Raw genomic sequence first — 144,179 nt, forward strand, 5'->3', positions numbered from 1 at the left:
GATGCTGGGAGGGATTGGGGGCAGGAGGAGAAGGGGAAGACAGAGGATGAGATGGCTGGATGGCATCATGGACTCAATGGACATGAGTCTGAGTTGGTGATGGACAGGGAGGCCTGGCGTGCTGTGATTCATGGGGTCGCAAAGAGTTGGACACGACTGAGCGACTGAACTGAACTGAATTGACAAATTATAATGGCATGTATCCACCATTATAATGTCATATGTAACAGTTTCACTGCTCTAAAAATCCTTTGCTTTCTACCCATTCATCCCTCCTTATCTTTTTAAAAGCTAGACTATTCCATATCTCTTATCTGCCTGATACAGAGTTTCTCGCCCAGGGACTCTGAACATTTTGGACAAATTTTTTTAAGGGCATATTTTGTGTACTGTGGAATGTTTAGCACCATCTCTGGCCTCTACCCAAGCAAGACATGCCAGAAACCCTGCCATTCTTAGTTGGGCCAGCCCCAAATGTCTCAAGATGTTGTCAAATGCCCCCTGGGAGTGGGTGGCAAAACTGTGCCTTGTTATGAACCACTTATCTAATCCAAGGCCTACTTCTACTTTCAAGATCATGTCTATATTATTCTATTACAATTTGTATGGTTAGTCATTAAATGCCAGTCTGCAGATATTTACTCTGCATACTTTGTGTTTGGCCATAGCCTGCTAAGAGCTGTTAAACATTTCAAATATTAGAAGTGTCAGGACAGATAATGAGCTCTTACCATACATGTAATTATATATAAATCTATGCATGGTAGCTACATTAAGCATTGAGGCATGATTAATAAAATCAGTTAAACCATCTTCATGATCTTGTGACTATTCACAGCAGCATGAATGTAAAGGGAAAAATGTACTGACTGATCTTTAAGATTGCTTAACTGATTGGACCTGCTATGCTGTGATCTGGTTCAGCAGTCACACACAAGATATGGACTGTGTCCCTACAGAGAAACAGTTCTAAATAACTAGCCAGGGAAGGTGGACACTATGCAAATCTCTACTCCCATTCTACTTCCATCACCATGTTTCCATGAAAACAGGGAATTTTTGCCTAATTTTCATGGACAATTGTCATAAATGCCTCAATCCTCCTTTCATCCAGCCTCTGTATATAGAGATGGACTAATGGGAAGCTGGAATCCTTTCTGATTCAGTCAGTTTCTCTGCTGTTCTGGTCGTTAAATTGGAATGCAAATGAGCAAGGACAATTTGAGATTTTATTTGGAGATTTTCCTTGTAAAGATTGAGGCATTAAAGCAGTCGTTTAATTTATGACATAATTGCCAAAAACTAAAAAGGGAATTGAAGTGGTAGGCTATGGGATATCTTAGCAAAACTAATCTTATTTGCACAATGCCCTCAAATTATGAGTTTCCTCCTTCTTGGGGGCAGACCTATTACACTCATTTTGATTTCTCCTCACTTTTGTTTATTTGGCTTTTTATGATGGACCAAAAATAAATAAATTCAGAATCGACTCGTTAAAAACAGTTTACTACATTTAATTTAGTTTTTATTTCCAAGATGCTTCTTGGAGGATATGGGGATCCTTATTCCTTGGGCTAAGTCACTTCAGTCCTTTCCAACTCTTTGCAATCCCATGAACTATAGCCCGCCAGGCTCCCCTGTCCATGGAAATCTCCAGGCAAGAATACTGGAGTGGGTTGTCATTTCCTTCTTCACCTTATTCCTTAGTTAGTGGTCAAGAACCCACCTGCCAATGCAGGAGAGGTAAGGGACGAGGGTTTGATCCCTGGGTCCGGAAGATCCCCTGATGGAGGGCGTGGCAACCCACTCCAATATTCTTGCTTGGAGAATCCCATGAAGAGAGGAGCCTGGTGGACTACAATTCATGGGATCGCAGAGTCAGAGACAACTGAAGAGTCTTACATGCATGCATGATTCCTTAGTTCTTAGGCTTAGTAGTTTTGCTAAGATATCCCATAGCCTACCACTTCAATTCCCTTTTTAGTTTTTGGCAATTATGTCATAAATTAAACGACTGCTTTAATGCCTCAATCTTTACAAGGAAAATCTCCAAATAAAATCTCAAATTGTCCTTGCTCACTTGCATATATATCCCCCTTTATGGACCTCCCAATTGATCTTCTCATCTGTAAGTAACTTGTAAGATTCCTTCCAGCTCTAATTGTCTCTGATCCATTGTCTGTTGTAATTAACATAGACTGGGCCACAATGCATGCTGGGACCTCATCAAAAGGAACCAGAGGAAATGGGTAGGAAAGAATCCTGGAGAGGGCCTAACTAAATTGATGGCAAGGCCTGCTATCAGGTCATCTCTCAGGATTAGAGAAGGAGACCAACTAAAAGATGAAGCCATGCAGAGCAGGATCCAGCTGCTAGGGGCAATAGAGTAGAAAGGATTTCTTCAAGAATCAGTGCCTTAGCCAATCAGGTGGGAACTCAGGGGAAGGTCTAGCCTCAAACTGAGAATTATAGCTCTAAGCAGAAAACCAAGGCCAAAAGCCAACCACAGAGGTTAGCCCAACACTGCTGTATTGGGGGAGAGGAGGCAATTCAGTGAGCACACATCAGACACAGAGACTTTGGGTAACAATATATATTCTATTATCCCTACTGGCAGGATGGGATGCCTAACATCCTGCTCTCTTAGGCAGGATTGGCTCACCAAATGTTGGAGGTAAAATACTCCTAGCCTCTGTCAGAGCAAAGCTAGGAAAGGCAGGGATTAACAGAAGGGATTAACAGAAGTATTATATACTTCATTTCATTCAACTCTTGTATTTGCCAATGCTTAAATAGTAACAAGAACATCATACTCATTGATTGCTAACTTCTCTATGACTTTTACTTAGATCAGAATTGACTGCAACTTCCTAAGGAATTAAATGTGATCCAGCTCTGATTATGGGCTATGAGACTTCTGTATATCAGTGGAATTTACACATTACACCAGTGCTGACAAATTTCTTTCTGTAAAGGTCCAGATAGCACATGTTTGAGGCTTTGCTGGCCATACAGTGTCTGTCATGAATCCTTAGCTCTGTCACTGTAGAATGAAAGCAGCCATAGACAACATGTAAACAAATAGGTGTGGCTCCATTCCAATAAATCTTTAGGAACCTTGAAATTTGAATTTCATAAATTTTCATGTGTCATAAAAATAATGTTTCGATTTTTTTCAACTTAAAAATGTAAAAATCATTCTCAGCTTGTGGGCCATAAAAAAATAGGCAGCAGGCCATAGTTTGCAACTCCTGTAGTAAAAGAAATTGCTTATTTAGTGAGAAGTGCATTATCTAATTCTGCTTAGCAGGACATCAACACCACAATCAGGGCCACGAAATCCCACTGATAGAATTAGCCTTGGCCCATCTCTGATGAAAGTCAGACCACAGACAGGGAGAATATAAGAAATTCTACATATTTTCCAGTTGTCAGTCTGTTGGAAGCTCCTGCTCTATTTCTACACTTTCTTCTGATAATAGTTCTCTGATGCGGTGGTTGTTGATAAAGCCACTTGAGTTGCCCTCCAGTTCTTACAAACATATTTTCCTGTATGTCTGTGCTTCTGCTTGGCACTCATTTCCTACAGAACTGGTGTCTGGCCATGACTCTCAACCCAAAGTCCTCCTGGAGATGGAAGTGCTATATATTAATCTTAGTGCTTATGGCTGGATTCCTGTGATCATCCTGATGTTAACCCTTTACCTGCCTGAATCATCCTCCTGTGGTTGGTCTATTTCTAGTTTATGCTGACCTGACCAATCTCACCAAGCCTGACAGAGGCAGTATCATTAACAGAGAGGCACATGGGAGAAGAAGATGGAAAATATTAATCATCCAAAGACTGTCTTCTTTAAATAACTTTCATTATAACCTAAACCAAGATGGTGCAATCTTTCTGTCATGTTCTATCCTTTAGAAAGCACAAGTGTGAGAATTAAAGTTCTTTCTGCCACAGTGAGTGTTCAGTTTATTTCAGTCATTCAGTCGTGTCCAACTCTTTGTGATCCCATGAACCGTAGCACGCCAGGCCTCCCTGTCCATCACCAACTCCTGGAGTCCACCCAAACCCATGTCCATTGAGTTGGTGATGCCATCCAACCATCTCATCCTCTGCCGTCCCCTCCTCCTCCTGCCCTCAATCTTTTCCAGCATCAGAGTCTTTTCAAATGGGTCACCTCTTTGCATCAGGTGGCCAAAGTATTAGAGTTTCAGCTTCAAAATCAGTCCTTCCAATGAACACCCAGGACTGATCTCCTTTAGGATGGACTGGTTGGATCTCCTTGCTGTCCAAGGGACTCTCAAGAGGTCTTCTCCAACACCACAGTTCAAGAACATCAATTCTTCTGTGCTCAGCTTTCTTCATAGTCCAACTCTCATGTGTTCAATTGGAAACAAAAAGTATCCACAGTAAAATTATTAGTAACTATAGCAAGGTACAATAAAGAATATTCAGTTTTGGTCTTTACAATTCTAACATTCAAGTCTCTTCATGGTATGGGCTCATTATTGATTAATTAAAAGTGTTTCAGAATTTAGTGGGATATGTTATGTGATTCAGTTGCATAACTTTAGTATTTCTTATAATTCTTTCACATGGACCTAATTCTATACTATGATAGATGGCTATCCTCATATGCCAATGTATAAACCACTTCTTCAAGATGAAACTAAACATTATAACGTAGATGATGCTACATTTCAACTTTTCATCAATATGTCATATGTCCTTTGCAAAGGCAATTGGAAAACTGTATTGATAGCACTCTATTATGAACTCTTTAATAGCATCATCTTTTAGGATTTTAAATAGCTCAGCTGGAGTTCCATCACCTCTGCTAGTCTTGTTCATAGTAATGCTTCCTAGGGCCCACTTGACTTCACATTCCAGGATGTCTAGCTTTAAGTGAGTGACCACATCTTCGTGGTTATCTGGGCCATTAAGAACTTTATTTTGTATAGTTCTGTGTATTCTTGCCTCCTTTTCTTAATCTCTTCTGTTTCTGTTAGGTCCTGGCCATTTCTGTCCTTTCTTGTGCCCATCTTTGCATGAGATGTTCCCTTGGCATCTCCAATTTTCTTGAAGAAAGCTCTAGTATTTCCCATTCTATTGTTTTCCTCTATTTCTTTGCATTGTTCACTTAAGAAGGCTTTCTTATCTCTGCTTGCTATTCTCTGGAACTCTGCATTCAGTTGGGTATATCTTTCCCTTTCTCCCTTGCTTTTCACTTCTCTTATTTTCTCAGCTATTTGTAAGGCCTCCTCAGACAACCACTTTGCCTCTTGCATTTGTTTTTCTTAGGGATGGTTTTCGTCACTGCCTCCTATACATTGTTATGAACCTCTGTCCATAGTTCTTCAGGCACTCTGTCTACCAGACCTAATCCCTTGAATCTATTCATCACCTCCAGTGTATAATCAAAAGGGATTTGATTTAGGTCATACCTGAATGGCCTAGTGACTTTCCCTCAGTTCAGTTCAGTTGCTCAGTCATATCCAATTCTTTGCAACTCCATGGACTGTGTAGCACACCAGGCTTCCCTGTGTGTTGTGTGCATCACCAACGCCTGGAGCCTGCTCAAGCTCACGTCCATCAAGTTGATGATGCCATCTAACCATCTCATTCTCTGTCATCCCCTTATCCTACTTTCTTCAATTCAAGCCTGAATTTTGAAATGGGGAGCTGATGATCTGAGCCACAGTCAGCTCCAGGTCTTGTTTTTGCTGACTGTATAGAGCTTTTCCATCTTTGGCTGCAAAGAATATAATCAATCAGGTTTCAAAAGAAATTAAAAGATGTTTTCTCCTTGGAAGAAAAGCTATAACAAACCTTGATAGCATATTAAAAAGCAGAGACATCACTTTGCTGAAAAAGTTCCATATAGTCAAAGCTATGGTTTTTCTCAGAGAAGGCAATGGCACCCCACTCCAGTGTTCTTGCCTGGAGAATCTCAGGGACAGGGGAGCCTGGTAGGCTGCAGTCCGTGGAGTCATGAATAGTCGGACACAACTGAGCGACTTCACTTTCACTTTCATGCATTGGAGAAGGAAATGGCAACCCACCCCAGTGTTCTTGCCTGGAAAATCCCAGGGACGGGGAAGCCTGGTGGGCTGCTATCTATGGGGTCACACAGACGACTGAAATGACTTAGCAGCAGCAGCATGGTTTTTCTAGTAGTCATGTATGGAAGTGAGAATTGGACCATAAAGAAGTCTGAGCACCAAAAAACTGATGCTTTCCAACTGCAGTGCTGAAGAAGACTCTTGGGAGTCCCTTGGACAGCAAGGAAATCAAACCAGTCAATCCAAAAGGAAATCAGTCCTGAATATTCATTGGAAGGACTGACGCTGAAGTTGAAGCTCCAATACTTTGGCCATCTGATGCGAGAGCCAACTCATTGGAAAAGACCCTGATGCTGGGAAAGATTGAAGGCAGGAGAAAGGAGTGATAATGAGATTTTTGGATGGCATCATTGACTGAATGCACATGAGTTTGAAGAAACTCCGGGAGATAGTGAAGGACAGGAAGTCTGGCATACTGTAGTCTATGGGGCTACAAAGAGCTGGACTCAACTTAGCCACTGAACAACAACAAATTATGAGCTCATTTATTTTGGAGAATGACATCTAGGAATGTATTTATTTTAAAATATAATTTCATTTATTTATTTTTGGCTATGCTGTGTCCTTGTTGCTGTGTGGGCTTTTCTCTAGTTGTGGCAATTGAGGGCTACTCTCTAGTTGAAATGCATGAGATTCTCATTGCACAGGCTTCTCTTGTTGTGGAGACAGTGTCTATCTAGGGAACATGGGCTCAGTAGTTGTGGCTCCTGAGCTCTAGAGTACAGGCTCAATAGTTGTGCCACACGGGCTTAGTTGCTCTGCAGTATGTGAGATATTCCCAGATCAGGGATGGAACCCACGTCTCCTATATTGGGCATGTGGATACTATAGCCACCAGTGAAGCCCATAAATGTGTATTTCTGATCTAAGTTTTGTACCCGACCTTTCATCAAGAGGAAATTTCTACCAGGATTCTCAAATGAAGTTATTCACAAAAAAATCTGTGTTATCTGCAATTCAGCGACACTTGATGATGGAGACAGCTTGACATAGGAATTTAAAGTGTCCATTATTAAAGACCTTCAGTTCAGTTCAGTTCAGTTGCTCAGTCGTGTCTGACTCTTCGCGACCCCATGAATCACAGCACGCCAGGCCTCCCTGTCCATCACAAACTCCAGGAGTTCACTCAGACTCATGTCCATCGAGTCAGTGATGCCGTCCAGCCATCTCATCCTCTGTCTTCCCCTTCTCCTCCTGCCCCCAATCCCTCCCAGCATCAGAGTTTTTTCCAATTAGTCAACTCTTCGCATGAGGTGGCCAAAGTACTGGAGTTTCAGCTTCAGCATCATTCCTTCCAAAGAAATCCCAGGGCTGATCTCCTTCAGAATGGACTGGTTGGATCTCCTTGCAGTCCAAAGGACTCTCAAGAGTCTTCTCCAACACCACAGTTCAAACGCATCAATTCTTCAGCGCTCAGCTTTCTTCACTGTCCGACTCTCACATCCATACATGACCACTGGAAAAACCGTAGCCTTGACTAGACAGACCTTTGTTGGCAAATTAATGTCTCTGCTTTTCAATATGCTATCTAGGTTGGTCATAACTTTTCTTCCAAAGAGTAAGCGTCTTTTAATTTCATGGCTGCAGTCACCATCTTCTGTGATTTTGGAGCCCCAAAATAAAGCTTGACACTGTTTCCACTGTTTCCCCATCTATTTCCCATGAAGTGATGGGCCCAGATGCCATGATCTTCATTTTCTGAATGCTGAGCTTTAAGCCAACTTTTTCACTCTCCTCTTTCACTTTGATCAAGAGGCTCTTTAGTTCCTCTTCACTTTCTGCCATAAGGGTGGTGTCATCTGCATATGTGAGGTGATTGATATTTCTCCCGGCAATCTTGATTCCAGCTTGTGCTTCTTCTAGCCCAGCATTTCTCATGATGTACTCTGCATATAAGTTAAATAAGCAGGGTGACAATATACAGCCTTGACGTACTCCTTTTCCTATTCGGCTGTTGTTCCATGTCCAGTTCTAACTGTTGCTTCTTGACCTGCATATAGGTTTCTCAAGAGGCAGGTCAAGTGATCTGGTATTCCCATCTCTTTAAGAATTTTCCACAGTTTATTGTGATCCACACAGTCAAGGGCTTTGGCACAGTCAATAAAGCCAAGGTAGATGTTTTTCTGGAACTCTCTTGCTTTTTCCATGATCCAGCGGATGTTGGCAATTTGATCTCTGGTTCCTCTGCCTTTTCTAAAACCAGCTTGAACATCAGGAAGTTCACGGTTCACATATTGCTGAAGCCTGGCTTGGAGAATTTCGAGCATTACTTTACTAGTGTGTGAGATGAGTGCAATTGTGCGGTAGTTTGAGCATTCTTTGGCATTGTCTTTCTTTGGGATTGGAATGAAAACTGACCTTTTCCAGTCACATGGCCACTGTTGAGTTTTCCAAATTTGCTGGCATATTGAGTGCAGCACTTTCACAGCATCATCTTTCAGGATTTGAAACAGCTCAACTGGAATTCCTTCACCTCCACTGGCTTTGTTCATAATGATGCTTTCTAAGGCCCACTTGACTTCACATTCCAGGATGTCTGGCTCTATGTGAGCCAAATAGGAAAAGGAGTACGTCAAGGCTCTATATTGTCACCCTGCTTAGTTAACTTATATGCAGAGTACATCATGTGAAATGCTGGACTAGAAGAAGCACAAGCTGGAATCAAGATTGCTGGAAGAAATATCAACAACCTCAGATATGCAGATGACACCACCCTTATGGCAGAAAGTGAAGAGGAACTAAAGAGCCTCTTGATCAAAGTGAAAGTGGTGAGTGAAAAAGTTGGTTTAAAGCTCAACACATTCAGAAAATGAAGATCATGGCATCTGGTCCCATCATTTCATGGGAAATAGATGGGGAAACAGTAGAAACAGTGTCAGACTTTATTTTTTTGGGCTCCAAAATCACAGCAGATGGTGACTGCAGCCATGAAATTAAAAGATGCTTACTCCTTGGAAGGAAAGTTATGACCAACCTAGATAGCATATTGAAAAGCAGAGACATTTGCCAACAAAGGTTCATCTAGTCAAGGCTACGGTTTTTCCAGTGGTCATGTATGGATGTGAGAGTCGGACAGTGAAGAAAGCTGAGCGCTGAAGAATTGATGCGTTTGAACTGTGGTGTTGGAGAAGACTCTTGAGGGTCCCTTGGACTGCAAGGAGATCCAACCAGTCCATTCTAAAGGAGATCAGCCCTGGGATTTCTTTGGAAGGAATGATGCTGAAGCTGAAACTCCAGTACTTTGGCCACCTCATGCGAAGAGTTGACTAATTGGAAAAAACTCTGATGCTGGGAGGGATTGGGGGCAGGAGGAGAAGGGGAAGACAGAGGATGAGATGGCTGGATGGCATCACTGACTCGATGGACATGAGTCTGAGTGAACTCCTGGAGTTTGTGATGGACAGGGAGGCCTGGCAGGCTGCGATTCACGGGGTTGCAAAGAGTCAGACACGACTGAGCGACTGTGCTGAACTGAACTGAATATGCCAGGTAGGTGCACTGGGGATATAGAACTGAACAATGGAGGTAAAAACTCCCCTGGAGTTACCATTAGACAGTATGTTAGATGGTGAAAAGTGATATGGAGGAAATAGAAGAAGCAAAAAAGCAGAACAAGGAGTGCTAGGGGCTACTTTCAATGGGTGATTAGTGAAAACATCACTGAAAATGTAACATTTAAGGAACGATCTTGAAAGAAATAAGGATGCATGTCACACAGTATCCCAGGGAAGATAGTTTCAGGTGAAAAGACCAAAAAGTGAACACTCCCTGAGCTGAGAGCAGGCTGAGGATTTTTAAGAGATAGCAAAGTCAGTGTGCCTGTAAAGAAGTGGGGAGAGGGCACCATGAATGCCCATATGCAATTTCAGGGTACCTTTAATATGCCCTACCATGGCTGAAAGAGAAGGTCATGATTTGTTTGGGATCAAATGACTTTTCCTCATTTACCTGTGATAAATATCCTTCCTACCTCCTTCCATGAGCATTTTCTGCTGTATCTCTAGCTCAAGTTTAGTAGTCATCTTCTGGATGATGCACACTGCTCATCTTAGGTGTAAGTTCCCCACTAATTTTGTGACATTAATGCCAATGAATGGTATCCAGTTTCTAACATCTTATCTCCATTTCAAAAGTATGATATTATACACAATAATGAGAGCTATCATGTGTTTGGTACCTGCCATGTGCTAGATACCTTACTAATGTTGTATAATTTGATCACCCAACTACCCTGTGAAGCAAATGAAGATACTGAGTTCATTTTACAGTTGAGAATCCTGAGGCTTAGTGAGGATGAACACCGTGCTTAACATTATAAAGCACTAAATGGTAGAGTTGGGCTTTAAACCTAAGATCCTTCTCCTTTCACCATACATCAACACTGAAAGCAGCACTATTCACAACAGCCAAATGATGTAAATAATCCAAATTTCTATCAACAAATTAGTAGATAAATAAAATTTGGTGTATCCATACAGTAGAATATTATTCAGCCTTACAAAAGGATGAAATGCTAATACATACTACAATGGGAATTACCCTTCTAAATAATATGCTAAATAAAAGCAGCCAAACACAAAAGACCATGTAGTGTATGATTCCATTTACATGAAATGTCCAAAATAGACAAATTCATAGACACAGAAATCAGATTAGTGGTTACCTGGGGCTAGGGGTAGAAAAACAGATTAACTGTACATGAGCATGAATTATTTTATTGTGATAATGAAAATATTCTAAAACTTGAAATATAATATAATAGCTATGCAATTCTATAAATTTACTGAAAAGACATCAGATGGTACCTAAATTCAACCTCAATGAAGCTGATTTTTTTAAGAGGAAGGTCTGATTTTCTAGAGCTTTACTAAATTAGGAGAACACAGTATATGATGCAAGTGAAGGGCACACTATCCAGGAACAAAAAATGGAGCATTTTGAGAGGTGGGAGAGAGAAAGAAGGTAGAGTAAGAAGCCAGACATGAAAGCTCCCTCCCCCACCATCCATCTGACCATCATGAGAACGGAATCCGAGGGGATGAGTGAAAGTTTGACAAACATTTTCCAATGAAGTTTGAGGGAAAATTGAAAATAGGGTGGAATTTTTACCCAATTTGGTCTTTGAAATTCAGAGATACCATCTTTTTGTGTCCCCTTACTAACAAGGAGTGATGATAACAGAAAAGAAATGGATACAAGACATATCTAGGCAGAGACTGAGTCCTGTCTCCCTCGGTTCCTACCTGGCATATGCTGGTCCAGAAGATGCTGCATGGTCCCTATGGAGGACATGGAAAATAGCTGAATGTTGAAAGCCAGCATGCCTGCCATGGGGCCACTGCCATGAGAAGCAAAGTGCCCCGATGGCTGAGATTTCAGAAAGACAGCCTCATCAAGGGATGGAGAATGTGGCTGAGATTCAGAAGATCTGAAAGGCAGGTAGGAGAAGAGATAGTACCAAGATGGCAGGGTGGTGAAAAACCCTGGCCCTTACATGGGCTGAAATCATAGACACTGTGTTCCACAAGCCCCAGATTTCATCATTAAATGCCAGAAGGGCGCCAATGTTATGTGTGTGTGTGTTGGGGGGAGCATTGCTGAGGATATTACTGTAGAGGCCAATGAAGAACCACACAAGGACACCCATGTCAGCTGGTTGCTCCTTCTCAGTCACCATCTTGAGGAATAAGGACATACATAGAAATGGTTGGTGTGGCCACGGCTTATCCAGGGGAAGGTTGAAACTCAGAGAATTATTCAAAGGAACTAAGATAACCCACAAAATACTTCTTTAAAATTTCCTTAGTTTTCTCCCCTTCCTTGAAGTACAGTTAATTTACAATGTTGTGTTAGCTTCAAGTACAGCCAAGTGATTAAGTTATATACATATACACATATTCTTTTTAAGATTATTTTCCATTATAGATTATTTTTTAGTATAAATTTATTTATTTTAATTGGAGGTCAATTACTTTACAATATTGTATTAGTTTTGTCATTATAAGACATTGAATATACTTCACTGTGCTATACAGTAGGCCCTTGTTGTTAATCTATTTTACAGATAATACTGTGTGTATGCTAATCCCAAATTCCTAATTTATCCCCCCTCAACACTATGATCTCCTTTTGTAAACATGTTTGTTTTCTCTGTCTGTGAATCTATTTATGTTTTGTAAATAAGTGCATTTATATCATTGTTTAGATTCCACATATAAGTGATAGCATATGGTATTTGTCTGACTTACTTCACTTAGTATAATCATCTCTAGGTCCATCTATGTTGCTGCAAATGGCATTATTTCATTATTTTTATGGCTGAGTAGTATTCCATTGTGTGTCTGTATATATGTATATTTTTTGCCTTTTCATACTGTTTGTGGGGCTCTCAAGGCAAGAATATTGAAGTGGTTTGCCAGTGCCTTCTCCAGTGGACCACGTTTTGTCAGAACTCTGCACCATGACCCATCCATCTTGGATGGCCCTACATAGCATGGCTCATAGTTTCATTGAGTTAGACAAGGATGCGGTCCATGTGATCAGTAATGCTGAAGAAGCTGAAGTTGAACGGTTCTATGAAAACCTACAAGATCTTTTCAAACTAACACCCCAAAAAGATGTCCTTTTCATTATAGGAGACTGGAATGCAAAAGTGGGAAGTCAAGAGACACCTGGGGTAATAGACAAATTTGGTCTTGGAGTGCAAAATGAAGGAGGGAAAAGGCTAACAGAGTTTCGCCAAGAGAACACACTGGTCATAGCAAACATCCTCTTCAAACAACACAAGAGAAGCCTCTACACATGGACATCACCAGGTGGTCAATACCAAAATCAGATTGATTATATTCTTTGCAGTCAAAGATGGAGAAGCTCTATACAGTCAGCAAGAACAAGACTGGGAGCTGACTGTGGCTCAGATCATGAACTCCTTATGGCAAAATTCAGACAAGTTGAAAAAAGTAAGGAAAACCACTAGACCTTCAGGTCTGACCTAAATCAAATCCTTACGATTATACAGTGTAAGTGACAAATAGATTTAAGGGATTAGATCTGATAGTCATAGGGACTGAAGAACTATGGACAGAGGTGTGATATTGTACAGGAGGTAGTGTTCAAGACCATCCCCAAGAAAAAGAAATGCAAAAAGGCAAAATGATTGTCTGAGGAGGCCTTACAAATAGCTGAGAAAAGAAGAGAAGTGAAAAACAAAGGAGAAAAGGAAAGATATACTCATTTGAATGCAAAGTTCCAAAGAACAGCAAGGAGAGATAAGAAAGCCTTCCTCAGTGATCAGTGCAAAGCAATAGAGGAAAACAACAGAATGGGAAAGACTAGAAATCTCTTCAAGAAAATTAGTGATACCAAGGTAACATTTCATTCAAAGATGGGCACAATGAAGGACAGAAATGGTATGGACCTAACAGAAGTAGAAGATATTAAAAAGAGGTGGCAAAGATACACAGAAGAATGATATAAAAAATATTTTCATGACCCAGATAACCACAATAGTATGATCATTCACTAGAGCCAGACATCCTGGAATGTGAAGTCAAGTGGGCCTTAGAAGTATCACTATAAACAATGCTAGTCGAGGTGAGAATTCCAGTTTAACTATTTTGAATCCTAAAAGATGATGCTGTGAAAGTGCTGCACTCAATATGCCAGCAAATTTGGAAAACTCAGCAGTGGCCACAGGACTGGAAAAGGTCAGTTTTCATTCCAATCCCAAAGAAAGGCAATGCCAAAGAATGTTCAGACTACCCACAATTGCACTCATTCACATGCTAGCAAAGTAATGCTCAAAATTCTCCAAGCCAGGCTTCGACAGTATGTGAACTGTGAACTTACAGATGTTCAAGCTGAATTTAGAAAAGTCAGAGGAACCAGAGATCAAATTACCAACATCTATTGGATCATCAGAAAAGCAAGAGTATAATATAAATGCACTCAGTACCACAAAACTATACACTTAAAAATGATGAAGGCCCCAATGTTCATTGCAGCACTGTTTACAGTAGCCTGGACATAGAAGCTGACTAGATGTCCATTGACAGATGAATGGATAAAGAAGTTGTGGTACATATATACAATGGAATATTGTTTATTTGATAAGTCATGTCAGATTTTTTTGTGACCCCCATGGTGGGCTATAGCCCACCAGTATCCTCTGCCCATGGAATTTCCCAGGCAAGAATACTGGAGTGGGTTGCCATTTCCTTTTCCAAAGGATCTTCCTTACCTAGGGATTGAACCTGCGTCTCCTACATTGGTAAGTGAATTCTTTACCACTGAACCACCACGGAAGCCCACAATGGAATATCACTCACTATAAAAAGGAACAAATTTGAATCAGTTGAAGTGAGGTGAATGAACCTAGAGCCTGTTATACAGAGTGAAGTAAGTCAGAAAGAGAAAAACAAATATTGTATATTAATGCATAATATGAAATCTAGAAGAATGGTACAGATGAACCTATTTGCAGGGCAGGAATAGAGATGCAGCAGTAGAGATGGACTTGTGGACACAGCAGGGAAAGGAGAGTGGGATGAATTGAGAGAGTAGCATGGACATATATACACTGCCATGTATAAAATAGCTAGTAGGAAGTTGATATAAAACACTGGGAGCTAAACCCAGTGTTCTGTGACAACCTAGAGGGGTGGAATAGGGGCAAGAGGGAGGGGCTATATGTATACTTATGGCTGATTCATGTTGTTATACAGCAGAAACCAACACAACATTGTAAAGCAATTATTGTCCAATTAAAAATAAAATTTTAAAAATGGTGAAGATAGTAAATTTTCTGTTACATATATTTTACCACAAAAAGTTGGAGAAAACCTGAGAAAAAAAGTGACCCATGGTCATACATCTGTTTAAGAGGTAAAATCAATAATTGAAGTTAGATATGCCTGATAAAATCCATGTTCTTTTCATGAAACCATGCAAATACTATAATCAAATAATGTGGCTGGATTTATTTATAAACATAATAATCCTTTAAGGGAATCATCTTGGCCAACTCTGCTGTATTCTGATTATTTGAGAATTTTGCGGGACTCTTCTTCAAAACTGTCTTCACAGACTATGTATCATTGGTTTGATTCTTCTCAATGGTGTCAAATTTCAGTTCTTTGAGAGGGATTGATTTTTTGAAACTGACAATAGTCATTTTATTGACTTAAATATGATTGAGCTGGATAATACAATTTGAGCAGAAATAAGCTGTATTTAAAACATAGCACATATAATTGTGTTTATTTCCTTGCCTGATTCATACACCAGGTCAGTACCTAAAGACTTCATAAATTAATGAGCAGATACATAAATACATCTCCCAAAAGAATCACTTTAACTTTGAAGGTCAATGCTCATTAGAAAATACAGGTTCAGGAATATCTATTAGTACTTGAATTTCTATCTCCTTGAGATAGAGAATAGCTTAACTACTACAAAACAAAACAGATATTCTCTAGCAAGAGTTCACAACGATCAGTTGGATTAACTCAAAAATAACAGAGGTGGTCCTCTAAATAGTAAGCTTCAATTTTATGTCTCATAATTTAGTTTCAGTCTGGCATCTTCCCTAGAGATAAAACTTTCTTAAAACAGGCTAACCATCAACCAGAAAGATTCATGACAGCAATGTGCAGACTGCATACATAAGAATAAATGCAATTTAGGAGGAGTTCTTTCTTTTATCTGAAAAAGATAAGAACCTCTGCATGTTTGCCCATTTTTAAAATCTAATCTCTTTTGGTAAGAATACAACTTTTGGATGAATCTGTTCAGCAATAAATTTCTTTCTTCATTTTCAACCAAATGCTTGATCTGTAGACATATTACTTCTTGCTGATTTTAGAATTATCTGATTGTTAGAGAAGTGTGTAGTCTGTAATTAGGTTATAAAACTTTGAGTACAGATTATTTTAATGCAACATTATGCACAGAATGAGATAGAGAATAGCCTAACTACTACAAAGCAAACATTTGTAGTACTTGAGTATTGATATATTGAAAGAATAAAATTGAACCATACATTTGGTTACAGCTGTTTGATTCTATTCATAGGATGCATCTCAATGTAGATTGTCTATATACTATCCATCCCTAATCACTTAACTGCAAGCCAACATTTCCCAGGCATTCTCCTTCCCAAATACCAGACTCCTATACAGTTGCATTTGGGGCATTTCCACTTAGGTATTCATAGTTAAGACTCAGGGATGGCTATGCAGACTGTGTACTATTCAATTTACAGAAACTAACATATAAAATATTGTCTCTTGGAGTTGTACAACACACCTGCCTTGTCTTCAGACAAAGCACATCCAAAATTAAACTTGCAAGTCCTTCCACCAAAATGACCTTATCTCGCTAAATTCCATTTCCACTGAACTAATAGCATTGCCTTTTCTCTATCACTTAGCTTTGAAGTTTAGAGATCTTTTTGACAACTCCTCTTATGCTCTACATTCTATCAGTGACTGCGCCAAATTGATTTTCAAGGCTACTGTCAGATCCATCTTCTGTTTTTCTCACATTGAAAAACCTGACCATTCCCTCATTGTTTAGAATTGTAGAACTGCACATTTGAAAACAATGATGTTGCAGATCCAGGCCAAATCCCTCTTACAGATGAGATAACAAGTCAAGTAAAGGGAAATGACTTGCTGAAGGTTGTGTACATAACTAGTTTAGTGACAGAGATGAAATTAGAGTAGGAATCTCCTAGTTCTCATACCTCCAATCCTTTCATTATAAAATTATTATTATTTTTTCCCACCTGTCCCCCTCATCTATTTCCTGTCTCTCCCCACTTCAATCTATCCTACACTCTTTGACCAGATTAGTCTATACATAAAAGTATTACTTTTCTTTTTAAATGTTTTTGTTCCACATAATTTTATGAAGCACAAATGCATTAATGAAACAATGTAGATGCAGACTACTTTCTTTTTTAAATTAATTTTTATTGGAGTATAGTTGTAATTTACAATATTGTATTAGTTTCTGCTGTACAGCAAAGTGAGCCAGCTATATGTGTACATACATTCCCTCTTTTTTAGATTTCCTTCCCATTTAGGTCATTACACAGCATTGAGTAGAGTTCCCTGTAGTACACAGTAGATTCTCATTGGCTATCTATTTTATACATAGTATGTCAATATGTCAATCCCAGTCTTCTAATTCATCCCCCACCCCCCAGCCCACTTGGGATCCATAAGTTTGTTCTCTACATCCATGTCCCTTTCTGCTTTGCAAATCTGTGCTATTTTTCTAGATTCCACATATAAGCTATATTATACAATATTTGTTTTTCTTTTTCTGACTTACTTCGCTTTCTATGACACTCTCCAGTTCCATCCATGTCTCTGCAAATGGCAATATTTCACTCTTTTTATGTTTGAGTAATATTCCATTGTACCACATATTTATCTGTTCCTTTGTTGATGAATATTTAGGTTGTTTCCATGTACTGGCTGTTGTAAACAGTGCTATGATGAACACTGGGGTGGATGTAAATTTTTTAATTACAGTTTTCTCTGGGTATATGCCCAGGGATTGTTCTTTTTTTTTTTTTTTTTCTCCAAAGGAGTATTTCTCTTTTCAGCTTTTTAAGGTTCCTCCATACTGTTCTCCAGAGTGGCTGTATCCTTTTACATTCCTACCAATAGTGTAAGAGGGTTCCTTTTTCTCCTCTCACCCTCTCTAGCATTTATTGTTTGTAGATTTTTTGATGATAGCCATTCTGGTCAGTGTGAGGTGATACTTCATTGTAGACTTGATTTCTTTCTCTAATAATTAGTGGTGTCGAGTATCTTTCCATGTATTTCTTGGCCATCTGTATACCTTCTTGTAGAAAAGTCTATTTAGGTCTTCCACCCATTTTTTCACTGTTTTTTTTTTTTGTTGTTGTTGTTGTTATTGAACTGCATGAGCTGTTTGTCAGTTGGCTTCATTTGCAAATATTTTCTTCCATTCTGAAGGCTATCTTTTCATTTTGTTTATGATTTTCTTTGGTTTGCAAAAGCTTTTAAGTCTAATTAGGTCCCATTTGTTTATTTTTGTTTTTATTTTCATTACTCTTAGGAGGTGGATCAGAAAAGTTCTTGCTGCAATTTATGTCAAGGAGTGTTCTGCCTATGTTTTCCTCTAAGTGTTTTATAATGTCTGTCCTTACATTTTGGAGAGGGCAATGGCACCCTACTCCAGTACTCTTGCCTGGAAAACCACATGGACAGAGGAGCCTGGAAGGCTGAAGTCCATGGGGTTGCTTGTGCATGATGTTAGGGAGTGTTTTAATTTCATTTACTTTACATGTAGCTGTCCAGTTTTCCCAGCACCACTTATTGAAGAGACTATCTTTTCTCCATTGTACATTCTTGCCTCCTTTGTCATAGATTAGGTGACCATAGGTGCATGGGTTTATCTCTGGACTTTCTATACTGTTCCATTGATCTATATTTCTGTTTTTGTTCCAGTACCATAGTGTTTTGATTATTGTAGCTTTGTAGTCTGAAGTCAGGGAGCCTGATTCTTCCAGCCCCATTTTTCTTTCTAAAGGTTGCTTTGGCTATTCAGAGTCTTATACGATACTATACATAGAAAATCCTAAAGATGCGACCATAAAACTACTAGAGCTCATCAGTGAATTTGGTAAAGTTGTAGGATACAAAATTAATACACAGAAATCTCATTCATTAATATATACTAACAATGAAAGATCAGAAAGAGAAATTAATGAACCAGTCCCATTTACCATCACAACTAAAAGAATAAAATACCTAGGAATAAACTTACCTAAGGAGGCAAAAAACCTGTACTCAGAAACCTGCAAGATACTGATGAAAGGAAGCAAAGACAACACAGACAAAGAGATGTTCTTGGATTAGAAGAATCAATATTTTGAAAATGCCTAACTACCCAAAGCAATCTACAGATTCAATGCAATCCCTACCAAATTACTAAAGGCATTTTCACAGAATTAGAGCAAACTACCTTTCTAGTATAGTTTAAAAACAGAAAATATATCAATGTAATTCTCCACATTAATAGATTAATGAGAAACATTGTTTAGTTGAGGCATTTCAAGAAAATATTTGCTAAGTTTCAATACTAATGTATAAAAAAAGAAACCCAACTTAAATCATTTTTCCCACAGAAATGAAAACATATGTTAACACAAAGACCTATGTGTTGATATTCACAGCAGTTTTCTTCATAAATAGCTAAAAACTGGAAAGAATCTAGATATCCTTCAACAGGTGGATGGTTAAACTGTGGTGCATCCATACCATGAGATGACAGTCAGCAATAAAAAGAAATGAACTATTGATGCATGTCACAACCTAGATAAATCTCCAGAGAATTATGCTCAGTGAAAAAAAGTCAATCCAAAAGGTTACATACTCTGTGAATGTATTTAAATAATAATACAGAGATAACAAAGTTAGAGATGGAGACCAGATTAATGATTTCTAGGGCCTAAGGATAGAGGTTAAAAGAATGATAAATATATCTATAAAGATGTTTCATAAGGGGACTCTGGGAACTGTTCTGCATCTTGACTATGGTGGTGATCATGCAAAGTCATATGTGTGATAAAGTTGTGCGGTTATACACACAAACATGAATTCACACACACACAAATGAGTACATAGAAAACTGGTGAAATCTGAATAATTTCTATGGATTGTACCATTTTCAGTTTCTGGTTTGATATTATAGTTATTCAGGATGTTAACCACTGGGGGAAACTGGGTAAAGGGTACATAGGACTTCTCTGTGCACTATTTGTTTTCTAACTCTCTGTCAAAATATAATTATTCCAAAATAGAAAACTTTAAAAAATTAAGATAGATTTTAAGCAAAAAGAGAAAACAAAACTGACTTGCTGTCATTCTTTGGTTTAAATCATGAAAACTTGGATCCTGCCCAGATTGAGGCAAATTAAGAAGGTGATTTAATGCCATCTTATCAGTTAATGTGTAGGTGGTTAAAGCTTCTTCACTGATGGGAAGATCAGAGGTGGACAGGAGAGCTCACCAGAGACTGGAAGAAAATGTTGCAAATCATATTTCTGATAATGGACTTCCATTAACAATATTATTTTATCAACAATAAGGAAACAAATGAGCCGGTTTTTAATTAATTATTTTGGCTGTGCTGGGTCCTTGTTGCAGTGTGGGCTTTTCTCTAGTTGTGGTGACCAGGGGTTACTCTCTAGTTGCAGTGCACTGGCTTCTCATTGTGGCAGCTTCTCTTGTTGCGGAGCACAGACTCTAGAGCACGGGCTCAGTAGTTGTGGTGCATGGGCTTAGTTGCCCCATGGCATGTGGGAGTTTCCCAGATAGGGGATCGAATCTGTGTCTCCTACAGTGGCAGGCAGATTCTTTACCACTAAGCCACCAGGGAAGCCTGACTGATTTTTTTTTAATTTATTTTTTTATTGAAGGATAATTGCTTTACTGAATTTTGTTGTTTTCTGTCAAACCTCAACATGAATCAGCCATAGGTATACATATATTCCCTCCATTTTGAACCTCCCTCCCATCTCCCACCCCATCCCACCCCTCTAGATTGATACAGAGCCCCTGTTTGAGTTTCCTGAGCCATACAGCAAATTCCCATTGGTGATCTATTTTACATATGTTAATGTAAGTTTCCATGTTACTCTTTCCATACATCTCACCTTCTCCTCCCCTCTCCCCATGCCCTACTGAAGAATTTATTTACAGGGCAGTAATGGAGAAACAGACATAGAGAATAGACTGAGTTTTTAAATGGACAAAATTTGAACAGATGCTTCACCAAAGAAAATGTGTAGATAACAAATATGCACATGAAAAGTTGCTCAACATTAGTAGTAATTAGTTAAATACAAATTAAAACCACAATGAGATACCTCTGTATTCTAATGTGCTGCATGCTCAGTTGCTCAGTCATGTCTGACTCTTTGAGACCCCATGGACTGTAGCCCACCAGGGGACTGTCCATGGAATTTTACAGGCAAGAATACTAGAGTGGGTTGCCTTTTTCAGGAGATCTTCCCAACTCAGGGATCAAATTCAGATCTCTCAAATTACAGGCAGATTCTTTACCATCTGAGCCACCAGAGAAGACTTACATACTGGTCATATGACCCAGTGATCCCAATCCTAGGTTTCTCCCCACAAGAAATGAAGACAAAGGCCTCACAAAAACCTGTATGGAAATTTTCATAGCAGCTTTATTCATAGTTGCCAAAATTTAGAAATAATCCTTCAAATAGTAAATAAACACACTGTAGTACATTCATATAATGGAATGCCAGTCAGCAACAAAAAGAAACAACATGAATGAATCTTAAACACATTATGCTTAGTGAAAGAAGCCAAACACCAAATATTACATACAGTATAGTCTCATTTACATGAAATTCTGGATAAGACAAAACTGTTGGTTTAGAAAATAAGTTTCCAGGGATCCAGGGATCTTGGAGACTGTGGGGGAGAGACTAAAAAGAGGCATCGTGTCCTGTATCTTCTCTTTTGGTGCTGATTATGCAACTCCAGGTGTTTGTCAAAACTCATAAAACTGTACATCAAAAAGAAAGAATTTACTAGACATAAGTTTTAAAAATAATTTCTAAAAGGGAAAAAGGGCAAGTCATAAGAGAAGAAATCCAAAAGGCCAATATATCTATGAAAAGATCTTCAAATTTACTAATATTAAGCAGTGCAAATAAAAAAACCTTGTGAAATAAAATTTCCCACTTTCAAGGTTGGCAAAATCTAAGAAGTCTGTTGATGATTTTGAGAAAATGAAACTCTTATAAGCTGCTGATGGATGTGTAAATTGATACATTTTGGAGCACAACTCTGTAATATTTTTTAAAGTTGAGGATACCTATACTATGACCTAGGAATTCTGCTTTTTGGTTTCTTTCCTAGAGAAAATCCATCACATATACACAAAGAGACATGCAGAAATAGATGCTCTTCTGGAACTCTCTTGCTTTTTCTATGATCCAACAGATATGACAAGTTGATCTCTGGTTCTTCTGCCTTTTCTAAATCCAGCTTGAACATCTGGGAGTTCTTGGTTCATTTACTGTTGTAGCATAGCTTGGAAAATTTTGAGCATTACTTTGCTAGCATGTGAGATGAGTGCAATTGTGTGGTGGGTTGAACATTCTTTGGCATTGCCTTTCTTTGGGATTGGAATGAAACCTGACCTTTTCCAGTCTTGTGGCCACTGCTGAGTTTTCCAAATTTGTTGGCATATTGAGTGCAGCACTTTAACAGCATCATCTTTTAGGATTTGAAATAAATCAGCTGGAATTCCATCACCTCCACTAGTTTTGTTCATAGTGATGCTTCCTAAGGCCCACTTGACTTTGTACTTCAGGATGTCTGGCTCTAGGTGAGTGATCACACCATCGTGGTTATCTGGGTCATTAAGATTTTTTTGTATGGTTCTGTGTATTCTTGCCACCTCTTCTTAATATCTGCTGTTTCTTTAAGGTGCACACCTAAAAATTAGGTATCCCTAATTTTCTTGAAGAGAGGTCTAGTCTTTCTCATTCTATTGTTTTCCACTATTTCTTTGCGTTGATCATTGAGGAAAAGAAAGTGAAAGTAAAATCGCTCAGTCGTGTCTGACTCTTTGCGACCCCATGGAATGTAGCCTACCAGGCTCCTTCGTCCATGGGATCTTCCAGGCAAGAATACCAAAGTGGGTTGCCATTTCCTTCTCCAAGGGATCACTGAGGACGGCCTTCTTATCTCCCTTGCTGTTCTTTGGAACTCTGCATTCAAATGAATATATCTTTCCTTTTCTCCTTTGCCTTTTGCTTCTCTTCTATGCCAAAACCTTTGACTGTGCGGATCATAACAAACTGTGGAAATCTAAGCTCTGAACATTGGGGTACATGTGTCTTTTTCAATTCTGATTTCCTCAGGGTATATACCCAGGAGTGGGATTGCTTCCCTGCTGGCTCAGTGGTAAAGAATCTGCCTGCAATGCAGGAGACACAAGAGATGTGGGTTCAATCCCTGGGTTGGGAAGATCCCCTGGAGATCCCCTCAAGTATTCTTGCCTGAAGAAACCCACGAACAGAGGAGACTGGTGGGCTCTAGTCCATCTGATATGACTGAGAGACTAAGCACAGCATGGCACAGAGCTACCAAAGAAGGCACGTGAAAGTCGCTTAGTCGTGTCCATCTCTTTGCGACCCCATGGACTGTAGCCCATGGAATTCTCCAGGCCAGAATACTGGAGTGAGTAGCCTTTCCCTTCTTCACGGCATCTTCCCAACCGAGGATTCAAACCCAGGTCTCCTGCATTGCAGGCAGATTCTTTACCAACTGAGCTATCAGGGAAGCCCAATGTTAGTAGTAGTAGTAGTAGTAGTAGTAGTGTATTAGTACTATTAGTAACAGTAGAAGTAGTTATTTACTGGGTATTTGAAACTGATCACTATATAGAGGCTACAGAAGATTTTGCATTTCTATGTCTCTATTTTTATAGTGCAAGAGAGTTCCCTTTTTTCCACAGCCTCTCCAGCATTTATTGTCTGTAGACTTTTTGATGATGGTAATTCTGGCTGGTGTGAGGTGATATCTCACTGTAGTTTTTATTTGCATTTCTTTAATAATGAGTGATGTTGAGCATCTTTTCATGTGTTTGTTAGCCATTCATATGTCTTCTTTGGAGAAATGTCTGTTTAGGTCTTTTTCCAAAGCGTCTGCCTACAGTGTGGGAGACCTGGGTTCAATCCCTGGGATGGGAAGATCCTCTGGAGAAGGAGATGGCAACCCACTCCAGTACTCTTGCCTGGAAAATCCCATGGATGGAAGAGCCTGATAGGCTACAGTCCGTGGGGTCACAAAGAGTTGGACACGACTGAGCAACTTCACCTCACCTTACCACTTTTTGATTGGCTTGTTTGTTTTTCTGGTATTGAGTGGTATATGCTGCTTGTATATTTTGGAAATTAATCCTTTGTCATTTGTTTCATTTGCTGTTATTTTTTCCCATTCTGAGGGTTGTCTTTTCACCTTGCTTATAGTTTCCTTTGCTGTGCAAAAGCTTTTAAGTTCAGTCAAATCCCACTTGTTTACTTTTGTTTTTATCTCTATTAACTCTAGGAGGTGGGTCATAGAGGATCTTGCTTTGATTTATGTAATTGAGTGTTTTGCCTATGTTTTCCTCTAAGGGTTTTATAGTTTCTGGTCATATATTTAGGTCTTTAATTCATTTTGAGTTTATTTTTGTGTATGGTGTTAGGAAGTGTTCTAATTTCATTCTTTCACATGTAGCTGTCCAGTTTTCCCAGCACTATTTATTGAAGAGGCTGTCTTTGCCCCATTGTATATTCTTGCCTCCTATGTCAAAAATAAGATACCCATAGGTGCATGGGTTTATTTCTGGGCTTTCTATCTTGTTCCATTGGTCTATATTTTTGTTTTTGTGCTAGAACCATACTGTCTTGATGACTGTAGTTTGTAGTATAATCTGAAGTTAGGAAGGTTGACTCCTCCAGCTCCATTCTTCTTTCTCAAGACTGCTTTGGCTATTTGGCGTCTTTTTTGCTTCCATATGAATTGTGAAATTTTTTGTTCTAGTTCTGTGAAAAATGCCATTGGTAATTTGATAGGGGTCGCATTGAATCCATAGACTGCATTTGATAATATAGTCATTTTCACAATATTGATTCTTCCTATCCAAGAACATGGAATATCTCTCCATTTGTTTATGTCATCTTTGATTTCTTTCATTAGTGTCTTATAATTTTCTGTGTACAGGTTTTTTGTTTTTGTCTCTTTAGGTAAGTTTATTCCTAGATATTTAACTCTTTTTGTTGCAATGGTGAATGGGATTGATTCCTTAATTTCTCTGATTTTTCATTGTTAGTATACAGAAATGCAAGTGGTTTCTGTGTATTGATTTTGTATCCTGCAACTTTGCTAAATTCACTGATTAGCTCTAGTAATTTTCTGATACTATCTGTAGGGTTTTCTATGTACAGTATCATGTCATCTGCAAACAGTGACAGCTTTACTTTTTTTCCAATCTGGATTCCTTTTGTTTCTTTTTCTTCTCTGATTGCTGTGGCTAGTTCCAGAACTATGTTGAATAATAGTGGTGATAGTGGACACCCTTGTCTTGTTCCTGATCTTAGGGGGAATGCTTTCAGTTTTTCACCATTGAGAATAATGGTTGCTGTAGGCTTATCATATATGGCCTTTACTATGTTGAGGTAGGTTCCTTCCATGCCCATTTTTTGAAGGGTTTTAATCGTAAATGGGTACTGAATTTTTTCAAAGGCCTTTTCTGCATCTATTGAGATGATCATATGGTTTTTATCTTTTAATTTGTTAATAAAGTGTATCACATTGATTTATTTGCATATATTGAAGAATCCTTGCATTCTTGGAATAAACTCAACTTGATCATGGTGTATGAGCTTTCTGATGTGTTGCTGAAATCTGTTTGCTAAATTTTGTTGAGTAGTTTTGCATCTATGTTCATCAGTGATATTGGCCTGTAGTTTTCTTTTTTTGTGTGTTGTCTTTGTCTGGTTTTGGTATCAGGATGATGGTGGCCTCATAGAATGAGTTTGTAAGTGTTCTTTCCTCTGCAATTTTTTGAAAGAGTTTTAGAAAGATAGGCATTAACTCTTCTCTAAATGTTTGATAGAATTCTCCTATGAAGCCATCTGGTCCTCCACTCCAGTATTCTTGCCTGGGAAGCCTGGTAGGTTACAGTCCATGGGGTCACAAAGAGTCAGACACAACTAAGCGACTTCACTCTATTGATATAATGGATGCATCTATAGTATTTAAAAGGCAGGAACAAAACCCACATGTATCAAAGCAATAAATATCAATAAGAAAATGTCGAGGGAACAAAACAAGATGCAAAAATACATATGGTGCGCTATTTATATAAAGTTTGAACATAAGCAATAAAATACCACATATTGTTTATTGATAAATGTGCTCTTACCAGTAGTTAAAAAAACTTTCAAAGGAATGATAACCACTAAATTTAGCATATTTGGCAAAATACTAAGAATTGATTTGTTTTCTTATTCTCTGTATGTTTCACAAAAAAATGAATAAATAGTACAGAATATCTTTATATCATTTTCTATCTCAAATAATCTCTCAGCAGTGGTTTATATGCCACTCTTTGGAAGACAGTGCTGTAATGACTTAAAATATAGACCACAGAATTGGGGTTCAAATCTTGCTCTACCATGTACTAGCTATGTAGACTTAATAAAGTCAGTTCCTCTCTTTAAGTGGTAGTTTTCTCTTTGGTTGATTGGGAACTATCTACTTCATAGTTCTGAGAGTTAAATAATGACTTAGGGATAGTCACGAAGGATAATGACTTCAAGAAAGTATATTTTCTGGTGAAAGGAAGTAGTGAAAATGAGAGTTGTTATTGAATCATCTATTACCTATGGGGAGAGGTAAAGGAAGAAATTATGGAGGAAGTGACACTTGATTGGACTGGCAAAAGGCCTTGAAGGATTAACCAGTTGTGCAAGGGAATCAAGGAGTATTTTATACAAAAGGTATAGGATGGCATGTAGCAGAAGCATGAATGTACATAATCAAACTTGGGGAACATCCATGATCAAAACTAAACATTTATTTTTTGTAGTCACTGTACAGAGTGTCTGACAGTATTTCACCTCCAACCTCGGGTGTATCATTTCAAAGCACGGCATAAGTCAGAACATACTTTGGAGATGATGATGAATGGTTTGCGGATGAATGGAAAGAATGATGACCTGTGGGAAGCAATAATTTATCTGGGCTTGAACAGGCTGCGTAGTCAAATGCTAAAAACAGACCTGGAGGGAAACAACGGTGAACACATCTAAAGATGATCCTCCCTTTCCCTACTATTATTTCTCTATTTTCCATAGTATCTCCATTTTCCAGACACACTTTCCAGATGCACTCTGGAAAACTGGTCTGTTAAAAGAACATTACTCAAATTATAAACCTTTAGACAAGATTGCTACAATTGATGAAATTAGCTTTTTGTTGGGTTTCAATGGCTGAGCAATGGACTGGATCACTGCCTGGCTGGTTGAATTACATTAATAACCAGACTGGGAACTCAGGCTTGGCTATTATACTGTCTTAAGGAGCAAAACAACTCAGAATGATTCATATCAGTGCTTTAAAGCTTGGACTTTATGGGATAGTCAAAAATTATAATGAATAGAAAATTGCTAATATAGTAGTGACATATAGCCATAATGTAACTGTAACATTTTTTTCTCATGAATTAAAAACTCGACCTGAGTGGGGGAAAAAGTAAAATAGCAAAAGGGCCTATGGAATAAATAAAAAATCTGTGGCCACACTGCCACAGCAGCATATCCAAGCTGTCTTGCTAATCATATCACATTAGCAACCATATATCATATGGGTAAGACCAGTTTGAAGGCAGGAGAAGAAGAGGACAACAGAGGATGAGATGGTTAGATGGTACACCGACTCGATGGACATGAGTTTGAGCAAGCTCTGGGAGTTGGTAATGGACAGGGAAGCCTGGCGTGCTGCAGTCCATATGATCACAAACAGTCAGACACGACTGAGTGACTGAACTGAACTGAACTGAAGACCAGTTAGCTTGAGCAGATTCTCTTTTCAGTACCTATGTCCTCAGGGAGAAAAGGACAAGACTCTAGAGTTATCACATGTTCACTGCTATGAAGGGAACTGCTATTGGAGCCAAGGCATTTTCCCCTTTGTCCAAAAGTCTGAAAATGATAATTATTCAAAGATGTCAGAAAGTGGAGGGGAGCAAGAAGGAAGACGGTTACTCACAAGCCAGGAAAGAGCATATGAGAACAGCTATGCAGCTTGGTTTAATAAGTCAGGTATACCAGCACCCCAAATGACACAGGGTGTGGTTTCATGGCTCGGCTTGCTCTATTTTCTGAAGGCTGCTATAAATTGGTCTCCTATTTGTTTGACAACCTATGAAAATATTCATAGTGCTATTCATTTAGGAAACATAAAATGAAGATTGCTGGTTTTCAATGGGTGGAAACTTTCACAAAACACATTTTTAAAGGTTGAGAAGCCAATATTACTAAACTACATTCTTTTTTTTTTAATTTTATAGATTAACATACAATGTCCCAATTCAGATCAGTAAGAGTAGTGGAGAGTGGCTGAGATTAAACAGCCAGGGTCTGAGGTCCAAGACAACCAGGTAGCCTGTGTTCAAGGTTAGCCACTGACATCCCTGCCACACTGGTGGACAAGGCTCATCTCCCACAGGACTGCAGATGCAAGATTTCCAGTGTCATACTCGCCAGGTCCAGGGAGCTGGGGCACTTCAAAAAGTGAATGTTGTGGAGGGGTGCTTCACAGATGGAAGTTACAGGATGCTCCTGATCAGACAGCAGGGAGGTGAGGTGCATTGTAGAGCGGTGTCTGAATCCTAGACTAGGAGAGGTTGCCATGAGTCTGTCAATTGAAGTGAAGGCAGTCCCCACCCTCCTGCTGGTGCAGAAGCTTCAGGTTGTCCTCAATAGATCCTCCCCTTGATCCCCACCTCACCCCCACCCAGATTCAGTTTCAGGTAGATGACAAAGGTCAGCAGGATGAGAATCCCAGGCTTGGACTGTTTCCGAGAGTCCCCAGCAGTAGAAACACTCCTTAATCTTGTTCTCGTCAGTGTCACAAAATGCAACCACCTTGTACCCATTGGTGGCTGTGAGTCCTCCAACCACACAGCTTTACCTTCCTGTTTGGCTGCAGTCCAGTTGATGAAGGTTTACCCAGTGTGGAGTGCTTCCCTGGTGGCTCAATGATAAAGAATCTGCCTGCAATGCAGGAGACCCAGGTTCAATCCTTGAATCGGGAAGATTCCCTGGAGTAGGAAAAGGCAACCTACTCCAATATTCTTGCCTGGAAATTCCATGGATAGAAGAGCCAGGTGGGCTACAGTCCATGGGGTTGCAAAGAGTTGGACACAACTGAAAGGACTTAGCACACATGCACACACCCCGTGTAGGAGAACCTTTTCTTCCAGAGATGGTGGGTCTAGATGGTGGCCTGGAGGACAAAGTGTGTAGCCACGTGCTGCTGGTAGCAGTAGAGAAGCTCCACTCCAAGGACCCCACTGATCTTTCTCAGGTGGTCCTAGAAGAACAGGTCCTCTGCCATGCCCTGCAAGACAGAAAGAAAAGCATCCACCTTGCTGGTGTTTCCACTCCATGCTGTGAATTTTTCATTCCTATTATTGAGTCTAAAGGCAAGGCGTTTCAGTACTGACTACAGTCCCAGAAGCCCTGAGATGATTTCCAAAAGAATGTGTACAGAAATAATGTTAGGACAATTTACACTTCATTGCCTGTATCTTTAATGGCTTCCTATTCACTTTGTATATATATTTATTAATTTTCCTATATGATTCTGAGGTGGACAGAGAAGAAAACAGAAACTGAAACAATAGACTTTTTCCTCACTCTCACATTGCAGGCTAGTATTATAGGAAGAAGCTAAGGGGGGGCTCTTTTAGATTGCTGTGGGAGATTAGAAGAAGCAGATGGAGAAATCCTTGAGGCCCAGACATTGGGAATCAGAATGTGGGAAAGAATTTAAGAAGGAAAATTCTTCCTACTTTTAATTAAACAAACCACATAAATCAGAAGTACAAATAGAGCTGCCAAAAGGAAAATGTCCAGTCTTGGAAGTAGAAGCTGCTTGTTTTAAACAAGCAGCAAAAACACACACACAACCCCCCCCACCCCCCCGCAAAAAAAAAAGCAAAAAAAACACAGAGCTAGTTTGGCAGAAATGCTAAAAGTTCAGTGTTTTTAGTTGGAGATTTTTTCCCCAGAACCATCCCCCAACAGTAGCTTTTATGCATTTTATGTTATCTGGTATTCTTTGGCTTCTCAGGCATCTTTACACTCGAGGAGTGGGAAAAAATTCCCCTTTTTGGAACCATGGTCCCAATTCCCCCGATCATGAGCCTTTCCTGTGACATGTACATTAAGATTGCAGCTGTATCTGAGGAGTAATAATAGGCCTTCTGATTACAGAAAGAGAACAGGGACCATGCGCCTTGTGCTCCAAAATGTCATCTGTCACTATCTTCTGAGAAAGAAAGATAGCCTGTAAAAAGCTATAAACAGCTTGTACAACTCCAGTAGAAGCTTTTTTGGCAATCAAGAGCTGAAGCAAATATTCATGTGATATCCAAGACCACCAAGTACAAGGGTCTAAATGTTGCTTCCTGAAGGCTTGCCTTAGAGTGTTTAAAGCTTGCAGTTGCTTTTTGAATGCAATCCATCTTTTGGTCTGCTATCACACTTCCTATGCTGCTAGGGTCTCCAGTCCCTTTCCTCACTGATTATACATACGTTATATCATCTCAGCTATTCAGCAGCAAATTTCTGAACTTGTGGAGGGCAACATCTCATACTTTGCTATACCGGCAAAGGTTCTTGTCCCAAACCAGAACTTTGAAGCCTTACTCCACAACCCTTTATTGGACCAGTTTAAATTTTTTGTTTCTTTTGAATATCTTTAGATGAAACAATAAACATTATATTCTTGTTAGCAAAAGAGTTCTGTTAATAACAAATATATCCGTTTTTTAAATAATAGAGAATACTCCCTTCCCTCTAGAAAAAGGAATCCTTGTGCACTGTTGGTGGGAATGTAAACTGGTAGAGTCACTATGGAAAACATTATGGAGGTTCCTCACAAAACTAAAAATAAAATGAACATATGATTTAGCAATTCTACTTCTATTTATGAGTGGAAAACAAAAATGCTAGTTCAAAAAGATTATGTACCCCTACTTTCATTGTAGTACCACTTACAATAGCCAAGATATGGGAGCAACCTAAGTGTCCATCCATAGGTGAATGGATAAAGAAGTTGTGGTATGTGTGTGTAACAGTGTGTATGATGGAATATGTCTCAGCCATAAAAGTGGAAACCTTGCCATTTGTGACAATATGGATGTATCTTTGAGGGTATAATGTTAAGTTAAATAGTAAGTCAGACAGAGAGAGACAAATACCATATAATTTTACTCATATGCGAAATCTGAAAAACGAACAAACAAAACGGAACAGAAACAGACTCACATATATAGAACTAGTGGTCGTCAGAGAAGAGGAGAGTTGGAGGATGCACAATATAGGTTAAGGGAGTTAAGATATACAAACTTTCAGTTATAAAATAAGTCATGGGAATGTAATGTACACATAGGGGATATAGTCAATAATATTGTAATAACTTTATATGCTGATGGATGGTAACTGGACTTATAGTGATGATTATTTCATAATGTATAAAAATATTGAATCACTATGTTAGACACATGAAACTAATATAATACTATATGTCAATGGTGTTGGAGAAGACTCTTAAGAGTCCCTTAGACTACAAGGAGATCAAACAAGTCCATCCTAAAGGAAACCAGTCCTGAATATTCATTGGAAGGACTGAGGCTGAAGCTGAAACTCCAATACTTTGGCCACCTGATAGGAAGAACTGACTCATTGGAAAAGACCCTGATGCTGGGAAAGATTGAAGGCAGGAGGAGAAGGGGACAACAGAGTATGAGATGGTTGGATGGGATCATCAACTCGATGGACATGAGTTTGAACAAGCTCCAGGAATTGGTAATGATCAGGGAGGCCTGGTGTGCTCCAGTCCATGGGGTGGCAAAGAGTCGGACATGACTGAGCAACTGAACTGAACTGATATGTCAAGTATACCTTAATAAAAAGAAAGAACACTCCCTTCCCTCAATGTTGCTCCCCCAAGAAAACTGATAATAGTTTTGAAAATAATCTTGCAGATCTCCGTCAATGCTTATATCTGTCTTGTCCAAATTTCTCTATACTTTAAGAGAATAAATAGGACCATGGTGTTCTGAAACTTGCTTTATTTCACTTCATGTGAAGATTTTATATGTCAGTACATTTACATGTACTTTGTTTTTTAAGCTTTTATAATGTCACATTGAATGAACATACCATAGTTTACTTAGTTCAGTTTAGTTCAGTTGCTCAGTTGTATCTGACTCTTTGTAACCCCATGGACTGCAGCATGTCAGGCCTCCCTGTCCATCACCAACACCAAAGTGTACTCAAACTCATATCCATTGAGTTGGTAATGCCATCCAACCATCTCATTCTCTGTTGTCGCCTTCTCCTCCCGCCTTCAATCTTTCTCAGCATCAGGGTCTTTTCAAATGAGTCACCTCTTCGCATCAGGTGGCCAAAGTATTGGACTTTCAGCTTCAACATCAGGCCTTCCAATGAATATTCAGGACTTATTTCCTTTAGGGTGGACTGGTTGGTTCTCCTTGCTGTCCAAGGGACTCTCAAGAGTCTTCTCCAACACCAGAGTTTAAAAGCATCGATTCTTCGGTGCTCAGTTTTCTTTATAGTCGAACTCTCACATCCATACATGACTAGTGGAAAAACCATAGCTTTGACTAGATGGACCTTTTTGGCAAAGTAATGTCTCTGCTTTTCAATAAGCTGTATAGTTTGGTCATAACTTTTCTTCCAAGGAGCAAATGTCTTAATTTCATGGCTGCAGTCACTATCTGCAGTGACTTTTGAGCCCCCCCCCCAAATAAAGTCTCTCACTGTTTCCCCATCTATTTGCCATGAAGTGATGGGACCAGATGCCATGACTTTAGTTTTCTGAATGTTGAGCTTTAAGCCAACTAATTCACTCTTATTTCACTTTCATCAAGCAGCTCTTTAGTTCTTCACTTTCTACCATAAGGGTGGTGTCATCTGCATATCTGAGGCTGTTGGTATTTCTCCAAACAATCTTGATTCCAGTTTGTGCTTTCTCCCGCCCAGCGTTTCTCATGATGTACTCTGCATATAAGTTAAATAAGCAGGGTGAAATATACAGCCTTGATGTACTCCTTTCCCAATTTGGAACCACTCTGTTGTTTCATGTCCAGTTCTAACTGTTGCTTCTTGACCTGCATACAGATTTCTCAGGAGGCAGGTCAGCTGGTCTGGCACTCCCATCTCTTTAAGAATTTGCCACAGTTTGTTGTGATCCACACAGTCAAAGGCTTTGGCATAATCAGTAAAGCAGAAATAGATGTTTTTCTGGAACTCTCTTGCTTTTTTGATGATCCATGCACGGATGTTGGAAATTTGATCTCTGGTTACTCTGCCTTTTCAAATCCAGCTTGAACATCTGGAAGTTCATGGTTCATGTACTGCTGAGGCCTGGCTTGAAGAATTTTGAGCATTACTTTGCCAGTGTGTGAGATGAAGGCAATTGTGTGGTAGTTTGAGCATTCTTTGGCATTGCCTTTCTTTGGGATTGGAATGAAAACTGACATTTTCCAGGCCTATGGTCACAGCTGAGTTTTCCAAACTTGCTTTCATATTGAGGGCAGCACTTTCACAGCATTATCTCTTAGGATTTGAAATAGCTCAACTGGAATTCCACCACCTTCACTAGCTTTGTAAAGATTTACTGAGCATGGCCCCCACCCATCAGAACAAAACCCAGTTTCCCCTTCAGGAAATTTCTGTAAGCCTCTTTTACTTCCCCATGAGAGAGCAGACAAGCTGAAAACCACAATCACAGAAAACTAACCAATTTGATCACATGGACCATAGCCTTGTCTAACTCAGTGAAACTATGAGCCACGCCATGTAGGGCCACCCAAGATGGACAGGTCATGGTGGAGAGTTCTGACAAACCGTGGTCCACTGGAGAAGGGAATGGCAAACCACTTCAGTATTTTTGTGTTGAGAACCCCATGAACAGTATGAAAAGGCAAAAAGATAGGACAGGAAAAATGAACTGCCCAGGTCGGTAGGTGCCCACTGGAGGTAAGTGGAGAAATAACTCCAGAAAGAATGAAGAGACAGAGCCAAAGCAAAAACAACACCCAGTCGTGGATGTGACTGGTGATGGAAGTAAAGTCTGATGCTGTAAAGAGCAATATTGGATAGGAACCTGGAATGTCAGGTCCATGAATCAAGGGAAATTGAAAGTGGTCAAACAAGAGATGGCAAGAGTGAATGTTGACATTTTAAGAATCAGCAAACTAAAATGGACTGGAATGGGTGAATTTAACTCAGATGATCATTATATCTACTATTGTAGGTAAGATCGCTCAGAAGAGATGGAGTAGCCATCAGAGTCAACAAAAGAGTCCAAAATGTAGTACTTGGATGCAATCTCAAAAATGAGAGAATGATCTCTGTTCGTTTCCAAGGCAAACAATTCAATATCACAGTAATCCAACTCTATTCCCCAACCAGTAATGCTGAAAAAGCTGAAGTTGAACTGTTCTATGAAGACCTACAAGATCTTCTAAAACTAATTTATTTAACCAGCTCTCTATTCGTGAACACTTATGTGTGTGTGTGTGGTTTTTTTTTTTTTTTTTTTGCAAGGTCTGCTATAACCATTGCAGCAATGAAATGCCTGTAAACTTTTGTTTAAGCATTGCTGTTTATCTGATTTCAAGAGTAATATGTGTTCACTATAGCCAATTTGTGGAATACAGAAAATTATAAACTAAGTTTAAAAACACCTGGAATCCTACCACTAAAATACAAACATTGTAAACATTTTGGTATATAGTGTGTCTCTCTTTTGTGTCACACAGTCGTGTCCCACTCTTTGTGACCCCATGTACTGTACCCTGCCAGGCTTCTCTGTCCATGGAATTCACTAGGTCAGAATACTCTACTGTGTAGCCTTTCCCTTCTCCAGGGGAGTCTTCCCAACCCATTGATTGAACCCAGATCTCCTGCATTGCAGGCGGTTCTTTACCATCTGAGCCACCAGCGAAGCTACCCATGCCAGTATTCCTGTGTTTCCCTGGTGGCTCAGCTGGTAAAGAATCTGCCTGAAATGCATGAGACCTGGGTTCGATCCCTGGGTTAGGAAGATCCCTTGGAGAAAGGAAAGGCTACCCACTCCAGTATTCTGGCCTGGAGAATTCCATGGGCTGTATAGTCCATGGGGTTGCAAAGAGTCAGACATGACTGAGTGACTTTCACTTTCATTTTCTCTTTTGTGTGGGCAAGAGAATAAGGGGGTGACTGCTAGTGTTATTATTATTATTATTTTACTATATTAGAATAGATATAACACATCCTACTGGTAGTTCAATATGTATTTTCTCCATCTTCCTTACGAAAGAAATCCAATATTGTCCTGTATAGTAATGTTTCCAGCTAAAAACCCATGTTTTCCAGTGTTGCTTAAAGTTGAGTAACCAGATGACAATCTCGATGAATGAAATGCAAGGAAAAGTTTGCTGAAGGTTCTGGTAGCATTTGCTTGTTTGATATAGGCAGTACGAGGTTCCCCTTGCTATTTCCTTTTTCTTTTTCTGGCATGGAGCATGCTTGTGAGCATGAATATGGAGCGCCACTTTGTGACCATGAGGTGACAAATATAAGGACAAAATCCACGAGCTAAATATGGTATAATGGAAAGATAGAAGAAGAAACCTGGGAAACTGATGACATTGTAGACATAATGCACAAGGTTTGGAGATCCTATTTCCATATGTTTTTGGTTATATGTTAAAATAAAACTGCTATTTGAATATCCTACTCTAGTCCATGTCCTACTACACACAACTAAATATAATCTCTGCTATTTTATGTATATAGATCTCTTTATCTTTATTTATTTAATGTTACATTGTGAGCACTTCCCATGCTATTAAATATTTTTTTTTAAACTTGACTTCTAATGCCCACATAATATGTATTTGTATGGGTTTATCATTACTTAACAGTTCAGTTGTTTAAATTGTAGTTTACTTGTAATTTCTAATTTAAATATATAATAAAATTTATATGGATATATATTAATTTTGATGACATCTTTGTTTACTTAAGATATCTTTCTAGGACTGGGATTATGATGTCAAAGGGAAAATTAATTTTTCTATATTTTAATAAACATTCTTTTCCTGGAATATTGTTTCAAGTTAACTCTCTAAGTAGAAGTCATGTATTAGAATAGTATTTCCAAACATATTTGCCAACACCTAGATATTTTTTAGTGGCTAATGATAAGAGAATAATGGTATTTTATTGTTGCCTTAATTTTCAGTTTCAATTGCTAGTTATATTAATTATTTTATATCTCCCTTCTCATTTTAATTTCTTCTTAACATATTATAAAATATATGCACAAGTACATTATAATCACGTTATTAAAAAGGAAGTCTCTGAATCACGTTACATCTTTCAGACACATTTCTATTGAAATTTACTAAAGCATATAAAGAACCCACGGTTTCCTTGGATGTTTAACAAGTGAATAAGTGATTATCCCAGTTCTTAGATGATTACAGCATTTGTGGGTTTTTTCTTCCAGTTTTATTGAGATATAATGGACATACAGCACTGTGTAAGTTGAAGGTATACAGCATAATGATTTGACTTACATATGAAATGATTATCACAATAAGTTCAATAAACATTCATCATCTCATAGATACAAAATTTTAAAAAACAGAAAAAATACTTTTCCTTGTGATGAGAACTCTTATGATTCGCTCTCTTAACAACTTTCATATATAACATACAGCAGTGTTAATTATGGGCTTCCCTGGTGGCTTAGTTGGTAAAGAATCTGTCCACAGTGCAGGAGACCTGGGTTCCATCCCTGGGTTGTGAAGATTCCTTAGAGGAGGGCATGGCAACCCACTCCAGTATTCTTGCCTGGAGAATCCCCATGGACAGAGGAGTCTAGCAGGCTACAGTCTATGGGGTCACAGAGAGTCAGACAAAGACTGAATGACTAAGCACAGTGTTAATTATGTTTATCATGTTGTGCATTACATCTCTAGTACTTACTATAACTGGGAGTTTGTAGCTTTTGATTGCTTTCATCCAATTCCCCTCCCTCCTTCCAGACTTCACCTCTGGTAACCACAAATCTGATCATTTTTCTATGGGTCTGTTTGTTAGTTTTTGAAGTATAATTGACCTATAACACTGTTAGTTCCTGTTGCTCAACATCAGTTCCATTCAGTCACTCAGTCATGTCCGACTCTTTGCGACCACATGAACCACAGCACGCCAGGCCTCTCTGCACATCAACTCCTGGAGTTCACGCAAACCCATGTCCATTGAGTCGGTGATGCCATCCAATCATCTCATCCTCTGTCGTCCCCTCCTCCTCCTGCACTCAATCTTTCCCAGCATCAGGGTCTTTTCAAATGAGTCAACACTTTGTATCAGGTGGCCAAAGTATTGGAGTTTCAGCTTCAACATCAGTCCTTCCAATGAACACCCAGGACTGATCTCCTTTAGGATGGACTGGTTGAATCTCCTTGCAGTTCAAGGGAATCTCAAGAGTCTTCTCCAACATCACAATTCAAAAGCATCAGTTCTTTGAAGGGTGCTCACCTTTCTTTATAGTCCAACTCTCATATCCATACATGACCACAGGAAAAACCATAGCCTTGACTAGATGGAACTTTGTTGACAAAGCAATGTCTCTACTTTTCAATATGCTGTCTTTTCAATAGGTTGGTCATAACTTTCCTTCGAAGGAATAAGCGTCATTTAATTTCATGGCTGCAATCACCATCTGCAGTGATTTTGGAGCCCAGAAAAATAAAGTCTGACACTGTTTCCACATCTATTTGCCATGAAGTGATGGGACCAGATGCCATGATCTTAGTTTTCTGAATGTTGAGCTTTAAGCCAACTTTTTCACTTTCTTCTTTCACTTTCATCAAGAGACTCTTTAGTTCTTCACTTTCTGCCATAAGGGTGGTATCATCTGCATATCTGAGGTTATTGATATTTCTCCTGGTGATCTTGAATCCAGCTTGTGCTTCCTCCAGCCCAACGTTTCTCATTATATACTCTGTATATAAGTTAAATAAGCAGGGTGACAATATGCAGCCTTGACGTACTCCTTTTCCTATTTGGAACCAGTCTGTTATTCCATGTCCAGTTCTGACTCTTGCTTCTTGACCAGCATACAGGTTTCTCAAGAGGCAGGTCAGGTGGTCTGGTATTCCCATCTCTTTCAGAATTTTCCACAGTTTATTGTGATCCACACAGTCAAAGGCTTTGGCATAGTCAATAAAGCAGAAATAGATGTTTTTCTGGAACCCTCTTGCTTTTTCAATGATCCAGCGGATGTTGGCAATTTGATCTCTGGTTCCTCTGCCTTTTCAAATCCAGCTTGAACCTCTGGAAGTTCACAGTTCACATATTGCTGAAGCCTGGCTTGGAGAATTTTAAGCATTATTTTACTAGTGTGTGAGATGAGTGCAATTGTGCGGTAGTTTGAGCATTCTTTGGCATTGTCTTTCTTTGGAATTGGAATGAAAACTGACCTTTTCCAGTCCTGTGGCCACTGCTGAGTTTTCCAAATTTGCTGGCATATTGAGTGCAGCACTTTCACAGCATCATCTTTCAGGATTTGAAATAGCTCAACTGGAATTCCATTACCTGCACTAGCTTTGTTCGTAGTGATGCTTTCTAAGGCCCACTTGACTTCACATTCCAGGATGTCTGGCTCTAGGTGAGTGATCACAGCATGTGATTGTCTGGGTCCTGAAGATCTTTTTTGTACAATTCTTCTGTGTATTCTTGCCAACTCTTCTTAATATCTTCTGCTTCTGTTAGGTCCATACCATTTCTTTCCTTTATTGAGCCCATTTTTGCATGAAATGTTCTCTTGGTATCTCTCATTTTCTTGAAGAGATCTCTAGTCTTTCCCATTCTATTGTTTTCCTCTATTTTTTTGCATTGATCACTGAGGAAGGCTTTCTTATCTCTCCTTGCTATTCTTTGGAACTTTGCATTCAAATGGGTAGATCTTTCCTTCTCTCCTTTGCTTTTCACTTCCCTTCTTTTCACAGCTATTTGTAAGGCCTCCTCAGACAGCCATTTTGCCTTTTTTTTTTTCTTTGCATTTCTTTTTCTTGGGAACGGTCTTGATTCCTGTTTCCTGTACAGTGTCATGAGCCTCCGTCCATAGTTCATCAGGCACTCTATCAGGTCTGGTCCCTTAAATCTCTTTCTCACTTCCACTGTATAGTCATAAATGATTTGATTTAGGCCATAACTAAATAGTCTTGTGGTTTTCTCCACTTTCTTCAATTTAAGTCTGAATTTGGCAATAAGGAGTTCATGATCTGAGCCACAGTCAGCTCCTGGTCTTGTTTTTGCTGACTGTATAGAGCTTCTCCATCTTTGGCTGCAAAGAATATAATCAATCTGATTTTGGTGTTGACCGTCTGGTGATGAACATGTGTAGAGTCTTCTCTTGTGTTGTTGGAAGAGGGTTTTTGTTATGACCAGTGCATTTTCTTGGCAAAACTCTATTAGCCTTTGCCCTGCTTTATTCTGTATTCCAATGCCAAATTTGCCTGTTACCTCAGGTGTTTCTTGACTTCCTACTTTTGCATTCCAGTCCCTATAATGAAAAGGATATCTTTTTTGGGTGTTAGTTCTAGAAAGCCTTGTAGGTCTTCATAGAACTGTTAAACTTCAGCTTCTTCAGTGTTACTGGTCGGGGCATAGACTTGGATAACTGTGATATTGAATGGTTTGCCTTGGAAACAATCAGAGGTCATTCTTTCATTTATGAGATTACATCCAAATACTGCATTTTGGACTCTTTTGTTGAGTATGATGCCTACTCCATTTCTTCTAAGGGGTTCCTGCCCAGAGTAGTAGATATAATGGTCATCTGAGTTAAATTCACCCATTCCAGTCCATCTTAGTTCACTGATTCCTAGAATGTCGATGTTCACTCTTGTCATCTCCTGTTTGTCCACTTCCAATTACTCAACATAGTGATTCCATAGTTCTATACATTTCAAATTGATCACCATCCAAAGATGTCAGCATCCAAAGATATTACATGGGTTTCCCAGGTGGTGCTAGTGGTAAAGAACTTGCCTGCTAATGAAGGAGATGCAAGAGAGGGATGTTTAATCCCTTGGTCAGGAAGATCCCCTGGAGGAGGAAATGGCAACCCACTCCAGTATTCTTGCCTGGAGAATCCCATGGACAGAGGAGCCTGGTAGGCTACAGTCCATGGGTTTAAAGAGTCAGACATGACTGAGTGACCTAGTATGCAAAGATATAGCATAATCATTGACTATATTAAAAGAACATGGTCTTCCCTGGTGGCTCAGTGGGTAAAGCATCTGCCTCCAATGCAGGAGACCCAGGTTTGATCCCTGGGTTGGGAAGATCCCCTGGAGAAGGAAATGGCAACCCACTCCAGTATTCTTGCCTGGAAAATCCCATGGACTGACAAGCCTGGTAGGCTACAGTCCATGGGGTCGCAAAGAGTCAGACATGACTGAACGTCTTCACTTCACTATTGACTATATTCTCCACACTGTATATGTCATACCTGTTCCACATTTATTTTGCAACTGGAAGCTTGTACCTCTTAATCTTCCTCATCTATTTCTTTCCTCCCTCAACCCCTCTCTCCTCTGGCAATCACCAGGCTTTGTTCTGATGTCCTTTAACCTTCACATACACATTTATTTCCTCTGAATAAGTCACTGGGATATTCCCCCAAAGCATCAGTAATTTCATAATACCAACTAATATATAATACCTACTAGAAGCCAAGCAGTATCCCAAGTGCTTTACATATATGGATTCATTCAAGGTTCATAACAACCCTGTGAGGGAAGGTACTATGATTATCCTTACCTTATAGATGAGGAAACTGAGACACAGAGAGGAAAAATTACAAGGCCCAGGTTTCACAGTTTATATGTGGTGGAACTAGATCAGGAGCTCAAACAGTCAGGCCTGGGCTGACACTCATGTTATGACACTGTCTTACGAATCACTGCTACTGCTTTATTAAACAGCTGTTGAGTCTTTTTCAATGTGCTCGAATGTTATCACAACCCTGCACTTAATATAGTCCTCGGAAGTGGCTTTTAATCACATTCTTCCATTCAAGAACTTGCTGTTGTTTGATCATAGACAAGTACTTTAACCTCTCTGCATCTCAGTTTCTGAGTCACATTCTTTTCCATTTATGTCTGCCCATTTTGCTGGCCTTACATCTGAAAATGATTTACTTTGTTGTGGTCCAGTCAACTGCTTTGTAATCAGTATCAATGTAATTAGAAAAAATCAAATCCATCTGAAAATGATTGATTCTGTAGCTCTTGGTTGACATGGCCCTTAGTCACACTGAAGGTCCCAACCAAACAGCTAGCTCAGGATTGATCAACAGGAAGAGAGAGCTTGAGCAGAGCCAAAAGAGAGATGATACCCCAGCTGCTGAGGTGGGCAAGCAAAGATGGCTTCCATAAGCATCACTGTCACATGATAGTATGCATATTCTGTAAGCATCTATGCTGAACCTGTTGTAATGGTAAAATGTAAATGGTAAATGGTAAAATGGTAAAATGCAAGGCTGAAATGTAAGTAACCTTGTCTATAAACACAGAGGGCAAGAGGAGGAGAGGGCACCAGAGGATGATGTGGTTAGACAGCATCACTGACTCAATGGACATGAGTTTCAGCTTCAGGAGATAGTAAAAGAGAGGGAAGCCTGCCATGCAGCAGTCATGGGGTCACAAAGAGTCAGACATGACTGAGTGACTGAAGAACGACAACAACCAAAGACACACACATACACGCACAAAATTGCTTTCCATGAAGTTGTTCTATGATGAGAAAAAGAAGTTTGACACTCTCTCTAGATCATCCTTTTCTTCAACACCATGGCTTTTCTTTTTTTTTAAAATTTTTTAATTGAAGGATAATTGCTTTACAGAATTTTGTTGTTTTCTGTCAAACATCAACATGAATCAGCCATAGTTATACATATGTCCCCTCCCACTTTTCATTGTGAGCTTTTCAGGACTTATATGTTGATTTTTTTATCAACATACCACACAGTTCTTTCCAGAATCCAAATTAGAGTTCATTAGTACTGAGACAACTTCACAGAAAAGCTATTTACTGGTTGTAATGGATAAGGTGACAAGATAATATTTTCAGGTTTTAAGTAATTTTTCTCAATATATCTTCCACTTTCCTTTTCATCCATCCATCCATGCTCTGTTCTCCTTGCCTTGGGACAAAGAGTCAGAGCATCTAATTCAAAAAGATCTTATGAGCTTTTGAGCAAGTTTAGTCATTCAAAGAAATCTAAGCTCTGAACATTGGGGTCCATGTGTCTTTTTCAATTCTGGTTTCCTCAGGATACATGCCCAGAAGTGGGATTGCTTCCCTGGTTGCTCAGTGGTAAAGAATCTGCCTGCAATACAGGGGACACAAGAGATGTGGGTTCAATCCCTGGATTGGGCAGATCTGCTGGAGAAGGAAATGGCAACCCACTCAAGTATTCTTACCTGGAGAATCCCATGGACAGAGGAGCCTGACGGGCTGCAGTCCATGGGTTTGCGAAGAATTGATACAACTTATTGACTGAACAACAACAATGGTAGCTTTATCCCTAGCTTTTTAAGGAATCTCCATATTGTCCTCCATAGTGGCTGTATCAATTTGCATTCACACCAACAGTATAAGAAGGTTCACTTTTCTCCACACCCTCTCCAGCGTTTATTGTTTGTAGACTTTTAGATGATCGGTGTGAGATGATACCACATTGTAGTTTTGATTTGCATTTCTTTAATAATGAGCAGTGTTGAGCATCCTTTTATATGTTTAATAGCCATCTGTATGCCTTCTTTGGGCTTCCCTGATAGCTCAGTTGGTAAAGAATCCACCTGCAATGCAGGAGACCCCGGTTCAATCCCTGCGTTGGGAAGATCCCTTGGAGAAGGGATAGGCTACCCACTCCAGTATTCTTGGGCTTCCCTTGTAGCTCAGCTGGTAAAGAATCTGCCTGCAATGCAGGAGAGCTGGGTTCGATCCCTGGGTTGGGAAGATCCCCTGGAGAAGGGATAGGCTACCCACTCCAGTATTCTTGGGCTTCCCTTGTGGCTCAGCTGGTAAAGAATCTGCCTGCAATGCGGGAGAGCTGGGTTTGATCCCTGGGTTGGGAAGATCCCCTGGAGAAGGGAAAGGCTACCACTCCAGTATTCTGGCCTGGAAAATTCCATGGACTCCATGGGGTCGCAAAGAATCGGACACGACTGAGAGACTTTCACATTCCTTCTTTGGAGAAATGTCCATTTAGGTCTTCTGTCCACTTTTTGATTTTGATTGGGTTGTTTGTTTTTCTGGTATTGAGCTACATGAGCTGCCTGTATATTTTTGAAATTAATTCTTTGTCAGTTGTTTCATTTGCTATTAATATTTCCCATATTGAGGGTTGTTTGTTCACCTTGCTTATAGTTTCCTTTATTGTGTAAAAGCTTTTAAGTTTAATTAGGTCCCATTTATTTATTTTTGTTTACATTCCCATTATTCTAGGAAGTGGGTTGTAGTGGTTTATGTCAGAGAGTGTTCTGTCTATGTTTTCTTCTAACAGTTGGAAACAACCTCGATGTCCATTGACAGATGAATGGATAAGAAAGTTGTGGTACATATACAGTTCTAATAAGGTGGATAAACCTACAGACTATTATACAGAATGAAGTTAGAAAGAAAGAGAAATATTATATATTAACACATATATATGGAATCTAGAAAGATAGTGCTGATGATTACTTGCAAGGCAGCAAAAGACACACAGACATTTTGGACACAGTAGGGGAAGGAGAGGGTGGCATGGTATGAGAGAATAGCATTGGAACATACACATTACCATATGTAAAATGGATAGATAGCTAATGGAAGTTTGTTGTGTGACTCAGGGAACTGAAAGCCAGAATTCTGTGACAACCCAGAGAGGTGGGATGTGGAGGGAGATGGGAGGGTTTCAAGAGGGAGGGGACATATGTTTATTTAATCCTGATTCATGTTGAGGTATGGCAAAAATCATCACAATATTGTAACTCTTTGTGACCTTGGACTATAACCCACCAGACTCCTCTGTCTGTGAAATTCTCCAGGTCAGAATACTGGATTGGGTAGCCATTCCTTCTCCAAGGGATATTCCCAACCCAAGAATCAAACCCAGGTCTTCTGCATTGCAGGCAGATTCTTTACCATCTGAGCCACCAGGGAAGCCCTGAAAAGTAATTATTCTGTAATTAAAAATAATAAAATATAAAAAATTAAGCTCATAGAGAAAATAATTGTACAGGCAGACAGGACCTTCAAAATATAGAAAGAGAGAAATCTTTTCCTCACACTAGAAATGGATTCTTCTAAGCTGGGGGAGAAGAGTGGAGCCAAAACATAAGATTCTTGAATAAAATCAAGGATCTTTTACTTCATTTTGTAGCAGTTATAGCAGGGAAGGATTAAGACCCTAGAAAGCAATGGCTGTGAGGTGTTTCTTGGCAGGCAAGTCTGTATGCAGAGTTGGTAAAGATTCCTGAGCCCCAAGAGCAGTGGGAAAGCAGCCAAGGACCTTTGAGTTGAAGGGGCCAGGAGAGTGAGCATCTCAGTAGTAATCGATATAGACCTCTGATTAATAACTAATAACTGTATGTTTGTCCTCTCATCACTGCTATTCACCCCAATTACCCCCAACATCCAGGCAACACAAAAAATATTGACAGTGTGATATTGACAAATCTTGGAGAAAAGACCATAAGAACTGACTGAGGTTAGTTTTTTTCCCACCAGTCCCCCACCATTGAGCCCCTGGGGTTCAATGTCTGAAAGATAGGTGTTATTTTTAAATAGTTATATTTTTGCACAATAGAGATGGAGATCTGAGGGTCATACACACTATAACACCTTTAAGGTTCAATTCTCCCAACCCCACTTTTTTATCACGTAGTGGTTCACTTTGATGTTTTCTGCTCTGTTCAAGAAAAAAAATTGTGACAGAAGGGAATTTGTCTCATACTTATAAAAGGCTTGAATATCTGTATCTTAAGATTTTGGCATTAACTTTTACCCCTAACTCATATTCACATCTAGGGTGACACAAGCTATACCCAAACAAAAGTCATTTTCAGACTGTTCAACTTATTATCAGCTAGCTTCACTGTAATTTGAAGTTATGATGCCAGGAAGTCTAGTTATTTGAAATCTGAAAAGAATATTGCCAAACCACACCTTTCAAAAATGTTATTAACATATGATTTTTTTTTTTTTTTTTGCTAAACAAGGAAGATGGGAAATGTAGTTGCATTCACAAAGAATGTATGGAGACTGCCAAGAAAGCAAATAATTTTTGGAAGTCACCCTTATTTGGAAATATTCAAGTCACAGAACCATGGTTGTTTAAACAAATTCATCTACCATATCTCCTTTAGAAAATATGTGCTTCCAAAATATATGAAAAGGTCTGAATACTATGCTACTCAGTTCTATGATTTACTTGAAAACAGCTCAGGTCAAGAAAAAAAAATAGACAAAGCCTGCCAAGAATTGCAAGTAGCTTCCTGTAGCCATTGTGATGTAGTGGAAAAAGCAAAGCCTCTGGAGTTGGAGAGACCTGTTTGTGAAGCTTGGCTGCACTCTTAACTAGTTGGGTGACCTTGGGCAAGTAACTTTATCTTCCCTATGATTCATCTGTAAAAATAATTAAATTATATTAAATGAGAAAACATATGTGAAAGTGCTCATTGAAGGATATTCCCCCTTCTAGGTCACAGTGGAAAAACAGAATAGTTATACATGGTTATTATGATACAAAGTAATAAATACATGCATTCCTTAGTATGCACACAAAACTATTTAGATAAGTTCTGAAAGGCTCTGAACAGAGCAAAACAATGTAAAGTGATATTTGGCCAAATGCAAAATTATAACTAGAGCAAGATACATTGAAATAAATTCTACTTATTCTACTTTAAAATGCTCCTATAAAAATCCTTTTTAAAATCATTAGTTGCTTTATGAAATTTGCTATGAGTGGCACACCTAGACAGTCTATTGTTTTGTTTTTTAAATGCTAGGTGTTGCTATTTCTAAGGGAATTATGAGAAGGAGAGCAATAAAAAATATGGGTTATTTCTATCCTTTTAGCCATAATAAAACATCAGCTCGAGTCCAAAAGCAGCAAATGAGGTGACTCTTAGTGGAAGAAGACACTAGGGTTGATGGCAAAATTATAAGGTATTCACCCAACTCAAGGCATTCTCTCAGTTGTCCAAAAACTTCATGATATTCTTTGTGTTGAAATAATGCTCCCAAGAAACCCATGCTTTACTATAAGTGTTATAACCTAGGGGGCAAACTATGGCACATGGGTCAAATTTGAGCTTCTGTGTTGTTGTAAATAAAGTTTTATTGAAATACAGCCATCCTCATTCAGCTATGTGTTGTTACGACTGGTTTTGGACTATCAAATTGAGACAGTAGCTCTGATATATATACACTACCTTGTGTAAAATAGCTAGTGGGAAGTTGCTGTATAGCATAGGGAGGCCAGCTTGTTGCTCTGTGGTGACCTAGATGATTGGGATGGAGTTGGGGATGGGAGGGAATTTCAAGAGGGTGAACATACATATACACTTATAGCTGATTCATGTTGTTGTATGGCAGAAACCAAATAAAAAATAAGTAAATAAATAAATGAGCGGGGGAATAGAGTTAAGGAGTTGTGACAGAGACCACATGGCCCACAAAAGACCAAAATATTTACTATCTGTACCTTTACAGAAAAAAAAATGTGCCAACTCCTGCTCTAACCCCTAACAACTCACTTGCTACCTAAAATCAAAGGCAATATATTTAACCTATCCATGGGATATTTTCACTTTAAAAGATGGCCATATTAACTCCATTTGTTGATTGACTGGGTGAAAATTTTTGAGCAGAGAAAGAGGCCTCCTTGTGCACTTTGCCCATGCTTATTCCCTTTCCAAAATAAAAGAAGTCAGCGATGTGGCACCCTACGTTGGAAAGTTTGCTACATTTTGAATTTAGTGTGACTGTAGACTTTGCATTACAATAGAGGCATGTGGAAGCTAATCTGAAGGTAGCTGCCTTTATTTAATTATTTTACTTAAACAAACCTTAGTACAGCCAAAGTCAGCTTTTCAGGGGTCTATCAATCCCTTAGATTTGCTCTGAAATAATTTGGCTGAAACACATTAACTGTGTCACATTCTTTATAAGGTTTTGAAAACTTCGCAAATCACAGCAATAATATTTCTTGGAATACCGAGCAATGAGCTCCAGCACTGGTGAGCTTCATAAAACTTCCTCCCAAATCACCATTGACAGTCTAATTCAACCCACAGCTCATCCTCCCAAATAATGTGACTTGAAAGATAAGGTATGCAAATTAAGTAAAATAGTGGCTGAAAAAAACAGCAGAAGACAGGAATGGGGGGGGCGGCAAAATCTCCATTCTGAGTATGCAAGACTTCAAGATGGAGTCATGCTACAACGAGTAATTCAAACGCTATAACTTACATGTGTCAAGGGGTCTTTGATATAAGAATCTGGAGGAGAGAAAGTCGAGATTAGTCTGGCTTTCTTTGTTCTTCATGGACATATTCCAAAATAAAGTTCAAATTAATGTTAGTCTTGGTTAGTTTTATCATGCCTACAACAAAAATAAAGCATTTGCCATATTCTTCCCAATACGTTGTGAGTTTGAAATATATTTTCCATACCAATGTGGTGGGGGGAGCTTCTTTTTAAAAATAGAGTCAAAATAAATGCCAGCAAAGTTTATAGTATGGCTACTGAGCAGAGGGAAATTTTAAATGGCAAATTAGTGTATCTTTAGCAACAGAGCAACATATAATGATATAGTTTCATATATTTCAGATAGTTCTATATCTGGTTCTGCCATTTGGTGGCAAAAAAATTTCACTTCTCAGTTTTTCTCTGTGAGAGGCAGGGAAAAAAAGACAGAATGAAAGCTATTAATAATGTGATGATTTGAGGACTTTAAGTTCTAAATTGTGTTATAAGTGTATCCAAGTATATGCTGATTCTTTTGGAAGAAAAGAAAGGAAGCTTTTACCTCATTCCCTGGGGGTCATTTGCAGATATACTTTGACAAAGAGGTGTCAGTGAAGGGCAACAGGACAAGTCCCAGCACATCAGAAGTCTCCCTATAGGGTCAGCAATTATTTAGGAGAGTTCAAGTAATGAAATGCCACTAGTTTAACAGCAATATAGTGATACATCTACCCACAGGATTAAGGAGTTGCAAAATGGGCTCGTGTCCTTAAAGCTGAGCAGCCAGCCACTGATGAGGGGCCTTGGACCACCAGTGAGGAAGACATGAAAACTGAAACACTAAAGCCAGAGAACGGGAGGAATATTACTGAGTTTTCTTGCGGTCTGCCCGTAAGGTAAATTTCATTTTGTCCCAAATAAAAAGACTTTACAGGAGGCCATGTCAACTGATCATCAGGAATTGGGGCAATTTTAACATATACACAGACAGGAGCAAGCAGAGGACTTTCTAATTGTAAACCAGATCATGCTCACCTGCTGTTCAACACTTTCAGTGGGTTCCAGTCACTTTCAGAATCAATCTGAAATCCTAATCATGGACCAGTATGGCTCTACATGCTTTTTTATTCTGGCCACCTCTCTGACCTCAGGTTTTACTGCTTAAAAACCCCGCTCCATCCAAAATCTTCTTGCTGTTTTTAGAACATGCCAAACTCATTCTTACCTCAGAACCTTCAGATTTGCTGCTCCTGTGGCCTGGAGTGCTTGTTTCCTGGACCTTTACATAGTTTATTACCTTAGTACATTAATGTCTCTATTCAAACATCAGCACCTAAGAGTGGCTGCCCTTGGTATAAAATTTACCCCCCTTGTCCAAGGTAAGGAGCAGCGGCTGTGCTTTGCTGGAGCAGCCATGAAGAGATACCCCACACCAAGGTAAGAGAAACCCAAGTAAGATGGTAAGTGTTGCAAGAGGGCATCAGAGGGCAGACACACTGAAACCATACTCACAGAAAACTAGTCAGTCTAATCACACTAGGACCATAGCCTTGTCTAACTCAATGAAACCAAGCCAACCTTAGACAGGTGGGTCATGGTGGAGAGGTCTGACAGAATGTGGTCCACTGGAGAAGGGAAAGGCAAGCCACTTCAGTATTCTTGCCTTGAGAGCCCCATGAACAGTAGGAAAAGGCAAAATGATAGGATACCAAAAGAGAAACTCCCCAGGTCATTAGGTGCCCAATATGCTACTGGAGATCAGTGGAGAAATAAGTCGAGAAAGAATGAAGGGATGGAGCCAAAGCAAAAACAATACCCAGTTGTGGATGTGACTGGTGATAGAAGCAAGATCCGATGCTGTAAAGAGCAATATTGCATAGGAACCTGGAATGTCAGGTCCATGAATCAAGGCAAATTGGAAGTGGTCAAACAAGAGATGTCAAGAGTGAACGTCGACATTCTAGGAATCAGAGAACTAAAATGGACTGGAATGGGTGAATTTAACTCAGATGACCATTATATCTACTACTGCAGGCAGGAATCCCTCAGAAGAAATGGAGTAGCCATCATGGTCAACAAAAGAGTCCGAAATCCAGTACTTGGATGCCATCTCAAAAACGACAGAATCATCTCTGTTCGTCTCCAAGGCAAACCATTCAATATCACAGTTATCCAAGTCTATGCCCCAACCAGTAACGCTGAAGAAGCTGAAGTTGAACAGTTTTGAGATGACCTACAAGATCTTTTAGAACTAACACCCAAAAAAGATGTCCTTTTCATTATAGGGGACTGGAATGCAAAAGTAGGAAGTCAAGAAACACCTGGAGTAACAGGTAAATTTGGCCTTGGAATGTGGAATGAAGCAGGGCAAAGACTAATAGAGTTTTGCCAAGAAAATGCACTGGTCATAGCAAACACCCTCTTCCAACAACACAAGACAAGACTCTACACATGGACATCACCAGATGGTCAACACCGAAATCAGATTGATTATATTCTTTGCAGCCAAAGATGGAGAAGCTCTATACAGTCAACCAAAACAAGACCGGGAGCAGACTGTGCCTCAGATCATGAACTCCTTATTGCCAAATTCAGACTTAAATTGAAGAAAGTAGGGAAAACCACTAGACCATTCAGGTATGACCTAAATCAAATCCCTTATGATTATACAGTGGAAGTGAGAAATAGATTTAAGGGTCTAGATCTGATAGATAGAGTGCCTGATGAACTATGGAATGAGGTTGGTGACACTGTACAGGAGACAGGGATCAAGACCATCCCCATGGAAAAGAAATGCAAAAAAGCAAAATGGCTGTCTGGGGAGGCCTTACAAATAGCTGTGAAAAGAAGAGAGGTGAAAAGCAAAGGAGAAAATGAACGATATAAGCATCTGAATGCAGAGTTCCAAAGAATAGCAAGAAGAAATAAGAAAGCCTTTCTAAGCGATCAATGCAAAGAAATAGAGGAAAACAACAGAATGGGAAAGACTAGAGAACTCTTCAAGGAAATTAGAGACACCAAGGGAACATTTCATGCAAAGATGGGCTCGATAAAGGACAGAAATCGTCTGGACCTAACAGAAGCAGAAGATATGAAGAAGAGGTGGCAAGAATACATGGAAGAACTGTACAAAAAGGATCTTCATGACCCAGATAATCATGACGATGTGATTACTAATCTAGAGCCAGACATCTTGGAAAGTGAAGTCAAGTGGGCCTTAGAAAGCATCACTATGAACAAAGCTAGTGGAGGTGATGGAATTCCAGTGGAGCTATTTCAAATCCTGAAAGATGATGCTGCAAAAGTGCTGCACTCAATATGCCAGCAAGTTTGGAAAACTCAGCAGTGGCCACAGGACTGGAAAAGGTCAGTTTTCATTCCAATCCCAAAGAAAGGCAATGCCAAAGAATGCTCAAACTACTGCACAATTGCACTCATCTCACATGCTAGTAAAGTAATGCTCAAAATTCTCCAGGCCAGGCTTCAGCAATACGTGAACCATGAACTTCCTGATGTTCAAGCTGGTTTTAGAAAAGGCAGGGGAACCAGAGATCAAATTGCCAACATCCACTGGATCATGGAAAAAGCAAGAGAGTTCCAGAAACAACATCTATTTCTGCTTTCCTGACTATGCCAAAGCCTTTCACTGTGTGGATCACAATAAACTGTGGAAAATTCTTAAAGAGATGGGAATACCAGATCACTTGACCTGCCTTTTGAGAAACCTATATGCAGGTCAGGAAGCAACAGTTAGAACTGGACATGGAACAACAGACTGGTTCCAAATAGGAAAAGGAGTACGTCAAGGCTGTATATTGTCATCCTGCTTATTTAACTTCTATGCAGAGTACATCATGAGAAACGCTGGACTGGAAGAAACACAAGCTGGAATCAAGATTGCCGGGAGAAATATCAATAACCTCAGATATGCAGATGACACCACCCTTATGGTAGAAAATGAAGAGGAGCTAAAAAGCCTCTTGATGAAAGTGAAAGAGGAGAGTGAAAAAGTTGGCTTAAAGCTCAACATTCAGAAAATGAAGATCATGGCATCTGGTCCCATCATTTCATGGGAAATAGTTGTGGAAACAGTGTCAGACTTTATTTTTCTGGGCTCCAAAATCACTGCAGATGGTGATTGCAGCCATGAAATTAAAAGATGCTTACTCCTTGGAAGAAAAGTTATGACCAACCTAGATAGTATATTCAAAAGCGGAGACATTACTTTGCCGACTAATGTATGTCTAGTCAAGGCTATGGTTTTTCCTGTGGTCATGTATGGATGTGAGAGTTGGACTGTGAAGAAGGCTGAGTGCCGAATAATTGATGCTTATGAACTGTGGTGTTGGAGAAGACTCTTGAGGGTCCCTTGGATTGCAAAGAGATCCAACCAGTCCATTCTGAAGGAGATCAACCCTGGGATTTCTTTGGAAGGAATGATGCTAAAGCTGAAGCTCCAGTACTTTGGCCACCTCATGTGAAGAGTTGACTCAGTGGAAAAGACTCTGATGCTGGGAGGGATTGGTGGCAGGAGGAGAAGGGGACGACCCACGATGAAGTGGCTGGATGGCATCACGGACTTCATGGACGTGAGTCTGAGTGAACTCCAGGAGATGGTAATGGACAGGGCGGCCTGGCGTGCTGCAATTCATGGGGTCACAAAGATTCGGACACGACTGAGCAACTGAACTGAACTGAACTGAACTTACTTCATATCACCTCATCCTGCTTTTATCTTCCTTCCAATAATTATCATCATATGATCATAGAATACCTAGATTAATTTATCTATCCTTCACCGGATTACATGCTCCATGAGGGCAGGAATTTGGTTTTGTTCAGTCTTTACCCCTGAGGCTTACAAGAGGGACTGACATATAGTGGGTACTCAGCTGATATTTATTGAATGGATAAATGAATTTTAAACAGATATTCAAATGAAATCAGCTTCTATAAGAAATTTTTGCTTCCAGACTGTGGTAGACATCAAATATCTGAAACAGTCAAACATATGACAATCAAATTTTAAATGCTTCTGGAAAAGCTGATTCCCTAAGTGTCCTTTATCATTCCACAATTTAACTTGTGTTTTGAGTTCATCCTACATGCAATCATTTAAGCTTGGTTCCTCTTCAGTAGCAAGGCATAAGGTTGGTATAATGCCAATTATTGGTGTCAGAATATCCAAAAATCCTATTTTGGCAAGGCTAGAGAATGATTTAAATTTCTTTTGTTCAGAAGAATCCCAGAAAAGAGCAGACATAATTACTCGAATGAAGCCTAAATATATTATCTCCACTTAGTGCTATATAACTGCATACTCTTTCACTTGGAGTGGCTTGTCACTTAATCAATAGGACACTTTTAATCAGTACTCCCTATTGTTTATGGAGTTGGTATGATGAACTAAATTAATACACACACTGATTCTGGAGCACCTTAGAGAGAAAGTTGGAAGATTCTGGATGTAATCAAGGGCCATGGAATGAAGACTTTATCTGTATTAATAAAGGTCAACATCTCAGGCAAGTATAAACAGTAACACCATTATTAGCTCTACTATGTAGGTACCTTGGAGAAAGGAAATGGCAACCCACTCCAGTATTCTTGCCTAGAGAATCCCAGGGATGGAGGAGCCTATTGGGCTGCCATCTATGGGGTCGCACAGAGTCGACACCACTGGAAGCGACTTAGCAGGCAGCATGTAGGTTCCTAATTGAACAAATATTTCCTGCATTACTTTACATTACTCCCTTTTGGGTTGTATGGCATCACCAATTCCATTGACATGAATTTGAGCAAGCTCTGGGAGACAGTGAAGGACAGGGAAGCCTGGCATGCTGCAGTCCATGGGGTCGCAAAGAGTTGGACACGACTGAGTGACTGAACGACAACTCCCTTTTGGCATTACATATTCTATTCTGGTCATATTGCATTACTCCTCTTTGTTGATTATTCCCTGTGGTTTTCTGGCCTTAATACCTGTGCTCCAATTGTTCCCTATCTTCTACAATTGTTTGTTTCTTTTTCATGTATCTTTAAAGCACCTTGTCTCATGTATCTAACATACTTCTTCGACCCACTCCAGTGTTCTTGCCTGGAGAATTCCAGGGACGGGGGAGCCTGGTAGGCTGGCAGTCTATGGGGTTGCACAGAGTGGGACACGACTGTAGCGACTTAGCAGCAGCAGCAGCAGCAACAACATACTTCTTCTAGTCAACTATAGGCCCAACCATTCACAGAGGGACAACATCACATCAAAAAGGAAAAGAAAATAAACAAATCTAAAGATCTGATCAAAAAGTTTCATGGCTAAAACTTGTAGTAGAAGTACAGTAGTAGGAATTTTTTATGACAAATCTAGCCACTGAGAGTCTTGGGCTGACAGTCAAATTCCATGAGGGTCCATCTCCAGTATTTGAGATCAGAGTGACATAGTTCTGTGTCACTCAGTTCAGTTCAGTTCAGTCACTCAGTCGTGTCCAACTCTTTGTGACCCCATGGACTGCAGCATGCCAGGCCCCCCCTGTCCATCACCAACTCCCAGAGTATACACAAACTCATGTCCATTGAATCAGTGATGCCATCCAAACATCTCATCCTCTGTAGTCCCCTTCTCCTCCCGCCTTCAATCTTTCCCAGCATAAGGATCTTTTCAAATGAGTCAGTTCTTCACATCAGGTGGCCAAAGTATTGGAGTTTCAGCTAGAGCATCAGGCTTTCCAATGAACACCCAGGACTGATCTCCTTTAGGATGGACTGGTTAGATCTCCTTGCTGTCCAAGGGACTCTCAAGAGTCTCTCCAACACCAGAGTTCAAAAGTATCAATTTATTGGTGCTAAACTTTTTCTTTTTTTAATTTATTTTAATTGGAGGCTAATTACTTTATAATATTGTAGTGGGTTTTGCCATACATTCATATGAATCAGCCATGTGTGTACATGTGTTCCCCATCCTGAACCCCCCTCCCAACTGCTTCCCCATCCTATCCTTCAGGGTCATCCCAGTGCACCAGCCCTGAGCACTTTGTCTCATGCATCAAACCTGGACTGGTGATCTGTTTCACATATGATAATATACAAGTTTCAATGCTATTCTCTAAAATCATCCCACCCTTGCCTTCTCCCACAGAGTCCAAAAAGAAAGTTCTATACATCTGTGTCTCTTTTGCTGTCTCACATATAGGGTAATCATTACCACCTTCCTAAATTCCATTTATAATACATTAGTATACTGTATTGGTGTTTTTTATTCTGACTTACTTCACTCTGTATAATAGGCTCCAGTTTTATCTACCTCATTAGAACTGATTCAAATACATTCTTTTTAATGGCTGAGTAATGCCTCCATTGTGTATATGTACCACAGCTTTCTTATACATTCATCTGCCGACGGACATATAGGTTGCCTCCTTGTCCTGGCTATTATAAACAGTGCTATGATGAACTATGGAAAATTCTGAAAGAGATGGGAATACCAGATCACCTGACCTGCCTCTTGAGAAAACCTATATGCAGGTCAGGAAGCAACAGTTAGAACTGGACATGGAACAACAGACTGGTTCCAAATAGGAAAAGGAGTGCATCAAGGATGTATATTGTCACCCTGCTTATTTAACTTCTATGCAGAGTACATCATGAGAAATGCTGGGCTGGAAGAAGCACAAGCTGGAATCAAGATTGCCGGGAGAAATATCAAGAACCTCAGATATGCAGATGACACCACCCTTATGGCAGAAAGTGAAGAGGAACTAAAAAGCCTCTTGATGAAAGTGAAAGAGGAGAGTGAAAAAGTTGGCTTAAAGCTCAACATTCAGAAAACGAAGATCATGGCATCTGGTCCCATCACTCTATGGGAAATAGATGGGGAAACAGTGGAAACAGGGTCAGACTTTATTTTTCTGGGCTCCAAAATCACTGCAGATGGTGACTGCAGCTATGAGATTAAAAGACACTTAGTCCTTGGAAGAAAAGTTATGACCAACCTAGATAGCATATTCAAAAGCAGACATTACTTTGCCAACAAAGGTCCATCTAGTCAAGGCTATAGTTTTTCCAGTAGTCATGTATGGATGTGAGAGTTGGACTGTGAAGAAGGCTGAGCGCTGAAGAATTGATGTTTTTGAACTGTGGTGTTGGAGAAGACTCTTGAGAGTCCTTTGGACTGCAAGGAGATCCAACCAGTCCATTCTGAAGGAGATCAGCCCTGGGATTTCTTTGGAGGGAATGATGCTGAAGCTGAAACTCCAGTACTTTGAATACCTCATGTGAAGAGTTGACTCATTGGAAAAGACTCTGATGCTGGGAGGGATTGGGGGCAGGAGGAGAAAGGGACAGAGGATGAGATGGCTGGATGGCATCACTGACTCGATGGACGTGAGTCTGAGTGAACTCCGGGAGTTGGTGATGGACAGGGAGGCCTGGTGTGCTGCAATTCATGGGGGTCGCAAAGAGTCGGACACGACTGAGGAACTGAACTGAACTGATGAACACTGGGGAACACGTGTCTCTTTCTATTCTTGTTTCCTCGGTGTGTATGCCCAGCAGTGGGATTGCTGGCTCATAAGGCAGTCCCAGCGGCAGCGGAGCCTGGTGGGCTGCCGTCTATGGGGTCGCACAGTCGGACACGACTGAAGCGACTCAGCAGCAGCAGCAAGGCAGTCCTATTTTCAGTTTTTGAAGGAATCTCCACACTGTTCTCCATAGTGGCTGTACTAGTTTGCATTCCCACCAACAGTGTACATAAGAGGGTTCGCTTTTCTCCACACCCTCTCCAGCATTTTTTGGTTGTAGACTTTTGGCTAGCAGCCACTCAGACTGGCGTGAGATGGTACCTCATTGTGGTTTTGATTTGCATTTCTCTGATAATGTTGAGCATCTTTTCATGTGTTTGTCAGCCAAATGTACGTCTTCTTTGGAGAAATGTCTGTTTAGTTCTTTGGCCCCATTTTTTGATTGGATCATTTATTTTTTTGGAATTGAGCTGCAGGAGTAGCTTGTATATTTTTGAGATTAATTCTTTGTCAGTTGCTTCATTTGCTATTATTTTCTCCCATTCAGAAGGCTATGTTTGCACCTTGCTTATAGTTTTCTTCGTTGTGCAAAAGCTTTTAAGTTTAATTAGATTCCATTTGTTTATTTTTGCTTTAATTTCCATTACTCTAAGAGGCTGTCATAGAGGATCCTGCTATGATTTATGTTCAGAGAGTGTTTTGCCTTTGTTTTCCTCTAGGAGTTTTATAGTTTCTGGTCTTACATTTAGATCTTTAATCCATTTTGAGTTTATTTTTGTGTGTGGTGTTAGAAAATGTTCTAGTTTCATTCTTTTACAAATTGTTGACCAGTTTTCCCAGCACCACTTGATAAAGTGATTGTCTTTTCTCCATTGTACATTCTTGCCTCCTTTGTCAAAGATAAGGTGTCCATAGGTGCTTGGATTTATCTCTAGGCTTTCTATTTTGTTCCATTGATCTATATTTCTGTCTTTGTGCCAGTTCCATACTGTCTTGATGACTGTGGCTTTGTAGTAGAGCCTGAAGTCAGGCAGGTTGATTCCTCCAGTTTCATTCTTCTTTCTCAAGATTGCTTTGGCTATTCGAGGTTTTATGTGTTTCCAAGCAAACTGTGAAATTATTTGTTCTACTTCTGTGAGAAATACCATCAGTAGCTTGATAGGGATTGCACTGAATCTATAGATTGCTTTAGGTAGTATACTAATTTTCACTTTATTAATTCTTCCAATCCATGAATATGGTATATTTCTCCATCCATTTGTGTCATCTTCGATTTCTTTCATCAGTGTTCTATACTTTCCTATATATAGCTCTTTTGTTTCTTTAGATATATTCCTAAGTATTTTATTCTTTTTGTTGCAATGGTGAACGGGGTTGTTTCCTTAATTTCTCTTTTTGTTTTCTCATTGGTAGTGTATAGGAATGCAAGGGATTTCTGTGTGTTAATTTTATATCCCTCAACTTTACTATATTAATTGATTAGCTCTAACAATTTTCTGGTGGAGTCTTTAGGATTTTCTATGTAGAGCATCATGTCATCTGCAAACAGTAAGAGTTTCACGTCTTCTTTTCCATTCTGGATTCCTTTTATTTCTTTTTCTTCGCTGGTTGCTGTTGCCAAAACTTCCAAAACTATGCTGAATAGTAGTGGTGAGAGTGGGCACCCTTGTCTTGTTCCTGACTTTAGGGGAAATGCTTTCAATTTTTCCCCACTGAGGATAATGTTTGCTGTGGGTTTGTCACATACAGCTTTTATTATGTTGAGATATGTTCCTTCTATGCCTGCTTTCTGGAGGGTATTTATCATAAATAGATGTTGAATTTTGTCAAAGGCTGTCTCTGCATCTATTGAGATAATCATATGATTTTTACCTTTAAATTTGTTAATGTGGTGTGTTACATTGATTGACTTGCAGATATCAAAGAAGTCTTGCATCCCTGGGATAAAGCCCACTTGGTCATGATGCATGACCTTTTTAATATGTTGTTGGATTCTGTTTGCTGGGATTTTGTTAAGGATTTTTGTATCTATGTTCATCAGTGTTATTGGTCTGTAGTTTTTCTTTTTTTGTGGCATCTTTGTCTGCTTTTGGTATTAGGGTGATGGTGGCCTCATAGAATGAGTTTGGCAGTTTACCTTCCTCTGCAATTTTCTGGAAGAGTTTTGAGTAAGATAGGTGTTAGCTCTTCTCTAAGCCTTGGGTAGAATTCAGCTGTGAAGCCATCTGGTCCTTGGCTTTTGTTTGCTGGAAGATTTCTGACTAGAGTTTTAATTTCCATGCTTGTGATGAGTCTGTTATGATTTTCTAATTCTTCTTGATTCAGTTTTGGAAAGTTATAATTTTTTAAAAATTTGTCCATTTCTTCCAAGTTGTCCATTTTATTGGCATATAATTGCTGATAGTAGTCTCTTATGAGCCTTTGTATTTCTGTGTTGTCTGTTATTTCTCCATTTTCATTTCTAATTTTGTTGATATGATTCTTCTCGCTTTGTTTCTTGATGAGTCTGGCTAATGGTTTGTTGATTTTATCTTCTCAAAGAACCAGCTTTTAGCTTTGTTGATTTTTGCCATGGTCTCTTTTGTTTCTTCTGCATTTATTTCTGCCATAATTTTTAAGATTTTTTTCCTTCTACTAACCCTGGGTTTTTTCATTTCTTCCTTTTCTAGTTGTTTTAGGTGTAGAGTTAGATTATTTATTTGACTTTTTTCTTATTTCTTGAGGTAAGCTTCTATTGCTATGAACCTTCCCCTTAGCATTGCTTTTACAGTGTCCCAAAGGGTTTGGGTTGTTGTCTTTTCATTTTCATTCATTTCTATGCATATTTTGATTTCTTTTTTGATATCTTATGTGCTTTGTTGGTTATTCAGAAGCGTGTTATTTAGCTTCCATATGTTGGAATTTTAAATAGTCTCTTTTCCTGTAATTTACATCTAATCTTACTGCATTGTGGTCAGAAAAGATGGTTGGAATGATTTTTTTTTAAATTATCAAGGCTAGATTTATGGCCCAGGATGTGATCTATCCTGCAAAAGGTTCCATGTGCACTTGAGAAAAAGGTGAAATTCATTCTTTTGGGGTGAGATGTCCTATAGATATCAGTTAGGTCTAACTGGTCCATTGTATCATTTAAAGTGTGTGTTTCCATGTTAATTTTCTGTTTAGTTTATCTATCCATAGATGTGAGTGGGGTATTAAAGTCTCCCACTATTATTGTGTTATTGTCAATTTCCCTTTTCATACTTGTTAGCATTTACATTACATATTGTCGTGCTCCTATGTTGGGTGCATATATATTTATAATTATTATATCTTCTTCTTGGAGTGATCCTTTGATCATTATGTAGTGTCCTTCTTTGTCTCTTTTCACAGCCTTTATTTCAAAGTCTATTTTATCTGAGATGAGTATTGCTACTCCTGCTTTCTTTTGGTCTCCATTTGTGTGAAATAACTTTTTTCAGCCCTTCACTTTCAGTCTGTATGTGTCCCTTTTTTTGAGGTGGGTCTCTTGTAGACAACATATATAGGGGTCTTGTTTTTGTATCCATTCAGCCAGGCTTTGTCTTTCGGTTGGGGCATTCAACCCATTTACATTTAAGGTAATTATTGATAAGTATGATCCCATTGCCATTTACTTTGTTGTTTTGGGTTCAAGTTTATACACCTTTTCTGTGTTTCCTGTCTAGAGAAGATTCTTTAGCATTTGTTGAAGAGCTGGTTTGGTGGTGGTGAATTCTCTCAGCTTTTGCTTGTCTGTAAAGCTTTTGATTTCTCCTTCATATTTGAATGAGATCCTTAGCGGGTGCCGGTGGCCTCTTGCATGGGTCTTAGAAGCCAGGGCAAGTAAGTAGACATGGTGAGCCTCCACACTCCAGATGGGAATTCAGCCAGAAAAGGAGAGAACGAGAAAAGACCACACGCGTGAAACCAGTCTTTCCAGGAACTGGTCTGTTTTCTTTATTTCAGGTTTGCTTATATACTTTTTGTTATACATAGAGATAGAATACAAAGTCACGTGGGGTCAGCAGACCTGACCTTTATCAAAATCAGGTGCTTCATATAAAAGGTCTTTGGGGTTTTACATCATCTTCTGGCCAGGGGCCTACTAATATTTTATGACCCTTTCTTTATGATAACGGTCAGTCAACCAGAAAACTTATTTTTTCCAGGGGTGATTTTTTTTCTTAAACCAGGTGCCACCCTCCGAAGGTACCAGATAAAGTTGCATTCCTATAGGGTGAGGGTGCAGGGGGTTATATTCAAGAAAGGAATTTACTTAGCCTAAGGTTTAACATGATTAATATCAAAGGTTAATACTTATTTCTCCTATATGCTAGTTATATATATATAAGGGCAGGGAATATGGAGACTTAGCAGCAAATATTGGCCCAACAAATGAAAAACCCTTCACCAACATGATTTTTATTTTTAGAAAAACCCAATGCTAACTAAGACTTTCAAAATACTCCAAACTCTTTGTGCTGTTTATGGTTGAGAGGTTGTAAACAATCATGTACATAGTAGCAAGAGTGTGGATAATCCTGTCACACAAGCTAGTCTGCCAGCAGATAGGTTTGACCTGAGACACCCTTGTCACGCCCAGGAATTTTTATTAACTGGAGCTGTAAGTTAACTCCTTCTCCAAGAGAGGCAGTGGGGGACAGCTCCCCATAAGTCAGAGGTATAGGTGAGAGCATAAAGCAGTAAAGGAGGCAGACTGGTTTTGTGGGTAGATGCTTGGGAACAGGGGGTTTCCTGAGGCTCAATCCTGCCTTTGCGTATGCCACGCCTCCTTCCTCATGACCTTTGCCATGGGCGGAGTTCCTCACACTGGCTCCCGGCAATCCTTGCTGGGTACAGTAATCTGGATTGTAGGTTTTTCTCTTTCATCACTTTAAGTATGTCTTGCCAATCCCTCCTGTCCTGAAGAGTTTCTATTGAATGATTAGCTGTTATCCTTATGGGAATCCCCTTGTGTGTTATTTGTTGTCTTTCCCTTGCTGCTTTTAATATTTGTTCTTTGTGTCTGATCTTTGTTAATTTGATTAATATGTGTCTTGGGGTATTTCACCTTGGGTTTATCCTCTTTGGGACTCTCTGATTTTCTTGGACTTGAGTGACTATTTCCTTCCCCATTTTAGAGAAGTTTTCAACTATTATCTCCTCAAGTATTTTCTCCTGGCCTTTCTTTTTGTCTACTTCTTCTTCTGTGACTCCTATGATTTGAATGTTGGGGCGTTTGACATTGTCCCAGAGGTCTCTGAGGTTTTCCTCATTTCTTTTAATTTTTTTTTCTTTCTTCCTCTCTGCTTCATTGATTTCCACCATTCTATCTTCTACCTCACTTATCCTATCTTCTGCCTCTGTTATTCTACTGTTGGTTCCCTTCAGAGTGTTTTTTAAAACTCTTATCTATTGCATTATTCATTATTGATTGACTCTTTTTTATTTCTTCTAGGTCCTTTTTAAACATTTCTTGCATCTTCTCAATCCTTGTCTCCAGGCTATTTATCTGTAACTCCATTTTGTTTTCAAGATTTTGAATCATTTTTACTATCATTATTCTGAATTCCTTTTCAGGTAGAATCCCTATCTCCTCTTCTTTTGTTTGGTTTGGTGGGCATTTATCATGCTCCTTTACTGGCTGAGTATTTCTCTGCCTTTTCATCTTGTTTAGGTTGCTGTGTTTGGGGTGGCCTTTCTGTATGCTGGAAGTTTTTGTGGTTTCTCTTTATTGTGGAAGTTCCTCCCTGTGGGCGGGGTTGGGCATAGCTTTTCAAGGTTTCCTGGTTAGGGAAGCTTGCTTGCGTCAGTGTTCTAGTGGGTGGAGCTGGATTTCTTCTCTCTCCTTTTGAAGACAATGGGCTGCCTTTCTGGGTGCCTGGTGAACTCTGCCAGCATTCAGTTCTTTTGTGGAATTTGCTCAGCTTTTAAATGTTCTTTCGATGAATTTGTTGGGGAGAAAGTGGTCTCCCTGTCGTATTCCTCCACTATCTTCTGCATGCCCCACAGTTTTCTTTATAGTCCAAATCTCACATCCATACACGACTACTGGAAAAACCATGGCCTTGACTAAATGGACGTTTGTTGGCAAAGTAATGTCTCTGCTTTTCAATATGCTGTCTAGGTTGGTCATAACTTTTCTTCCAAGGAGCAAGTGTCTTTTCATTTCATGGCTGCAGTCACCGTCTGTGGTGATCTTGGAGCCCCCCAAAATAAAGTCCATCGCTGTTTCCACTGTTTCCCCATCTATTTGAAATGAAGTGATGGGACTAGATGCCATGATCTTCATTTTTTGAATGTTAAATTTTAAGCCAACTAATTCATGCTCCTCTTTCACTTTCATCAAGCGGCTCTTTATTTCTTCTTCCCTTTCTGCAATAAGGGTGATGTCATCTGCATATCTGAGGTTATTGATATTTCTCCCGGCAATCTTGATTCCAGCTTGTGCTTCCTCCAGCCCAGCATTTCTCATGATGTATTCTGCATATAAGTTAAACAAGCAGGGTGACAATATTCAGCCTTGATGTACTCCTTTCCCAATTTGGAACCAGTCTGTTGTTCTATGTCCAGTTCTAACTGTTGCTTCCTGACTTGCATACAGATTTCTCAGGAGGCAGGTCAGGTGGTCTGGTATTCCCAAGTCTTTCAGAATTTGCCACAGTTTGTTGTGATCCACACAGTCAAAGGCTTTGGCATAGCCAATAAAGCAGAAGTAGGTATTTTTCTGGAACTCTCTTGCTTTTTTGATGATCCAATAGATGTTGGCAATTAGATCTCTAGTACCTCTGCCTTTTCTAAATCCAGCTTGAACATCTGGAATTTCACAGTTCACGTACTGTTGAAGCCTGGCTTGGAGAATTTTGAACATTACATTGCTAGTGTGTGAGGTGAGTGCAATTGTGCAGTAGTTTGAGCATTCTTTGTCATTGCCTTTCTTAGTGATTGAAATGAAAACTGACATTTTCTAGCAGCACTTTCACAGCATCTTCTTTTAATTTGAAATAGCTCTACTGGAATTCCATCACCTCCACTAGCTTTGTTCATAGTGATGCTCTCTAAGGCCCAGTTGACTTTGTATTTCAGGATGTCTAGCTCTAGATGACTGATCACACCATTGTGATTATCTGGGTCTTGAAGATCTTTTGTGTATAGTTCTTCTGTGTATTCTTGCCAGCTCTGCTTCTGTTAGGTCCACACCATTTCTGTCCTTTATTGTGCCCATCTTTGCAAGAAATATTCCCTTAGTATCTCTAATTTTCTTGAAGAGACCTCTAGTCTTTCCCATTCTATTGTTTTCCTCTATTTGTTTGCATTAATCACTGAGGAAGGCTTTCTTATCTCTCCTTGCTATTCTTTAGAACTCTGCATTCAAATGGATATAACTTTCCTTTTCTCCGTTGCCTTTCACTTTTCTTCTTTTGTCAGCTATTTGTAAGGCCTCCTCAGACAACCATTTTCCTTTTTGCATTTCTTTTTTTCTTGGGGATTGTCTTGATCCCTGCCTCCTGTACAATGTCAAGGACCGGTGTCCATAGTTCTTCAGACACTCTGACTATCAGATCTAATACCTCGAATCTATTTCTTACTTCCACTGTATAATCATAAGGGATTTGATTTAGGTCATACCTGAATGGTCTAGTGGTTTTCCCTACTTTCTTCAGTTTAAGTCTGAATTTGGCAATAAGGAGTTCATGATCTGAGCCACAGTCAGCTCCTGGTCTTGTTTTTGCTGACTATATAGAGCTTCTCCATCTCTGGCTGCAAAGAATATGATCAATCTGATTTTGGTGTCAACCATCTGGTGATGGCCATGTGTAGAGTCTTCTCTTGTGTTGGTGGAAGAGGGTGTTTGCTATGACCAATGCATTCTCTTGGCAAAACTCTATTAGCCTTTGTCCTGCTTCATTCTGTACTCCAAGGCCAAATTTACCGTAACTCCAGATATTTCTTAACTTCCCATTTTTGCATTCTAGTCCCCTATAATGAAAAGTACATCTTTCTTGGTTGTTAATTCTAGAAGGTCTTAGAACTTTTCAACTTCAGCTTCTTCAGCATTACTGGTTGGGGCATAGACTTGGATTAATTTGATATTGAATAGTTTGCCTTGGAAACGAACAGAGATCATTCTGTCGTTTTTGAAACTGCATCCAAGTACTGCATTTTGGACACTTTTGTTGAGTATGATGGCTACTCCATTTCTTCTAAGGGATTGTTGCCCACAATAGTAGATATAATGGGTTATATCTTTGTCACTGAGTTAGCTAAAACCATAGTTCAACAAATAGTTTTAACACTTGTATACAAAGTCAAATAAGGCACATTTCCTGGCATAAGGGGTAAAAAAAAGCACATGAACTAACAAATATAATAAGTGAGATACATAATAAAATGCAATATGCTTAGGAACATATCATCTTATTCCTCTTTACCTCTGTCTCAATTTCTAACAATGTCTTGTACATAACAGATGCTTAATAAAGATTCATGAAATTGAACTAAATTCAATTTTCCAAAGTAGAAGGCATGGATTCAAATTCCACCTTGGAATAAATATTCTTTGTTCAATAAAGAGTTGCTATAGGGTATGTGGAACACTGGAAGCTAGTAAACATTAATTTCAAGTGCTAGGTCAAAATAACATTGAAAAAAAAAGATCATTTTAGCCCTATGTGCAAACTGCTACACTAAAATGGAAATTGAAAAATAAGGTAATAACTACTTATGATGCAAAGTTTCAAGTAAGATATATGTTAATATATCACAGCATCACCAAAACTATGTTTTCTCACCTCCACCATTTTAAAAACAAATTTTTCTTGGATTAAAGGCAAATAGGAAATCTTCCACATTTCAGAGCCAGTTATCTTTGAAAATTCTGGAAATTCTTTCTTTCCTTTAATTTGGCTGTCCTGGCATGTCTTGCAGAATCCTAGTTCCTCAACCAGGGATCAAACCCAGGCCGCAAGACTGAAAGTGCCTAGTCCTAACCCTTGGAATGCCAGGGAATTCCTGGAAATTATTTCTTTTATTCATTTATCATGTAATGGGCTCATTACCATAGGTTACCATGTGACACAAGAAGGAAAATGGAGGCTCATTGTTCAGTATTCTATTTCTAAATTTGTTTTAATGTAAAGTGACAGATGGTAGAGAGATATCTTGAATATCCTCCAACTTCAGTACTTATTTTAACCTATAAATTTGTGAAGTGCAGGGCAGGATTAAATCCTTTAGAAGCATTTAGCCCTGAAAAGATTACAGTGACTCCACTTTACATATAATATAAAATTTAAAATACAATTCATTGAACTGTACATTAAAAAAGTCAGTTTTACTACCCAATATCTTGAAAAATAGTGAATGATGTACTATCAACTAAATCAAGACATTCTATTTTCCCCATAGTGATTATCTGGATGTCTTGTATAAAGTGATAAAACCAAGTTTTGCCACCCTGCAATTTGTGACTCAGGTTTATAAGCATGTGCTCAGACTACCTATTAGCACTTTGTAAGAAGACACTCACATTGCCTCCTCTAGATTTAGAATCCTAAGGACAATATTTCTTTAGTGCAATTCAGAGCTGAGGAACATCCAAAAATGAGCTTGCCTTGAGCAGATGTGTGAAAGACATAGGTCTTATACTGGCTACCTGTACAGGCTTTCTGAGATGCAGAGAAGTCAGGTGCTGACAGTGTGATTTGAGGGCAACCTTGAGGCAATCTGATCTTACTGACCTGTATTACTCACCACGTACTCAATCCTCATGACTCTTCTTAAGGAGAAATGAACTGCTTATCTGGATTGAGGCATTCTGTTATATCAGAGGAATAACATCTGCAGGAGTTGGTTTATTAAACTAAAGTACATTCTTTTGCCACCCAGTCAAGATCAATCCAACGATATGTGCTAGACTGGTCAACTGCGATAGAGCAGGGATGGGGATGAGAGGAAAAGAAAGCTGAAATGTGGTTCATGTTTTAATTCTGTTTCAACGTGTTTTTTAGTTATGCTTAGGTGTAGCTGCATTTTATAAAATCAAACTATTTTTAGAGGATGGTATAGATCATAAAAGAAATACTCCTGCATGTGTCAACTCACTCACAGATGAGCCAGTGCATGGATGGCCAATTACAGATGGCAAAGAACAGGAGAGCAAAAAAAGAGATTGAAAGGCACTCTATTTAGGAAAGAACTGGTCAGCAAAGAGGTGAAGGAAGTGAAGGGGCAGTTAATGCTGTAGGAATTGATTAATTTTTCTGTCATGGAGGTTGAGTGAATGAGATATATTCTTCCTTGGCTTTCAGGCAAGAAAAGACTGGTCCAGGAAACAGAGTGCGACAAGATACATGAAACAGTCAAGATGCTTCTTCTAGGGTAGCTAAGCTTTACGTGGAAGGTGGGGAGATACACAGGGGTTTAACTCTGGATGGAACTGTTAGAAGTCTAACTCAATAGCCAAAAAATGAAAACAGCCCAAATATTTATCAGTAGATTAATGAATAAACAAATTATGACATATATATATAATGGAATATGATTCAGATGTTAAGAAAGGAACAAAGTACTGATACATGCTACAATCTGGATGAACCTTGAAAACATTAAGTTTAGTAAAAGAAGCCAGATATGAAAGGTCACATATTATATAATTCTGTTTATATGAAATGTCTAGAGTAGGAAAATCCATATGAACAGAAACCAGAGGCTGGGTAAGGGAAATTTGGAAGTAAGTACTACATGGGTAGGGGTTTCATTTTGGGGTGATGAAAAATTTTGGAACTAGACAATGATAATGGGTGTACAATACTGTGAACCACTGAACTGTTCACTTTAAATAGTTACTTTTCTGTGAACTTCGTCTCAATTAAAAAAAAATAGGTTTTATTCAAGTCAAAGGACCTCTAACTTTCAATACTCAAGGTCATTTAGTTCTTTTAAAGTTTGAGTGACATCAAAATCAGAAAATAATAACATTTAAAAATTAATGAGAACAGAAGCTAATTAGTCATGTCTATTTCTATATGCTTTTATTTACTTACATGATTTAACAAAGAATAAACAAAAATATGTATAACCAGTAGTGATATTCAAAATATTTAACAAGTTGTACAGCATGGACATTGACCAATAATGTACAATGCCAGCTGTCAACAACCACAGACAAATATTTCCCTCACTTTATCTCTAATGACCAAATGTGATGGTTAATTTTATGTGTCAACCTGATGGGGTCACCAGGTACCAGATATCTGGTTAAACATTGTTTGTGGGTGTGTCTGTGAAGGTGTTTCCTGGTGAGATTAGCACTTGAACTGGTAGAATGAGTAAAACAGATTGCCCTCCCCAATGTGGGTGGGCATCATCCAATCTGTTGGATGAGAAATAGAGCAAAAGGCACAGGAAAGGAGCATTTGTCCCATCTCTGCCTGACTGCATGAGCTGAAATATGGGTCTTCTGCCCTTAGACTAGGAATTACACCATTGGTTCCCCTGGTTCTCAAGCCTTCAAACTCTGACTGAATCACACCACTGGCTTTCCTGGGTCTCTAGCTTGCAAACAACAGACTGTGGAACTTCTCACCCTCCATAATCCCAAGAGCCAATTCCTCATAATAAATCTCATTCTATATATCTATATATATCCTATAGGTTCTGTTTCACAGGAGAACCCCGACTAATACACCAAACTACTGGGAAGCTTAGCTAAGCAAACAATGAAGCTATAACCAAGGCTCCATCACATCCCCTAAGACACTGCATATGATTTACACACCTAGTAACCCAGAAGAAAATAAACACTTTCATGAGCACTGGTATTGAAAGCCATATCATATATGTTTGTAAAGTATTATGGGCTGAATATTTGTGTCCCCTAAAAGTTAATATGTTGAAGCCTTAATCTCCACTGTAACAGTATTTGGAAATGGGCCCTTTGAGGTAATTAGGGTAATTAGGAGGTAATTAGATTAAGTCATGGGGGCAGGTCCTTGATCTGATGGGGTTACACCCTTATAAGAGACTCAAGGACTTCCCTGGTGGTGCAGTGGCTAAGACTCCGTGCTCCCAATGCAGGGGCCTGGGTTCCACCCCCAGTCAGGGAACTAGATCCCACATGCCACAACTAAGATCTGAGGCAGCCAAATAAATAAATTTTTTAAAAAGAGACATCAGAGAAGTTTCCCTCCCCTCCACCACACAACTCTTAACACGGAGAGGTCATGTGAGCACACAGTGAGAGGGTAACCGCATGGCCTCAGAACAAAACCTACCTTGCCAGTATCTTGATGGTAGACTTTCCAGCCTCCAGAATTATGAGGAGGAAAAAAAAGTTCTGTTTTTAAAGTCACCAAGTCTATTTGTTATGGCAGCCTGAATGAAGTAAGACAGAAGGGTTCCAAATTTTAAACTTTTCTCACCTGTATGAGGTCTTAATATTTCCTGTTTGAGGAGGTCAAAAAAGGATTTATAACCCCATCCTCATGGCATTCTGTGTATGGGTCGTTTTCTACATTACTTTCTTGGTTAGTCTGAATATTAAGTACCCTGATGTGCAACAAGGACAACAAATCCTTTAGCATTTATCAAAAGAATGATGAGATGATAAAGTCAAAGTGATCTTCTCACTCCATGTATCATCAATTTTAAGTGAATATATACTTATTATTGATAAGTTGTAAATGATATAGGGGTTTATTTTTTTCATTCCTAAATTTCAGAACACTGAGATCTTTATTTTTCCAGTGAATTGCTTTGAACAACCTTGCTTTGACCTTTCTAACATACTAGTGAATAGTTTCTTGCTTGGCTTAAATGTTTCAGTTACCTAGTGCTTTTCCTTGCATGGTCTGCAACAGGGAAAATCATTAGGCTGCATGTCATGCCCCACTTTCTGTTGTGAGATTCAGTCAACAAAATGCCAGGGAGGGGCATCCACAGACCTTGGGAACTGAAACATGTCAACATGCCACATAAAGGTGAAGTGATAGATCTGGATGCCTTTTTATCATCTTTTCATCTGTTCTTGAACTGGTCTCAGACAAAATACATTTATGCTTTTATTCCTATGATTAAGACTGGTATCAAGATGACCTGCTTTGTAGCTGTATGACCAGGGAAACGCTAATTCTATTCAATCTGTAGCTCATAAAATAACTTTCCATAAAAATAAAAGAATGAAAGCCTTTATACTTGATTTGTCTCTTACATCTTTAAGGCCTAATTCCCCTTCTATAAGGAGGAAAGCAAAATTTTGACTAAAATCTGTGAAAGGTAGACTTGCTACATTTAAAACAAAGTTCCTTTTGTATCAGTTCAGTTTAGTTCGGTTGCTCAGTCGTGTCCGACTCTGCGACCCCATGAATCACAGCACGTCAGGCCTCCCTGTCCATCACCAACTCCCAGAGTTCACTCAGACTCACGTCCATCGAGTCAGTGATGCCATCCAGCCATCTCATCCTCTGTCGTCCCCTTCTCCTCCTGCCCCCAATCCCTCCCAGTATCAGGGTCTTTTCCAATGAGTCAACTCTTTGCATGAGGTGGCCAAAGTACTGGAGTTTCAGCTTCAGCATCAGTCCTTCCAATGAACACCCAGGACTGATGTCCTTTAGGATGGACTGGTTGGATCTCCTTGCAGTCCAAGGGACTCTCAAGAGTCTTCTCCAACACCACAGTTCAAAAGCATCAATTCTTTGGGGCTCAGCTTTCTTCACAGTCCAACTCTCATATCCATACATGACCACTGGAAAAACCATAGCCTTGACTAGATGGATCTTTGTTGGCAAAGTAATGTCTCTGCTTTTGAATATGCTATCTAGATTGGTCACAACTTTCCTTCCAAGGAGTAAGCGTCTTTTAATTTCATGGCTGCAATCAACATCTACAGTGATTTTGGGGCCCTCCAAAAATAAAATCTGACACTGTTTCCATGGCTTCCCTATCTATTTCGCATGAAGTGATGGGACCAGATGCCATTTGTATAGATTTTTGAAATTAGCTTTCATCTAAAGTGACTTAAATTGACTATTCACTTTTCTAATAATGTTTCAGAAATCAATCACTTTTTATTTTAAAATATTATTCATGTGGTATAATGTAGTAGGAAATATAATCAAATGGCTGCTTTTTCTGTCCATTCAGTAAATGTTTACAATCTAGAAAAACAAGTTGGAGGGTATGAGTGGTGTGCTGATTTAAGAGAAGAGATTGGGAGGTTCTCCATGCTAAGTAGTAGATATTCAACACCAGAGCAGCCATTAATGATATGGTAAAATCCGTGGAGAAGGTCACATAGAAAATGAAATAAAATGAGAAGATCCATCCAGATGAAATTAATATAAAGAATAATACACACAAATAGAAGTAATTAGTGGACTTTGATGGTCACTGAAATGCATGAATTCAGAGGAACATTTTCTCTTGTGTTTGGATTCCCCATCACTTTTCCAATTGTGTGGCTCTCAGTTAGTGTATTTATCTTTATGGACACAATTGCGAGCACACTGTTTTTTGGTAATTATAAATTATTATAAAAATTAAAAATAAATAAGGATTCAAAGAATAACTTTTTTAAAAGGACACTTTTATATAAAGTGTCTCAACCACCCGGGCACTGGTTTTGAAAAGATGGAAGGAGAGCTGGCTTTAAAATCAGAGAGATGAGCTGTGGGACTCAGGTAAGTCTCTATTCTTCTGTTTCTTTGTCTGTAAAATGGGGATATAATGGCATCTATCTTTTAGATGTCAAAAGTGTAGTACAAATAAATTCATGTAAAATACTTGGCATGTACTAAGCACTACATAAATAGTCTTTCCAAATGCCTTATTTTAACTCTATTATATTAGAAGCATCATTGAAGAATCTCAGTAATAGCATTGTATTTTTTTACCATACTTGCTGTAGCTTTCACACTTTTTTTTTTTTTTTTTTGCTTCACTGCTCCCTTGTTATTCCTGTTCATCCTCTTCATTCTTTTAATGTATTATTTCTTGCCTAGTTTGATTTGCCAATGGCATTTTTATCTTCAGGGACTGCTGCTTCCTTTCTAGTCTACCTTTCTCTTCATCCCCTTTCCTACTATCTTTAGGCTTTCATCTGCTTTCACTCAAATCTGCATTCTTTTAGGACTTACAGCCTCTGCGGCATGTTTAGTGTTTGACAGATTCTTGTTCAGCAGCTAAAGCCCTTTAGAGGAAAAGTAACATATAAATGAGGTGAGACTGGGACATTACTTTGGTGATGTGACTAGATTTTTTTTCAATACACATGCTAGAACTTATATTTTCAAGTAAGTGTTGTTATAGTCAAAGTAGTCACTGTGGGAATTCATTTATTTGTCTATAATGATATAATTTTTATTAATAATATGGGACTCAGGCAGTAAGTGTATTGTGATCTGGAAAGTTTATTGTGTCGCCCAATTCAGAGGCAGCCTTTCAACCTTCACACTCCATCAACTGCCTCATGGTTCCATTTCCCAAATTCTCCATCACAGCGGCCAGTCATTATAATCACCCTCTCACATTTAAGCTCAACTATATTCCTCCTTGCTGCATATTACATACTTGGAAAAATCCCAACTCCAGTTAAATCTAACTTTCTGCAACTTCAAATAGAACCTTAATGTTCTTCAAGAATCATATTACATTTCCCAAGTCCATTCATTCTCCCATTCCCATAAATTGCTATTTCATATTTCTACTCTCTTTAAACTTTGAAAATTTCCTCCTCCCATGGTACATTCACCTGAAAGAAAATGGAAAATAGAAAACTCCCATAATCCATGCCACTGCATGGACCCAACTACATACCACAGAACTGTTCCTCTTTGCCCATGTTCTTATCTAGCACCAACTCTTCTACTTGTCCACTAGATCCCATCTCCCCTCACCTATTCAAGGACATCACCCTGCAATTCATGCCTCTTTTTCCTGTATCACCCATTTTCTACTTTCTACTGTATCATTGCCATAAGCATTTAAGAAATACTGTTATTTCTCTCATTTGTAAAATGAGAGATCTTATTCTGTCTCCCTCTAGCAACTGCTCCACTCATTTTTATTCTCTACTTTACAGCAAATCACCTCCTAAATAGAAACTGTCCATACTGCCATTCTCTGTTGAGCCCATTGCAGTCAGGCTTTTGTCACCATTGTTCCACAAAAAGTTCTTTCAGGATCACCAATGGTCTTCACATTGATAAATCCAATGTTCAATTCTCAGTTCCAACCTTATCTGACTTATTAGCAGTAATGGGTATAGTTGATCACTCTCTCTTGCTTGGCTTCCAGGACCTCACACTCTTCCAATCATTGACCTCTTTTTATGTCCTTTACCAATTTCTGTTATTAACCCAACTTCTAGAGAGCTTGAGGTCAATCCTTGGTCTTAGTCACTCCTGCATCTATTGAACCCTGAGGCACTTTTTGGTAATCTCATCCATTATTTAAATAGTTTTTGTATGCTGATATATATAAAATCATCTAATCGGACTTCTCCCCTTTCAGACCTACACATACAACTGTTTACCCACTGTGTCCATTAGGGTGTCTAATAGGCTTCACACCCTTCAGTTCAGTTCAGTTGCTCAGTAGTGTCCGACTCCTTGTGACCCCATGAATCGCAGCACGCCAGGCCTCCCTGTCTATCACCAACTCCCGGAGTTCACTCAAACTTACGTGCATCAAGTCGGTAATGCCATCCAGCCATTTCATCCTCTGTCGTCCCCTTCTCCTCCTGCCCCCAATCCCTCCCAGCATCAGGGTCTTTTCCAATAAGTCAACTCTTCACATGAGGTGGTCAAAGTACTGGAGTTTCAGCTTCAGCATCATTCCCTCCAAAGAACACCCAGGACTGATCTCCTTTAGGATGAACTGGTTGGATCTCCTTGCAGTCCAAGGGACTCTCAAGAGTCTTCTCCAACACCACAGTTCAAAAGCATCAATTCTTTGGCCCTCAGCTTTCTTCACAGTCCAACTCTCACATCCATACATGACTACTGGAAAAAAAACAGCCTTGACAAGACGGACCTTTGTTGGCAAAGTAATATCTTGGCTTTTCAATATGCTATCTAGGTTGGTCATAACTTTTCTTCCAAGGAGTAAGCATCTTTTAATTTTATGGCTGCAATCACGATCTGCAGTGATTTTGGAGCCCAAAAAAGTAAAGTCTGACACTATTTCCACTGTTTCCCCATCTACTTCCCATGGACTGATGGGACCAGATGCCATGATCTTCGTTTTCTGAATGTTGAGCTTTAAGCCAACTTTTTCACTCTCCTCTTTCACTTTCATCAAGAGGCTCTTTAGTTCCTCTTTACTTTCTGCCATAAGGGTGGTGTCATCTGCATATCTGAGGTTATTGATATTTCTCCAGGCAATTTTGATTCCAGTTTGTGCTTCTTCCAGCCCAGCGTTTCTCATGATGTACTCTGCATATAAGTTAACAGACCCCAAATCAAATTCCTGCTATTGTCCCTCAAACCTGTTCCCACATTTTCCCCTTATCTTAGTAAAGAGCAACTCCATCTTTCCAACTGTCCAAGCTAAAGGTCTGTCATCCTTATTCTTCTCCTTTCCCCATGCTGCTGCTGCTGCTGCTAAGTCGCTTCAGTGGTGTCCAACTCTGTGCGACCCCATAGATGGTGGCCTCCCAGGCTCCTCCATCCCTGGGATTCTCCAGGAAAGAACACTGGAGTAGGTTGCGATTTCCTTCTCCAATGCACGAAAGTGAAAAGTGAAAGTGAAGTCACTCAGTCGTGTCCGACTCTTCATGACCCCGTGGATTGGAGCCCACCAGGCTCCTCCACCCATGGGGTTTTCCAGGCAAGAGTACTGGAGTGGGGTGCCATTGCCTTCTCCACCTTTCCCCGTGACCCACATCTTATTCATTTACAAGTCCTGTCAATAGTACTTTCAAAATATATCTGGAATGCAAACATTTCTCACCTCCACTGCCACTGTCCTTGTCCAAACTATTACTGTTTTTTTCTGGATTACTTCAATAGCCTTTCCTTGTTTCCACTTTTGCTCACCTCCCTGCAGTGTCTAGCTGCAAAACAGCAACCAGAGAAATCTTGTTAAATACAAGTCATGTCACCAACTTGTTTTCTCAAACACTGTAATTTCTCAGAGTTAAATTCAAAGCTGTTACAGTGACCCATAAGGCCTTACTAGATCTGATTGCTCTTTTCCCCTCTGAATTCATTTCCAGCCCCTCACCCTCTTGCTCACTTCAGGTCAGCCACATGGGTCTCTTATTTCTGAAACCTTCCAGTCATTTTTCCTCCTTCAGAGCCTCTTCACTTGCTGGTCTCCCTACTCATAATATTCTTCTCACAGACATCCACGTGACTCACTCCCTCACTTCATTCAAGTCTTTCAATGCTGTTTTCTCTGTCTATCCTATAGGATAGTCACCCTTTCAATTGTACTTTTTCTGAATTATTGTTTTCCTTATCACCATTTCACATATATTTTACTTATGTTGTTAAATGTCTGTCACCTCTCCCCAATCATAATGTAAGTTCACGAGGCAAAAATTTTGGTTGATTTGTTCATTGTGTCTATAGGACCTAGAATGGAGCTGAGCACATAATACGTGCTCAATGTATTATGTTGCATAAACAGTTTCTGGCTTAAAGGCCCCCAGCAGACAACCACTCACATTCTGTAATATGACATACTTATCTGGGGATTCTAGGAGAAACAATGCTGATTTTAAACAACAAACAAATAACTTGGAAGTAAGGTAAAGAAAATAACAAAATGGAATTCCAAAGAGAATGAGATTGCAAAGATGAGAAGTTGAAGAAAAAAGGGAAGAATAAGGCAGTGAGAGATGAACAGCATGAGCCCTTTGATGGGGATGCCCCTAACGCCATCATCATGCCCCTAAGGCCCCTAGTTCCGTGGTGTATTTCCTTAATGTCCACCTGCTCTGAAGTGAATGTGGTCCAGTTCGACCATTGAGTGGGACCAGGAATGCACTGATTAAGTTAGAAGATGTCTTAGAACATATCACAGCATCCACTTGGATATGAGGATCTCCTACTATTAGTTGCACTGGGATACAGACTCTCCTACCATGCAATGTAGTAGTTGTGAAGGAACCACTGAAAGAGTTACAGAGCATACAGAGGGTCTCTTATGATACAATTGTACAGTGAGTGGAGAAATCGCACCACTTTGGATTTTTCTTTAAATTCAAAGCCTTGGAAGCCTATTAAAATCTCCATTTGCAGGAAGAATAATAATTAGGAACCCATATGGATATCACCAAGTACAAATCTGATGATGAAGGAGGTGGTATTTGATTGATGTGTGAGTACAGGCTAAACAACAATCTGTCTTCTGCCAGCTGAGTGGTGAGTACAGCCAGCTTGTTCTGTATGACTCAGTTTTGGCCTCACACTACTAGATTCCTTTAGTGCCTAACACCACATCTTCTGTCTCTGGGTGAGTGGTAACAATCCTCAAAAATCTTAGATTCTTAGCAAAATGTCCAACATCATTGCAGTGGAAAGTAGGGAGGTAGGGGACCAAAAACCCTGTTCACCTGATGAGACTAATAAACTCATTCGAGCCAGGTATTGTGGATACAGCAATGAATGATATATAACCCCTGCACTCAAGAGCTCAAACTCTCATGGGGATTGGAGTGGGGAGATCCAGTCATATAAATAGGCCATAATATAATGTGTTAGGCTTCCCTGGTGGCTCAGATAGTAAAGAATCCACCTGCAATGTAGGAGACCCGGGTTCAATCCTTGGGTTGGAAAGATCCCCTGGAGAAGGGAATGGCAACCCATTCCAGTATTCTTGCCTGGGAAATCCCATGGACAAGAGGGCCCACCACAAATCCCTGGTGGGCTACTGTCCATGGGGTTGCAAAGAGTTGGGGCATGACTGAGCAACTAATACATAATGTGTTAAGGGCATTGTAAAAGTAAAAGATGCTGTAAAAGAATATCAAGGAAAGAAATCTAGACTGAGTGGGATCAGATAAATCTTTCAGGAGGTGATGCCTGAACCAAGGCCCAAAGAATAAGTAGGAAAATACTATAATAGGAGAAGGGGCATTTTTCACAGAGAAGATTATGAGCGAAGGAATGAAGATGAATCATGACACGGTGAGTTCTGAGGAACTATAAACCATTCATGGTTGCTGGCTAATGAAGTTTGAGTTAGTTGGTGGTGGGTTATGAAGCTGGAGAAGCAAGGAAGAGCCAGATCTTGGAGGCCCTCTGTCCCAACCTAATGACTTTCCCCTGTAAAAATGGGTGTGGGAGAATTGGGGGCAGTGGATATGAGCATGGAAATAACATAGTCAGCATTTCAGAAACTTTCCCCTCACTGCAAAATGTAGGCTGCATTGAAAATGGCAAGATTGGAGATAGGAAAAACAGCAGGGAAATAGTTATTGTAACTCAGGAGAAATGATGGTATTTAAACTAGGAAGATGAGAATGAGGATGGAGAGAAAGGGAGGAGGGATAAATTGGGAGATTGAAATTGACTTCTACACATTACTATATATATAGGATTGGGCAAAAGGTTCCAGAAAACCCCAAATGAGCTTTTTGGCCAACCCAATAAAATACCTACTGTCTAGCACAGGGAACTCTACTCAATACTCTGTAATGACCTATATGGGAAAGAATCTTAAAAAAGAGTGGATATGTGTATATGTATCACTGATTCACTTTGCTGTACAGTAGAAACTAGCATAATGTTGTTAATCAACTATACTCCAATAATTTTTTCTTAATGACTAGGTCGCCAATGACTGACTGGATGTTGGGATGAGAAATAAAGGAAGAAGCAAGGATAATTTCTAGCTTGGGCATCTGCATGGAAGGGGGTATCATACTTCCAAACAAGAAGTAAAGGAAGAGGAGCCACTTATGAGAGAAGGTACTGAGAATTACTGGACTGGCGTTAGTGGCTTGGGCAGGGTGGCTTGCCACCTCTTAATTTGTTAGAGCAGCTGAATTTAGGGGTCAATCAAGCTGAAAGTTGAATGTAAAGCTAAATTGCAAAAGTCAAAGAGGGGCTACATATTAAAAGATGGAACACAGTTCTAGGAATCAAAGACCAGAGCTGTGAACCCAATAGATGGCACGTAAGTGAGGAGAGGTACATAAAATTACACTCTGTGACTTATAAGGCACGAAGTTAAACTGGCTGAGGTTAAAGAACCAGGAACTGAATAGTCAGTGATATGTGTTTTGAAACCTCTTTGTAAGCATATTTTCAGCTATATGGAACAGAAAATCCTATCCCAGACGGTGTAAATTGTGAAGGCAGTGTCTTAACTCACAGAACAAGAAGTGTCAAGATTGAGTGGCTCCCAGGTTTTGTTTTGCCTTATCTTCAGTGTTTCAAAGAATTCAACAAGTTTCATCCCATCTTCCTCCTCTGCCATCCTCAAAGTGTCAGTTTTCTACTCATTTATTCTTCTCACTGTCATAAGATGATTATTATAGTTGCAGCCATAAAATCTAGATGTAACCATGACCAGTGGAAGCAGAGACTGTATGTTCTTGAGGCTATCTTTCTAAAGTAAGGAAACTATTTCCAGAAAGCGCCAATGAAACATCCTCTCATATCTCATTGATGAGAATCGAGTCATATATCCATACTTCAAACACTGGCAAGGAAAAGGAATTTATTATGATTGATTTAAACTAATCAGGATTTATGACCTCAGCAGGTGATATGATGGTGGAGATGGTTTCATGGGTGTATACATATGTCAAATAATAATAAATTGCACACCTTAAATATGTGCATTTATAAAAATATATATAAATATTTTGATTATTCTTCAATAAAAAGTTTTTCAAAAATATTCCCATTGTCAAAAATTGTAGAAATAGCATACAACATTTGTGATGTTTCTAACCTTGGAGGCTGGAAATGCACACTCATAGATTAGAAGTTCAGAGACGAGTTGAGTATTGAAACCTCCTTCAGTTCAGTTTAATTCAGTTCAGTCACTCAGTCATGTTCGACTCTTTGCGACCCCATGGACTGCAGCACGCCAGGCCTCCCTGTCCATTACCAACTCGCAGAGTTTACTCAGAGTCATGTCCATTCAGTTGGTGATGCCATCCAACTATCTCATCCTCTGTCATCCCCTTTTCCTCCCGCCTTCAATCTTTCCCAACATCAAGGTTTTTTCAAATGAGTCAGTTTTTCACATCAGGTGGCCAAAGTATCGGAATTTCAGCTTCAGCATCAGTCCTTCCAATGAATATTCAGGACTGATCTCCTTTGGGATGGACTGGTTGGATCTCCTTGCAGTCCAAGGGACTCTCAAGAGTCTTCTCCAACACCACAGTTCAAAAGCATCAATTCTTCAGTGCTCAGCTTTCTCTATACTCCAATTCTCACATCTATACATGACTACTGGAAAAACCATAGCTTTGACTAGATGGACCTTTGTTGGTAAAGTACTGCCTCTGTTTTTTAATATGTTGTCTAGGTTGGTAATACCTTTTCTTCCAAGGAGCAGGCGTCTTTTCATTTCATGGCTGCAGCCACCATCTGCAGTAATTTTGGAGCCCCAAAAAATAAAGTCACTGTTTCCATTGTTTCCCCATCTATTTCCCATGAAGTGATGGGACCGGATGCCATGATCTTCGTTTTCTGAATGTTGAGATTTAAGCCAACTTTTTCACTCTCCTCTTTCACTTTCATCAAGAGGCTTTTTAGTTCCTCTTCACTTTCTGCCATAAGGGTGGTGTCATCTGCATATCTGAGGTTCTTGATATTTCTCCGAGCAATCTTGATCCCAACTTGTGCTTCATCCAGCCCAGGGTTTCTCATGATGTATTCTGCATATAAGTTAAATAAGCAGGGTGACAATATACAGCCTTGACGCACTCCTTTTCCTATTTGGAACCAGCCTGTTGTTACATGTCCAGTTCTGACTGTTGCTTCCTGACCTGCATACAGATTTCTCAAGAGGCAGGTCAGGTGGTCTGGTATTCCCATCTCTTTCAGAATTTTCCACAGTTTGTTGTGATCCACACAGTCAAAGGCTTTAGTGTAGTCAATAGAGCAGAATTAGATATTTATCTGGAACTCTCTTGCTTTTCCGATAATCCAGCAGATGTTGGCAATTTGATCTCTGGTTCCTCTGCCTTTTCTAAAACCAGCTTGAACATCTGGAAGTTCACGGTTCACATATTGTTGAAGTCTGGCTTGGAGAATTTTGTGCATTACTTTGCTAGAGTGTGAGATGAGTGCAATTTTGTTGTAGTTTAAGCATCCTTTGGCATTGCCTTTCTTTGGGATTGGAATGAAAACTGACCTTTTCCAGTCTGGTGGCCACTGCTGTTTTCCAAATTTGCTGACATATTTAGTGAAGCACTTTCATGGCATCATCTTTTAGATCTGAAATAGGTCAACTGGAATTCTATCACCTCCACTAGCTTTGTTCATAGTGATACTTCCTAAGGCCCACTTGTTCACATTCCATGATGTTTGGCTCTGGGTGAGTGATCACACCATTGTGATTATCTGGGTCATGAAGATCTTTTTTGTATCGTTCTACTGTGTATCCTTGCCACCTCTTAATATCTTCTGCTTCTGTTAGGTCCACACCATTTCTTTCCTTTATTGAGCCCATTTTTGCATGAAATGTTCCCTTGGTGCCTCTAATTTTCTTGAAGAAATCTCTAGTCTTTCCCATTCTATTGCTTCCCATTCTACTGGGAAATAGAAATCTCCTTCACCCAACTTTTCTCAAAGTTCTATCACAATAATATCCTTCCACTCTGTAACAGTTGTTAATATCCCATAGACATTTTGGGAAAAGCTGCCCTGACAATGGTTCTCAAAATGTGGCTCACACACCAGCAGCATCAGCCTCACCTGCAGACTTGTTGCTGCTGCTGCTGCTGCTGCTAAGTTGCTTCAGTCGTGTCTGACTCTGTGTGATCCCATAGACGGCAGCCCACCAGGCTCCCCCATCCCTGGGATTCTCCAGGCAAGAACACTGGAGTGGGTTGCCATTTCTTTCTCCAATGCATGAAAGTGAAAAGTGAAAGTGAAGTTGCTCAGTCATGCCCGACTCTTAGCGACCCCATAGACTGCAGCCTACCAGGCTCCTCCACCCATGGGATTTTTCAGGCAAGAGTATTGGAGTGGGGTGCCATTGTCTTCTCTGGCAGACTTATTAGAAATGCAAATTACTGGGCTCTACTTCAAGACTACTAAATCAGAAACTGTGAGGGTGGAGCCCACGAATCTGCATTGTAACAAGTGCTTCAGGTGATTCTGAAGCACACTAAAGTTTGAGAAACCCTCTTTTAGAATGTGAGTGATCTCTTATATTTCTGATAAACTCTGTAAACAATGATAGTATATTTGGAATGAATAAATTAATAAATCCTGTTGTTGCTGTTGCTTGATTGCCCAGTCATGTCTGACTCTTTGGAACTCCATGCACTGTAACCTGCCAGGCTCCTCTGTCCGTGGGATTCTCCAGGCAAGAATACTGGAGTGGGTTGCCATTTCCTTCTCTAGGAGATCTTCCCAACCCAGGGATCAAACTCAGGTCTCCCACACCTCTTCTGCATTGGAAGGCAGATTCTCTACCACTGAGCCACTTGGGAAGCCAAAAAAATCCTACCAAGACAATATTTCTGTTTCATACCCAGCAGGACAACTATAATTAAAAAGATACAATAGCAGGTGTTGGTGGAGATCTGAAAATTTGGATCCCTCATATGTTAATAGTGGGAACGCAAAATAGTGCAGATTGTCAAAGTTTGGCAGTTCCTTATAACGTTGAACATAGATACGGTAAGACTCTGTTCCTATGGATAGATTCAAATGTACTGAAAATACAGTTAATATAAAATTTGTTCACAAATGCTCATATCAACATTATTCATAATATCCAGTGGTCAAAACAACCCAAAAGTCCATCAATACTACTGAACAGATAAAACTGTTAGATCCATGCGATGGAATATTATTTGGTCACAAAAAAGAATGAAGTTCTGATACGTGCTACAATGTGGCTTGACCTTGAAAAGATGCTAAATGAAAGAAGCCTTTCCCAAAACCCTTATATTATATGATTCCATTTATATGAAATGTCCAGAATAGGTAAATATGTAGGCACAAAAAATATATTAGCAGTTGTGAAGCATTGACAAGAAGGGAATATTATGGAGTGACTGCTAGTGGGACAAGGTTTGTTTTGAGGGTGATTAAATTGTTCTAAAAATTACATAATGGTGATGAATGTACAACTCTGTAAATATACTGAAACCACTGAATTAAACACCTTAAAAGGGCAAATTTTATAGTATGCAAATTATATCTCAAAGATAACATTAAAAAGGTAATGCCAGCTATCTTTGCTCTTAAGTTCAAATTGATTCTCTGCACTGTGTTTTGCAATATCTGGATAACATGCTGATGATAGTTATCTGTCTTGAATTTTAAAAAATGAAACCATATGAAATGTCTGTGTTGCTTAATGCTCTGTTGAGATTTGGAACTTGATTATTCCACTTCCTCAAGTGAATTTTCCCCTTTTTAGTTGTCTGTGTGTGTGTTTGTATATATATGTAACATGATGAAAAATTTTTTAAAAACATAATAAATAATATGGTTGGGTTGCTATTTCCTTCTTCAGGAGATGCTCCCAACCCACGGATTGAACCCATATCTACTATGTCTCCTGCATTGGCAGTTGAATTCTTTACCACTGAGCCACCAGGGAAGCCCTTAGTTTGTGGTAATTTGTTACAACAGCCACAGGAAACTAATGCTCTGCCTTCTGATTTTGTGAACTTATGCTTTGGCTCAATAAGTCATAGCCTGTGTGCCCTAAACTTCCAGGAGCCAACAAAATTACAGCAAGGAATTCTCATATCCTTATATGAAGCAAGCCTGGTATTAGATCATACACATTTATCTTGAATATGCATCTAGTATTATTTTTTCAAATATGTCCATCTATGGTATTTAGTAGTATATTAACTCATATTATTAAAGTCATAGTAGCTTTCTGTCATTATATAGTATCTCAAACAATGGCTATTGCAAGTAATAATATTATGTAAGTTTACAAATACATTTCTAATTTAAATTTATTGTTGTAAAATGAACATATATAACTTACAATTTAAATCATTTTAAAATACATAATTCAGTGGCATTAAGTGCATTCATAATGTAGTGTAACCATCATTACTATCTAGTTCCAGCAGTTGTTATCACCCCAAAAGTAAGCCCCATACCCATTAAGCAGTAAATCCATAATATACCCTCTCTACAGCTCCTAAAAACCCCCAATATGCATTGTCTCTAAGGATTTGCTTATTCTGGATATTTAATTTAAATAGAATTATACAATATGTGTCATTTTATGTCCAGTTTCTTTTAATTAGTATGTTTTCAAAGTTCATCCATGTTGCAGTACGAATCACCACCTCATTCCTTTTCATGGATGAATAATATTCCATTGTATGGACATACCATATTTATTTATCCATTCATTCACTGATGCTTGTTTGGGTTGAGTCCATGTTTTTACTAGTGAATTTGAATAGTGTTGCTATGAACATAGGTATACATGTCTTTGAATATCTGCCTTCAGTTCTTTGGGGTATTTATCTAGGAATAGAGTTGCTGATTTATATGGATTCCCTTCTTGGATCACAGCTTTTTCATGGTGAAGGGGCTTGTGAAACTCAATGATGCTGCGAGCTGTGCCGTGCAGAGCCACACAAGTTGGACAGGACATAATGAAGAGCTCTGACAAATTGTGGTCACTGAGGAGGAATGGAAACCCACAGCAGTATTCTTCCCTGGAGGACCCCATGAACAATATAAACGGCATAAAAATATGACAGTGAAGATGAGCCCTCAAGTTTGAAAGGTGTCTAATATGCTTCTGGGGAAGAGCAGAGGGCAATTACTAATATTAATAGCATCAGTAAGAATGAAATAGCTGTATCAAAGCAGGAACAGTGCTCAGCTATGGATATGTCTGGTGGTGAAAGTAAACTCCAGTGCTTTAAAGAATAATATTACATAGGAACCTGGAATGTTAGGTCCATGAATCAAGGTAAATTGGATGTGGTCAAGAGGAGATGGCAAGAGTGAACATCAACACTTTAGGAATCAGTGAACTAAAATGGATGGAAATGGGTAAATTTAATTCAGATGACCATTAGATCTATGACTGTGGGCAAGAATCCCTTAGAAGAAATGGTATAGCCCTCATAGTCAACAAGAGTCCAAAATGAAGTACTTGGGTGAAATCTCAAAAAACCAATGATCTCAGCTTGTATCCAAGGCAAATCATTCAACATCACAGTAATCCAAGTCTATGCCCCAACAGCTGATGCTGAAGAAGCTGAAGTTGACCAGTTCTATGAAGACCTAAAACACTTTCTAGAATTATCACAAAAGATGTCCTTTTCATCATAGGGTATTGGAAAGCAAAAGTAGGACATCAAGAGATACCCAGAATAACAGGCAAGTTTGGCCTTGGAGTACAAAATGAAGCAGAGTAAAGGCTAACAGAGTTTTGTTTTTTTTTTTTCAAGAGAACACACTGGTCATAGCAAACATCCTCTCCCAATAACACAAGAGATGACTCTATACATGGGAATCACCATATGGTCAGCACAGAAATCAGGCTGATTATGTTCTTTGCAGCTGAAGATGGAGAAGCTCTCTAACAGTCATCAAAAACAAGACCTAGAGCTGATTGTGGCTCAGATCATGAACTCCTTATTGCAAAATTCAGGCTTAAATTGAAGAATGTAGGGAAAACCAGTAGGCCATCAGGTATGACCTAAATCAAATCCCTTATGATTATACACTGGAGGTGATGAATAGATTCAAGGAATTAGATCTGGTAGACACGGTGCCTGAAGAACTGTGGATGGAAGTTTGTAACATTATACAGGAGGCGGTAACTGAAACCATTCCAAAGAAAAAGAAATGCAAGAAGGCAAAGCAGTTGTCTGAGGAGGCTTTATAAATAGCTGAGAAAGGAAGAGAAGTGAAAGGCATGGGAGAAAGGGAAAGATATACCCAACTGAATGCAGAGTTCCAGAGAATAGCAAGGAGAGATTTTAAAAAGTCTTTTTAAATGAACAATGAAAAGAAATAGAGAAAAATCATAGAATAGGAAAGACTAGAAATATTTTCAAGAAAACTGGAGATATCAAGGGAATGGGCACAATAAAGGATGGGCACAATAAAGAACAGAAACAGTAAGGACCTAACAGAAGCAGAAGAGACTAAGAAGAGGTGGCAAGTATACAAAGAACTATACAAAATAGGTCTTAATGACCCAGATAACCACAACGGTGTGATCACTCACCTAGAGCCAGACATCCTGGAGTATGACATCAAGTGAGCTTTAGGGAGCATTACTATGAACAAAGTTAGCGAAGATGACAGAATTAACAGCTGAGCTATTTCAAATCCTAAAAGATGATGCTGTGAAATTTCTGCACTCAATATGCCAGCAAATTTTGAAAACTCAGCAGGGGCCACACTGGAAAAGGTCAGTTTTCATTCTAATCCCAAAGAAAGGCAATGCCAAAGAGTGGTCAAAACACCACTCAATTGTACTCATTTCACATGCTTGCAAAATAATGCTCAAAATTCTCCAAGAGATGGGAGTACTGGAACACCTTATCTGTTTCCTGAGAAACCTGTATATAGGTCAAGAAGCAACAGTTAGAACTGAACATGGACCAATACAGTATTGTAAAGTAAAAATAAATAAATAAAATAAAATTTATATCTGAAAAAAAATTTTTTTAATAAAAAAATAAAAAAAAACTGAACATGGAACAACTGATTGTTTCAAAATTGAGAAAGGAATAGGACAAGATTATATATTGTCACCTTGCTTATTTAACTTATATTCAGAGTACATCATGCGAAATGCCAGGCTGGATGAACCACAAGTTGGAATCAAGATTGCCAGGAGAAATATCAACAACATCAGATATGCAGATGATACCACTCTAATGGAAGAAATGAAGGGCAGCTAAAGAGCTTGATGAGGGTGAAAGATGAGAGTGAAAAAGCTGGCTTGAAACTCAACATTAAAAATACTAAATCATGGTATCTAGTCCCATCACTTCATGGCAAATAGGAGAAAAACTACAAGCAGGGACAAATTTCATTTCCTTGGGCTCCAAATTCACTGTGGACAGTGACTGCAGCCATGAAATTAAGATGCTTGCTTGTGGTAAGGAAATCTATGACAAACCTAGACAGTGTTAAAAAGAAGAGACATCACTTTGCTGACAAAAATCCATATAGTCAAAGTTATGGCTTTTCTAGTAGTCATGTACAGATGTGAGAGTTGGTCCATAAAGAAGGCTGACCATTAAAAAACTGATGCTTTTGAATTGTGGTGCTGGAGAAGACTCTTGAGAGTCCCTTGGACTGCAAGGAGATCAAACCAGTCAATCCTAAAGGAAATCAACCCTGAATATTCATTGGAAGGAATGATGCTGAAGCTGAAGCTGCAGCACTTCGGCCACCTGATGCAAAGAGCTGACACAGAAAAGACCCTAATGCTGGGAAAGATTGAAGGCAAAAGGATAAGAGGGCAGAAGAGGATGAGATGGTTAGATAGCATCACCAACTCAATGCACATGAATTTGAGCAATCTCTGGGAGATAGTGGAAGACAGAGGAGCCTGGCCTGCTACAGTTCATGGGGTCACAAAACGCTGGACACGACTTAGTGACTGAACAGCAACAACCATGTTACTTCTACGCTTTACTTGAGAAACTGTAAAAACTGTTTTCTACAGTGCCTGAACCATTTTACATTCCCACTAGCAATGTACCAAAGTCAATGGCTCCACATCCTAGCCAACACTTATTTTTTTTTTCTGTGTGTGTGTCCTTCACATGAAAAAGTAATAAAATACATGGGGTACAAAATTAATTTATAGTAGCCATCATAATCAGTGTGAATTGACATCTCACCGTATTTTGATTTGCATTTTCCTCATGGTTAGTGATGTTGAGCATCTTTTCATGTGCTTATTGGAAATTTGTGTATTTTCTTTAGAGAAATATCTATTTAGGTCCCATGCCCAAATTTTCACTGGGTTGTTTTCTTTTTAGTTGTTGAGATATAGGAAATGTATATATAATCTGGATACTAGACTCTAATAGATCTGTGATTTGTAACTATTTTCTCCCATTCCATTGATTGCCTTTTCACTATCTTGATACTGTTCTTTGATGCAGAAAAGTTTAATTTTGATGAATTCCATTTTCTTTTTTTTTTTCTTTTGCTGACTGTGCTTCTGGGGTCATATCTAAGAAATCATTGCCCAGCCTAAGGTTGCAAAGTTTTACCACTCTGCTTTTCTTCTAAAAGCTGTATAGTTTTAGTTCTTATATTTAGTTTTTTATCCATTTAGAGTTAATTTTAGATCTAGTTTGACATAGGGGCATAACTTCTGTTTTTTCATGTGGATATCCAATTGTCCCATATTTATATGTTTGATGCTATAAAGGGATCCTTAAACAAAGAATGTGCTCAGTAATATTCACTGCAGTATTCTTCATAGTAGCAACAAAACTAGAAACACCAAACATGTTCAACAATAGATCAGTAAAATCAATTGAGATAGACCCTTATGATGTAATATTATTTAGAAAAATAGTACTGTGTATATGTATTTATTGTAGTAAAAAGTTGCTCATAAAATATCATTAAGTGAAAGTTCTGATTAAAATTCAGTAACTGCATACATGGGCTTCTCTGCTGGTTCAGTGGTAAAGAATCTGCCTGCCAATGCAGGAGACTCTGGATCAATCCCTGCAATTGGGAAGAGACCCAAGAGAAGGAAATGGCAAACCAGGCCAGTATTCTTGCCTGGAAAATCCCATGGATAGAGTAGCTTGGCAGGCTATGGTCCATGGGGGTCACAAACTGATATACACACACATATATTTGTATATGCATAGAAAAAATTTTATGAGATGTACACCAAAGAGCTAACTGTTGCTATCTCACTCCCTGGAGAAGGGAAAGGCTACCCACTCCGGTATTCTGGCCTGGAGAATTCCATGGACTGTATAGTCGGACACGACTGAGCGACTTTCACTTTCACTTCTGGAGGTATTTTTTTATTTTTGTTTATATTTACTTTCTAAATTTTTTTAAAAATATAAACTTATTTATTTTAATTGGAGGTTAATTACTTTACAATATTGTATTGGTTTTGCCATACATCAACATGAATCCACCACAGGTATACACGTGTTCCCCATCCTGGAGCCCCCTCCCTCCTCCCTCCCCATACCATCCCTCTGGGTCATCTCAGTGCACCAGCTTCAAGCATAGAATGGAAAATTATTGCTTTTGCAATTTTTCATAAAGCTTTGTCTTATCAGTAATGAGTAGTCTGCATTTTCTAAAAGGTCAGAAATGATTGTTCTAGTCTGTCTAAGCCTCCAGTACCAACCTGTTCTAGCCTGTGTTAGCTGACTTCCCTGTCCTTGGCATCTTGCCTATCTGAGCTCTAATTTCCTTCTGTTACTTCTCATTAAAGCAAACTACACTTTCAAGTCAAGTCATTCTACCATGCAGCTCTTGTCTATTGGATTTATCCACTGTAGAAATAAAGGTGTGAGTGTGGGACATGGCTGTCACAGTTCATCTCCCAGCCTAGATTAGCCCTCATGTCTATTTTAAGTCTGTGGTTTAGTTGGTCAGATTAACCTTTATTCTGAGCACACCTTCAAAAACTATAATTGTGACTACCAACTAGTGGAGGTGCTGCAGAAATTTGCATATGTTAAGGGGAGAACAGAAACTGAGGAATCAGTGGCCCTCCAAGATCTTTGTTTCTGGTTAAGACCCATGTATGGTATCCAACATATGTAGTAGTACCAGTTGCTCTCTAACCTAGAAAATTTATTTTCTTATTTTTATGAGTGCTGATTTTCACATTTTATTGCTGGATTTGCTCACCCTTAAATAGTTCTGCTCAAATCTTTGAATATATCATGCTGATCTGCAACCAACAGTTAGATATTTTTCTCCCTCTTTGTATTTAATGGATTCCAGGAGACCTGATCTCTAGCCAATGTTTTCTTTGTGATTTCATCCAATGACTATCAGGCAGACAAAGTCAATTTTTCAGAATCAATTTCTTTCTCTTTCTCGCACCCTCCCTTCCTTCCCCTACCCCTGTTCTCTCTCAAAAAGCTTTTATCAATAGCATGGGCTTAGAAATTGAACATACTATGTAATTTTTCTTTATTAGAAGAGATTTGTTTCTCTGAAATGATATATCTGCTATTTGAATTCATTGCTGAAATTAAATTCAATCAAAATAATCATCAGTTTGTATCTATTCAGCCTCTTTTCCAATTTTTTTCCTTCTGGATTGCTTCAGAGTTCTTCTTCCTGTTATTCACATCTGTCAGAATCTTAGTCATATTACTAATTCCTTTTCAGCTTAAGCTCTCTTCAGCCAGTATCCAGATAAATCATTTGGAGTAAGCAAGATCATCTTTGATATCTGATTCTAATTGAACTCCAACTTTGTGTACAGCTTAAACTCTTCATTCAAAGGACTTCATACTCCCAGAAATCCACAAACTTCAGGGAGTTTTAGCTTAAGAATAGTTTTTCAGTGTTTTCTGGTCTTTGTTCTCTCTCTTATGCCTGTTTGACAAACATAGACATAATATCTGTGTTCCTTGGACATTTCCCCCTGAGACCTGTATTTCTTCTTTCCCTTAGAAAATAGTCTAATTCTTTTTTGTTGAGTTCCAGTGTGTTCGGTACATGTGGGTTCTAATAAATCATAAATAGGAAATCTGACTCTCCTGTTTAAGAAATGATTTTTTTATTGTTGTTGTTGTTATTTAGTCACTCAGTTGTGTCCAAATCTTTGTGACCCATGGACTGTAGCCTGCCAGGCTCCTCAGTCCATGAGATTTCCCAGGCAAGAATATTGGAGTGGGTTGCCATTTCCTCCTCCAGGAAATCTTCCCAACCCAAGGATCAAACCTGCATCTTCTGCATTGGCAGGTGGATTTTTTTTTTTTTTTTTTTTTTACTGCTGAGCCACCAGTAAAGCCCTATATGCCTGTGAAAAAAACACCCAGGGCATTTCTCCATTAGCTTTATTAGATTTAAGGGGAGAATTTTTTTTCCTATGGCCTGAGTCCTATAGACTTAGTGGAGCTATCTTGCCAGTATATTTACACCATACAATTCAAGTGATGGTTTGATGAGATCCTGACTAAAGAGAATCTTACACGTAACACTCTTTCAGTCTTCATCATAGAAGATCACACCATCCTTGAAACAATGTTCCCTTGATTTCTATGACATCACCCTCTTTCAGCTTTCTTCCTTTTATCTGGCTATTCCACTGGCATCTTTGTTGGTTACTCCATTTTTCACCAAACTTTAAATGTTGGAGTTCCTCAGGGTGTGGCCTTTTTTGCTTAGTTGATTTCATTAATTTGCAGGGTTTCAGTTATATACCAGTGACACCATCCTAGATTTTCATAGTGAACCTGAAACCTGTCTACCATAGGTATCTGATAGGTACCAAAACTTCATCAGGACGAAAGGTATATTGAAGATTTATATTACCTTCCGCAAACTTCTGTTCTTCCTTTAGTACTTGGCATTTCAGTTAAGGACACCACTATCCACCCAATTACTCAACTCAGAAAACCAGGAGTCAACTTCAAACTCACCATCTTTCTTCTGCCAACAGTTAATCACTATGTCCTTATTGATTCTACCTCTGACATCTCCCTCAAATCTGTCCAATTCTCTCCATCTCCATTGTTAGGACTCTATTACAAGCCAACAGGTATCACCAGCCCTAGGACTAGCCTTGCCGAGCCCTCTGATCCATTTTGCACACTGTCCATCTAGTGACCTTTTAAACACATTAAAGAGATTGTATTATTCTTGAACAAGAAAACCACTCAGTGATTTCCTGTGACTCTTAGGATAAAGCCCAAGAAGCCTCACTCACTCTCCCTGAGCTATTCTGGCCTTACATTCTCCAACATGCCAAGCACCATATCAAGTCAGATCCTTGGCACATGCTGTTCTATTTGGAATATCCTTCAACATCCTCTCCATCTACTCCCAGTTTAATCTTCAAATGAATTAATGAAGGAATGCATTCTACTAGAACTGATACTATGCAAACTATGAATGGTGGTAGTTAGGAAATTATTTGGTTCATGTAACGGCAAACACATCAAACAGAAAAATATAGAAGCACTATAGGAAGTTCTGCCTGTTAGGCCTGCCTTAGTATGAATTAATATAATCAAACTTAGTTTGTTTTTCTTGTTGATACAGCAATAATCTCTTCTATGCAAATAAATGAATAACTTTAAGAAGATGTTTCTGCAGCATCCACACTGTTACAGCAAAAATGTTGCATGGAAAATGGAAATTTTACTCTGTCATCATGCAGATGTAAATATAGATATTTGACTGAATGTTTCCATTTTCATCTAAATATTTGTGGTTGTCTAAGGCAGAGACATTACTTTGCCAACAAATGTCCATCTAGTCAAGGCTATGGTTTTTCCAGTGGCCATGTATGGAGGTGAAAGTTGGACTGTGAAGAAAGCTGAGCACCGAAGAATTGATGCTTTTGAACTGTGGTGTTGGAGAAGACTCTTGAGAGTCCCTTGGACTGCAAGGAGATCCAACCACTCCATTCTAAAGGAGATCAGCCCTGGGTGTTCTTTGGAAGGACTGATGCTAAAGCTGAAACTCCAATACTTTGGCCACCTCATGCAAAGAGTTGACTCATTGGAAAAGACTCTGATGCTGGGAGGGATTGAGGGCAGGAGGAAAAGGGGACGATAGAGGATGAGATGGCTGGATGGCATCACCAACTTGATGCACATGAGTTTGGGTGAACTCCAGGAGTTGGTGATGGACAGGGAGGCCTGGCGTGCTGCAATTCACGGGGTCACAAAGAGTTGGACACGACTAAGCGACTGTACTGAACTGAACTGATATACATTATCTGTTTTATTATACTATCCACTTATTTTCAGGAATATTTAAAATATGTTACTTAAATTATCAAACTATATTCCTGTGGATCTAAGCCATCTGTGAGGCCAAAGATGAAATAATTATTTAAGTAATAACATCTGGATGATAAGATTTTCCAAAATTATATTTAGTAGCAAGATAGGACATCAGAAAAGGTTAACAGTGAGATTATATTGGAGTTAGATGGTCAGTGGCTCAATAATTTTCTTTTTCTTATATTATTTACATTTTATATGTGAATTTAAAAAGATAAATTGTTTTCGCTTTGTGTTTAACTATATATATGTTTCTTTGTTCAGTAATACAGAAAGGATATTGCCAATAGGAAATGTTAGAACAATGCCCCATCTTAGTCCAATTTTATCCTAGATTGCTCAGACTTTAAAATAAATAAGAGGCAAATTGTCCTAGGCATGTAACCGGATACTGTTCAAGGCCTGTCTCCTACTGTAACAGGTGTGCTTTGAATGGTCTTTTATTGCTCTTTTTATCCCCTTCTTGTTCTGTTGTTCCCTAGAGTCAACAGCTGTGACTACTGTTTGGTCTCTATAGCACCCAGATTCCTTTCCCCTTTCATTTTTCAGCAATCTCATTTTCCTAATGTCTTTGTTTTACTGATATTGATTATGCTGCAGGATGTACTGCAGTGGCTATTAGACTCTGAAGCTCTATTTAATCTAGTTTCAATGCAAGTAATTCCATAAATTTGTGTAGATTATACAGAAACTAACTCTTTCTGCACATAGCTAGAAACTCTCTGGCTCCCTATACCACATGCTCCAAAGCCCCATGGCCTCTTCACTGGGAATGACCTAAGACCCCAAAGTAAAGCCTGCTGCAGGTCAGACATACATTCTCCTCCCAAACATTCATTTCTTACTTGTTCAAAAAACTGTTTATTGAAAACTACTAGACTACCATGTGTAAAGTAGACAGCTAGTGAGAAGTTACTGTATAGCACAGGAAGCTCAGCTCAGTGCTCTGTGGCGACCTAGAGAGGTGGGATGGGCAGGGAGGGAGGCTCAAGAGGGAGAGAATACATATGTACTTATGGCTGACTCGTGTTGTTGTACAGCAGAAACTAACACAACATTTAAAGCAATTATCCTCCAATTAAAAAATAAATTAAAAAACTACTTTGTACAAGGTATTTTACTAGGAAATGGAGATATATAGATAATGAAGATGTAGTGCCTGCTTAAGACTGACAGTCAGCACTAATCAATTCTGTCTCCAGGCTGGGTTTCTAGCCTGCTATTCAAATCTACAGATACTAGACTTGAGCTACATCATCTAACTGGATTTTCAGCCTCCAGCAGCCAGGCTCACTTTGTGGCCGGCCCCCACAATCCTAATTGGTGTTAACCAGTTCCTTAATCTACCTTGTTGTTGCTGTCTCTTCTGAGAAATAGGGATTTTGTACAATTCAGGGGTTTCAATATACTGACAGAGTCCTTAGTTTGTCTAAAGTGTAAAATCAAAGAGAGACTATGTCAACAACCAAGGACCTCTCAGTTCAGTCCTGAATGCTTTTTCTCCTCTAAGTGCAACCCAAAGTTGTAGATGTCTTCTTAACCTGATAGTGTTTACTGGTGTCACTAAATGTGTAGATGTATATAGACAGATTTCTACCACCCCCCAGATTCTCTAATTGTTTAGTATATTCTACATTGCCTAATATATTACATCCTTAAAGCCATCCATCCAATTATCTCTCCATTTCAAAAATCGGGACATAAGGTTAAAATATACTTATACATGTATTTAATGTTGAAATTTAAATGTCAGTACAATGAAATGCCAGGAGAAATATCAATAACCTCAGATATACAGATGACACCACCCTTATGGCAGAAAGTGAAGAGGAGCTAAAAAGCCTCTTGATGAAAGTAAAAGAGGAGAGTGAAAAAGTTGGCTTAAAGCTCGACATTCAGAAAATGAAGATCATGGCATCAGTCCCATCACTTCATGGGAAATAGATAGGGAAACAGTGGAAACAGTGTCAGACTTTGTTTTGGGGGGCTCCAAAATCACTGCAGATGGTGATTACAGTGATGAAATTAAAAGACGCTTACTCCTTGGAAAGAAAGTTATGACCAACCTAGATAGCATATTAAAAAGCAGAGACATTACTTTGCCAACAAAGGTCCATCTAGTCAAGGCTATGGTTTTTCTAGTGGTCATGTATGGATGTGAGAGTTGGACTGTAAAGAAAGCTGAGCACTGAAGAATTGATGCTTTTGAACTGTGGTGCTGGAGAAGACTCTTGAGAATCCCTTGGACTTCAAGGAGATCCAACCACTCCATCCTAAAGGGGACCAGTCTTGGGTGTTCATTGGAAGGACTGATGCTGAGCCCAAAACTTCAATACTTCGGCCACCTCATGCAAAGAGTTGGCTCGTTGGAAAAGACCCTGATGCTGGGAGGGATTGGGGGCAGGAGGAGAAGGGGATGACAGAGGATGAGATGGCTGAATGGCATCACCGACTCGATGCACATGAGTTTGGGTGAACTCTGAGAGTTGGTGATGGACAGGGAGGCCTGGCATGCTGCGATTCATGAGGTCGCAAAGAGTGAGACACGACTGCGCGACTGAACTGAACTGAACTGACAATGCGATATGAAAACTGTATACTCCCTCAAAAAAGACTTGAGTCTTATGGTAGAGACAAACATAATTGCAGAAAATTACTTTGACATATGGTAAATAAGGGTGAAGGAGAACTATGGGATCACAAAATAAATACTTTTAGTGTCAGAAAAGCTTCCCAGAAGAAGTAATATCTAAGTGGGGATGTAAAAGGTCTGTAGGAATTAATCTCACTAGAGAACAGCTATCTCAGGTAGAGAGGTATCACAGGATCTATAATTTGGTGCGATAAGATCCATAAAATGTTCTAAGAAGAGGTATGATATAATCAGAATATAGTCTTAGATGGGTCACTTTTGTGGCAGTATGGAAATATAGATAGGAAAGAATAAAGACTGAATGCTGTTGCCATGATCCAAAGGAGAGATGACAATAAACTGAGCTAAAGCATTGTAGTGGGAATGTAGAAAAGAGGGCATGTTCAAGAGATATTTAGAAATTTGAGCTGCTAGTACATGTAATCATAGAGTTACAATACAATATGGGAAATGCTATAATAATAACAAATACAAAATACTATGTAAAAGAGAAAGCTTTATCTTTTGTCTGGAAGGGCTGGCAGAAACTCTAATGAAGGTGAGCTTTGGTTACCCCAGGCATAGGAAATACCGTGTGCTAGGACACAAATAAGGAATGGAAGTAATTGTGTGTTCAAGTGAGTAGCTTTGTGTGCATGTGTTTCGGCAACACTTTCCCCAACTAAATCTTTCTCTAAATCTTAATATTTAAAATAGAAGTGATGAACAAATTCCTCAGGATGTTTAAATATTTTGGCAAAAAATTCCACTGTTTGCAGGACTCTGGAGCACCCTACCCTGTGAGTTCCTATGGAACCCAGTTGAAAATGTGCTGGGGTAGAATTTTATCTACTCAAGTCCAAAGCATTAAGCTAGGCCTAGAAGTAGATTGTTAGACCACTCAAAAAGAAATTACATGAGCTGCCTCTGATAGGTCAATTGTCCCCTGAATCTCAGCTGTATGCTATATACTACCTAAAGCACTTAGTGTCCTGTGCTGTGCTGTGCTTAGTTGCTCAATTGGGTCCAACTCTTTGAGACCCCATGGACTGTAGCCCACCAGGCTCCTCTCTCCATGGGGATTCTCCAGGCAAGAATACTGGAGTGGGTTACCATACCCTCCTCCAGTGGATCTTCCCAACCCAGGGATTGAAGCCAGGTGTCCCACATTGCAGGAGGATTCTTTACCAGCTGAGCTACCAGGGAAGCCCACGTAAAGCACTTCAGAGAGATTTATTTAACTTCTGTCAAGGAGAATCAGCAAAACCAGGTAAATGGGTAACTTTGTGATTCTCATCCTCCCTTTTCTGTACTGAGTTCCTTTGTCTAAAGAGCCAGTGGCATTTCTGCAACCCTCCCCCACCTCTGTACCATCATCTACACTTGAGTCTGAATATAAATGAATGAATCCCTTGTCCCAATGACACGAGTAATGCATGCATGTTGAGTTCTAGACTGAGTATGTGGTAGTGGTGGTGGTTTAGTTGCTTTAGTCATGTCTGACTCTGTGCAACCCCCTGGACCGTAGCCTGCCAGGTTCCTCTGTCCATGGGATCCTCTTTGCAAGAATACTGGAGTGGGTCGCCATACCCTCTTCCAAGGGATCTTCCTGACCTAGGGATCTAACTTGTGTCTCTTACGTATCCTGCATTGGCAGGTGGGTTCTTTACCACTAGTGCCACCTGGGAAACTAGATTGAGTATATGACCTCTTAAAAAATCGTATTATAGTGTCTTGATGGAGTCACTAGGGATATTGCCTTCCTTCTTACTCCAGTCTCCTGCTTTACACATTATTCTGTCCTGTGGGTCAATGTTGTTTCAACTGGGGACCCATTCTCCTAGAATACACGAAGACTTTAAAGCGTTACATAGGCAGGTTTTGTTTGTGTCTATTTTTAACCAATTTCCAGATTTTTTATTTCCATGGGTACTCTTTCTTGAGCTTGATCCGTGTGAGAATAAAACTGATGGTCCTACTTCTCCACCTTCCCTTCTCCCACTTTACAAAAGAAAAGCATGTCTCTAACTCAGGTCAAAGCTCACCTTGGTGTGTGGTCCCAAGGTATAAATACCTCCTGGACATCAAAGAGACCATTGGAAATATTGGTGTTGATATTGAGAAAATATATTACTTTAATGATGTGATAACAAATCCTTTTGTAAACCAAGTGCAGCTGGCCCTTTCTATCCACAGATGTGGAAACTGTAGGCTATGGAGGGCTGATTGTAGTTTTTTAATGCCTTACTTTAAAAAAATCAGAGGAGAGGCCTACCATGTTGTCATTTGATAAGTCATTATATACAATTTTGATAGATCATTATGCAATTTTTTGAGATAGTATTCAGAAAATGTTCAATAATGATACTGTTTTAACTAAACTCTGTTCATCCCCCGGCCACTTATATAAACAAGATTTCTCAACACTTAAATGTACTGAAAATGCTGAACTTGGTATCATTATAACAATAAGTAACATTTATCCACAGAGAAAGGAATTACTTTTTTTAAAAATCCCCTTCCATCTTATTAAGAGATGTATTGCCAATAATAGTCTATTTTATGTTTCTTAATTATAAAGTTATACATATATTTGTGTTATTTTAATCATGTACTGATTATAATGAAAATAATCCCAAAGGCTCAGAGCTTTACAGTCACAGGAAGCAAGTATATTTACAATGTAAGTTTATGTTTGTTTCTACGGCAGAGATTAGGCTGCAATGATCAAAGATTTTCATTAAAAAATATATTACATTAGGATATAATTCTGTGGCATGATTAGAATGAAATTAAGAGTTCAAGAGAAAAAGGTAAAACATTTGACTATTTAAAAGGAGTTAATCTGTCTTTTTAAAAATTTTATTGGCATATAGTTGATTTACAATGTTGTATTAGTTTCAGGTATACAACATAGTGATTCAGTTATACATATACAGTCCCTGGAAACATTTACAAGCAGCTGCTATGAGTGTTGGCTGCTGAGGGCTCACAGCTGCCCCTCTTCTCTGGAGAACTGCTGTGGGCTGATAGGAGATGCTCACTAAGAAGGTTACACTCCAGTCTGGAAGGTGCAGATATCCAGATTAACTGATAAGAGCTTCAAAAGGCTGGTCACCAGGGAACAATACCACTGTGTGGTTCATGCCACCAATCAATCAGTATGGGGCTGTCCTTCCCAGCTCTAAAACTAAGCACACTCATCTCCTCCTTGTTGATCTATTCTATCTAACATCTTTCCCCTCAAACAAACCAGTTTCAAATACACTGAAATGTGTTCAATAAATACTCCCTCCCAACACCAGCCCCTTAGAATCTCATACAATAACTGGTATCTTAAAGAATCCTCTAGCAACCTTAATCTATCACCATCTGGTGTGACTTTCCTGCCTAGATTCAAATGGCCTTGAACTCGGGGAACCCAGAGCATAGAGGAGAAGTAATTGCTTGTGAAGCATTCATTCATGTCTTCATTCACTGAAAAATACATTTTGAATACTCAGTATGTCAGGGACTGTTCTAGGCTCTCAGGATAGGTATATCTGTGAACAAAAGATCCTTGCTCTCAGGGAGCTTACATTCTAGCATGGGGAAACAAGACAATAAACATAGTAAAGAGGAAAATTAAATATTGGAAGGAAATAACTGCTATAGAAAAAGAAAAAAATTAAAAAATAATAAAAGAAAAGATAGAGCAAGGACAGAGGTGGGAGAAGGAGGCTGTGTGAATAAAAAGGGTCATCATATTAAATTGATGCAAAATAATATCTTTATTCACAGCATTTTTACCAGGCTTAGTTTTTGAAGTTTTGAACTTCTTTTCTTTCATTTTTATTTTTTAAACACTTCATGCATTGATTTATTTCAACAGCTTTATTGAGATATATTACACATATTGTAGAAGGCACCCATTAAGTGTACATTCTTTTAAAATATTTCAATATATTTGTAGATATGTGCAATCATCACCACAGTCAATTTTTGTTTGTTTGTTTTTGGTATCCAACAGCATGTGGGATCTTGTTCCCCAACCAGGGATCAACCTGTGTCCCCTGCATTGGAAGCGTGGAGTCTTAACCACTGGACCACCAGGGAAAAACTAGCCTCCTCCTAAATTAATATTACACTAATAGGCATAGGACCTATTTGAGTTTGAGCAAACTCTGGAAGATGGTGGAAAGGGAAACCTGCCGTGCTACAGTCCATGGGGTCGCAAAGAGCCAGACACGACTGAGCAACTGAACAACAACAAGTCATAGGACACTGATGCTAGGCCCCAAGTCCCACATTCAGAAGTTTTCCGTTTCCTCAGTAGATTTAAATATCCTCTCTCTGATTATTGTGGATTGCAAAAGCACAAAACTTTTATATTTGTCATTATTTGCTCTTTGTCATCTACAATTGTTTCTGTCACAGAAGGAGTGACCCCATTAAATACTGGTCATTTCTCACCAATTTCAATTTTTTATTCTCTACTTTTGTTTTTGTCATGACTATACTAATCTTGTGACATAACACTGTCTGCATTTCTACTCATGATGACACGGAGTCGAGTTGCCAGTTTTTTTTTAATTTAAGTGGGAATTTCAGAGAAACAACAGTTTTTCTCTGTAAGTATGTCCTGTGCTATATGTGGAACATAGTTATACTTTGTCTTTATATTATATATAAATATATATAATAGTATATATAAGTGTATAATAGAGAGGATAGTTATATTTATACTAAAAATGATTTGTTGTTTATATGAAATTCAAATTTAAGTGGGCATCCTTTGTTTTATCTGGCAGCCCCATGCATGATTCAATTAACTTCATCAGGTTGATTGACTATTAATATCTATGATGCAATGTTATTCTATACAAAGCACTTATTCTCAAATTATAATCCTAAAACCAGCAGCATCAGCATTACCTGGGAACTTGTTATGAATGCAAATTCCTGGGTTCACCTCAGGCAAAACAAATGAATCAGAAACTCTGGGCTTGGGGCCCAGAAATGTGTTTTAGCAAGCCCATCAGGTAATTCTGGTGTATACTAAAATTTGAAAACAACTGATATAATCACTTATGTGAAGAATCTTTTTTTAAAAAAATGATACAAATAAACTTATTTACAAAACAGAAATACAGGGATTCACAGACTTAGAAAAGGAATTTATGGTTACTGGGGGGAAGGGGAGGCATGAATTGGGATATTGGGATTGACAAATATACACTACTATATGTAAAATAGATAACTAATAAGGATCTACTATATAGCCCAGGGATCTCTACTCAATACTTGGTAATGGCCTATATGGGAAAAGAAGCTAAAAACGAGTAGATATATGTATATGCATAACTGATTCACTTTGCTGTACACCTGACACTAACACAACATTGTAAATCAACTATACTTTAATATAAAATAAATTGTTTTAACTAAAAAAAATTATAGAACATATATACAGTTCTGTTACTGTCCTGCCCAGATCTCACTGGTACACCCACCAGGCAGCTGCTGAAGTCCCACAGTTGTCACCCTTTCTTGGGGGAATTGTCCTCAGCTGTCAGAGCTGAGTCTCCCAGGCAGCTGTGCCCCAGATTGGGGGTGGCACATCACTTCTTTTTATATTTTTAATTGGGAGGTAACTGCTTTACAGTGTTGTATTTGTTTCTTCCATACAACAATATGAATCAACCATAGGTATACATACATCCCCTGAACTTCTGAATCCCACCAGGGGTTCCCTGGTGGCTTAGACGGTAAAGAGTCTGCCTGCACTGCAGGAGACCTGGATTTGATCCCTGGGTCAGCAAGATCCCCTGGAAAAGGAAATGGCAACCCATTCCAGTATTCTTGCCTGGAAAAGCCCATAGATGGAGGAGCCTGGCAGGCTACAGTCCATGGGGTTGCAAAGAGTCAGACACAACTGAGCAGCTTCACTTAAATGCTTTCTGCCATACAACAATATGAGTCAACCATATATATATATATATATATATACACACACCCTGGCCCATAACTTCTGAACCACTGATAGAAGTGTGAAAGGCTGACTTCTTGACAAAAATGGGAGAACTCTGCAGTGTGGTTTATGCTCCAGAATCCTAATCCCATGGATCAGATCAAGGCTTGGCTTTAATCTGAGACCACATCTTTTCCCAGTTCTTTTCCCTTTTATCCCGCTTCTCTGATTCATTGACAGGTGGTTCCTAAAGAGCATTCCCTCGACACATTATTCACAACCAAATCCCTGCTTCTGCAGAATCTAACACAAGATGAATGGGGTTGATAATGTTCATAAAATACTGCAACATTAGGCATAAACACAGCACATTCAGCGAGTAGACTAAATGTCTGTGTGTTAGTCGCTCAGCCGTGTCTAACTCTTTGTGACCCCATGGACTGTAGCCTGCCAGGCTCCTCTGTCCATGGAATTCTCCAGGCAAGAATACTGGAGTGGGCCGCCATTCCCTTCTCCACATGTAACCACAGATATTCTTTGAAGACAAGGAAAAACTGATGCAATATTTTAAGCATCAGGTTTAAAGAGTTAGCATTTAGATAGTAAGAAGTAAAGAAGAGGAGAGAATTAAAAAGAATTGATTGGGGGAAAAGGGAGAGAAGAGGATGAATCTGACACATTAAAAAACAGCACTGGCAATATTAAAATATGCTTGCATATAAATCAGGTGACAACTCAACTCAATTACCAAAAATAGAGCCCCTAAAGCTGATGCCATATCTTCAGCACTTTGCATGAAACCTGGTTCACAGTAGATGCTCCATAAATATCTGTGAATGGTGGGTGTGCAAGGTGATACCAAGATTTTTAGGTTGGAAACATAGATTAACAACATCAAGAAAAACGGAAAGCTGGGAAGATGATTTTATTTGTAAATAAAGGATTTGAGGTGACCCAAATTTAGAGAAGGAAATGGCAACCCACTCCAGTATTCTTGCCTGGAGAATCCCAGGGATGGCGGAGCCTGGGGGGTTGCTGTCCATGGGGTCGCACAGAGTTGAACATGACTGAAGTGACTTAGCAGCAGCAGCAGCAAATTTGAGAAACTTAAATGAAGATAACTATAGATAGGTGTAGCCAAAAAAAGTTGAAAGGTCAGGGCCAAACATGTATATTGGAGAGTGTGTTTCTATTATTACAATGTCATTCTTCATAATTTGGCATCAAGCCTAGGCATCTGATCACAGTTTTAAATATACAAAAAGAAAAATTTTAAACATAAGTATCTATCTACTCTTTCTTTTGAATCATCTTTTAGAAACTTTTCTTAAAGGAAACTTTTTGGTCAAGGACTTAAAATTTAACAAAAGATGCTTCTGTGTAGCAAGTGATTGTGGAAGAAAGTTATTCTCACCAGGTAGCAACTTTAAGAAGATTAGACCCAGCAAGATAAGATGCCATTGGTATTTAACTTTTCCCTTGGGAGAATTTTGTGTTTCAATTAGCCTGTGGGTTCTCACATATTTTTTTGATAACTTTGGTTCCCCAAAGAGATTAGAACTGATACTTTATAAACTAGCCACTCCTGAATCTTTGCACAGAAAAACAAGATCTTGCTTGATTCACTGCTTGAGATGAGACTGAGTTAAAAAAACAGACATTTCCTATAAAAGTCCCTGTCTCTTCTCTGAGACCTTGAAGGCATGTTTCTTTATATTATGTACCGATTACATTGTGTATTGAGGATGTGATGATTCATGCCTCCCAAGAACCATCTGTATTGTCTCTGTAGCTCCATTTTAAGAAAACCAATTTCATGTATGTTGAAGAAAATGTAGGCAATATGGATGTGGCTCATGAGAGATAAAATATAAATGGTAGACAACCTAGAATTTAAGATGACTCTGAATCAAGTGTAAACCGTAAGAGAAAGGGCTGAAGTAACAAGAACAGACTAGAACAAAAGTAAGACATAGAACCTGAGTGATTGAGTCAAGAACAGCTCATGGAACCTGACTAGGTCAAGTGTCCAAGCTAAGGTTTTATTCAGGGGATCCGAAGGAGAGCAGTCCAACTAGGCTGTCAGGGCAATTGCTATTTTGCTGTTTTATCATTGATCTAAAATCTTAGGCTTATGTATAAAGTCCAGTTAGACTTATTTTTCTGTAGTTACCATGGGATTAATAATTGTTCAAGTTGGCATAAAGATGAAGGAGGTTGAAACTAAGAAGACAAATGTAGGCTTGGCTCCATTCTTATCTAGACAATTATCATTTGTTTTCCCGGGTATGGATTGGAACCTGAAGTTGTTCACAGTGTGAATGTTCATACATCCTTCATGGTGGGGCATAAATGTCAATTCTGAGAAGAGTTCTGACACCCAAAAGGAAAAATTCTTCATTCTCTGAGCAATGGGGATGAACGACTGGTGATAAAAATGGCAAATGTTCTGTTACTTGAATAGTCCTGACATTTTTGGCCAAAGAAAGCATGCTAAAAGAAAAGTCTTAGACACCTTTCTAGTGAACATCTCTAACACTCTGCTCTTTAAAACGGTTAAAGATTTGTAACTTCTGTGAAAGACACTGAAAAGAGAATGGTTAAAATAAATTTATTTTTCAAACAATGACTTCTGGAAGTAATCAAGAGTGCATACTAAAGAATGGCAATTGTCCATTCTTTCTTGCTAGTAGCTATCAGCTGCTAGTAGCAAACAATGCATCATTTGGTATCAATTGAGACCTTTTTCCCCACGTTTTTAGATTCCATTTTTAATGATATATTTTTCTTATTTGTGCTTCTTTTTATTTTTTTATTATTTATTTTTTTTTTTACTTTACAATATTGTATTGGTTTTGCCATACATCAACATGAATCTGCAACAGGTATACATGTGTTCCCCATCCTGAATCCGTCCTCCCTCCTCCCTCCCCATACCATCCTTCTGGGTCGTCTCAGTGCACCAGCCCCAAGCATCCAGTATCATGCGTTGAACCTGGACTGGCAATTCGTTCCATATATGATATTATACATGCTTCAATGCCATTCTCCCAAATCACCCCACCCTCTCCCTCTCCCATAGAGTCCAAAAGACTGTTCTATACATCTGTGTCTCTTTTGCTGTCTCGCATACAGGGTTATCATTACCATCTTTCTAAATTCCATATATATGCATTAGTATACTGCATTGGTGTTTTTCTTTCTGGCTTACTTCACTCTGTATAATAGGCTCCAGTTTCATCCACCTCATTAGAACTGATTCAAATGTATTCTTTTTAATGGCTGAGTAATAATCCATTGTGTATATGTACCACTGCTTTCTTATCCATTCATCTGCTGATGGACATCTAGGTTGCTTCCATGTCCTGGCTATTATAAACAGTGCTGCAATGAACGTTGGGGTACACTTGTCTCTTTCAATTCTGGTTTCCTTGGTGTGCATGTCCAGCAGTGGGATTGCTGGGTCATAAGGAAGTTCTATTTCCAGTTTTTTAAGGAATCTCCACACTGTTCTCCATGGTGGCTGAACTAGTTTGCATTCCTACCAACAGTGTAAGAGGGTTCCCTTTCCTCCACACCCTCTCCAGCATTTATTGCTTGTAGACTTTTGGATCGCAGCCATTCTGACTGGTGTGAAAAGGTACCTTATTGGGGTTTTGATTTGCATTTCTCTGATAATGAGTGATGTTGAGCATCTTTTCATGTGTTTGCTAGCCATCTGTATGTCGTCTTTGGAGAAATGCTGATTTAGTTCTTTGGCCCATTTTTTGATTTGGTTGTTTATTTTTCTGGAACTGAGCTTCAGGAGTTGCTTGTATATTTTTGAGATTAATTCTTTGTCAGTTGCTTCATTTGCTATTATTTTCTCCCATCTGGAGGCTGTCTTTTCACCTTGCTTATATTTTCCTTTGTTGTGCAGAAGCTTTTAAGTTTTATTAGATCCCATTTATTTTTGCTTTTATTTCCAATATTCTGGGAGGTGGGTCATAGAGGAGCCTGCTGTGATTTATGTCAGAGAGTGTTTTGCCTGTGTTTTCCTCTAAGAGTTTTATAGTTTCTGGTCTTACGTTTAGATCTTTAATCCATTTTGAGTTTATTTTTGTGTATGGTATTAGAAAGTGTTCTAGTTTCATTCATTTTCAAGTGGTTGACCAGTTTTCCCAGCACCACTTGTTAAAGAGATTGTCTTTAATCCATTGTATATTCTTGCCTCCTTTGTCGAAGATAAGGTGTCCATAAGTGTGTGGATTTGTCTCTGGGCTTTCTATTTTGTTCCATTGATCTATATTTCTGTCTTTGTGCCAGTACCATACTGTCTTAATGACTGTGGCTTTGTAGTAGAGCCTGAAGTCAGGCAGGTTGATTCCTCCAGTTCCATTCTTCTTTCTCAAGATTGCTTTGGCTCTTCAAGTTTTTTTTTTTTTTTTTTTTGTATTTCCATACAAATTGTGAAATTATTTGTTCTAGCTCTGTGAGAAATACTGTTGGTAGCTTGATAGGATTGCATTGAATCTATAAATTGCTTTGGGTAATATACTCATTTTCACTATATTGATTCTTCCAATCCATGAACACGGTATATTTCTCCATATATTAGTGTTCTCTTTGATTTCTTTCACCAGTGTTTTATAGTTTTCTATATATAGGTCTTTAGTTTCTTTAGGTAGATATATTCCTAAGCATTTTATTATTTTCATTGCAACGGTGAATGGAATTGTTTCCTTAATTTCTCTTTCTATTTTCTCATTATTAGTGTATAGGAATGGGAGGGATTTCTGTGTGTTGATTTTATATCCTACAACTTTACTATATTCACTGATTAGCTCTAGTAATTTTCTGGTGGAGTCTTTAGGGTATTCTATGTAGAGGATCATGTCATCTGCAAACAATGAGAGTTTTAGTTCTTCTTTTCCAATTTTGATTCCTTTTATTTGTTTTTCTGCTCTGATTGCTGAGGCCAAAACTTCCAAAACTATGTTGAATAGTAGTGATGAAAGTGGGCACCCTTGTCTTGTTCCTGACTTTAGGGGAAATGCTTTTAATTTTTCACCATTGAGGATAATGTTTGCTGTGGGTATGTCATATATAGCTTTTATTATTTTGAGATATGTTCCTTCTATTCCTGATTTCTGGAGAGTTTTTATCATAAATGGATGTTGAATTTTGTCAAAGCTTTATTTGCATCTATTGAGATAATCATATGCCTTTTATTTTTCAATTTGTTAATGTGGTGTATTACATTGATTGATTTGTGGATATTGAAGAATCCTTACATCCCTGGGATAAAGCCCACCTGGTCATGGTGTATGATGTTTTTAATGTGTTGTTGGATTCTGATTGCTAGACTTATGTTAAGGATTTTTGCATCTATGTTCATCAGTGATATTGGCCAGTAGTTTTCTTTTTTTGTGGCATCCTTTTCAGGTTTTGGTATTAGGGTGATGGTGGCCTCATAGAATGAGTTTGGAAGTTTACCTTTGCAATTTTCTGGAAGAGTTTGAGTAGGCTAGGTGTTAGCTCTTCTCTAAATTTTTGGTAAAATTCAGCTGTGAAGCCGTCTGGACCTGGGCTTTTGTTTGCTGGAAGATTTCTGATTACAGTTTCAATTTACTCGCTTGTGATGGGTCTGTTAAGATTTTCTATTTCTTCCTGGTTCAGTTTTGGAAAGTTGTGCTTTTCTAAGAATTTGTCCATTTCTTCCATGTTGTCCATTTTATTGGCATATAATTGCTGATAGTAGTCGCTTATGATCGTTTGTATTTCTGTGTTGTCGTGATCTCTCCATTTTCATTTCTAATTTTATTGATTTTATTTTTCTCCCTTTGTTTCTTGATGAGTCTGGCTAATGGTTTGTCAATTTTAGTTATCATTTCAAAGAACTAGCTTTTGGCTTTGTTTATTTTTGCTATGGTCTCTTTTCTATTTATTTCTGCCCTAATTTTTAAGATTTCTTTCCTTCTACTAACCCTGGGGTTCTTCATTTTTTTCCTTTTCTAGTTGCTTTAGGTGTAAAGTTAGGTTATTTATTTGACTTTTTTCTTGTTTCTTGAGGTATGCCTGTATTGCTATGAACTTTCCCCTTAGAAATGCTTTTACAGTGTCCCACAGGTTTGGGGTTGTTTGTTTTCATTTTCATTCATTTCTATGCATATTTTTATTTCTTATATGATTTGTTGGTTATTCAGAAGTGTGTTGTTCAGCCTCCATATGTTGGAATTTTTAATAGTTTTTCTCCTGTTATTGAGATCTAATCTTACTGCCTTGTGGTCCGAAAAAAATGCTTGGAATGATTTCAATTTTTTTGAATTTATGAAGGCTAGATTTATGGCCCAGAATGTGATCTATCCTGGAGAAGGTTCCATGTGCACCTGAGAAAAAGGTGAAATTAATTGTTTTGGGGTGAAATGTCCTATAGATATCAATTAGGTCTAACTGGTCTATTGTATCATTTAAAGTTTGTGTTTCCTTGTTAATTTTCTGTTTAGTTGATCCATCCATAGGTGTGAGTGGAGTATTAAAGTCTCCCACTATTATTGTGTTATTATTAATTTCCCCTTTCATACTTGTTAGCATTTGTTTTACATATTGCTGTGCTCCTATGTTGGGTGCATATATATTTATAATTGTTATATCTTCTTCTTGGATTGATCCTTTGATCATTATGTAGTGTCCTTCTTTGTCTCTTTTCACAGCCTTTGTTTTAAAGTCTATTTTATCTGATATGAGTATTGCTACTCCTGCTTTCTTTTGGTCTCTATTTGCATGGAAAATCTTTTTCCAGCCCTTCACTTTCAGTCTGTATGTGTCCCCTGTTTTGAGGTGGGTCTCGTTGACAACATATATAGAGGTCTTGCTTTTGTATCCATTCGGCCAGTTTTGTCTTTTGGTTGCGGCATTCAACCCACTTACATTTAAGGTAATTATTAATAAATATGATCCCGATCCCATTTACTTTATTGTTTGGGGTTCGAGTTTATACACCCTTTTTGTGTTTCCTGTCTAGATAATATCCTTCAGCATTTGTTGGAGAGCTGGTTTGGTGGTGCTGAATTCTCTCAGCTTTTGCTTGTCTGTAAAGCTTTTGATTTCTCCTTCATATTGGAATGAGATCCTTGCTGGGTACAGTAATCTAGGCTTTAGGTTATTTTCTTTCATCACTTTAAGTATGTCTTGCCATTCCCTCCTGGCCTGAAAAGTTTCTATTAAAAGATCAGCTGTTATCCTTATGGGAATCCCCTTTTGTGTTATTTGTTGTTTTTCCCTTGCTGCTTTTAATATTTGTTCTTTGTGTTTGATCTTTGTTAATTTGATTAATATGTGTCTTGGGGTGTTTCACTTTAGGTTTATCCTATGTGGGACTCTCTGGGTTTCTTGGACTTGGGTGATTATTTCCTTCCCCATTTTAGGGAAGTTTCCAACTATTATCTTCTCAAGTATTTTCTCATGGTCTTCTTCTTCTGGGACTCCTGTGACTCAAATGTTGGGGCATTTAACACTGTCCTGGAGGTCTCTGAGATTATCCTCATTTCTGTTAACTCATTCTTCTTTTTTCCTCTCTGATTCATTTATTTCTACCATTCTATCTTCTAATTCACTAATTCTATCTTCTGCCTCTGTTATTCTACTATTTGTTGCCTCCAGAGTGTCTTTGATCTCATTTATTGCACTATTCATTATATATTGACTCTTTTTTATTTCTTCTAGGTCCTTGTTAAACCTTTTTTGCATCTTCTCAATCTTTGTCTCCAGGCTCTTTATCTGTGATTCCATTTTCCATTTCAAGATTTTGGATAATTTTCTCTATCATTATTTGGAATTGTTTATATTGCTGAGTTTGGGGTGTCCTTTCTGTATTCTGGCAGTTTGTGGAGTTCTCTTTATTGTGGACTTTCCCACTATGGGTGGGGTTGTACAGGTGGCTTGTCAAGGTTTCTTGGTTAGGGAAGCTTATGTCGGTGTTCTGGTGGGTGGAGCTGGATTTCTTCTCTCTGGAGTGCAATGAAGTGTCTAGTAATGAGTTATGAGATGTCAGTGGTTTTGGAGTAACTTTGGACAGCCTGTATATTGGAGCTCAGGGCTGTGTTCCTGTGTTGCTGGAGAATTTGCGTGTATGTCTTGCTCTGGAACTTGTTGGCCCTTGGGTGGTGCTTGCTTTCAGTGTAGGTATGGAGGCATTTGATGAGCTCCTGTCAATGAATGTTCCCTGGAGTCAGGAGTTCTCTGGTGTTCTCAGGGTTTGGACTTAAGCCTCCTGCTTCTGGTTTTCAGTCTTATTTTTACAGTAGTCTCAAGACTTCTCCTTCTATACAACACCATTGACAAAACATCTAGGTTAAAGATGAAAAGTTTCTCCACAGTGAGGGACACCCAGAGAAGTTCACAGAGTTACATGCACAAGAGGAGAGGGAGGAGGAGATAGAGGTGACCCGAATGAGATGAGGTGGAATCAACAGAGGAGAAAGCAAGCTAGTCAGTAATCACTTCCTTATGTGCACTCCACAACTGGACCACTCAGAGATGTTCACGGAGTTATACAGAGAAGAGAAGAGGGAAGAAGGAGATGGAGGTGGCCAGGAGGATAAAAGGGGGGACTGAAAAGGAGAGAGACAGATCCAGCCAGTAATCAGTTCCCTAAGTGTTCTCTACCATCTGGAACACACAGATTCAGAGTTGGGTAGAGAAGCGAGGGGGTAGGGAGGAGATAGAGTCAGCCTGGTGGAGAAAAAGGAGAGTCCAAAGGGGGAGAGAGCAGTCCAGCCAGTCGTCTTGCTCCCAAGTAAAAATGGGTACTGAAGGTTGGGTTCTTAAAGGTACAAAACTGATAACAAATACCAAAAAGTAAAGATTAAAAATCTAGAGTAGAGTTTGAAATTTCAGAAATACAATATTAAAGAAAAGAAGAAAAAAAGAGAAAAAAAGTCACAAAAATTATATAAAATATATATATATGAAGTTTGCTTTTAAAAAATAGGGTCTTTTTTTGCAAAGTAATAGTAGGTTATAAAAGTGAAAATTAAAGGAATAATAGAGGACTTAAAAATTAAAAAAAAATTAAATGATCATAAAAATAGTAAAAATATATCTAGGGCTTTCTCTGGTGTTGTTGTGGGTATTGTGGGGTCAATTCATTTTTGGATAGTTCCTTGGTCTGGCTTATATTTCTCAAGATCTATAGGCCCCTTCCTATGTAGTCGGTACTAACAACTGAGTTTTACTGTATTGCACTTGTCACTTACAAGGCGGTTCCCTCTGTTTTAGCTTCTTCTGTTTGCTGGTCTCTTCAGTGTCTGATTTCCACCCTGACACAAAGGGGGCGGTGGTGGACACTTTTTTAGCCTCACTTGTTCAGTCACGCTGTGGGGAGGGAGGGACGCTGCAAACAAATAACACTGGGTGTGCTCGCAGTGCCTCAGCCACACTGGGCCTGCCCCTGCTCACGGCACCTGTACCTTCCCTGCCCACACTGCTCAGGCTCTAGGTTGCTCCACTGGGAACTGTCTGAGGCTGGCCCTGGGTTGCACGCACCTCCCAGGTCTAAGCCGCTCAGGTTCAGGCACTCAGGTAGTCCTCAGAGGTTCAGACTGGTTGGGCCTGCATTTTGTGCCCTTCCCAGGTCTGAGCAGCTCAGGTGATGAGATGTTTGGTGAGCATGGTTGCTGCGACTTATCACCTCCCCCATCCCTGCCGCTCGGTTTTCTGGGTGTACAACTGGCGCACCTTCTCAGGCGGATGTTGACTGTCCAGATCCCCAAGAAGTCTTAATTAGCAAAGAAGCCTGCTTGCAGTTTGGTAGATACTGTCTCTCTGGGGCTGTGATTGCCCCCTTCTAACTCTGGCTGCCTGTCACTGGAGGGGGATGGTCTGCAGCCAGCTAGTTCTGTTCAGTCCTTTGTTATGTGCATGGGCCTGGCGGTGTCTTTGGGCTTCTCGCATGGTAGTTATCCCACAGTCTGGTTTGCTAGCCCAAGTTAGTTCCCTCAGATTGCCCTTGGGGCATTCAGGCCAGATCCTTACTCTAAGCAATGCAGCCTGTGCCTCCCTGCCCAGTACCCGCTTGCTAGTGGCGGGTACAGGCGTCTGTGCTGCTTCTCTGCCAAGGGAGTTACCATTGGGCTTGTAATCTGTGAGTTTTCATTATTTATTTATTTTTCCTCCCTGTTATGTTGCCCTCTGTGCTTCCAACGCTCACCACAGACTCGGCAATGAGAGTGTTTCCTGGTGTTTGGAAACTTCTCTCTTTTTAAGACTCCTTTCCTGGGACGGAGCTCTGTCCCTACCTCTTTTGTCTGTTTTTTTGTCTTTTATATTTTTTCTTACCTCCTTTCCAAGACAATGGGCTGCTTTTCTGGGTGCCTGATGTCCTCTGCTGGCATTCAGAAGTTGTTTTGTGGAATTTACTCAGCGTTTAAATGTTGTTTTGATGAATTTGTAGGGGAGAAAGTGGTCTCCCTGTCCTATTCATTCCTCCGCCATCTTAGGACCGTGCCCCCTGTGCTTCTTTTTTAAATGTATGATTTTCTTTTATAGTTGATGCACATTGTACCAGGAATTTTATTTCATGTATTAGGCTAAGTTGATAAATAATGAAGAAACTAAAAAAATACACTGGCTGAAATGATATAGAAATTGTTTTTCTCCTTTGTAACAGTCTGGAGGTAGGTAGCTCTGCTCCACAAGGTCATCCAAGTCCTTGGGGTTCTTCTATCTTTGCTTTCCTTGTTCACATGATCAACACTCACTCAACTCTCATGAGAAAAGGAACAGGGATGTGAAGGGCAAGCAGTTTCCTTCTAAGAATGTGACCTGGAGGCTGTACTTGCCACTCACACGTCATTGGCCAGCCAGTGGCATGGCCAAACTTAGCTGCAAAGCAGATTGGTATATGCAGTCTTTAAGTCAAAACTCAGGTAGTTCTGTTACTAAGAGAAAGAAGAGAAGGATGAATATTGAGGGACGAATAGCAATCACAGACATCACACATTTTATGGATCCAGAGTAAATAGCTACGTCTTTCCAGTTTGAATTTCCCTTTTTTATTTTTTTATGCATCTTAAGAAATCTGAATAGTCTTTGAGAACACTCCAATTGGCTATCTATCTATCATCATCATCACAAAAGTAATGGCTACCTCTTATTCATTGCTTACAGTGAGGTGGGCAATCATTAGTGTGATGTATTAAGGTGGCATTAAGAGCATTTATGGAGAAGGCAATGGCACCCCACTCCAGTACTCTTGCCTGGAAAATCCCATGGATGTAAGAGCCTAGTAAGCTGCAGTCCATGGGGTCGCTAAGAGTTGGACACGACTGAGTGACTTCACTTTCACTTTTCACTTTCATGCACTGGAGAAGGAAATGGCACCCCACTCCAGTGTTCTTGCCTGGAGAATCCCAGGGATGGGGGAGCCTGGTGGGCTGCCATCTATGGGGTTGCACAGAGTCGGACATGACTGAAGTGACTTAGCAGCAAGAACATTTAACATCATTGACCTGGTGGCTCAGATGGTAAAGAATCTGCCTGCAATGCGAAAGACCCAGGTTCTATCCCTGGGTTGAGAAGATCCCATGGAGAAGAAATGGCAACCCACTCCACTATTCTTGCCTAGAGAATTTCATGGACAGAGGAGCCTGGCCGGCTACAGTCCACAGGGTCACAAAGAGTCGAACATGACCGAGTGATTAAAAACCAAGATAATTTAAGTAGTATTTAAATGTTTTGTGATTCCTCACAAAATTATTGGGGCTTACAGTCATAATTGACCCCCAATTTTAAAATTGTACTGTCTACTTTCTACGCAGTCTCCTTTTCTGTTAAACAAACCACTTAATCCAAAAATGTATCAGCATTCCTCTGTAGTGGGTGGCTAAGATATGAACTAATTCTGAGTACTTCACTTACTGAACCTGGAGTTGGGCGAAAGCTGAAGCTCTAAGACATCTAGTAGGAACCAAAATGGGAAGAAAAGTCACCCAAGAGAAACATATGTGAGGTGAAGCAGAATTGACAAAGTGGTAAGATGAAAGAAAAGGTTTTTAACTTTCTTGTATAAGCATGTTTCAGAATATCCAATTTGAAGCAAGACTAGACACATTTGTGTTCTCCATGTGGCCTATCCATTCCAGCAACACGCTATCAATAAAAAGCAGTCTGGGTGACAGACTATCTTCACATGTCCCCAAGTCTGTGAAGTACCTTAGAGAGTCTTTGAAAGCTGGCACTGGTGATAGTATATAAATTCTCACAATAGTACTATGATGGGAGTATTATCAACTGATACTTTTAAATGAACCCCAGACAAATAAAGAAGTACAAGTAATTACTATAAATAAGATGGAAGGACAAAAAAGACTGTGTTACTATGGTGTACAAAAAAATATTCATGGTGTATTTGGCAGAACATATGTTTTCATCAACTTATATTGTGTACTCAAATCCATTTTCTAGAGGTTGCATTTAATATTGCCCACTTGTCACATAGGCATATTTCTATTAGAAAAACTGTTCATAAGGAGAGGCAGTAGGTACATTAGTTACAATCACAAACATTGAAGTCCAGAGTGCAAATCCTGGTTATCACTTCTAGGTTGTTTGACTCTGCGGAAGTGTCTAAACGTATTTAAGCCTCCATCTTCAACACAGTGCACAGGGTTATAGTGGAAGACAAATAAAGTCATGCCCATAAAGAGATTAGCAGAGTGCTTGATACATAGAAGTACCCCCAATGACAGGTGCTGTGATACAGCTATTATTTCATTCTCATGGAACTAAATGAAATAATATATATCATTTGTTAAAGTCCCACAAAGAGCACCATGACTTTCAAGCACCATGACTCTAACACCTGAGAAGGGGCTTCCCTGGTGTTTCAGCAGTAAAGAATCCATCTACCAATGCAGGAGACATGGGTTTTATCCCTGGGTAAGGAAAATTCCCTGGAGGAAGATATGGCAACCCACTCCAGTACCCTTGCCTGGAAAATCTCATGGACAGAAGAGCCTGGTAGGCTGCAGTCCATGGGGTCGCAAAGAGTCAGGCACTACTGAGCAACTAACACTTACACTTAGTGACTAAACAACAACAAAAACAGTTGAGCAACCTTGAGAATGACTTCCCTAGTATAGCATAGCCTATGCCTGAATTCAAGATACTACACCTTAGAAGAGAATTGGACTAGAAGTTGACCTTTGGATGAACAAAAGACATGAAGAGACTTCAGGAAGGAAAACCTCAAGAGGAAAGATGGTGCTGAAGGACAAAACCCACATGCAAAGGTCAGAGGGTTATGAATCAGTTAGTCAAAGCTATGGTTTTACCACTAGTCATGTATGGATGTGAGAACTGGACTATAAAGAAGGCTGAGCACCAAAGAATTGATGCTTTTGAACTGTGGCGTTGGAGAAGACACTTGAGAGTCCCTTTCAGAGCAAGGAGATCAAACCAGTCAGTCCTAAAGGAAATCAATCCTGAATATTCATTGGAAGGACTGATGCTGAAGCTGAAACTCCAATATGTTGGCTACCTGATGCGAAGAGCTGGCTCGCTGGAAAAGACCTTGATGCAGGGAAAGATTGAAGGTAGGAGGAGAAGAGGGTGACAGAAGATAAGATGGTTGGACAGCATCATTGACTCAATGGATATGAATTTGAGCAAGCTCCAGGAGATGGTGAAGAACAGGGAGGCCTGGTGTGCTGCAGTCCATGGGGTCAAAACGAGTCAGAGACAACTGAGCAACTGAACAACAGCAGCAGCAGAAATTTATACAACATTGTAAATCAACTATAGTTCAATTTTAAAAAGAAAGAAAAAAGTCATAGGTTATGAAGTACGGGATCTTCAGGAAGACTAAATATTACTGCTTTGCACTTGAATTTCCACAATTGCACTAGCTTTGCAAGAAAGGGAGGAATCACAAGTTCATGTTTTCCTGGCTCCATTCCCATGCACAGTCTAGTAACTTCACTCCCTATTTTGTACCCATACATTCCCTTATGTCATCTCTCTGGCCCTTCCCCACTGCTCCCCACCCCCACCAAAAAACAACCTGTTAAACCAAGATAATATCTCACAAGTTCTCTGGGAATTAGTACTCATGGCCACCGCATATCTCCCATTTCTCTTCTCTTCTTCTAGGGCTTGCTCTGGGTATATATACTGCCCTGGCCAATGGCCATTAAAAGCAAAACCCCCACTTGGTATCTGCCAAGGGAAAGCCTAGTGACCAGCAGTATCCATTCCCAGGTTGTCAGTACCCAATAGGGAATGTGCTGTCTTCCAATGTTGCATTCTCCCGGGTGCTGCCAAAGCTGCTGGCACTGAGGTTGCTGTCGTATTACAACAAGGTTTTTTTTCCTTTACATTTTTTTTTAATTGGAGATCCTTTGATGTCAGATTCAGGCCTGGGCTCAAGGTGGGGGGTGGCTGGGACAGATATCTGTGACAGACATTTGTGATAGACTCACATAATCTAGCCAAGGCCCTAACATGAACCCAACTGTCCTCGAATCAAGTTATGTGACAGTCTTTTAACTTTGGATGATTTCTTTCCCAGGAGGCCTCCTGATCCTTATGCCTTATCAAACCTCCTATGTGCCTAGCTAGTTGCACCTAACTTTTATAGTAACTGCCACTGAAGTTGACAATAGGGTTCTTTATTATGATGGGATGGTCAGAAGAATGGACAAAGGACACAGAGGTGAAATTCATTGAGTAGTTCAGTTTATCAAGGATCACTGAATAACCACTGTCTGCTTCACCACAGCCTTGCAAGGCTGCCATTATTACACTCATGTTCCAGGTCTTATACTCTGTTATACTGATGCTCAAAGTAATGGGATCAAGGTTCGCACAGACAGTAAAGGACAGAATTTGAAATTAGGTCTTCCTACTCCAATTGCCCCTACGATAACGGTCTGCATTTTAATCACAAGGAATAATTATAATTGGCCCTAGGGGATTAGGGTAAATGTATGAAGAGATACAAATGCACACATTAGACTCTATAGTATTACATCTTTACAACAGACTGTGACCACTCTAAGGGTCAGTAAATTATGACCTGAAGGCCCACAACTTGGTTTTTTAAATAAAGTTTTATTGGAACACAGCTGTGCTCATTGTGCTCATTCATTCACTTACATACAGTATACAAGTGCAGAGATGAGTTTTGTCACAGAAACTATATTCATGAAAGCCTAAGATATTTATTTTCTGGCTCTTTAAAAAAAAGTTTGGGAACCCCTGCTAACCCATCAAAATGTCCCATAGGTTCAGGAAATGTCTTCATTAGTACATGATATCCCCCACCACCGCACCCAATCTTTAGAACCATAATGAATCTGAAAAAGATTTAGTCCTATATCTGGGGAGAAATTATCAACACAAAGTACCCACAGAGCTCTAGGTCATGCTGAAGAATAGTGCCATGGCACTGGGGCTGGTATGTATTTGCATAATAAACTTTTTGGGAGAAAAGGTCCATAACTTTATCATATCAAAAATAGTTAGGAATAACCAATGTAATTATTGTCAGACAGATAAAGATTTAAGTCCCAATTCAGGTACTGAGCAGTTGTGTGATTTTAGCAATTAGTTAAACTCTTAGAGTTTCTCTTATTTAAAAAATGGTGTATATAGATGATCTCCTAGGACCAGATCATTCCCTGAATGTGTGCATCTACCTGCAACTTTAGATCACTAAGTGATTCCTAGACTTTGTCCTTTCCCTATTTCCTTAAGATGAACGTGACCACCACCTGGACCACCTCATCAGGTGAAGCAAACTATGATATATCCATACAATGAAATATTACCTACCCCACAATAAGAAGGAACTACTTATCCATACAATGGATAGATCTCAAGAGCTTTATGCTGGGTTAAAAAAAGTCAGACTCAAAGACTATTAACTGTATAATTCTATTTATATGACATTCTGGAAAAAAACAAACTACAGGGACAGAGACCAGATCAGAGGTTGCCAGAAGCTAGAGTGGACAAAGGGATTGATACAAAAAGCGAGGGAAACAGAATTTTGAGCTCCTGTGACCTTCAGCCTGGGTTTTATGCCCATGAATATGTTATGTTACATGACAAAAGGAACTCTGTAGTTGTAATTATGGTTATTAGTCATTTAATCTTAAAATGACAAGATCAACCTGGATTATCTAAGTAGGCCCAATGTAATCATATGAGCTCTTAGAAGAAGAGGAAGAAGGGAGAGATTTTTTAAACACAAGAAGGATTCAACTTGCTGTTGCTGGCTTGAGGATGGAGGGGTCAAGTGTCAAAAAAATAAAAATGGGGAAGTTCAGTCATACAGCCCCATGGAATTCAATTATGCCAACCACTTGAATGAGCTTGAAAGCAAATTTTTTACTCATCTCCAAAAAGGGACTCAAACCTGGGGAACACTTTGATTTCAGTCTTGTGAGACCTTGAGCAGAGAAACCAACACTCTGTGCCTGGACTTCTGACCTATGGAAATATAAGCTAATAAGTGGATGTTGTTTTAAACCGCGAAGTTTGTGGTAATTTGTTTTGACAGTAATGGAAAACTAATACAGCAGGGCATGAAGGAAGTCTTCTGGGTAGAAGAAATACCCTATGATTTATTTTAGGCATTTTTTTCAGGTTCATTGAGATATGATTGACATATAATGTTGTCCAAGTTTCATGTGTACAACATGAAGATTTGATAATATGTAAAGATTGCGAGATGATTACCACAATGAGGTTATTTAACACATCCATCACCTCACAGAGTTATTTTTTGCTTTGTGGTGAGAATTTTTAAGATCTACTCTCTTAGCAACTTTCAAATAATATGCTATATCTTGATTGTGGTGGTAAACAACTGGGTATGTTTGTCAAAATTCATAGAACTGTACACCTAAAAAAGCTACAGTTTATATAACTATGTGTCAGTAAACCTATAAAAATAAAATAAAACTCATCAGAATAGATTTTAAATGGGTAAATTTTATTGTATATAAACTAAACCGCAAATAAAATGGATTTTAAAAACCAAGTTGAAGGGTCATCTACTAGAGAGCTTTCCCTTTACTCTCATCTTTCCCTGACTAAAAATAACCAACCACTTTCTTGCTACAACTGCACTTTTTTATTTACTTCTATTTTTCTCCTAACATTATATTGTCATTTTGAATTATATCTGTATTACTAGCAGACTCTAAGTGCACAGACAGTGTCTTCTAGTCTGGATCATGAGTGCCCAAAATACAGAAGGTGTTTTATCATTTTTATTTGATTTGTGTTTTTACACATGAATGTTTCTAAAACCTTTAAAATATTTTTTTTTCAAAAATGTTCTGCCTGGATCTTTTCCTGGGAGTAATAAATTCCATATGTTTATTACTGCATTAAGCATTTCAATTTTTTTTAAATTCAAAATCACTTCCTTAAATTTCAAGGGAGTACTCCTTATTTCTGGTATTTTTTAATACAGTGAAATAATCCAGGTGTGTCTTATTTGGAGACTTGGATAATATATGTATTTTACATACAGTATTTCTAGAAAATAATCAGGCTGAAAATGCCCTTTCAACAATATCTATGTCCATCATAGGTAGGGTTGCCAGATAAATACATCATGCCTCAGTAAAGTTGAATTTCAGAAATACAACAAATAAGCCTTAATAAAAATATGTTCCATGCAATATTTAACTAGGTGTTATTTGTTTGTGCCCTCCAAGAGGAGGAGTTCTTTATTTAGGAAGGCACTAAGTCTGACAGCCTTAATTATAGCATACACCTATGAATTGAAGCAAAGAGTTCAGGAATCATGTTTTACTTGGTTTTATAAATTTTTGAAACTATTATTTATTTCTTCAGCTCTGCCAGTTCTTCCCTGTAGCATGTGAGATCTTTAGTGGTAGTATATGAACTCTTAGTTGTGCCATTTGGAATCTTGTTCCCCAGCCAGGAATCGAACCCAGGCTCCCGGCATTGGGAGTGTGGAGTCTTAGCCACTGGGCCACCAGGGAATTCCAAGAGTTCAAGACTAACATTCATGTAAATTTGTGTTTTAAGTATGCTGAGGTTTTACTAAGTGACAATCACCTACACCATGGGCCTGGGTGGGAAATGAGATGTGCAAACTAACTCTGAGGGCAGGGATGCAGGCAAAAAGGAAATTCGCAGTAAACTGTATCTGCTAAGAAGTGACTTCATGCTACTGGGGAGGGCTGCAAGCATTGCCTGAAAGTTGTACGCTAATGGAAGTAAGAGACTGCCACTTAGAAAAACTTATTCAGGCAGAGAGGACTTTGGGGAAGAAATACTGGATAAGGAGGTGCCAGAAGGATTCCACAGAAAGGTGAAAGTTTGAGAGTTAGGCAGATGGGTGCTGAGAAAGAATCTTTAATTCCTTAATTTGAACAAAAAATATTGAGCACCTAATATGTGTCATACACTGTTCAAGCAACACCATTCAAGGTAGAGATAAAAGCCCCGGTCTTCATGGAATTTACATGTCAGTTGGGGAGCAGGGATACACAGCATATACAAATCAATAAGGAAAGCATATATAGTGCTATGGAGAAAAATGAAGCAAGTACGGAAGATAGGAAATGTAGAAGAGTACCCAGAGAATGCCTTATTGACAGTGACATTTGAGCAGAGACCTTAAATAGGTGAGGACAAGGGTGATGCTTCTATCTGGTGTAAAACTAGTCCAGCAAAGAGAACATCTATATGTGTGATAAAAACCCAGCTTTGTCTAGGAAAAGCAAGGTCAATGTGGCTGAAGCCCAGTGGAGATAGTAGGAGAGGGATTAGGGAGTGAGATCCAGAGACTTCCTATGGGGCCTTATTGAATAATATAAGGATCTGGTCTTTTAACTGTGAGTATTAGCTGCTGGAGATTTCTGAGCACAAGAGTGACTCATTAAAAAGCTTGCTCTGACTGCTTCCCAGGTGGCGCAGTGGTAAAGAATCTGCCTGCAATGCAGGAGACACAGATTCGATCCCTGGGTCGGGAGGGCCCCCTGGAGAAAGGCATGGCAACCCATTCCAGTATCTTGCCTGGAAAATCCCACGGACAAAGGAGACTGGCAGGCTACAGTCTATAGGGTGGCAGAGTTGGACATGACTGAGCATGCACGCATTGGCTGCAGCATAGAGGATAGAATCCAAAGAGACAAAAGATAGAAATAGTATGACCAGTTTTAAGACCAAGTCAAAAAAAAAAAAAAAAAAGACCAAATCAGGTATATGAATAGCTGATTCACTTTACTGAACACCTGATACTAACACAACATTGTAAATCAACTATACTCAAATTAAATCTTAAAAAATAGAAATAGAGTACTCTAAAATAAAATAAAAAGACCAAATGAGGAAGAGATTGCAGCTTCCTTCATTGAATTATAGCTAAAAGTGGTGAAAATAAATATTTAGCAAAATGACACCGAGGTGCTGTTCTTTTCTCCAAGTAAAGACAGTTTTGTGTAGCAGAGTCCTCTAGCTTAGCTAGGTGCTTTGTTACAGATCTGAAGAAGTAGGATCAGTACATTGCATTACAAGAATATTGCAAACAGTCTATGAATTATATAACTTGTCTGGGCCCACCTATCTGAGGCCTCGTATCTCTTTAGGACAAGCTTATAAGGTTAGTGTGATAATGGTCTAACTAAGCTAAATGTTGTAAGTATAGAGCTGTAGAAACTGAATTGTAAAGAACAGGGACTTGGTTTTGCTTAATGCTTATGTAAGTGGTTATTTGCCTCTGCTCTTGGCAGCTAACTAAAGCCAACCTTAGCCTCTGAGCATGTTCAATGTTGGATGTCTTTCTATTTGAGAAATTTAAATGTAACATAAAACTAAAAGCGGTTTTGTATTTACTAATGCATTGTCCTTATTTGTTTAGTTATGCTCTGTATTAAAGAAACACTCCTATGACATTCTGGTTTTACACAATAGATAATTCAAGTTCTGAATGATTTATAGCACCACAGTTCCCCTAGGTGATTCTGATGTAATTTGGTTGAGGCTCATGGAGTCTAAAGAGTAAGTCAATTGGCCTGAAGGGGGATTCAAACCAGAAGCTTTATGAACCAGCTTTCAAGTTCATTAAATAAGATTGTTCACCGGACAATATAAGGACAGCCCGATGTTCCCCATACTGTCAGGAGAAGCTCCTTCTAAGTGAGGATGTGTTGGACTAAGGAAGTTTCGAGTGAAAGAACATAGAAACAAAGCAAAACCAAAACAGCCCAAAGCTGAGGCCATGTGGAGGAGAATCTGTTTAGCAGGCATACTCTGGCAAGACACCAGTAATAAAGAAATGACAGCCACATGGCTCTCTGATGATGCTCAACCTTAGCCAGTTTCATTAATTAGAGTTGTCATATTATATACAGTTGTCGCTTGGCATCCAAGGGGGATCGGTTCCACAACCCCCATGAATACCAAAATTCATGGATGCTGAAGTTCCTTATATCAAATGGTATAGTGTTTGCATTTGTATATAACCTATGCATAGCCTCCTGTGTACTTTAAAACATCTTTAGATTATTTATAATACCTAAAACAATGTCAATGCTATGTATGTACTTGTAAATACAATGTAAATTATATGTAAGTAGCTGCCTGCATGTAGCAAATTCAAGTTTTGCTTTTGGGAACTTTCTGGAATTTTTTTTTAATATTTTTGATCCATGGTGTGTTGAATCTAAGGATGCAGTATCCATGGATACAGAGGACCTGACTGTATATGTAGTTTTATCCCCACTTCTGCCTTTTTTTCTGTCATTTTCTTCATCATTTGAGTTTCTTTTCTCTGCGTCTTCTCCAACACTATTATTCCTGTCCTGTACACAAAGCACAACTACAAAAAAAAAAAAAAAATGTCCCAGGAACAGACACCTCAGGGATTTATGGAAAAGTAGGATGACGACCTACTGGATTTTTCCCTCTTATTTTTCTTAATGATATTGAACATTATCCAGACTATTTTAGTCAAAGCAACATTTGAGCAGCTGTCTTCAGGAAACAGTCTATAAAGACTTTTGACTCCGTTTCCTAGGATGCAACAGGTCAGAACTCATCGTTTTTAAAACAGGCTTGAGGGGACTTGCCTGGTGGTCCAGTAGTTGAGAATCTGCCTTCCAATGCAGAGGACTAAGGTTTGATCCCTGGTTTTGGAACTAAGATCCTACATGTTGGGGAGTAACTAATTCCGTGTGCCAAAACTACTGAGTCTGTGCGCCATAACTAGAGAGTCCGTGCGCTGCAATGAAAAACCCTACATGATACAATGAAGATCCCACGTGCTGCAACTAAGACCTGATGCAGCCAAAAAATTAAATATTTTTTAAAAAATCTAAAAAGACATGCTTGAAAAGATGGAGAAGTGAGGAGACTGGAAAGGTGGAAATATAGTTATAATTTTAAAAACCAATTTGAATGGAGGTAAGTTATTGGGAACATTCATTTGGGTGGCTTTTTGGAGAAAACACTTTATATTTGTATAGTGCTTTATAGTTTAAAAACATCTTTCACCGTATCAGTTCAGTTCAGTTCAGTCGCTCAGTTGTGTCTGACTCTTCGTGACCCTATGGACTGCAGCAGGCCAGGCTTCCCTGTCCATTACCAACTCCCGGAGCTTACTCAAACTCATGTCCATTGAGTTGGTGATGCCATCCAACCATCTCATTCTCTGTCATCCCCTTCTCCTCTTGCCTTCAATCTTTCCCAGCATCAGGATCTTTTCCATTGAGTCAGTTCTTCACATCAGGTGGCCAAAGTATTGGAGCTTCAGCTTCAGCATCAGTCCTTCCAATGAATATTCAGGACTGATTTCCTTTAGGATGGACCAGTTGGATCTCCTTGCAGTCCAAGGGACTCTCAAGAGTCTTCTCCAACACCACAGTTCAAAATCATCAGTTATTTGGCACTCAGCTTTCTGTATAGTCCAACTCTCACATCCATACATGACTACTGGAAAAACCACAGCTTTGACTAGATGGACCTTTGTTGACAAAGTAATGTGTCTGCTTTTTAATATGCTGTCTAGATTGGTCATACCTTTTCTTCCAAGGAGCAAGCGTCTTTTAATTTCATGGCTACAGTCACCATCTGCAGTGATTTTGGAGCCCCCAAAAGTAAAGCCTCTCACTGTTTCCATTGTTTCCCAATATATTTGCCATGAAGTGTTGGGACCAGTTGCCATGATCTTCGTCTTCTGAATGTTGAGTTTTAAGCCAACTTTTTCACTCTCCTCTTTCACTTTCACCAAGAGGCTCTTTAGTTCTTCTTCACTTTCTGCCATAAGGGTGGTGTCATCTGCATATCTGAGGTTATTGATATTTCTCCTGGCAATCTTGATTCCAGCTTGTGCTTCATCCAGCCCATGATGAAGTACATCTCATGATGTACTCTGCATATAAGTTAAATAAGCAGGGTGACACTATACAGCCTTGATGTACTCCTTTACCAATCTGGAATCAGTCTGTTGTTCCATGTCCAGTTCTAACAGTTTCTTCTTGACCTGAATACAGATTTCACCATATATTTGCACTTAGCTCTCACTGGGACTCTGAGGAGAAAGGTGAGTGGACTTCTCCAACACTACACAGTAATTGAGCAATGAAGCTGGTATTATAAACAAAGTCTGGCTCGTCATTTCAGGCTAAGCTGCTTTATTATTTATTAGGATCCCCTGCAGAATCTTGACATCACAAAACAAATTTAGAAATATTTAGAAAACATTTCTATTTGAAAAAAATCTAAAAGTTTTATAAGGTAAACGTGTAAGAACTTTATGAGGTTGAAGGTAATTAATCACATTTCAAGCTCTAAAACATTAGTGATCAGAATCACTACGAGGGACCCAAGGAGAATTTTATCTAAGATCATCAATGGTCAAAAGCAGCTACAGCTGGAGGACTTCTAGAATTCTTCATTCTTGGTGAAAGATATTTTCATTTCATGCTGGGAGCTGTTATTTTTCCAGCACTCAGATTACTTTATGAGTCTTTTGCTTTGCAAGTAAGTAGTTTTTTTTCTCTTAATGGAATGAAATAATACACTGTGACAGCTCATTATCAAATTAAAATGCAGAAACAACCTTGGCTCATAGTTTAAATCTGCCACTGTAGAAATTATAAAGAAGAAAAAAAAATAACTATATAGTATATAAAGTGAAGTTTGTTACCCACTGAAAAAACTCTGAAGAGACTTTAATACATTCAAGGATTTCAACTTTAGTAAAATATTCAAATCATGAATAACATGCAAATGAAGTAAGACAGTTCATATTTCTTGAAATTCAGACTGCTCAAAAGGCTTTGAAATCTCAGAATATAGATAGAACAGTTTCCCTATCTATAGATGTCTATGAATATGAAGTCACTTAGCAGTCATTTAGCAAACTAAAAAATATAAGCAAAACATTATTACTGGATACTAGTAGATGAATGGAACAGATGAACTGGTATCAATGAGTGGGAAAAGAGGCTGATTCTAGAGATGGAAAGAAACAATTATGTTGAACATCACCAATTCAAAGGCTCATATTCTATCTAGAACAGTGCATATTACATCATTTTTGTTCTTTTGAAAAAATATAAAGATATTCATAAAAGGGCTTCCCCTATGGCTCAGAGAGTAAAGCATCCACCTGCAATGCAGGAGGCCCAGGTTCGATCCCTGAGTCAGGAAGATCCCCTGAAGAAGGAAATGGCAACCCATTTCAGTATTTTGCCTGGAAGCTCCCAAGGACAGAGGAGAGGATTCAAAGAGTAAAAGATTCATGATTTTGGACTATGACATCTGAATGTGCTAAAGAAAACATTGTAGGGAAATAAAAAATAACACTGTTGGTAAGCCATGTAATGTGACAATTTGGCTATCTGCTTGGTTGAGTATAAAGCTTTATGTGTTTTCCCAACGGAGCCCAAATATTTAGCATGAGAACAAAACTGCTGGTACTTTAAAAAAAATGCTATTTTAAGGCCTTTGTAATTATTTATAGTCTGCCCTGTGAATGCCTCACAAGTCTAAATCAGAAGACCATACTTTTTTTTAAAAAAAATGTTCTTTGCTTGCTCCTAATCATCTGATTTTGGAAAGTACAAAATTCTGGGGATTTTATGTGATTATTTTTGATATTACTAACACACTGTGGATGGATCTTTAATGCCAATTGACAATTAATACAATTATCTGAAATGACCCAGGCAAAAGTTCATTCTTATCTGTATTTATAAGGCATTTTACTCTGCTCATCAATGCTGAAGGTGCAGTAGCAAGATGGTGGCTTAAATTTTTGATGCTAATAAATTTGATGTTAAACTCACTATGTCTTAGAATATAAGTGTTATAAGTGGGATAGGAATAAGCATCTATTAACCACCTTATTGGGAGAGTAAGTTGGTGCAGCCCCTGTGGAAAACAGTTTGGAGGTCCCTCAGAAAACTAAAAATAGGATTACCATATGACCAACAATCCCACTCTTGGGTATATATCCACACAACACTATAATTCAAAAAGATATATGCACCCTTATGTTCAAAGCAGCACTATTCACAATAGCCAAGACATGAAAACAACATAAATGTCCATCAGCAGATGAATAGATACAGAAGATATGGTATATATAATGGAATATTAGTCATAAAAAAGAATGAAATAATGTCATTTTCAGCAACACAGACGGACCTAGAGAGTATCATGCTAAGTGAAGTAAGCCAGACAGAAAAAGACAAATACCATGTGATATAACTTATATGTGGAACCTAAGTATTAGTCAATTGTGTCCTCTTTGCGATCCCATGGAGCCTGCCAGGCTCCTTTGTCCATGGAATTCTCCAGGCAAGAATACTGGAGTGCCCTTCTCCAGGGGATCTTCCTGACCCAGGGATCGAACTTGGGTCTCCCGCACTGCAAGCAGATTCTTTACTGTCTGAGCCACCTGGGAAGCTCTTATGACACTAATGAACCTATCTATGAAACAGAAATAGACTGACTCATGGACATAAAGAACAGACTTGGTAGTTGCCAAAGGGGAGGGGGTTAAGGGAGAGATTGAGTGTGAGGTTGAGGTTAGCAGATGTAAGCTTTTATATATAGAGTGGATCAACAACAAGGTCCTATTGTATAGACAGGGAAATATATTCAATATTCACCATAGTGGAAAATAATATTTTTTAAAAGAATGTGTATATATACAAGTGTGTGTGTGTGTGTGTATGTGTGTGTGTATACCACCTAATTTCATAAGGGAGGAACTCAAGCCCAGAGAGGTGAAACGATGTGCTATATATCACAGAAGTAAATGCTGATACAGTGGGAATACAACTAGGTCTCCAGTTTTCCAGTGCAGTGTACTTCTGACTTTAAGAGATTGTCTCAAATTTTTATTGGTTACTGCCAAAAGTATATGATGATCTTTTTTTACAGAACTTTCTGATTTTAAAGTGATAGGAAGAGTAACAATTCACTGACCACCTGGTAGGTACCCCCTCTCTGTGCTAGTCACCTTATTAATATTTGGACGAACTGACATCTTTGACAACATCATGTCTTCTGACCAATGAACACGGTATATCTCTCCATCTTTCATTTCAGACAATATTCAACTTCTTTTGGCAGCTAAGTAAAATCATTTCACACTGAAAACACTGTTTTCTTGGCTTCATTTATTTCAGTTTTTCAGAACAGTTGCTAGGACATTCTGCTCTCATTTTAAGATGGAATGATAACCAGTAAGAATTCAGGGAAAATACAGTGTGTTTATTCAGAGGAACACAATTGGCTCTAAATTAAGATACTTCTATGACATTCACTATAAAAGATTTTCAGGAAAAAATATTATAACCTGATATTTAATTTTTAACATCTTTATTAGGATGTAATTTGACATTCCATAAACTAGATGCAATTAAATTTTACAATTAAGTTCTGACACATGTGCATACACATGAAATCATCACCACAAACAACATAGTGGACAGGACATCCCTCATGGCTCAGTGGTAGAGAATCTGCCTGCCAGTGAAGCAGACGCGGGTTTGATACCTGGTCTGGGAAGATCATACATGCTGAGGAGCAACTAAGCCCTTGCACCACAACTACTGTGTCTTGCTCTAGAGCCTGGGAGCCACAACTACTGAGCCCAGGTGCTGCAACTACTGAAGTCTGCTCACCCTAGAGCCTATTCTCCATAAGAGAAGCCACCACAATGAGAAGCCCGTGCACCACAACTAGAGTACCCATCAGTCACTGCAGAAGAGCCCAGGCTGCAACGAAGACCCAGCACAGCCAAAAAATAAATGTATTAAATAAATAAATAAATAACACTTTTAAAAAACATTGTTGTTCAGTCTTTAAGTCATGTCTGACTCTTTGCAACCCATGGACTGTAGCACACCAGTCTTCCCTGTCCTTCACCATCTCCTACAGTTTGCTCAGACTCATGTCCATTGAGTCAATGATGCCATCCAACCATTTCATCCTCTATCATTCCCTTCTCCTCCTGCCTTCAATCTTTCCCAGCATCAGGGTCTTTTCCAGTGAATCAGCTCTTCGTATCAGGTGGCCAAAGTATTGGAGCTTCAGCTTCAACATCAGTCCTTCCAATAATATTCAGTTGATTTCCCTTAGAATTGACTGGTTTGATCTCCTTGATGTCCAAAGGACTCTCAAGGGTCTTCTCCAGCACTGCACAGTGGAAAAATATAGCACTCCTGAAAAGTTCTCTTGGCACCCCTTTGTAATCCTTTCCTAACGCTCAATCCCTTCTAACACTCAATCAGGCAACCACTGATCTGCTTTTGTTCACTGCAGGCTTATTTGCATATTATAATATTTTATATAAACATGGAATCTTACAGTCTGAATTCATTTTTTGGCTAGCTCATTTCACTAAGCATAATTATTTTGAGTTCCATTCAAGTTTTTGCATCTATGAAAATTTCATTTCTTTTTAATACTGAGTAGTATTACATTGTAAGATATATCACTTTGTTTATCCTTTCATTTGTTGAAGTATATTTAGGATGTTTCCTGTTTGGGGCTATTTTACAGATAAAAATGTTATGAACATTTGTGTAAAAGAATTTTCATGGACATAATTCTTTAATTTTTCTTGAATAATTGCTTAAGAGTTTAATGGGTATATAATATATTAAGTATATGTTTAATATTTTAAGAAGCTGCCAAACTGTTTTCCAAAGTGATTTTATATTTTGTATCCCCACAAGCAGTATATGGGCATTCAGGTTCCTCCACATCCTTGTCAAGACTTGGTATGGCCAGTCATTTTCATTCTAATACAGGCATACCCCAGAGATAATTGTGGGTTAAGTTCTAGACTACTAGACTAATAAAGTGAATATCATAATAAAATGAATATCATAATCAAGTTAGTCACAGAAATTTTTAGTTTCCCAGTGCATATAAAAGTTGTATTTACACTATACTATAGTTTACTAAGTGTGCAACAGATTAAAATATATATTAAAAACTTAATTAAAATATTTTGTTGCAAAAAAATGCCAACCATCATCCAAGCCTTCAGTGAGTCCTAATATTTTTACTGGGAGATGATCTTGCCTTATGTTCATAGCCACTGACTGATCAGGGTGGTAGTTGCTAAAGATTGGGATGGCTGTGGAATTTTCTTTAAAAAATGATAAATGAAGTTTGCTGAATTGACTCTTTTGTTGAAGTATAGTTGATTTACAATGTTGTGTTCATTTCTGCTGTACAGCAAAATGATTCAGTTTTACATATATATGTATATTCTCTTTAACATTCTTTTCTATTATGGTTTATCATAGGATATTAAATATAGTTCTCTCTGCTATACAGTAGGAACTTATCGTTTTTGACTGACTCTTTCACTCAAACACTTAGAGGCCACTATAGGGTTGTTAATTGGCCTAGTTTTAATGTTGTTGTATTTCAGGGAATGAGAAGGCCCCAGGAGAAGGAGAGAGCCGGGGGAACGTCTGGTCGATGGACCAGTCAGAACACACAAAACGTTTACTGGTTAAGTTCACCATCTCATGGGCATGGTTTGTGGTGCTCCCCTCCCCCGCCAAAAATTACAACCATAATATCAAAGATGACTGATCACAGATCACCATATCAAATATAAAAGTAATAAAAAATTGAAATATTTTGAGACTTACCAAAATGAGACAGACATGAACTGGAAAAGTGGCACCCTTAGACTTGCTAGACACAGGGTTACCACAAAACTTCAATTTGTAAAAAGAGCAGGATCTAAAAAATATAATAAAATGAAACACAATAAAGTGAGGTATGTCCATGGATGTGTGGTGGTACCTTATTTTGTGGTTTTAATTTTCATTTCTTTGATGACTAATAATGAGTCTATTTGTCTATTTGCCATTCACATATTTTCAAATCTTACCCACATTTAAATTTGGTTGTTATTCTGCATGCAAGTCTTCATCACCTAAGTACAAAATTTTCACCCAGTCAGTGGCTTGTCTTTACATTCTTTTAAAAGTGTCTTTCAAAGAGCAGAATTTAAAATTTTTGATGAAACCCATTTTATCAACTTTTGGCTTTTACAGATTATAAATACTTTTGGTGTCATATCTAAGAAATATTTTCTGAATCCAAGGATGCAAAACTTTTCTCCTACGATTTCTTCTAGAAGTTTTATATATTGAGGTTCTACATTTAGGTCTATGAACCATTTGGGGTAAAATTTCATTTATGACAAAGGTGTGGACCCGCATTAATCCTTTTTCATATATATGTTTAATTGTTTCAGCACAACTGGGGGAAAAAAAACTATTCTTTCTCCACTGAACTGCATTTAATCCATTGTTGAAAGTCCACAGTATATATATGTATGGGCTTATTTCTTAACTCTCTATTCTGTTCCATTGACCTACATGTTTATACAGATAAACTAGTGCAAAGATACTAGTACCATAAGGTTTTGATTATTATAAATTTATAATAAGTCTTGAAAACAGATACTCTTACTCCTCAAACTTTGCATTTTTTTTCAAAGTTGTTTTAGCTAGTCCTTTGTCTTTCCAAATGAACTTGAATATAACATATGGATCTTAAACATCAATTTGAAGAAAACTGACAAATGACAAAATGAGTCTTCTGGTCAATAAACACCATATATCTATTTATTTATAATTGCTTTAATTTTGTTTTGTAGTTTTCACCATACTAGTCTTTAGCATCTTTTGTTAGATTTACACCTATGTATTTCATGTCTTTTAATGCTCTTGTCAATGGTATTGTTTTATTTAAATACAATTTCCAATTGTTAGTTACTAGAAAGGAGAAGGCAATGGCACCCTACTCCAGTACTCTTGCCTGGAAAATCCCATGGATGCAGGAGCCTGTGGGCTGCAGTCCATGGGGTCACTAAGAGTCGGACACGACTGAGCGACTTCACTTTCATTTTCACTTTGATGCATTGGAGAAGGAAATGGCAACCCACTCCAGTGTTCTTGCCTGCAGAATCCCAGGGACGGGGGAGCCTGGTGGGCTGCCGTCTATGGGGTTGCACAGAGTTGGACACGACTGAAGTGACTTAGCAGCAGCAGCAGTGTATAGAAAAAACATTGATGTTTCTATTACCTTGTATCCTGCAATGTTGTTAATGCATTTTTTATATCTAGTAGCTTTTTTTGTAGATTTAATATCTTCTATATAAACGATCATGTTATGTGTGAACAAAGACAGTCTTACTTCTTTCCTCCCAATTCAAATGCCCTTTATGTCTCAGCTTGTTATACTTTTTAGAACATTCAGTATAATGTTGAATAGAAGTGGGAAGAGCAAACATCCTCTTGTTCCTGAACCATTAAATGTGATTATATCTGCAGAGTTTTCATGGATGAGAATGCTTTCAAATTGATAAAGTTTCTATTTCTAGTGTTCTGAGAGTTTTATAAGAAATAAACTTTTTGTTGTAGAATTATAAGAGATCTCAAAAATTTCTGAATACTGGACCCTTATCAGGAATGTGATTGCAAGTATTGCCTCCCATTCTATGGCTTGACTTTTTACTCTCTTAATAATGTTTTTGGATGGAAAAACGATTTTAGTTTTGATGAACTCCAATTTACAAATGTTTTCTTTTTTTGTGTGTGTGCCTTTGGTGTCATATTTAAGAAGCCATTGCCAAATCCAAACTCACAAAGACTTGGCTTATTTGTTTTCTTCTAAAAGTTCTATAGTCCTATCTTTTACGTATAGGTCTTTGATCCACTTTAGGTGAAGTAAGGGTCCAGTTTCACTCTTTTACCTGTGGATATCTAGTTGCCCCAGAACCATATGTTCAAATGACTATTCTTTCCTTATTGAATGTTCTTGGGGAAAAATCAGTTGATCATAAATGTGAGGTTTAATTTCTGACTCTGTTTTCTATTCCACTATCTATATGTCGATATGTCTACTCTTATGTCTTTCAACTAATGTAGCTTTGTCAATTCAGTTCAGTTCAGTCACTCAGTCGTGTCCGACTCTTTGCGACCTCATGAATTGCAGAACACGAGGCCTCCCTGTCCATCACCAACTCCCTGAGTTCACTCAAACTCACGTCCATGGAGTTGGTGATGCCGTCCAGCCATCTCATCCTCTGTTGTCCCCGTTTCCTCTTGCCCTCAATCCCTCCCAGCATTAGAGTCTTTTCCAATGAGTCAACTGTTCGCATGAGGTGGCCAAAGTACTAGAGTTTCAGCTTTAGCATCCTTCCTTCCAAAGAACACCAAGGGCTGATCTCCATCAGAATGGACTGGTTGGATCTCGCGGCAGTCCAAGGGATTCTCAAGAGTCTTCTCCAACACCACAGTTCAAAAGCATCAATTCTTCGGCGCTCAGCTTTTTTCACAGTCCAAATCTCACATCCATACATGGCTACTGGAAAAACCATAGCCTTGACTAGACGGACCTTTGTTGGCAAAGTAATGTCTCTGCTTTTTAATATGCTATCTAGGTTGGTCATAGCTTTACTTCAAAGGAGTAGGCATCTTTTAATTTCATGGCTGCAGTCACCATCTGCAGTGATTTTGGAGCCCAGAAAAAGAAAGTATGACGCTGTTTCCACTCATTCCCCATCTATTTCACATGAAGAGATGGGACGAGATGCCATGATCTTCATTTTCTGAATGTTGAGCTTTAAGCCAACTTTTTCAATCTCCTCTTTCACTTTCATCAAGAGGCTCTTTAGTTCTTCTTCACTTTCTGCCATAAAGGTGGTATCATCTGCATATTTGAGGTTATTTAGATTTCTCCCAGCAATCTTGATTCCAGCTTGTGCTTCATCCAGCCCAGCATTTCTCATGATGTACTCTGCATATAAGTTAAATAAGTAGGGTGACGATATACAGCCTTGACACACTCCTTTTCCTATTTGGAACCAGTCTGTTGTTCCATGTCCAGTTCTAACTGTTGCTTCCTGACCTGCATATAGGTTTCTAAAGAAGCAGGTCAGGTGGTCTGGTATTCCCATCTCTTTCAGAATTTTCCACAGTTTATTGTGATCCACACAGTCAAAGGCTTTGGCATAGTCAATAAAGCAGAAATAGATGTTTTTCTGGAACTCTCTTGCTTTTTCAATGATCCAGTGGATGTTGGCAATTTGATCTCTGGTTCCTCTGCATTTTCTAAAACCAGATTGAACATCTGGAAGTTCACGGTACACATATTGCTGAAGCCTGGCTTGGAGAATTTTGAGTATTACTTTGCTAGCGTGTGATATGAGTGCAATTGTGCGGTAGTTTGAGCATTCTTTTGCATTGCCTTTCTTTGGGATTGGAATGAAAACTGACCGTTTCCAGTCCTGTGGCCACTGCTGAGTTTTGCAAATTTGCTGGCATATTGAGTGAAGTACTTTCATAGCATTATCTTTCAGGATTTGAAATAGCTCAACTGGAATTCCATCACCTCCACTAGCTTTGCTCATAGTGATGCTTTCTAAGGCCCACTTGACTTCACATTCCAGCATGTCTGGCTCTAGGTGAGTGATCACACCATCGTGATCATCTTGGTTGTGGAGATCTTTTTGGTACAGTTCTTCTGTGTATTCTTGCCACCTCTTCTTAATATCTTCTGCTTCTGTTAGGTCCATACCATTTCTGTCCTTTATGGAGCCCATCTTTGCATGAAATGTTCCCTTGGGGTGTCTAATTTTCTTGAAGAGATCTCTAGTCTTTCCCATTCTGTTGTTTTCCTGTATTTCTTTGCATTGATAGCTGAGGAAGGCTTTCTTATCTCTTCTTGCTATTCTTTGGAACTGTGCATTCAGATGCTTATATCTTTCCTTTTCTCCTTTGCTTTTGCTTCTCTTCACAGCTATTTGTAAGGCCTCCTCAGACAGCCATTTTGTTTTTTTGCATTTCTTCTCCATGGGGATGGTCTTGATCCCTGTCTGCTGTACAATGCCATGAACCTCAGTCCATAGTTCATCAGGCACTCTATCTATCAGATCTAGGCCCTTAAATCTATTTATCACTTCCACTGTATAATCATAAGGGATTTGATTTAGGTCATACCTGAATGGTCTAGTGGTTTTCCCTACTTTCTTCAATTTAAGTCTGAATTTGGCAATAAGGAGTTCATTATCTGAGCCACAGTCAGCTCCTGGTCTTATTTTTGCTGACTGTATAGAGCTTCTCCATCTTTGACTGCAAAGAATATAATCAGTCTGATTACGGTGTTGACCATCTGGTGATGTCCACGTGTAGAGTCTTCTCTTATGTTGTTGGAAGAGGGAATTCTGACAGAATGTTGTCCACTGGAGAAGGGAATGGCAAACCATTTCAGTATTCTTGCCTTGAGAACCCCATGAACAGTATGAAAAGGCAAAATGATAGGATACTGAAAGAGGAACTCCCCAGCCTGGTAGGTGTCCAATATGCTACTGGAGATCAGTGAAGAAATAACTCCAGAAAGAATAAAGGGATGGAGCCAAAGCAAAAACAATACCCAGCTGTGGATGTGACTAGTGATGGAAGCAAAGTCCGATGCTGTAAGCAGCAATATTGCATAGGAACCTGGAATGTCAGGTCCATGAATCAAGGCAAATTGGAAGTGGTCAAACAAGAGATGGCAAGAGTGAACATTGACATTCTAGGAATCAGTGAACTAAAATGGACTGGAATGGGTGAATTTAACTCAGATGACCATTATATCTACTACTCTGGGCAGGAATCCCTTAGAAGAAATGGAGTATCCATCATGGTCAACAAAAGAGTCTGAAATGCAGTACTTGGATGCAATCTCAAAAATGACAGAATGATCTCTGTTCATTTCCAAGGCAAACCATTCAATATCACCGTAATCCAAGTCTATGTCCCAACCAGTAATGCTGAAGAAGCTGAAGTTGAATGGTTCTATGAAGACCTACAAGACCTTTTAGAACCAACACCCAAAAAAGATGTCCTTTTCATTATAGGGGACTGGAATGCAAAAGTAGGAAATCAAGAAACAGCTGGAGTAACATGCAAATTTGGCCTTGGAATATGGAATGAAGCAGGGCAAAGACTAATGAAGTTTTGCCAAGAGAACGCACTGGTCATGTAGCTTTGCAGTAAGTTTTAAAATCTGGAAGTGTAAGTTTTTCAACATTGTTCTTTTTCAAGATTGCTTTGACTATTTAGGACCCCTTGCAAGTTCATATGAATCTGAAAACTGGTTTTACATTTCAGGGAAAAGGCCATTGACATTTTGGTAGGGATTGCATGGAATCTGTAAATCAGTTTACGCGTAACTGCCATCTTAACAATATTGTGTTCCAAACTATGAACATAGTCTCTCTTTTCACTTATTTATAGCTCTTTGTTCTTTCAAAAGTATTTTGTAGTTTTATATGTATAAGTCTTTCACTTCCTTGGTTAAATTTATTCCTAAGTATTTTACTCATTTTGATGCTGTTATAAGTGGAATTGTTTTCTCAATTCCCTTTTTGAATTGTTTATTGCTAGTATATAGAAGTACAACTATCTTTGGCATGTTGATCTTATATCCTGTAAATTTGCTGTATTCACGTATTAGCTATAACTTCTTGGGGATTTTCTATATATATGATCACTTCACCTGCAAATAAAGATACCTTTACTTCTTTCTTTCTGATCTGGAAGCCTTTTGTTTCTTTTTATCGCTTAATTGTTCTGGTTAGAGCTTCCAGTGTGTTAAAATATGAGGTTCTTATGTTTGAGAATGTACATTAAGCTAAACTAAGCTAATCAAGTTTTCATTACAAAGCTCTGTCAAGACATTTTTTGTTAAAAAGAATATTTTATGGTCAGTATATTAATATATAATTTATGTATATATGTGTGTGCATATATGTGTACATGCTCAAAAGATTCTCAGAATACATGTGTTAAAGATTATGGACCTGATTTAATTTGCTTGGCAAAATTTTTTTTAAATAATAGTGAAAAGATATACTTATGGCTAACCTATAACTAACTTATCATGTATTTTGTGTTATTAGAATCTTAGTTACTGTGGTTTTATAGTACATACTTATTTAAATGCTGATATTATTGTCAGATATATATATTTCATAGTGTGGGAAATTTTTAATTACCCTTAAAATATCTTTTTATCTGCATATAGGCATATATTTAAATTTAGTTATTATAAGTGAAGCTCCCTTGGATAAAAGACATACTGTATAATGTATATGGTACAAAGTCACATACAGAAAAATGTATTTTAGTCAACACTGAAGCTCTATCTGAAAGTATGCTTTTGCTTATGTCAGCATCTTGAGGACATGATATCTTTTTAAGCCCATATAGTGTTTTGGGGGCTGAGCAAAAGATTTAATAATCATCATAAACAAAAGCACACCAATATTATTTGATCAAAAAATTCCTGAGAGGGCAGATAGTACATGCAAAACTGCCTAAATAGAGTCCTAACTCATTTCTAGAGGCAACTGAGGTACTTATCACTGTGTGTGCTTTTGAATATCACCTACTCCCTCTAAACCTCAATATTTTTCATCAGTAAAATAAAATAATATTACCTACATAGCTCAATAACTCATGGGTTTCAAGTATAATATACAAAATTGTGTGTTTTAACAAATTATATAAACAAAAGACAGGAGTATGTAACTCATTTTAAAATTAAAAGAATAAAGATTTATAAGAAACATTTGAAAAGCAACAATTTAAACCTTGAATATTATATTTAAGGTTATTTCATTATGAAGATTATCTGTCGTAACAGAGTTGAAACAGTGATAAGCTGTCTCAGGTTTCATTAAAAGGTTTTCTTATGACACAATAAAGAAACAACTGAAAATCTCTAATATTTCTTTTCTTATAAGATTTGATTTGCATAATTTGATGCCCCTCTGTAAATTGTTATAAACTTAGTTAACAGCCCATGTTACTGAGATTCCTTTGTACTATTTTATCATACTTAGAATCTGTCTTCAGAGCTAGCCTGATGTGGAGAGGGAACTAATCTTTTTTTGGGGGGGAGGGGATAAGAAGTAATGCCAGATGCCAACATCACTGGTATTAAAATGTGAAGAGTGTATTTTTCCTTGTAAAATTATTCAGAACTAAATGCAGAACCATCAACTTCTCAGACATTTTTAAAACTTCTGATGGAAGTGTGAATTAAATGCTCATTGAAATGATTAGCACAGGTAACTAGCTGAGTTTTAGTTGAGGAGGTGAGATGCTTTAAAATAAAGGAAAACTCCAAATGAGGTGTACATTTTGGCTCACTACATATTCATTTTGGGTGCATTCCAAATTCTCAATTTAATATATTTCTACTTTTTTTGACCCAGCTCCTAGCCTCCTCCCTCCCCTGCCTCACCCCCACCTCATTCTGGTTGAGTCTTTATACTAAGAAGTGTAGAATGAGGCACTTATAGTTAAGACATTTATCTAGATGATTCAACTCAGATCAACAAGTGAAGAGCAACTGGCAAGGCACAAAAAAGGGCTTTTGGTTCATTTTTTTTTCCAGAGGGATGCAGGGCTTTAAAATAATTCATTTATGAAATGAATAGTCTTTTTCACTGAAGATCTTTCCATTCATTCAAATAAATCTTGTATGCTGAGCAAACATGCAGAAACAGGGAAAGATGAAAACCCAGAGACAAGCAAACAGGCCTCCTAAAAATTAACCAGCCCACTGGAATATTATATAATCAAGCAACACCCTCTAAATAACGTTAGAGTTGCCAAGTATGGTGTGAGTCATAATATTACTAAAAAGTTATTTTGGTATCTCAAATTCAAGTTTAACTGGGCATCCTTTAATTTTATTTACTAAATCTGCACTAATTAAGGTGCTATTCTATCACATCTATGGCATTTAAAATTCAGAGTCAGGTTTTATAATTAAGCATTCTTTCAAGAGGGCAATGCAGGAGATGGGGGTTTAATCTGTGGGGGTGGGGGAGATCCCTTAGAGAATGAAATAGCAATGCACTTCAGTATTCTTGCCTGGGAGATCCCATGGATAGAGGAGCCTGGTGGGCTACAGTCCATGGGGTTGCAAGAGTCAGACATGACTTAGTGACTAAACAACAATTCTTTGATGAACAATAAAGTGTTAAATCATTACATTGTACACCTGAAACAAATATGGTATTCTAGTCAATTCTATCTCAATAAAAATGTCATCTAAAAAAGCTATTCAATAGCATACTTGAGTTGATAATGTCTGTACAGAATATCAACTATTCATTCAGTGCTTTTGATAATTCTCTACACTTTCCTAGGAACTTGTAGTTTTGGAGAAGCTTGGTTTAATATTTAGAAGAACTAAAGAGCCTCTTGATGAAAGTAAAATAGGATAGGGAAAAAGTTGGCTTAAAACTCAACATTCAGAAAACTAAGATCATGTTATCTGGTCCCATCACTTCATGGCAAATAGATGGGGAAACAATGTAAACAGTGAGAGACTTTATTTTGGGGGGCTCCAAAATCACTGCAGATGGTGACTGCAGCCATGAAATTAGAAGACGCTTGCTCCTTGGAAGAAAAGGTATGACCAGCCCCAAGCATTGATGTATGGCAAAACCAATACAATATTGTAAAGTAATTAGCCTCCAATTAAAATAAATAAATTTAAATTTAAAAAATAAACTATAAAAAAAAGAAAATGTATGACCAACCTAGACAGCATATTTAAAAACAGAGGCATTACTTTGCCGACAAAGGTCTATCTAGTCAAAGCTATGGTTTTTCCAGTAGTCATGTATGGATGTGAGAGTTGGACCATAAAGAAAGCTGAGTGCCAAAGAATTTATACTTTTGAACTGTGGTGTTGGAGAAGACTCTTGAGAGTCCCTTGGACTGCAAGGAGATCCAACCAGTCCATCCTAAAGGAAATCAGTCCTGAATACTCATTGGAAGGACTGATGCTGAAGCTCAAGCTCCAATACTTTGGTTACCTGATGCAAAGAGGTGACCCATTTGAAAAGACCCTGATGCTGGGAAAGATTGAAGGCGGGAGGAGAAGGGGATGACAGAGGATGAGATTGTTGGATGGCATCACAGACTCAATGGACATGAGTTTGAGTAAACTCTGGGAGTTGGTGATGGACAGGGAGGCCTGGTGTGCTGCAGTCCATGGGGTCACGAAGAGTCGGACACGAATGAGCGACTGAACTGAACTGAAATGACTGAAAGGGGCTTCCCAGGTGGCGCTAGTGGTAGAAAACTGTCTGCCAATGCAGGAGACATAAGAGATATGGGTTTGATCCTTGGGTCGGGAAGATCCCCTGGAAGAGGGCACAGCAACCCATATGTTCTGGGATCCCTTTCATTGTATGGTATTTATCCCTTCCAGTATTCTTGCCTGGAAAATCCCATGGACAAAGGAGCCTGGTTGGCTACAGTCCATGGGGTTGCAAAGAGTCAGACACAACTGATGCAACTTAGCACTCACAGAAATGACTTGGGAAAAAAAAGAATAGTCAAAGAGTTCTTACACTGCTATGTGGGGAAAAAATAAGTTGTTTTTTTTTTTTTTCCGTGACTGTAAAAACAAAAAATTTGAAATCTAACTGTTCCATTACTTTTCTAATAATTTAGGATGGTAATAATTTCATCTACAGAATTCAGATTCTAAGTTCCCATGCAGTGTCAACTTCAATGTTTTAGATTTATAAGTTTTCTGACCATCCATGGATCCTCTGCCTTCTCAGTAACGGCTCTCTATTAATACTACCCTTTCTGTTTCAGTGAACTGGGGGAAGGGGAAAACCCAGAAACACCCCTTTGCTATTAGTCCTGACTCAGTGTGCACAATATGGGCTCTGTGTCTGCCTCATACTTGCTGAGCAACGGAGGGTTAAAATCTTTTACAATATCACCACTCAAATTGCTGTTTACCATGTAAAGTACAGGGTACAGAGTGAGGAGAAAGGCCACAAAGGTCATTATGCTTTGGTGGCAAAAGAGCTATCATTATTTTCATTCTATGCAGTGCCAAGAAGCTATTTATTAAAGGACAAAATTGGAAATTCTCCACTTTGCTCTTTTTGAAGACTGTTCTATTTTATTTTCACAACCTGAGGAAAAGAAAGAAAGCTTTACAAATACAGCACTGCAATTGTCAGGGTCTTCTGGTGCCCACAGGCTGCCCTCATACAATGACACTATGCTCATTGTTGAGATAATTGAATTTCATTTTTTCCTTATATTAAATTGAAATATATTAAGTCTTGTTGCTGAAGCTGGTTTCATGAGACTGTCTTACCATTTGGTCAGTCGCTGAGGGAATCTAATCACATGAGGTTTTCAGCCTGGAGGAATCTCTCCCCTCTCTGAAGATACATTCTCTTTCATTTGTATGGCATTTATCTCTTTATGCTGTGTATTATAGTTGTTTGTGGCTTATCTTCCCTATTCAGTAATAAAAACTCTGTGAGATTTCAGCAGGGCCCATGTCTACTCATCCTAATCCCCTTGTCCAGAACTTTACATTGCATATTGTAAATTCTTGATAAATATTTGCTGAATGAATGAATGTGTGGACTGTTTCTATTTTGTACTAACTACAGCTATATAATGATCATACCCAGATGTGTGGGACTTCCAAGCAAACAGAAAGGACTTTCTTCCCTTTTCTTCACTCACAATAAAAGACTTTGCAGTTCTGTTATCCAAAAGTACTTGGATGAAGAAAGGAAGAGGAGAAAGATTTTGGCATTTTCCTCACTGGCAAAGTCTAAAATATAAGTAATTCTCAGTAACTAGATTCCTGGGCCCTTGTGGATAAGTGGAGAGGTTTAGCTGAAGTTAGTATTGACTGTGAGTACAGGGTAGCCTAGAGTCTTAATACAGGCCTCTTATCATCCTCTAAGCCAAGTGGTGAAAGCTCCAGACTGGTTGGGATCTCATCCATAATTAAGTGGGTTTTAGGTCAGTGTGTTTTGCATCTTTGTAGGAAGGCTTGAATGTGGCTAGAAAAGGATGACAAACACTGAAGGGCTAGAAAAGTTACTCTGGAACAAGTAGAGAGAAGAATATTTTTTTAATCTTTGATATAATAACAGGATAAATCATGCAAAATAAGAAAGTGGCCATGAAAAAAGTAGAAAGCTAATTTAGAAAAACTTCTCTGAGTCAAAAACCAAGGGAATGTATTCAATATTCAGGAAGCTAAGGAGAGAATTTTTCATCTAGAGAGAAGCGGTCCTAGATTCCAGAGCACATGAATCTTGATTCCTTAGAAATAAAGGTTGGAGGGAGAAAACATAAAAGAGAAAGAGATGGATCAAGCAAAAATGGCTAAAGTTGAGGAGGAGAATTGTGGACCCCATAGGATTGGGGTAAAGGAATATGGCTAGGCCCTCAATTAGAAAATCAGATAATTATTGAAATTTGATTAATCAGTTAAGCAAGGATACCAGTCATTGTACCAGTTTCTTTTGCTAGGTGATCTGATTTAATCCTCCTACCTAAACTATTCAGGCAGACATTTTTTATCTCCATTTGCCAGATTCTATAGATAGTGGCTCATATACAGTCATATTCAAGATCACACAGATAGGAAGAAATTGAGAGAGAATTCCAGCTCAGGGGTAATTCAGATGATTCCTGACACATGGGAGCCCATGCTCTTTCCACTACACTTAATGAACAGAGTTTGCATGGGCCTGGTTTAAATAACTATATCTGTATTTACTGCTATATATTCTATTTGTTGTGCTTCCCGATGGCTCAGGAGGTAAAGAATTTTCCTGCCAATGCAGGAGATACAGGAAACTCGAGTTCAGTCCCTGAGTTAGGAAGATCCCCTGGAGAAGGAAATGGCTACCCTCTCCAGTATTCTTGCCTGGAGAATCCCACGGACAGATAAGCGTGGTGGGCTACGGTCCATGGGGTCATAAAGAGTCAGACACGACTGAAGCGACTGAGCGCACACATATACATTCTATTTGTTACCCTGAGGTTTCAATATTAATAACGCTGGAATGTATTTAATTTCACAATAAATAAAGGTGAATGAAATCCTTCAGAGGAGAGAAATCAAAAGAGAAATTAGACTATCTGAAGGCCTATGTCCCATTTCATGAGGTTGTGACAACAAGAGAAGTACGTACTTGGACTCCTGCCACTTCCCCTCATCCCCTGTAGCCCTCAATCCTCTAATTCAAGGAACAGTTTAACTTAGTCACCTCTTATAGGTGAGCCTCACCTCATACCCTGGCCCAATCCTGATTCTAAATGGGGTTGTGGGGCCAGTGTGAGGCCGGTCTCACCTTGCTGGCCTCACATCGCTCAGTGAGACCGTGACCACTGAAAGAGCCACTGGAGACTTTGTTCCTTCTCTCACGTAGGCCTGCAAATAACTTGTGCTCCTTCTTCTACTTTAGCCCTTCTAATGTTGTCCTACCTTCTGTCTCCCCTGACATCCTTGCCTCCAGCTTCAAATCCTTCCAAGGACTGGGTTTGTGGACTTTGAACTCTAAGAACTCCAATGACTCACTGGTACCCAGTGCCATATCTTACAGATGCTGACCACCACCAGCACTTTCTGTGATTCTATTATTAACAATGAAATCTGAACTTTACAAAGCATTGTTACATTTGTTTATTTCTCCCAGTCCTCACAGTCTTGTATGCTTGGGTACAAGCATTTTCTTACCCCCATTTTAACGATAAGAAGCCCGAAGAATTTTCACTTACCCTGGGTCACAAGAATATAAAGTAGCAGAGCTCCATTTTCTGATTTTCTGACCAGTGCTCTTCAATCTCTGCCCTGTTGCATTCTGACTATACTTTCTGTTCACTGGCTGATACACTTGTTTCAGATCTATCTTTGACCTCAAGTTCTCAAACATTTGCTTTTTTATTTTGTGTCTGTGGGTCCACTTCTTAAACTCATTTTCCTCTCTAGCCCAGAGATTCTCAAATTTTCTGGGATGCCTGTTAAAATGTGGCTTCTGAGGCCCCAAACCAGGGGATGTGATTTAGTATGTGTGAAGGGAGGATGGAGGAATCATCATTTTAACAATTAGTCTAAGTGATTGTGATGGAAGGGAGTCAGAGACCACCCTTTGAGAAATGCTGTTTTAACTATTCTGAAATAAGGCTACAGGCAGACAATCCTCAAAGTGAAAACTGCTGGGGATGCTTGAGTTTGAGTGTTGTGTTGCCTTGAGTTACAGAGCTCTTACACAATGTGACGTGAATAATGTGGAACATTCAATCAACATAGTTGTTCACTGCAATAAAATGTCAACATTTCAAGTTGTTTTTTCAAAAGCCTTCTAAAGAATCACTCCATCTATACATGGTCCTGTTTAAAAGGAATTACAGCTGCTCCAACTTTTGTAACTAACACTTCCAAATCTGTCTATAAAATATTTAAAATGAACAAAGTATAGCTACAGCTATATCTGCAGTAATGTAGAACAGATCCATTGCCTTCAAAATTATGTCTGATTAATTAAAACTAACAGAAAACTTTACTGAATAAGAATGCAATTTTTAAGCATATAAGCAATGGAACAAATCACAAATGGAAAAATCAATAGATTTGGACTACACAAAAATGGAAAAACTTAAAGCTCAAAAGCCATTATTAAATAAGAAAACCTAAAACACAAGCCACAAACTTGGAAAAATATTTGCAACAAACATTAAAAAGGGATGATAGATTTGAAATACTAAATAGCCCACAAAAATCAAAAAGGAAAATGTGTAAAACACAAGAAAAGAGATAAAAACACATGAGACAAGTTCAAGAACCTAATGGCTAGATTTCTTTTACAGGTGTTCAATATTTTAAAATACTTTTTTTTGTCAATCAAATTAGGAACTTTTAAATGATTATTTGGGAGATAGTTCAGTGTAAAGGACAGGCACATTTAAACTGTTGGTGGCTGGGTAAATTGATACAACCTTTCTTTAAGATATTTTTAAAGTTCTTATCATGTATTTTTTTGGAAAAAAAAAATTACATACTTAGACCCACTAAGTTCCTTTGTAGGATTCTAGCCTAATGAGATGATCGGAAATTCAAACAAAGATTACAGAGTTATTTTTAAGATGGAAAAATTGGAATCAAACTGAATGCCAACAATAAAAGTATGTGATTTTTAATAAACAACCCATGGTATATTCATATGACAGAATGTAATATAACTATTTAGACGGGTATTTTCAAATACTTAACAGCACTTGAAAATATTTCAAATATAAGGATACTTTGAAGAGCCAAGACATAGCATTGTATGTATAATATAATCCGAATTTTTTAAAAAAATAGTTTATATGCACTTTAAAAATATGTAAGTAACTACATCAAAATGCTAACAGCCGTTATATCTGGGTATTGAGATTTTCGCTCTCTTCTTAGTACTTTGTACTATCAATTCTCTACAATGACCATATGTTACTTTTTAAATCAGAAAACGCAACAAATGGTATTTCAAAAGTCCTTCTGAAAGCATAACATAAAGAAGGAAAAGTTGTCAACTTAATTAATTTATAGTTTGCAAGTGACAGAGAACATTCACCACTTGTTTCTGCAGCAGGCACTGGAATCCATTTATGGAATGCCAATGACCTTATATTCTCAAGACAACTGCTTATCTGTCTCCCTAATTGAAAGAGAGGGATATGGACTCAAGGCAACAGTCTCTGGGAACAGATGTCTGAAGGAAGATAAAACGATTATCAGGATAAAGAAAAAGAAAATTTTTACTAACATTCCTTGTTTAACTATTTTCTAATTTAGAACTCTTAGATCAAAACATTTCTTGTATAATCCACTACCCAAATTGACCAACATAACATCATAAGTACTTATAAGATTTTTTTTTAACAGAAAAGACTCCTTCAAGATATTTAAGTTGTAATTATAAGAGAAATGTCATATTCCATCCTTAACAGTTGGATGGTTGGGCAGGGGTTAATTTTGGTAATTAAAAGACTGAAAAGGAAGATGACACAGGCTGGGTACTTGACCCAACCCATCAAAGATCAACTTCTCAGGAGAAAATACCAAAGAATCTTAGGCATCCATATGAATTTTGTATGTATCACACTTGATAGACTGATGGGACAGTGATAATTTTGGTAAACTACTTGCTAGCTGAATACCCACCTAGAGGCCAAAATTCTTCATATGAAAATCAGCATGGAAAATGGTTGCTGGGCAAATGAAAACAAAGCAGGGGTCACTTCAGGTAACCTGGAAGGGAGTTAGAACCAAACTTTTTATCCCAGCCCCATAAGAAGTCACTACTTGAACATTCCCAACTCATAGTGGGGAATTAGATTTGGTGAGTTTAATTCTCCATGTTTAAAAGAATAGGTTCAAAACTGAGAGATTTGGGGACTTCTATGTGGTCCAATATAGGAGGTGCAGGTTTGATCCCTGGTAGGGGAGCTAAGATCATTTATGCCTCATGGCCAAAAAAATTGAAGCATAAAACAGAAACTACTGTAACAAATTCAATTAAAGACTTTAAAAATGGTCTACACTAAAAAAAAAAAAATCTTTAATTAAAAAAAAAAAAACCTGAGGGATTTTAGAGGTTGATGCACTATATCTAATTTATCACAGCTCTGCCCATGGCTAGACATGCCAATTAACACAATGTGTAGTCATTGTATACAATGTAATTTGAAAGATATTTTAAGGATTATGCATCCAAATCTCCCCTCCCATATCTGCTCAAAACAGGTTGTCTTGAGGCTGGATATACTGCCATTCACCAAGGCATTTACTGCTTGGGAAGGATGGCAAGGAGTTACCTAATAACACATTAGCAGAGATGAGTTTATCTAATACAAACTTATCCTTTAGTACTTAGGGAAGAAAGCAGAGACTGAGAGCACACAAGGAAAGGCAGATATTGTAGGGATCTTATGAAGTGGAGGAAGAGTTACTCAAATAACAGAAAAGAATGCATGAAAGAACCCTAAAGACAATTTTGCCTACATGAACTCAACTGACAT

This window comes from Capra hircus (assembly GCF_001704415.2).
Source record: "Capra hircus breed San Clemente chromosome X unlocalized genomic scaffold, ASM170441v1, whole genome shotgun sequence".
Lineage (NCBI taxonomy): Eukaryota > Metazoa > Chordata > Mammalia > Artiodactyla > Bovidae > Capra > Capra hircus.